This window comes from Ipomoea triloba, chromosome 4 (genome assembly GCF_003576645.1).
Source record: "Ipomoea triloba cultivar NCNSP0323 chromosome 4, ASM357664v1".
NCBI lineage: Eukaryota > Viridiplantae > Streptophyta > Magnoliopsida > Solanales > Convolvulaceae > Ipomoea > Ipomoea triloba.
Window position 1 is genome coordinate 32,393 of NC_044919.1, and position 111,255 is coordinate 143,647.

At 35.8% G+C, this 111,255-nt stretch overlaps 17 protein-coding genes across 22 annotated transcripts in view; 14 read left to right on the forward strand and 3 right to left on the reverse strand.

The window, feature by feature from the left end:
- LOC116016343 overlaps positions 1 to 11,704 on the forward strand; it is a 14,062-nt gene extending 2,358 nt beyond the window's left edge. Inside the window, exons 2-16 of one of the 2 annotated variants that reach the window (XM_031256562.1) lie at positions 59 to 2,737; positions 2,852 to 3,284; positions 3,520 to 3,748; positions 4,818 to 4,982; positions 5,611 to 5,883; positions 6,003 to 6,248; positions 6,617 to 7,012; positions 7,108 to 8,478; positions 8,587 to 8,643; positions 8,928 to 9,350; positions 9,517 to 9,740; positions 9,977 to 10,110; positions 10,494 to 10,745; positions 10,853 to 11,031; positions 11,159 to 11,704. In XM_031256562.1, the coding sequence (XP_031112422.1) occupies positions 59 to 2,737; positions 2,852 to 3,284; positions 3,520 to 3,748; positions 4,818 to 4,982; positions 5,611 to 5,883; positions 6,003 to 6,248; positions 6,617 to 7,012; positions 7,108 to 8,478; positions 8,587 to 8,643; positions 8,928 to 9,350; positions 9,517 to 9,740; positions 9,977 to 10,110; positions 10,494 to 10,745; positions 10,853 to 11,031; positions 11,159 to 11,251 (7,154 nt within the window). In that variant the 3' untranslated portion in view covers positions 11,252 to 11,704. The remainder of the gene's footprint in view (positions 1 to 58; positions 2,738 to 2,851; positions 3,285 to 3,519; positions 3,749 to 4,817; positions 4,983 to 5,610; positions 5,884 to 6,002; positions 6,249 to 6,616; positions 7,013 to 7,107; positions 8,479 to 8,586; positions 8,644 to 8,927; positions 9,351 to 9,516; positions 9,741 to 9,976; positions 10,111 to 10,493; positions 10,746 to 10,852; positions 11,032 to 11,158) is intronic. The other variant, XM_031256563.1, reaches the window with a different exon arrangement.
- Positions 11,705 to 30,497: 18,793 nt separating this feature from the next.
- LOC116015524 (transcription factor MTB1-like) lies at positions 30,498 to 33,170 on the forward strand. Of its 2 annotated transcripts, none has more exons than XM_031255622.1 (2): positions 30,498 to 30,694; positions 30,814 to 33,170. In XM_031255622.1, the coding sequence occupies exon 2, from the start codon at positions 31,064 to 31,066 to the stop codon at positions 32,942 to 32,944; it is 1,881 nt and encodes a 626-aa protein (XP_031111482.1). In that variant the 5' UTR covers positions 30,498 to 30,694; positions 30,814 to 31,063; the 3' UTR covers positions 32,945 to 33,170. The 2 variants fall into 2 exon arrangements, with proteins under 2 accessions (XP_031111482.1, XP_031111481.1); XM_031255621.1 differs by having other exon boundaries at positions 30,826 to 33,170.
- Positions 33,171 to 33,963: 793 nt separating this feature from the next.
- On the forward strand, positions 33,964 to 35,400 carry LOC116017412 (cyclic pyranopterin monophosphate synthase, mitochondrial). Its single transcript, XM_031257995.1, has 3 exons — positions 33,964 to 34,065; positions 34,523 to 35,065; positions 35,296 to 35,400. The coding sequence occupies exons 1-3, from the start codon at positions 33,964 to 33,966 to the stop codon at positions 35,398 to 35,400; spliced, it is 750 nt and encodes a 249-aa protein (XP_031113855.1).
- Positions 35,401 to 40,468: 5,068 nt separating this feature from the next.
- LOC116017090 (aspartyl protease family protein 2) lies at positions 40,469 to 42,473 on the forward strand. Its single transcript, XM_031257616.1, has one exon. The coding sequence runs from the start codon at positions 40,624 to 40,626 to the stop codon at positions 42,058 to 42,060; it is 1,437 nt and encodes a 478-aa protein (XP_031113476.1). The 5' UTR covers positions 40,469 to 40,623; the 3' UTR covers positions 42,061 to 42,473.
- A 1,612-nt stretch (positions 42,474 to 44,085) lies between these two features.
- LOC116017384 (UV-stimulated scaffold protein A homolog) lies at positions 44,086 to 46,592 on the forward strand. Its single transcript, XM_031257963.1, has 2 exons — positions 44,086 to 44,345; positions 44,580 to 46,592. The coding sequence occupies exons 1-2, from the start codon at positions 44,157 to 44,159 to the stop codon at positions 46,350 to 46,352; spliced, it is 1,962 nt and encodes a 653-aa protein (XP_031113823.1). The 5' UTR covers positions 44,086 to 44,156; the 3' UTR covers positions 46,353 to 46,592.
- Positions 46,593 to 47,210: 618 nt separating this feature from the next.
- Positions 47,211 to 52,310, forward strand: LOC116015181. The gene is made up of 5 exons (XM_031255206.1): positions 47,211 to 50,027; positions 50,190 to 50,794; positions 50,966 to 51,175; positions 51,646 to 51,860; positions 51,998 to 52,310. The coding sequence occupies exons 1-5, from the start codon at positions 47,348 to 47,350 to the stop codon at positions 52,056 to 52,058; spliced, it is 3,771 nt and encodes a 1,256-aa protein (XP_031111066.1). The 5' UTR covers positions 47,211 to 47,347; the 3' UTR covers positions 52,059 to 52,310.
- On the reverse strand, positions 52,280 to 53,431 carry LOC116015182. Its single transcript, XM_031255207.1, has one exon. The coding sequence runs from the start codon at positions 53,088 to 53,090 to the stop codon at positions 52,479 to 52,481; it is 612 nt and encodes a 203-aa protein (XP_031111067.1). The 5' UTR covers positions 53,091 to 53,431; the 3' UTR covers positions 52,280 to 52,478.
- Positions 53,432 to 54,517: 1,086 nt separating this feature from the next.
- LOC116017458 (dynamin-related protein 5A-like) lies at positions 54,518 to 61,810 on the forward strand. The gene is made up of 16 exons (XM_031258045.1): positions 54,518 to 54,899; positions 55,291 to 55,354; positions 57,263 to 57,367; positions 57,555 to 57,656; positions 58,358 to 58,408; positions 58,517 to 58,578; positions 58,714 to 58,804; positions 58,919 to 58,983; positions 59,450 to 59,644; positions 59,793 to 59,912; positions 60,092 to 60,162; positions 60,245 to 60,470; positions 60,589 to 60,639; positions 60,852 to 61,080; positions 61,261 to 61,400; positions 61,552 to 61,810. The coding sequence occupies exons 1-16, from the start codon at positions 54,771 to 54,773 to the stop codon at positions 61,678 to 61,680; spliced, it is 1,830 nt and encodes a 609-aa protein (XP_031113905.1). The 5' UTR covers positions 54,518 to 54,770; the 3' UTR covers positions 61,681 to 61,810.
- A 4,336-nt stretch (positions 61,811 to 66,146) lies between these two features.
- On the forward strand, positions 66,147 to 68,832 carry LOC116015436 (O-acyltransferase WSD1-like). Its single transcript, XM_031255502.1, has 7 exons — positions 66,147 to 66,442; positions 66,533 to 67,084; positions 67,250 to 67,316; positions 67,473 to 67,576; positions 67,730 to 67,948; positions 68,056 to 68,193; positions 68,361 to 68,832. The coding sequence occupies exons 1-7, from the start codon at positions 66,203 to 66,205 to the stop codon at positions 68,550 to 68,552; spliced, it is 1,512 nt and encodes a 503-aa protein (XP_031111362.1). The 5' UTR covers positions 66,147 to 66,202; the 3' UTR covers positions 68,553 to 68,832.
- A 3,636-nt stretch (positions 68,833 to 72,468) lies between these two features.
- Positions 72,469 to 74,595, forward strand: LOC116016348 (cytochrome b561 and DOMON domain-containing protein At3g61750). Its single transcript, XM_031256570.1, has 4 exons — positions 72,469 to 72,980; positions 73,111 to 73,507; positions 73,600 to 73,904; positions 73,990 to 74,595. The coding sequence occupies exons 1-4, from the start codon at positions 72,759 to 72,761 to the stop codon at positions 74,278 to 74,280; spliced, it is 1,215 nt and encodes a 404-aa protein (XP_031112430.1). The 5' UTR covers positions 72,469 to 72,758; the 3' UTR covers positions 74,281 to 74,595.
- A 118-nt stretch (positions 74,596 to 74,713) lies between these two features.
- On the reverse strand, positions 74,714 to 86,196 carry LOC116016347 (protein TSS). Of its 2 annotated transcripts, none has more exons than XM_031256569.1 (25): positions 85,919 to 86,196; positions 85,712 to 85,774; positions 85,466 to 85,527; positions 84,910 to 85,002; positions 84,709 to 84,781; positions 84,264 to 84,617; positions 84,103 to 84,170; positions 83,828 to 83,959; positions 83,204 to 83,245; positions 82,582 to 83,106; positions 82,313 to 82,470; positions 81,563 to 82,076; positions 81,419 to 81,481; positions 81,236 to 81,337; positions 80,703 to 81,020; positions 80,085 to 80,177; positions 79,850 to 79,951; positions 79,443 to 79,547; positions 79,176 to 79,309; positions 78,894 to 79,077; positions 78,656 to 78,787; positions 78,223 to 78,335; positions 77,855 to 77,945; positions 75,322 to 77,659; positions 74,714 to 75,010 (listed from the first exon to the last, which is right to left on the reverse strand). In XM_031256569.1, exons 2-24 carry the CDS (start codon positions 85,770 to 85,772, stop codon positions 75,491 to 75,493), a joined length of 5,688 nt encoding a protein of 1,895 aa, XP_031112429.1. In that variant the 5' UTR covers positions 85,773 to 85,774; positions 85,919 to 86,196; the 3' UTR covers positions 74,714 to 75,010; positions 75,322 to 75,490. The 2 variants fall into 2 exon arrangements, with proteins under 2 accessions (XP_031112429.1, XP_031112428.1); XM_031256568.1 differs by having other exon boundaries at positions 85,712 to 85,808.
- A 3,194-nt stretch (positions 86,197 to 89,390) lies between these two features.
- LOC116016292 (histone-lysine N-methyltransferase ATX3-like) lies at positions 89,391 to 98,945 on the forward strand. Of its 2 annotated transcripts, XM_031256482.1 has the most exons (24): positions 89,393 to 90,975; positions 91,148 to 91,203; positions 91,294 to 91,492; positions 91,709 to 91,837; positions 91,915 to 91,983; positions 92,080 to 92,148; positions 92,260 to 92,351; positions 92,451 to 92,555; positions 92,798 to 92,933; positions 93,129 to 93,192; positions 93,290 to 93,389; positions 93,494 to 93,618; positions 93,700 to 93,845; positions 94,172 to 94,276; positions 94,387 to 94,451; positions 94,764 to 94,983; positions 95,230 to 95,316; positions 95,412 to 95,471; positions 95,579 to 95,668; positions 95,799 to 95,885; positions 96,184 to 96,258; positions 96,497 to 96,597; positions 96,743 to 96,898; positions 98,673 to 98,945. In XM_031256482.1, exons 1-23 carry the CDS (start codon positions 90,067 to 90,069, stop codon positions 96,822 to 96,824), a joined length of 3,171 nt encoding a protein of 1,056 aa, XP_031112342.1. In that variant the 5' UTR covers positions 89,393 to 90,066; the 3' UTR covers positions 96,825 to 96,898; positions 98,673 to 98,945. The 2 variants fall into 2 exon arrangements, with proteins under 2 accessions (XP_031112343.1, XP_031112342.1); XM_031256483.1 differs by lacking the exons at positions 95,799 to 95,885; positions 96,184 to 96,258; positions 96,497 to 96,597; positions 96,743 to 96,898; positions 98,673 to 98,945 and having other exon boundaries at positions 89,391 to 90,975; positions 95,230 to 95,314; positions 95,579 to 95,656.
- On the forward strand, positions 97,008 to 98,929 carry LOC116016294 (histone-lysine N-methyltransferase ATX4-like). Its single transcript, XM_031256486.1, has 7 exons — positions 97,008 to 97,090; positions 97,186 to 97,245; positions 97,353 to 97,442; positions 97,573 to 97,659; positions 97,958 to 98,032; positions 98,271 to 98,371; positions 98,517 to 98,929. The coding sequence occupies exons 1-7, from the start codon at positions 97,037 to 97,039 to the stop codon at positions 98,596 to 98,598; spliced, it is 549 nt and encodes a 182-aa protein (XP_031112346.1). The 5' UTR covers positions 97,008 to 97,036; the 3' UTR covers positions 98,599 to 98,929.
- Positions 98,946 to 101,552: 2,607 nt separating the features above from the next.
- On the forward strand, positions 101,553 to 104,285 carry LOC116016293 (probable F-box protein At3g61730). Its single transcript, XM_031256484.1, has 8 exons — positions 101,553 to 101,641; positions 102,232 to 102,431; positions 102,553 to 102,597; positions 102,712 to 102,876; positions 102,975 to 103,022; positions 103,300 to 103,470; positions 103,729 to 103,836; positions 103,997 to 104,285. Exons 1-8 carry the CDS (start codon positions 101,553 to 101,555, stop codon positions 104,077 to 104,079), a joined length of 909 nt encoding a protein of 302 aa, XP_031112344.1. The 3' UTR covers positions 104,080 to 104,285.
- Positions 104,286 to 104,688: 403 nt separating this feature from the next.
- Positions 104,689 to 106,272, forward strand: LOC116017665 (putative RING-H2 finger protein ATL21A). Of its 2 annotated transcripts, none has more exons than XM_031258291.1 (2): positions 104,689 to 105,369; positions 105,702 to 106,272. In XM_031258291.1, the coding sequence occupies exons 1-2, from the start codon at positions 104,694 to 104,696 to the stop codon at positions 106,157 to 106,159; spliced, it is 1,134 nt and encodes a 377-aa protein (XP_031114151.1). In that variant the 5' UTR covers positions 104,689 to 104,693; the 3' UTR covers positions 106,160 to 106,272. The 2 variants fall into 2 exon arrangements, with proteins under 2 accessions (XP_031114151.1, XP_031114152.1); XM_031258292.1 differs by having other exon boundaries at positions 105,714 to 106,272.
- Positions 106,273 to 107,396: 1,124 nt separating this feature from the next.
- On the forward strand, positions 107,397 to 109,230 carry LOC116016850 (putative RING-H2 finger protein ATL21A). The gene is made up of 2 exons (XM_031257285.1): positions 107,397 to 108,312; positions 108,428 to 109,230. The coding sequence occupies exons 1-2, from the start codon at positions 107,565 to 107,567 to the stop codon at positions 109,126 to 109,128; spliced, it is 1,449 nt and encodes a 482-aa protein (XP_031113145.1). The 5' UTR covers positions 107,397 to 107,564; the 3' UTR covers positions 109,129 to 109,230.
- A 78-nt stretch (positions 109,231 to 109,308) lies between these two features.
- The window catches only part of LOC116016849 (cyclic nucleotide-gated ion channel 1-like), a 5,510-nt gene continuing 3,563 nt past the window's right edge, over positions 109,309 to 111,255 (reverse strand). The window contains exons 3-6 of the mRNA XM_031257283.1: positions 110,807 to 111,123; positions 110,559 to 110,670; positions 110,239 to 110,475; positions 109,309 to 110,145 (exon numbers count right to left, since the gene is read on the reverse strand). Of these exons, the coding sequence (XP_031113143.1) occupies positions 109,426 to 110,145; positions 110,239 to 110,475; positions 110,559 to 110,670; positions 110,807 to 111,123 (1,386 nt within the window). The 3' untranslated portion in view covers positions 109,309 to 109,425. The remainder of the gene's footprint in view (positions 110,146 to 110,238; positions 110,476 to 110,558; positions 110,671 to 110,806; positions 111,124 to 111,255) is intronic.

The window sequence follows — 111,255 nt, forward strand, 5'->3', positions numbered from 1 at the left end:
TTTTCCCCCCCCCCCCCCCCCCCCTCCTTGAATTAAAAACTTATTCACTCATATCCAGGTTCTTTTTGTTGGGGCCAGACTACAGTGCTGGTACAATCTACAAAGGTGGATGCACTCAAATGGACAGGATCTGGAGATGGCATAGTCTCAGTTGGCATGGAGGTTGTCTTATGGCGAAAAAAGGAGAGGTCCTGGGAAATTGCTTGGAAGTTTAAACCAGAATTGCCTCAAATGCTAGTTTCAGCCACCTGGTCAATTGAAGGACCTTTGGCAACAGCACCTCTGCATAGATTGCAAGTTGATGATTTGAGTTCTCCTATCTGCAAGAGTAAAAAATGTGTATTAGTTTGTCAAGGAGATAGAGATTCACGGCTTGAACATGCTATACTACCTCATTCTCAGCCTGTTTCTATGATCCAATGGAGGCCATCTGCATTACGAGAGCCAAGTAAAGAGGACAGAAGTTTCAAGAGGTCACTGTTGTTAACTTGTTGTCTGGATGGTGCTGTAAGATTGTGGAGTGAGATTGATGATGGAAGGGTAAAAAAAGTCTTCAAAGAAAATGATCGCAAGGTTACTAGATTATCTTTTCGGGTGGTTGCTGTGGTTGAGGTAAATCAGTCATTGAGTGGAAAACTGGGCGTTGATATATTTGTAAGATGGGCGACAGATATTGATGGTGTAATTAAGATTAGAGAAGAAACTAACTATTATTCTTCTCTTGAGGAATACCAGCATGACAAGGTTGGTAAGTGTGAATGGTTAATTGCTCATGGTCCTCAAATAACATTGACTCTTTGGACTGTCCACTGTCTTGATGATTTTGCTCCAGTGAGATTTCCAAGGATTACTTTATGGAATAGTAAAGAACTCAACTATCCTAAAGTGGATTCAAAAAGATTGCCACTTAATGATGTTTTTATCACAAGGAATCAGGTCTTTGGACCACCAATAATTTGTTCTTGGATTGAGCTATTACCTTGCAACTCTCTAGCCTGGTTACATTTATATTCTTCAAGATCAACTGTTAGGGAAGAAGGATCTTCAAAATCAAGTATTGAAGAACAGGGGTCTTCAAATAAATGCCAGAATGATAGGTTCTTATCATTTTATTCTAGAGGAATTTTGGATGTTGACAATCACAGTGATAAAATTTTACAAGTTGCAGTTCATCCATATTCTGAAGTTGAACTTGCAGCCTCTCTCAATGCAAATGGAATGCTTCAATTTTGGTCATTTTCTGCTACTTCGGATAGTGCCATGCCAACTTTAAATCCCTCTTGGAAATTTTATGGAAAACATTTTGCTTTGCATTCCCACTCAAGGTACTCTTGCTTGAGGTGGGGACCTGCAATTTCAAATGAAGAATGGATTCTTTTTGTAGGACATGCTAAAGGTGTAGATTTCTTTATTGTCACAACTTCAAAAAATGAAGAACAGAAATTATTATGTCACAATGTATGCACTGTGCCCTTTCACAATGAAGGCCATGAAGAGGGGCCAAACAGTGTCTGTTCAATATCTTTGCCTTCTACTTACAATGAAACCTCTGTTTATAATAATTTATTACTATTGTCCGTGTGGAAGTGTGCCTTCCAGGCTTTTTCATGGAAAATTAGCATCCACCAGTATGATTCGTCCAGTGTCTCTTGTGACTGCAGTCTTGAGAAGCCAAATAATATTGAAAGTAGTTTGTGCAAATTCAAAAGTAGTTTTTGCAGCAAAACATATTGTGTCTCTGTTGAACCTTATTCATCACAATTCCCTTCTCCATACAACCATGACTTAGCATCTAGCTTCCAAGTAGTTTGTCCAACTAATTCTGTTTTGAGAGAGCTGCAGGGTTCTGCTTATGAGAAGTCCAGTAACCATTTCACTTATCACATGGCCACTGGTTACAGTGATGGCAGTTTGAAATTATGGAGAAGCATGCCGGCTACCATTTTGAATTCACAGTGGGATCTTGTTGGTATGCTTTATACACATCATGGTCCTGTTCTTGGAATATCTTCAAGTTCTTGTGGTCGGAAGATTGCAACAATCTCCAAAGCAGATGAGGCAACTACTTCTAGTAATCTTCAAATATGGGAATGCGTGCACCTTATGGATGAAGGTAGCTTCATTCTAGAGGACACTTTGTCTTTTGATGCAGAAGTAGTTGCATTAAATTGGTTGACAATGGGAAATGGTCAGTTTTTATTGGGGGTTTGTACGAGCAATAAGTTGCAGGTGTATGCTCAAAGACGCAGCGGAGGCCATTATATTTTGAAGCCAGAAAAATCTTTAGAGGGAAGCATCTGGGTTTGTGTTGCTGAATCTCATACTAAAGCCATCATTCGTGACTTTTTTTGGGGGTCCAGAGCCACAATAGTGGTTGCTCATGATGAGTATTTATCTCTCTATAGTAGGTTGTTATTTTTGGAGGATAGTAAAACCCTGTCCAAGTTTTGCGGAAAAATCTATGGGGATGCTTACCCTTGCTGTAATGATTCAGATAAAATTTTGCCAGGTTCAGCAATTGAGGGTTTTGATAATTTTGGACAATGCCCTTCTACTTCCCCCATGAAGATGAACATGATACATGAAATTATCCCTGTCATGAATGTCAAAAGATCTGAAAAGGAGTGTAACTTATTCATAAATATTGGCATTTGGAGCATACTAGAGTTAACAGAAATGTTGGGAGGATCAATCCCTGTCATTCACCCAGAGGCACTTCTGACAAACTTACTTTCAGGTATTTTAAAATTGGTCTATTTTCTTTTTCCTGTTTCATTTTGTCCATCCATCTTCCTTACCATACAGGCGATATTGCATTCGATTTTGAACATGCTATTCACAATGCTTTTAGGTAATTGGAAGCGCCCTTATGTAGGTCTGAAGTGTCTTACTGAACACTTTAGTTCTAACACATCTGCAAAGATATTTTGCTCTCAAAATTTCAATTGTTTCACATTACCTGTTCCATTGTCAAACTATCTTGAAGGACGTGTGTTGCAAAGATCTGCCGATAAGTCATTCCAATGGAATGGGGATATTGCATCTACAGAGGCCCTGAAAGGATCATATCAATATGCCTCTAATTTGGGTCATGGTGCATTATATACTGCCCCAACAAGATCTGAAATTTCTGGCTTTATTGAAGCCTTTGATAAACTATCAAAGTGTTCAATCATGTCTGACACTGAAATGATGCATAGTCGTGCTGCTATAAATCTTCTGCAAGAAGTTAGCAATTCACAGTCTGCTTCTGCTTATGGAAGTCTTGATGAACCAGGTCGAAGGTATTAAGTTCAGTTCTTTTTCTGCTACAGAGTCCATTGAGCTTACATTGTTCAATCATGAATTTCCTTTTTACTAGTTTGTTTGTCATAATAATACCTGTGTTTGCATTTTTGCTTTACAGTTAACACATCTCTTTCCAATTAATTTTGGCCCTTCATTTTTGTGGTACACCTTGTGTTGATCCTAGTCTTGTCCAATTAATTTGATGCAGTTTCCTTTATTTATTTTACTCAGGTTTTGGGTTGCAGTGAGGTTTCAGCAGCTATATTTTGTTGAAAGATTTCATAGGGTGCCATTGGTAGGAGAGCTGGATATTCAGTCAGCATTGGTTGGTTGGGCTTTTCACTCTGATTGCCAGGAGACTTTATTTGATTCTCTCTTATCTAATGAACCTTCTTGGCAAGAGATGCATGATATAGGAATTGGGTTTTGGTATACAAATGCCTCACAACTAAGATCAAAGGTATTCATGAATCTAATTAAAAATTCTATTATTTTATTTCCTGGTGAAATTTTTAGTATGCTACAGTTTAGTTATTTCTTTGTAGAAGCTAGACACCTGTTATACTCTGACATAACTATGCAAGTCTTTGCATCATCTGGACCTAGGGCTGTTATTACTTCCTGTCTCTTTGTGTGTTGTTACTTGTTTGAAAAGAAAGTTAAATACTACATTTGCAATTTTGGTTTCATGTGCTTTGTTGGGTTAAAGCATTCAAGAGGTCCTTGTATTATTCCATTTTGTTCAGTTTAGTCCTTTTACTTATGCTGAACTATACAAATATCCTATATTTATAGGAACATTTGGCTATGCCCAGTCCCACTAAGATTAGGAAACCAAGTGTACTACTAGGAATAGGACTACGGTTTTCTATTATTCAAAATATAAAAACCTGACAAGGCAATTAACATGTTAGTATACTTTGACGTGGCAATGCTGACGTTACTGCCACATAACTAAATTAATGGTTTAAATTAACAATGCTAACTTTTGTCCTCAATTTTATCAAATGTTAAAGTACAGGGGCATATTCAAGTAGATGAACTAAATTGAAAAAAAATGTTATAGTACAAGAACCTTTTAGGTACTGTGACTGCTTTGTTGTCCTCTTGTATCATTCTTCTTTGTTTCTCATCATGTTCTCTTTGCAAGATCAGCATTAGAGTATTTAAGCATGATATCATGCACTCATCTTTGGTTCTTTTTTAAGATATGAGCTCTTAGATGTGGATCACCATATTCGAATCTGTATTTTCCATATATGAAGTCCAGTAGCTGATTATCCGTGTACCTTTTAGGCACTTGAGAAGATACAAGTTCATCTTTGACATGGTTCTTTAAATGGAAGGATGCTAACACATTTTTGCAAGACAATAATTTTTAGCTTATCTTTGTAAAATGTTTTTCTGCAAAACAAAATTCTGTTTCCTTTAGATATACAATGAGAAGAAAGAAGGCAGAGGATAATGTTTGTTGGTATTATCAGATTCTGTTTACACTATTTTATTTTTCTTCTTTTTTCCTTTTGTAGATGGAGAAGCTGGCAAGACAGCAATATTTGAAAAATAGAGATCCCAGGGCATGTGCACTTCTTTACATTGCCTTGAATAGAATTCAAGTTTTAACAGGTCTTTTCAAAATTAGCAAAGATGAAAAGGACAGGCCGTTGGTGGGCTTTCTTTCCCGCAATTTTCAGGTACTGTGTAGACTCCTTTTGTTAATTTGTTTATAGCCATTCTAAACAAACATAATTCCCCCAAACAGTTTAGTAACTTATAACACTTTCATTTGAACTCTTATAAATTTATCTTATAGATACATTTTTCTGAATTTTAGATTTTTTATCCTCTAAACTTTGTATGTTTTCTAGTTTCAGTTTATATAGTTTTTGGTTGTGCTTTTGTTGCATGTCTTCTGAAATTTATGCGGTATCAGTAATTTCAGTCTAGCTTTGCAAAACCAAACTTTGGGATAACCCGAGCAAGTACATTTATCTTGCCTTATCAATCGTCTTCCATTTGTCCCCCTCTCTTCTCTCTCTCTCTCTCTCTCTCTCTTCCCTGATTAATATATGTATCTTGACTATTTATGAGTTCAAGATGACTTTATACTATAAGCAGTCTAATGAATGAGATGCTTTCTTATTGCATGTGGTGCTGTTTGGATAACTGAGCCTTGTTATGCATAATGCGATTTACTTTGTGATATGTCCTTATTTTAATCTCCATGAATGGTTTAGTTATTAGCGTTCATTTACGTACATTATCTCGCATACATGCTCATTATTTACTCCAATAAATAGTCTTAATAACCTGATCTTTCAGGAGGATAAAAATAAGGCAGCAGCTCTGAAAAATGCATATGTTTTGTTGGGCAAACATGAACTGGAACTTGCAGTTGCATTCTTTTTGCTTGGAGGTGATACGACGTCTGCTGTCACTGTGTGTGTGAAGAACCTCAGGGATGAACAGCTTGCACTTGTAATCTGTCATCTTGTTGAAGGGTATGGTGGACCATTAGAGCGTTATATTGTAACAAAATTCCTTCTTCCATCCGCAGTTGCAAAAGGTGATTACTGGCTTGCCAGTTTGCTGGAGGTAATTGATCTATGAATTCAGTTTTGTTTCAAAGGTTTTCTTTCTTTCTTTTTTTTTTTTTTTTTTCCTCTTGTTTTGCCGAATGATGAATGCATATACAAACTCTTTTTCATTTGCAGTGGGTATTAGGAAATTATTCACAATCTTACCAGAGAATGCTTGCCATCCAAACAGAGCCGTTTCTCAATAAGCATGTCCTCTCCTCACACCAAGATGCTTTTTTAGATCCAAGCATTGGACAGTACTGCCTAATGTTAACAATTAAGACTAGTATGAGAAATGCTGTTGGTGAGAAAAATGCTGCAGTCTTGGGTAGATGGGCAATTTGGATGTGTGCTACTGCCTTAAGTAGATGTGGTCTACCTGTAAGTTCACATTTCTTACTGTTTTGCCCAATACTTGCAATTTTGAAATGGGATTTTGCTAGCATTTGAGTTTATGCTTTTGGGTTTCTATTGGAATGGGTGAATATTTCCAACTTTCTAGATTACTTGACCTTCCTCTCTGAGGCTATGAACTATGGATCTGTGTTTATTTTTTTTTTGAAATTGGGACTGAAGAATGCCTTATGCCCCTACTGCAGAATAATACAAAATATTTTGTATAGTAATCTGTTTGTGGATTTATTTTCTTTTTCTTTATTTTTTTATTCTCTAAAGCTTATACTCTCAAGATATCAATGGGGTTCTTGTTGAGAATTATTTAATGGCTTCTGTACTTTTTCCATTATAAGCTTGAAGCATTGGAGTGCCTTTCTTCTTCAGTCAGCATCTTTGGTAATTCAACTCAAGGAAGTATACCACACAATGCAGACTCTGAACTTTTTAATGCTACTATCTTGGGAGTGTTAGTAAATAAGAGTTCATCAAACTGGATATCAGTTGGTGTGGCTTTTGATGTAGCTTCACATTCAAGACTAGATTTGGCTATGCAGTACATATCCAAGTTGTTGAGAAAACATCCATGCTGGGTGGACATCAATATCATGCATCTTCAGGCACATACATACACCGAGTCTGAGTATCAAGGCTGCAAGAGATTACTTAATATTTTCCAAGATGAATTAAAGGAAACAGTTTCATGCTTTCAGCAGAAGTATTCTATGGTTCCTATTGATCTTATGAACATGGTATATAACTATATACTTATTTTTGCCACTGACGTTGTGCTTGATCACTGTGTTTTTGGAACTGATTTGTTTTCATCTTGCAACTTTTTGTACAGATTTTTTTGTCCCTCAGCAACAATAGTTTGGAGCACATTGGATATAGTCTGTTACAAGATTACACTAGCAAGTACACCTCACAAGAACAAGGAAGACTTGATATTTGCTTTCTCTGTCCTCTTCCTGAACTACTTCTGAAGGTTGCCGAAGAAGTATTGCATTCACTTTCTAGGTACATCATAGTGTGTGGTATGAGTTATTTGTATCTAGAACCATGTTCAATGATAGGTGATGTGGACAGTGAACATGGATTTGGTTTGGTTCAACCTTTGAAGTTTTACAAGTGGAGTTTCATTTGGTCATTGCGGTATGTTAGAGACATGATGGTGTTGTTTTCTGCTTCCTTTCAGCAGGACTTCAAAAGAAATCCTTTTACTATTCTTGATTTATTTGAGTTCTTCTTATACTTTTCATCATTTTGGATTCAAAGAAATTTCAGAGGTCTTACTATGGTTTTGAACCCTCTTGTAATTGTATGTGACAAAAGGCATGCTTCACATGAGATCAATATGAAGGATCTCCGGGAAATCCTTTACCAGAACTTGGAAATCTTGGCTCATGATACCCCAGTTATTGATGTAGCATCTCTTCATATCAATGAGAGGCAATTGTATAAACAGTTTGGAGATCTATTGCCATCAGTTCCAGAAGGAAAGGGGCCGCAAAACCTGTGTCTCTCTTTGTGGGGAACTGTGTCTAATATTCTGGAATATCAGCTAAATTTGATATCACTGGAATCTAGAGACTGTTTATTTGAATCCCATAACACACTCCAAAAAGCATCATCTTCAATAATCCATGGAGGTAATATGCCCTACCAGATTGAGCTGGGTGCAGTACTCGCTAGATTACTGAAGGTCACATGTGGACACATTTCTGCTTATTGTGCAAAACAACTTGCATCATTCCTGCTGCTGAGGGTATCAAGAAGAAGTGCTCATTTGTGGCCCCAATACAGAAATCCAGCTAAGAATTTGGATCATATTATTGATAATGCGGAGGTTCTTTCTAATGAAGATGAACTATCAGCTTCAAAAATGTTTTGGAGTATCTGTTCTGAGATTTGTGAAGTTAATGGAAACTTTTTGCAAGAGAATGCAGAGTTGTTGCAGCATATTAAGCAAAAGTCCTTGAATGGGTGGTATGACGTGTATCCAGTTATTATAAGAGAGTGTGAATCTGAGGAAACTTGTGATAAAGAAGACAGGCTTGATAGTCCTAGTAGTGCTGCTGGATCTCCTCTTGCATGCCTGTCCCCTAATGATCATCCCTTCCTGAGTTTGAGTGGAAAATATGCAGATCATCCAAAAAAGGTTTTGCCTTTCAATAATGCTAAAGAAATTTGTAGAAGAAATGGAGAACTCCTAGAGGTGACTCTTCATCCCAAACAATTCTTTCCGAAAATTGATCATAACTGTTGACACCGAAGTCTCTGTATTCTGTCTTTGTATGATTATTTCGAGTCATATATTTTGCAGGCTTTGTGCATCAACTCCATTGACCAATGTCAAGTAGCTCTAGCTAGCAATCGGAAGGTGAGAGTGTTGGATTTGCTTGTGTATTGTCCTGAGCATCTTTTGAAAGCTCCAATATTTATATTTAGGTTTTCACAGTTTCACTGCACCATTGGCTTCTCATGTTACTGGAAAACATTTCAACTGCAATATAACAAGATTCTTGTTTTAATCTTTGAAAAATAAGTATTCAAAACATTTTTTTTATGATTTAGCAAAAAAAAAAAAAATTTATATATATATATATATATGCATTATTTAACTCTAGTAGTTTTGGGTTACCATTGATACTCTCTTTAATACAGGGCATTCTATTCTTTAATTGGGAGGATGGACTGCCTTACGAAGAAAAATCTGATTATGTCTGGGCAGACGCTGACTGGCCGTGTAATGGCTGGGCTGGATCTGAAGCTACACCGATTCCCACTAGTGTTTCTCCTGAAGTTGGGCTGGGTAAGAAAGGGACAGTCCTGGGACTTGGTGGAGCAACAATAGATGTAGGTTTGTTGACAAGACCTGGGAAAGATTTTACAGGCAGTGGAACATTTGGAGTTCCAGGCTATGCTGGTATTAGTTCTGGCCTTGGTTGGGGAATTCAAGAAGATTTTGATGAGTGTGTTGACCCTCCTGCCACAGTGGAGAATGTTAGAACAAGGGCATTATCAACTCACCCTTCAAGACCATTGTTCTTGGTTGGTTCTAGCAATACCCATGTATATTTATGGGAGGTTAGTCTTGTCTGCCCTACATTTTTTTTTTGTAGCATAAATTTTATTTTAAATAACCTTTACTTCTATTGTTCTTTACATCTAAAATTTATTTCCAGCTGGAGTTTACTGTTGGTATTTTTTTCTTAAACTAAATGGGACTAAAGAGAATTAATGATATCAACAGTTTGGCATGGACAGAGCTACTGCTACGTATGGAGTGCTTCCTGCTACAAATGTCCCTCCACCCTATGCCCTTGCCTCTATATCTTCTGTGCAGTTTGACCATTGTGGTCACCGGTTTGCAACTGCTGCATCAGATGGTACTGTGTCCACATGGCAACTTGAAGTTGGAGGAAGGAGTAACATTCATCCAACTGAATCTTCTATCTGCTTTAACAACTATACATCGTATGTTGCTTAAAACTATTTGAACACCGCTCTTCGTCTCATTGAGGCTTTTGTTAGTTCATGTACTTTTTCATTTTACTCTAGTTTTTCTTTATTAAACTGAATAATTTCTTGCTGTCAAGAAAATAGGTTCTAGGCCAAGTTCTTTTGCATGCTTTCTATGTCTTTCCAGCTAGGGATGATGCTAATTTGCAAGGTTTATCTTTCCTGTTGTAACTTCTGACTTCTGACTGTAGGGATGTTACTTATGTTACTTCTAGTGGTTCTATAATAGCTGCCGCGGGATATAGCTCCAGTGGGATTAATGTTGTTGTATGGGATACACTAGCTCCTCCAGCTACATCTCAAGCTTCCATAATGTGCCATGAAGGTTTGTTTCCATTCTTATCTACTTGATAAAAATGATCCATACTTTCCATCTCATCCTTGCTGCACACCCAACATCTGTTTTGAGAGCTGCAGTGTAGAACTGATGCAATCCTTTAATTGTTTTATAGTTCCTATAAATGTTAAAGTACAAGGACCAAATACTCATCAGTCATTGCCGCCACAGAAACTATTGATTTTAGAAACCTTTTACCAAACCAAGAAATCAATAATCACATTCTCTTTAAAGCAACTATTTTGCTTCATAGCAGGATCCAATCTATATTCTGTATGTGCAAGGTAGTATGGGTGGCAACTTAAGTCATCATTCTGGAATAATTTTTGGTGCACAGTTTGAACTGAAATAGTTTCTTGTGGATGTTCCAGGTGGTGCACGCTCTCTGTCTATATTTGATAATGATATAGGAAGTGGCTCAATTTCGCCACTTATTGTGACTGGGGGAAAAAGTGGTGATGTTGGACTCCACGATTTCCGCTACATAGCAACAGGAAGGACAAAGAAACATAAGCATTGTGATACCAGTGAACAGAATCTCCATTCCACAGTAGACATGCAGAAGAAAACTGGTGATCAGAACCGGAATGGTATGCTATGGTATATACCAAAGGCCCACACAGGTACTTGCTACAATACTACTTGTACGATTGCTGCTGAGTATAAATTATTTTTAATAATTGTAGCTGTATGCAACTCTAACTACTCAACTTCCCAAATCCTTCTGAAGGGAGTGTCACCAAAATATGTACTATTCCGAACACTAGTTTTTTCTTGACGGGAAGCAAGGACGGAGATGTAAAACTTTGGGATGCAAAGTGGGCGAGACTAGTATTTCATTGGCCAAAATTGCATGAAAGACACACCTTTTTGCAACCAACCTCCCGTGGATTTGGTGGCGTTGTTCGGGTAAATTTTTAATACTGGTGAAGTCAACTGAAAATTGTTAGATATGTGTATTTACAATGCTTGAACTAGGAAGCATGTTTTTTATGCATGTGTTAGAGCTAAAGATATGGTTACTGTAATTTTGCAGGCTGGTGTTACAGATATTCAAATTGTTTCTCATGGTTTTGTTTCTTGTGGTGGAGATGGTTCTGTAAGGCTGGTTACAGTAAAAGGGACTTGAAACATGCATGAACAAGGATTCCATCATAGTGGCCATCATATTGAAGTGTTACAATAGACTATGTGAAAGTGGACTCTAGAGTCTAGCCTGTACCAAAATTCAACCTCTGGTGAGAATGCTTGCGAGCTGCAACAGTACTCACTTCTTGGAGTCTCGTTGTATTCAGGCCCGTAAATATGAGCTGTCTTTGGCATTCATTCGATTATTATCTTCTCCACCTTTGTGGTAATCAATATACATATATAAACCCACTTCCTTCCGACAGGGTTTGCTCTGATTTAGGTTGTTGATAGTTTTGTAGTTGTTATTCTATGATGCCAAGCAAGTTATCTGATGCTTTAAGGGTACACTGAGTTGCCAATTCATTTCATTTGATTGTATGCAAGTATTTATGTATTCCTCTGAATCTATCTATGAACTGCCATACCAAGTTTACATCATAACTTTTAACTAGAGCAATTGCACTGTTATCATTGGTCCATCAACAAATTTGCAATTTGCAATTTTTTTTAAAAAAGAAAAATTCATAATTTACCATAGATTTCATAAATCACGGTCCTCCAATCTCATGTGTAATTTAATGGCATACCTATCATATTTTATAGATATGATTGCTGTATTTTTTTTTCCCCAAGTAACGGTATCACTATAAAAACACGTGTGAAATCCACGTCAACTCACCAAATCAACTAAAATATTTAGTAAGTAATGTCCCTATGAGAACCACCTTCCTATGAGTCATGAGAATCAATCTAGTGTATTAGAAAAACATATCTATGAATAAAATTAATTGGGGTCTAAAATTTGTGTATGTAGCATGTGTTGTGTACATGAAGAACTGTGGCTGAGAAACATGGAAAATGACTTCCCCAACAAAAAGAAAAGTTATTTTCTTTAAAAAAAAAAAAAAAAACTCTATTTTTTATTGACCATGTACTCATTTTTCACAATCGTTATATCGTGATTCGTGAGTCAGGGTTCACAGATTGTCCAATACTTAGAATTTGACTTCATAAGGTATAGAATTCATGTTTATAATATTACACATAAACACGATATAATGAACATGAATTTTGTGCATTATATGAACATGAATTCTGTGTATTATATTAAGTGTTTATGTGTCCTCAACTATATAATTTTGTGCATATAAATATGAATTCTATACTTTGTGAAGTCAAATTATGTATATTAGACCAGTATCCATAATGCATTGTGAACACTGATCCAGGATATAAATTGTCCACTTTCTCCCTCTTGCTAAAACAAGAAATCCAAAAAATGATTTCCAGGTTTCCAAACAACCCTAAAGTGAAATTTACACTATAATTAATTAATTAATTACGGAGTACAATCTAGCAGTCAGTGAATTGGGCCGGCCCATCTTCATAGTTTAATCACCATCTCGGTTACCTCGGTACTTCATCCCCGATTGCGTAACACGAAGGATTTGGAATTTGGAGTGTTTGAGAGGGGCGGAGAGGAGAAAAGTCATAGAAGGAATTAAGGAAAGATAAAGATGGCGGTGATGGGTAAATTGAGAATGTTCGTAGTCCAAGAACCTGTCGTTGCTGCTTCTTGCCTCATCGCCGGCGTTGGTAATTTCCCCCCTTTTTTTGTTTTTTGTTTTTGTTTTTTTTTTTTTTATTTTTTGAAACAGATATACAAGCATTCCCTTTTGATGTAGATGTCTGGTAGCTGAAATCAAATAACATATTTGTATAATTTTCATTATTTTTTGTTTAATTTGGTTTCCTAATATGTCTGCATCCGTTCTTTGTCTTTTTATACAATTCGATTGCCGGAGCGATTGGATCCCTCATCAGTTAGGCTAAGCGGTTTTCATCTGCGGTTTTAGTTAAGAATTACAAATTGTCCAGCAAACTCTAAAACTTTTTACGAAATCTAGGTGGTTCTTGCGGTGAGGACACCACTTTTAATTGCGGACTATGCGTCGTTTTAGGGTTGTAAAATTTATTATTTAAAAAAAAAATCTGAAACTTGTTGTTTGGATTGCGGGAAAGGATTTTCCTAAGCCACATTCTGAGGAAATGGGTTTTGACTTGGCTTTAGCTGCATCATGGTTTACTATGAAATGAGTTTGAAATTTATGTTCCATTTTTCTTTATATAATTACTCCGTATATCTTATGCTTCTTCATTAGGATGTGGTGTAATGTAAGATGGATTTAGTGAGAGGTAATCAATATTCTGCTCTTGATTTTTGTTGTTATTGCAGTGATAATCAGGGTAATCTAGAGACACTGGATCATCTTAATGTGTAGTAATATGCTGATCAAGGCAATCTCATCAATTGGCTACGTTTCAATTGTTTCCCTGGCCTGTTATTTTACATTTTACATATATTATAATGTATGTATTAATGCTTTTGTTTTTAGTAGGAAATGGGATGCTGCATTTAATCAATTCTGATCTATTAGAAATTCTTGGAGTCTTACTACTTATGTCTTCTTACCTTCATGTCATGTGTGATCTAACTCCATTCACAGTAAAAAATTTCTTTTCCAGACTGATATCTTATCACAAAAGCAAAACTATTTGTTAATTTCTTTATATGCTGTATTTACATGTGTCCCCTATTTTCACGGTGAATTTCGAATATGAGTGGTTTATGTTAGGGCTTTTGTGTTGTGGCAATTTCAGGGCTCTTCCTCCCAGCAGTTGTAAGGCCTATGCTAGACTCTTTTGAATCATCCAAGCAAGTCCCTCAACCTGCTCTAACTGATGTATGTAAAGTACTGCTCATTATGTAGTTATTTTGTGTGGAATTGGTTATATGCTATGCTATAACAGAGTTGGTTTAAATAAATTTATAGAATGTTTGTTTGTTTGTTTTTGGCAGGTGGTTGCTGGTATGACTGGTAAGAAACAGGGGTAGATAATTGCAGAATAGGTTGTTGTGTAATTTTATCCCTTGAGATTTCTGTGTTTTTTATGGGAATAATAAGATGGTGGTATCTGTCTAGTTTGAAAATTTCCTCATTTGCTGACGTATATGCTATGCTACTCAAAGATGAGAGAGATTGCTATTAATAATATTTTGTTTGTTATATTTGAGTGAATACATGTATGTCTGTATGTAATTTCAGAACAGCTATGTGAATTCAATGATGTTGAGATGGTGAAATTTGGGTAGGAGCAGCCCTTGTTATGTACCTGATCCTCTTTATATATATATAGAGAGAGAAAGGAGACATATCAGGAGAGAATTGAAAACCAATCGCAGCTCTGTCCACATTTCCAGATTTCACAGATCATGCACTTTTTTTTTATAAACTAGTATTTTCGCCCGTGCTGCACGGAATGGATTTGTTATAATATTTTAAGAATATTTGGATCGATATACAATTATATAAATTGTAACATCGAATATTATATAGCGCAATTAATGAAATTGGTTGGATTGATTAAGTTATCTGATGTTTTCCTAGCTTGAATTAGAGCAAATAATTGTCCAATTATCCGTGCGATGACATCGAATATTATATAGCGCAATTTATTTTTTATTATATATTTAGATATTAAAAATAAAGATGAAATTATAAAAAAATTCTAATTTTGAACGTATACATTTATTTGATTATAAAATTAGTGCAAAAGTATTACACAATTAATTGAATAATATATGACTTGATTGTTTACAATTATCATAAAACATCGATATATAATATGACTTATGTAATTATATTATTACTAAAATAAATATGAGAAAAATGGAAAATAATTTAATTATATTATATTATGTAATATGACCATGTTTAGCTTAATTACCATAATAATTATTAGACAATTATTATTAGTCAATTACTTGTGCAACTATACTTTTATACCTTAAGTATATTCATTTTCACCGTATAGCATTTAATTTTTCTTCCTCCTCCATATTTAAATGAATTAATTGTAATTATTATAAAAAATTTAACAACCCATGTTTAATTAATTTTTTAAAAGTTTAAATAACTTACAGCACGTTTGGTTCATGGAATGAATTTGGAGGGAATATGAATAATATTCCATAAGGAATGGAATAGGTAAGGAATAGAATAGAAATTGTATTATAGTGTTTGGTTCGCTGAAGGAATAGACTTGGGAATTGTATTCCAGCGTTTGGTTGGTTAAAGGAATAGAAATGGAATATATATTTAAAAGGCATAAATGCCCTTGTACAAAAAAAATTATTATTATTATTATTATTAGTATTTAATGATTTATATATATAAATAAATTATTTGTAAAAAAAGGAGAAATTTAGTAGAATACATTGAAGAAAAATTTCAAAGCTGATGAACCTGGTTCATCTAATGCTGCTGATTCTAAGTTCAATTAATGTTCATGTTGTTCATCAACAAGTTTGAATGGTGGCATCACACTATTAATATTCTAATATTATTAGTATTATGTAATAATAAAATAAAACTTATAATAATATTAATAACAATAATAAGAAAAACATAATAATAATAATAATAATAATACAAAAACAAAATTATATATAAAATAATTTTTTTTAAAACATTAATGGGAATTTTTGATCCCACATTGGTAACTCAGGAAGAGGAGCTCATTTGAGCTCCTCTATATAAGAGAAGCATTGCTTCTCTTTTGAAATTAATTAACAATAGGATGAGGAAGTCATAAAGAGCCAAAAGCTCCTTCATTTAAGGAGTTTTAATTGCTCTTAGTTACAAGTTTTTTTTGTTTTTTTTTAATAATATAGGAGCGTTTTGAAAAAAGATCGAGATCTTTTTCTAAAATGCCATAGGGTAAAATTGGAAATAATAACATTAGGCTATTCCTGAGAACTCAGGAATAGCCTAATACCTAGGGGGACCCTAGGAATCTCTATTCCCCTTGCAAGGGGAATAGGTCATTTCCAGGAACATTGTTCCTGGGAATAGGAGGTTTTACCAAACAGCGGAATAGGTCTATTACTGGGAATGTTATTCCATTCCAGGCCTATTCCGCGAACCAAACGTGCCATTAAAGTTTTCAAAAGGAAAGTGTACTTAATTTTTTAAAAAAGTTTTTAAATAATTTTCAGTCAATTTTCATTTAATTAGTAATATCCTTTTAGTTTTCAAAAAAAGTAATATCCTTTTACTTTTCCAATTTGCCTAATTTTTGTTTCCTTTTCTATTAGGATCTTTTTATATTTTCAATCAATTAGTAAAATCAGTTTTCTTTTTTCATTTTATCTTTACTATTGTTTGGGCGGAAATTTTACAAAGGACGATTTTATTTTTATTAATAGTAATATAGATATAGAAGTATAGATAAGTATTCGAAATATTATTATTTGTGTAAATAATAATTAGTAAATTATTTTTCTTATAAAATTACTCATAATATTCAAGGAATTTTCTTACATATTTATTATGCAGAATTTGTTTAATTTCCATTATTCTCACAATTATAATGATTTAATTATCCTCAGAATTTGGTAAATAAAATTTTGTTACCAATTAAATTTTATTAATTTTTTTTACCAATTAATTAGTAATATTAGTTTGTGTGGGGAAGTTGAAGGGGATGATTTTACTTTTATTAATAGTATTGATATGTGAATATAAAAACAATATATTACCAATTAATAGATATTAGTTCATTTCGATTTTACATTTTCTTACTAAATAAGCTTTATTAATTATTTGACTAATAAAATATTTAATTAATTGACTACAAAAGTTTGGGTGGGAAAATGGAATAGGAGGATTTTACTTTTATATATAGTATAGATTCAATATTTTTAATTATAAGTCCAAATGGTTGATACAATATTACAAAAATATAGAAAGTAAAGTAATTAAGGTAATCAAATTATTATTATTATTATTATTATTATTATTGTTGTTGTTGTTATTATTATTATTATTATTATTATTATTATTGTTGTTGTTGTTGTTATTATTATTATTATTATTATTATTATTGTTGTTGTTGTTGTTGTTGTTGTTGTTGTTGTTGTTGTTGTTGTTGTTGTTGTTGTTGTTGTTGTTGTTAAAGGAAATGACTGGAATGATGTGTAGTAGTTTAGGCTATATAAGGTATGACTAAATAGAATAGAGATTTTATTCTATAATTATTCTATGTGTGACTATTAAATTATGTTTTCTTTTTCATTTTTTCTTTTTTTTATTGTTAATATTATTAGTATTAATCATTAAATTATGGACCCTTTTTTATTTCCCTTTCTATTGTTTCCTCAATAAATTTTCATTTTCTATTGTTTGGACAGAAGTGGTTGGACCGGAAAACACGAAATGAAAATTTTGTTAGGATTTTCCTTTTTATTAGTAACCTTATTATTATTAGTCCATTTCCTGGTAAGTTAATTTCGTTCTGTTTTCTATTTCTTCTCGTAAGTTAATTTTGTTTCCTTTTTCATTTTTCATTTTTACTGCTAACATTATTAATATTAATCTTTCATTTTTCATTTTTACTGCTAACATTATTAATATTAATCATTGATTTTTCATTTTTACTGCTAACATTATTAATATTAATCATTGAATTATGGATCATTTTTTATTTTACTTTTCTATTGTTTGCTAAATACTTTTTTTTTTAATTGTTTGGGTTGAAGTGTTTGGGCGTGTACTTCAATTTTCAGGGGAAAATGATGCAGAAGTTCTCGTTTCGCCATTTCTAATTCCGGTAATTCCTCAAACTTCAATTCAATCGATGCATATGTTTATATTTTTTGTTTTTTGTTGGTCTGTTTTTTGTTTTTCTTTAAATAGTAAAAACAATAACTTGAATGCTAAGCCATTTCTCCACCATTTCATCAAAGTCCAAGTAACTGATTCAATGCTAGATCATCACGTATATACAAAAATAAATCACATAAAAAGGACTTAAAAAAAAAAAAAAAAAAAAAGGACCCATCTTTAAACATATGCATACATGTTCCTGCACACGGAAGACGTGCTAATAAACATATGCATACATGTGGGAAACTTAGAAATTAGGAAGAAAACCGAGAGAGAATAGAAACCAATGCAAATGTTAATGGCAACGACGATCAAGACCAGGAATGACGACAGCCACCATTCTTGAAAAAGCCTTAGAGAGAAGATCCAATTCTTGAATCTCTTGAGTAGTGCACAGGGGGAAGGCAAACCCAAGTTCGATCCTATCATTTTATAGGCATGGCGTAGGGATTTTTTTTTTTTTTTTTTTTTTTTTTTTGCAGGCAATTAGTAATTCTCATTTCCTTTTTCAATTTTCATTTTATAGTATTAATGATTAATTTCTATTTTCTTTTTTATTTTCAATCGATTAGGGATCTTTTTTTTTTTATATTTATAGTCAATTAGTGATTTTCGTTTCCTTTTTCATTTTCTATCAATTAGGTGCCAATTAAGACACAAATATGCATAGGAGTTATATCATCATCATCATATATATATATATATATATATATATATATATATATATATATATATATATATATATATATATATATATATATATATATATATAATATGATTGGCATTCGTAATTTTTGTATATCAACCAGAATTCGTAATTCATGTATTTTTTTGATAGCATATATATAATATAATATGACTGAAAATATTTGTTACGATTTAATGAACAGATTAATTTATAATTTTTGTATCTCAGCCAGAATATGAGTACATTTAGATAAATATTATAAAAAAAATTGTAACAATCAAAACCACATTCTTATCTCATTAATATTATTCTGTCATAATAATTACCATAATTACTAATAATCTATTATAACCAATCATAATAATTACCATAATTACTAATAATCTATTATAACCAATTATAATTATTACCATAATTACTAATAATCTATTATAACCAATTATAATTAATATTATTCTATCATTAATATTATTCTATAATAATAATTAATATTATTAATATTATTATTATAATTACCATATTACTAAAATACCCCTATATTTGGGCAGGAAAATTGTAGAGGAGGATAATGTTTTTATATATAGTATAGATTGAAATGGCCCATTTGGGACTTACTTTCGTTTTGGTTATGTGTATGATGGATGGGCTTAGCCCAATTCACCAAACCCAAAACTCTCCGGCCGCATCTCGGCTTGGAGAGAGAGAGAGAGCAATGATAAGGTAGCAAGGTGGTTATTGTGTGGATTGGACCACTTGAATTGCTTATATTAGGAGGATAATTGGTGTATCTAGAATTTTTACTCTCGAACACAGTGACTATTCTTGCTGAATTGTAAGTATCTCTTTGGGTGGGATAATTGATTTGATCGGGAGATTTAAAGTTGTTCCATACTTAATGTCATTTTTCATTAAGGATGTATGAGTCTCTTACCACTCCACCATACTAGGAGGATAATTGGTATTTGGTATTGAATTAAATTGTGTTTGTGTGTCTGTTGCGTTTAACACCACACCCACTGGCCACAGGACATTGACGTACCTACCCCACCCTTACCTGCCTCCATCCATCTCTATCTCTTTTACTACTTACTTTTCACTTCTTTCACACCTCCTCCTCCTTTCTATTTCTTTTTTTTTTTTTTTTTTGAAAGACTTTCTATTTCTTTTCTATAAAATACAAACAAAAACATGAAACCAACATTTTTATTCAAACAATATTTGATAAAAATGGTACTAACACATGGCTTGCAGGCCTTTCTTTTTTCAAAAAATAATAATAATAATAATAATAATAATCAACTTTGACCAGGTCCAATTTTGCCAAGTGCTGTTGCGGGGTCCACACCACTCATGGCATCAATTTCGAAGGCCTACCCAGCATAATCACTTCACTTCCGTTCAACACTCTTCTTCCTCCTATTCTTCTTCCCTCCCTACTAAACTTTCTACGTATTTCACTATTTGAATTGGGCTACTTTTTTTTTTTTTTTCTTATATGACTCTTCACATAATTATTTCTCATTTAAAATAAAACTATTATACAAGTCAAATACAACAAGTTTGTTATTAAATTCTAAGAATTCGTGTGACGTTTTTTTTTATAAATTAAAGTTCAAATTAAAAACTTGGAAAATATTATGCAAAATGATTTCCAAAAAATAACTTATTTTTTGAAAAATATTATAATTTTTTAGTATTTGGTTGAATGTTAGAAAATTACATTTTTTTGTTTGGTTCATTATTTAAAAATAAACATATTATTTGTTATATAATAATAATAATAATAATAATAATAATAATAAGTGGTGGTGATGGTAGTGGTGAGTGTGGTGGTGGTGGTGGTTGTGTGGTAGTAATAGTGATGGTGTCGATTTTACTAGTGGTAATAATAATAATAATTTGAAAATTAGTTTGTAGAGAAATAAAAAAGAAGGGATGAGAAAATAAATTATTTGAAAAACATCTCTCTGCTAAACATATATGAAGATATTTTTTTTTGTTAAATTAGACTTTTTCCGTTTATTAAAAAGATTATTTTTATTATAATTCAAATACAATAAAATCTGAAAAATTGACTTCTAATTTTATTTTTATTTTTTCCGAGTTTCAAACCAACCCTAAAATATGAAAAGTTGATTAAACTGCCTGTATAAGCCAGCTAAAATGTATAAACAAAATCTCAAGCTAAAAAATAATAATAAATGCGAATCACGTGCGTCATAGAAGCAGACAAGCATTGTTTTCACGTGGTACTCACGAGGGGCTTGATGCAAATATTGACGTCTACTTTATTGGTTCAAGTCAAGATCACGGGGCGCCAAACGTGTAAATGTAGGAGTGACAAACTACCCTCTAGCCTCTACCCAGCCTGCCTAAGTGCCTACCTATACCACATTACCTCTCCCAAATCAAACTTTCTTTTATGAAATACTCCTTATTCCGTAAAACAGTTTTTTTTAAAAATCAAATCAAATAAAATTTTTACTATGTCGTGATAATATCCTTTTTTTATACATATGATTAAACATATTATTCAAGTAACAATTTTTTCTATTAAAATATTGTAATTTAAACATTGAAATGAAAATTATTTGTGCACATAATATATAAACAAGATTTTTTTGAGTTCTACTGGCTCTATTACAATGCAGTATTTATTCATAACTATTTTCTTAACTTATTAAAACACAAAGAGATCTACTGAAACAAAAAGAGTCAATACGGCATCCACAAACACAAACCCATAACCTTCCATATAAAAAACAACTTAATGTCACTAGACTACAAGCATATAAACAAGATTAAAAACATGAAAATTGACGAAACAACTCTTCTTTCATTAATTCTCAATATAAATGTTAGACACTTATAATTAGTTTTAACTTAAGCTAAAATAACAGCTGCATATTGTAATCAAAAGGTAGGCAATGTCATCCATATTTGGTTGGTCCAAGTCGCATACAAGATGACACGTAGTGTGTGGGTGTGGTAAACGTGGTATGAACCGCCCAAATCGCGTGTTCTACAAGCTGCCCAACTAATTCCCACTTTTTCTTTACTTCACCGCTTCCCTTTCGCGTGAATATTTCCGCGTGCTTCTATTGCATTTGCCCTGCTCCCTATTCCATTTCCATTTCCATTTCCATTTTCTCAACTACTACCTCATCTTTTTCGGATTTTTATTGTTCATCAATTAACTCCACTCAATCTATGGGATAACCATTAAATGTCTTTCTATTTATAGTACCAAATCTAATTTCACTATCAATTTACAAATACTTTTAATTAAAATTTTAAAATTGTGCAATTAGAAGGCTGAATTAGATTATCTTTATCGGGTTGGTTTTTTTAATTACATTGCTAATGAGTCATTTGAATGTTAAATTTTAATAAATTCAAGTAAAAATATATAATATTTATGAATTCAAAAGATAATAAATTTTATAGGAATTTTGTAACCAAGCCATCCATTTTTCTTTATTATATATCATGATGAAAACATAATAAATACTAATATTTATAATTTAACACTCTAACAAATTTAAAATAGTCATTATAGTATTTTATACTAATTTTTTTAAAATGATTTTTATACGTTGAACCACACACTTTATTACAATCATTTTAATTTTAACTAATTAAATAAACATTATAACATTTAAATATACATACATATACGACTTTCACTATATTTCTAACAATAACATGTATATTTTCTACAATCTTTTAAATTTGACATGAATTTAAAAAAAAAAAAAAAAAACTCTTCTTTATTTATATTCTTTAAGTTCTTACTCATTGCCTCTACTACCAAGGACAAACTTCATCAAAGTCATCATATCAAATTAAACAAAGTTCATCTAGAGATTTAAATTAAATCCACACTTACTTGATTAAGGAATCAAAATTAAAGGAGGAGTGGATGGGAGCTTTTTGAATATAATTGAACACTTAGATTCTACTCAATTAGGGCCCACTGGGTTGCTTAAAGCATTAATTGTACCTTAATCTCCATAAAATTAACAACAACAATATCTAAGACTAAATCCAAATTAAAGTGTCGTCATTTGTTTGGATTCCTAGTATTCTCATCTTTTTTGCTTTACCCCTTTACCAACAAGGTGTCCAAAGAATATATTATTACTACATGGATGATATATATTTATTGCAAAATATAATTAGACAGAAAACTTATATATGTGTGTGTGGGGTGGGGTGGGGGGGAGGGAGGCGTGCGCGATCATATGAGAACACACGAGTAATAATGTGCATTCGTTCGAAGCATACTAAAATGCACACGGTAGAGCATAAAGTGCACACACTGCACTAAAAAATCAAAGTCAACCATTGAAATAAGTATTGAGAAAAAACCTCTCATAATAAATAAATAAATATCAATCAATAAAAAATATTGTCCAATACAAACATAATAAATAGAATGAAGGAATCTTAGATTTTTTCTATATGTAGATGGACTTTTCATACATATAAAGTATTAATTTGCACCTGAATGTTGATCTTTTCATTTTTTGAATGCAAATTACATTGATCATTGTTCTTTTGTTTTATACGGCTTAGATTAATTTTCACGTACTCATGGAAAGAAGAGTTTTTATATAGGAGCATCACCATTGATGTATTAAATACATCGGGATTTACAAATACGTCTGTCTTGTAGTATATGGGCTCCGGTAATTATGGCAGTAGGTCAGACGACCCGAGCTATTATGAGATTAGATTGTTGTTCCAAAAGTCCTCCCACCATGCATTTATAGAGGTCAAAAGGAAGCACATACCGAGTGTCTTGCATGCTTGCCACGCGTCTAACATGCATTGGTGGGTTCGGCGGCTCTTCTGATAGGTACGTGTGTAGACATTGATTCCTGACAAGCCCATTTACAACATGATCGATTGATCGATCGACAGAGAGGTATTATCCTCTAACGTAGGAAGCAATATGTTATGAAGACCCGGCCTGAGCACTAAGGTCAGGACCGAGCAAAGTGGGTGCCATGACTTGGCCAATGATCTTGAAGGTTGCACTTTTACCTTGAATCGGGTTGGACCCAAATGACCATGAGTACATGGGGAACCAATCTAGTGTATTAAAAAATTATATCTATAGTTAAAATTTGTTGGGGGAATTCAAAATTTGCGTGTGTATATGGGTATGTGTTGTATGCATATCTTATGTTGCACAAAACACATGTTTAATATGCATACACGAATTTTCAATATATATATATATATATATATATATATATATATATATATATATATATATATGGGTAGGAAAGGAAAAATGTTAGTTAATAGAACTCTATTATATTTATCTGTATGCTATCATTTTAAATTGAGCAAAATACCAATTTTAGTCCCACGAGTATGGTTTAATGTTTACCAATTTTCATCCACGACTATTGTTTTAGTATCAATTTTCATCTACGACTATTATTTCAGTTTCAAAATTCATTGTATCGGTCACCATCCATTTAAAACGTGCCAAAATCTACAATTTTTAAGTGTATTTTATATTAAACATGTATGTCCTAGAAGCCAACATTTATTGTTATGGACATTGCTTTCTAATTAAATAAATATTGTATTTATTTTATCTTGGCTTAATTAGTACTGCATTCGTCCCATTTTGAATTGGTTGTCTAATTCGTTTAACGAGACTTGACTGAGTTATTTTTAATCCAATTTTTCATAATATTAAGTTTAACATTAATATTTAGAAACTACATTAAAAATACTATTAAACACAAAAAAATTAAATTTAAAAATAATAAAAAATTACTACTGAAAATAAGCAATAAAGAAAGAGTTGGTTTGACCAATGAATAGTAAATAGGACAAGTAAAATGGGACAGAAGGAGTATTTGATATTATTCCATACGATCTTCTTAACTCTTCATTCTTAAGAGTTAAGAATATTAGTGACGAAGAATTAATAAATGAATTATTGTAAAAATGTTCATAGTCATATAAATTCTAATTGGGCATTAGAATTATGATAAGACTAGCACATTATCCTTCTTATGGTGAGTCTAATACCATTCTGTATGAGATACCGAGAGCGGACATGTGGATGATTGTTGGAGAACAAGTCATTGAACAATGGTTGTCTATAACGTACCACATGGTGTTTACCTACGTGTCATCGGTATGCTGTATGTTACAAGTATGCAATAATCGTTTGACTTGAGATGACATGGTTGTCTCGTACATATGGTGCACTAATTTTTGCTAGTATGCATCTTTTGTTTCTTATGAGACTATAAGTGTACTTGATGGCCTAGTTCAGTATTGTACGGAGACATGCGTGCATTCAATATAGGATCCACCGCCTTGAGGTAACAAGGATGTTATAGTCTATTTAATAATCATACAACAAGAATCTCTGGTCAGAGTGTAATGAAGTTGGACTTCAGGTTAATAATATTGAATATACATATTGACCAAGTTTATGGGTTTGACCATGACCTTTACCTAGTTCAGAACAAGTGTTGTGTGTAAGGAATGTTGCATGATATTTGTAACGGAAATGTTCATTTTAATATATTAAAATATATTCATTGTCAACTAGGTAGTCATGACATACTGATATGTGTCATTCATGACTTACGAATTACGGAGTATTTAATAATGAGTTATTAAATATTACATGTTGCTAGTTGACTATGAACCTAGAAAGTCACACCTTAATGGTTCGTGGTAATGCTAATAACTTTAAAAGAAATCGATAGAGTTATCGATATTGAATTAATATATTAATAGTTGATTAATGAATTAATTCAATATTGGATAGTTTTGGGCTTTTAAATGCTAGCACCTTTGGACCCCAACCAGGCTATATATATAAGCCTTACCCTTTTTTTTAAAGCATATAAGTGTAAAAGAGATTTGTCATAAAAGAGTTTTCATGTAAAATCTCCGAGAGTTCTCGCGTGCCTAGCCGATGGACGGACTAGAGGTCATACAACTAGACGATTTTGGATTTGCATATGTCAAAGCACGCTTCAAGGGTAAAAACATTCTAACTCTTTATTTTACATAGACTCTTAGAAAAAACGATTGATATTTCCGCTGATCATGTATAAATTTTTCTAACATTTTTCGTCATTCCAAATTAAGATATCAATTTGAGCATGAATAAATGGATTTAAACCCTAAGATCGATCACAATTTACAGTTTTCCTCATCAAACTAAGATAAGATGAGGAGGAGAATTGCAAATTGTGATTAATTTTAAGGCTTAAATCCATTTATTAATGCTCAAATTGAGATAATAAGTTGAAAAAAAGACAAAAATACCTTTAAATTTTAGATTTCGACACGTTTTAAACAAATGGTGACTGTCGCGATAATTTTGACACTAAAATAATAGTTGTAGATAAAAATTGGTAATAAAACAATAATCGTGGATGAAAATTGGTAGAAATTAAACATGATGATCAAAATTGTAAATTTACTAATATTCGTAGAACTAAAATTGATATTTGCTCTTTCAAATTTTTAATTGATTTTTCTTTTTTGGATCCATATGTCTCTTCCTTTCATTTACTATACTAGTATTTTCACCCGTGCGTTGCACGGAATGAATTTGTTATAATATTTTAAGAAATATTTGAATTTCTATACAATTATAGAAATTATAACATCGAATATGAGTATGAATAAGTGTATAAATGCAATTATAGTATGAGTCTTCCTTGCATGCAACAAATATCACAAAAATTCAGTGTTCTAAAATAAGTGTATAAATGCAATAGGTAGATAATTTACATTATTGCATCATATTCATTAATGTAATTACTTGTCGGTTAGTTATTGCAAGATCTTGAGGTACACTTATATTTTGATATTCAGTAAGTATAACTATATTAGAGAAAAAATTTACATGGGAGTAATGGGATAATCAGTTGAGTAATTGTTGGTTGACCGTAGAGCGTTGTGTTGGAGGAAGAAGATGATATATAGTGAAGATGATATTGCCCTTCACTATATATCATCTTCTTCCTTCAACACGTTGATATTCTCTAGACAAATAACTGTTGAAAAAAAATTAGCATAAAATGGCATTTTACTGGCAATATTGTGGTACAAATATATGTGCGGTCCACTTTCGATTTGGGTCGGGTCAACGTGGATTCGTGTTCTTCGTAGTTAGACGAAAAGATTGATATATTGTACGCTCAAAACTAATAATGGGTGAATGAGAAATTGGTTCTCAAAGTTGACCTATTTGAGTTAGAAAAATATAGAAAAAAAACCTTTCAAGTAACTTTTGTCCTACATTGGTTTGAGAAGTGGTTTGCACCACTACTTATACAAGAGTTTTTCTAAGGCTTATTGAATTGTATAGCATAGAGGCTCTCTCTCGCACGCAAGGGGGGAGGGGGTGCAAATGAAATCCCAAAATGAACTTAAAAAGGCTTGACTCGTGCGCCGACACCTGCATGCACGAATGTCGTTCAGAAAATTGGTTGGCATTGCGGGTTGAATTATGCCAAATTTTCATATTTTGTACAATATTACGCACCATACCATAATACAAGTTAAAACTGAGGATATTGTTTTTATTAATAGTATAGATTGCATTGCAAAGAAATATATATATTGAATTATTACCATTAGTAATTCTAATCTAGAATTGTATTACGAATAGGAACGTAGGGAATAATATATTTTATTAGGAATGTTTTGGGCGGGAAGTTAAAACTGATGATATTGTTTTTATTAATAGTATAGATTGCATTGCAGAGAAATATATATACTGAATTATTACCATTAGTAATTCTAATCTAGAATTGTATTACGAATAGGAACGTAGGAAAGAGTATATTTTATTAGGAATTCTATTTTAATTTGCAATTGTATTAGGGATAGGAATTGTATTACCATATTTGACAATATTACGCAAACCATAATATTATAGGTCTGTTTTGGGCGGGAAGTTACAACTGAGGATATTGTTTTTATTAATAGTATAGATTGCATTGCAAAGAAATATATATATTGAATTACTACCATTAGTAATTCTAATCTAGAATTGTATTACGAATAGGAACGTAGGGAAGAATATATTTTATTAGGAATTCTATTTTAATTTACAATTGTATTAGGAATAGGAACTGTATTACCATATTTTATAATATTACGCAAAAGATAATATTATAGGTCTGTTTTGGGCGGGAAGTTAAAACTGAGGATATTGTTTTTATTAATAGTATAGATAGATTGCATTGCAGAGAAATATATATACTGAATTATTACCATTAGTAATTCTAGTCTAGAATTGTATTACGAATAGGAACGTAGGAAAGAATATATTTTATTAGGAATTCTATTTTAATTTACAATTGTATTAGGAATAGGAACTGTATGACCATATTTTATAATATTACGCAAAAGATAATATTATAGGTCTGTTTTGGGCGGGAAGTTACAACTGAGGATATTGTTTTTATTAATAGTATAGATTGCATTGCAGAGAAATATATATACTGAATTATTACCATTAGTAATTCTAGTCTAAAATTGTATTACGAATAGGAACGTAGGAAAGAATATATTTTATTAGGAATTCTATTTTAGTTTACAATTGTATTAGGGATAGGAACTGTATTACCATATTTTACAATATTACGCAAACCTTAATATTATAGGTCTGTTTTGGGCGGGATGTTAAAACTGAGGATATTGTTTTTATTAATAGTATAGATATAGATTGCATTGCAGAGAAATATATATACTGAATTATTACCATTAGTAATTATAGTCTAGAATTGTATTACGAATAGGAACGTAGGGAAGAATATATTTTATTAGGAATTCTATTTTAGTTTACAATTGTATTAGGGATAGGATTTGTATTACCATATTTTACAATATTACGCAACCCATAATATTATAGGTCTGTTTTGGGCGGGATGTTAAAACTGAGGATATTGTTTTTATTAATAGTATAGATTGCATTGCAGAGAAATATATATACTGAACTATTACCATTAGTAATTCTAGTCTAGAATTGTATTACGAATAGGAACTTAGGAAAGAATATATTTTATTAGGAATTTTATTTTAATTTACAATTGAAGAATATATTTTATTAGGAATTTTATTTTAATTTACAATTGTATTAGATATTTTATTAGGAATTTTATTTTAATTTACAATTGTATTAGGGATAGGAATTGTATTACCATATTTTACAATATTACGCAAACCATAATATTATAGGTCTGTTTTGGACGGAAAGTTAAAACTGAGGATATTGTTTTTATTAATAGTATAGATACTACGTATTAGTTATCCCCATCTGCACGCATATGATGATATGTTCCTATAGTATTAAATCTCTAAACAAAACTTAATGACTACGTCTTATTAGTATGTATGTAATGCTGCATGCAGCATGTGCATAAATATAATTATTGAGTAAAACATGCTCCATGATGCATTATATGGCGGATTCAAAAGATTATCTTAGCTGGGACGAAGTTTAAATAACATTAGAAATGTCAATGACGATATATCAAAAATTCATAATAAGGTTTAAATATAAAATGCATTATAAATTACAATATAATGCTTTTGATTAATTACATGATAGTTAGGGGTGGAGCTAAAAATATACTTGAGTGGGTGAAAATATGAAAATATTTGTGACAAAATATGAAACATAATCAATTCGATAAAATAATTTGAATAAAAAGATACTATAATCATAAATACTTTTAAATTTTAATTTATTTTAGTTAGATCAACTTTAAGTTTTTCTGAATTAATTCGAATGCAATGAAATATAATGTAAACTTGTATACTACATTAATTAAATTGATTCATAAAAAGTAGACTACACGAACTTTTTTTTTTGGTTAATTGATTCATAAACTGTCGCCGGTCGCCATTTCCAGCGGAAGGCGACCTGTTCGTCACCTTCCGCGACTGGGAAGGTGACCCACAAACGATCGTCAGTCGCTGAATTTTCTCGCTTGAATTGAAATGACTTGCAATAGCAGGTCATTTATCGATGTTTGGGCTTCATTGCCCTAATTTAACATATTAAAGTGTGTAATTGTACTTTTCTATTCGATTAAGTGAATGTACAAACATAGAAAGTGATATTAATTTTAAAAAATAAAATAATTTCGGAATAATTAAAAGAAAGTAATAAAGAAAAGGAAAATAATGCTCTTTTTAAAAATCAGTGCATGGATTACACGAGCCTCGTGCTTAGCTGCGGTTGTGGATGCACATGTTTATCGCCACAATTTCACACACGTGTAAAAGCAAGACTTGTTTGGTTTATTCACATTTATCAATCAAAGAAAAAAAAAAGAATAAAGAAAAAGAGAAAACACCGCTGCCGACTGCTTCTCTATCAGTCATATCAATAACCAATAGTTTGTATTCCAAAAAAAAAAAGATATTAGTCTATTTTATATCACTAATATGTGAAATGTTAATATATATATATATATATATATATATATATATATATATATATATAGATTAAATGAGTCAAATATGAAATACTCCGTAATATTATAGTATTGAAAAATATGGAATGTTATAGGAAAAAAAACTCTAAATTAGCTAAATCTTACTCCGTATTATGATTACGGAAATATAACAAATTTGAAACTCTTTAATGAGAAAAAAAATCTAATCAATAAAGTAATAATAAATAAATAAATAAAAGCCCTGGATTCACACTTTCACATGTATAACCCAACCATGGTTATTCTTTTGACCCATAAACCACTAACTGCAGTTAGTACACATGCAGTTGTGATTTAGAAAAAGAAAGAAAGAAAGCGAAGCAAACCTAAACGCATACACGCGCTCTATATCTCTCTCGTTCTCTCTCTTTCTTCTTTCTCTTCTCCCTTTGCCCTTTGAAGGAGAAAGATAAAATTTCCAGGAAAAAAAATTGAAAACAAAATAAAATTTCCAGCATAGAATTCCCAATCTACCAAGAGAATTACTGCAAGTTGTTTGCTCTGCATCTTGACCGGTGTGTATTTTCTTCTTCAATTCCTTGATTTGTATTCTTATATATGCATTGGTACATGAAAAGTTTGTGTCTATTCTTTTTTTCTATTCTAATTTATGTAAAAAAATTTCGATTATGAGATCTGAAAATAGAGCTATGACGGATTGGATATTTCTGAAGAAGAAGATCAATTATGTGGTTGAAAGTCAAGATGTGTGTGTCTATGGTTTCTTAATGTGAAGGTTTGGAGCTTTGGGGAAATAGGCATAGTATTTCGTCGCTTTTATTCATTTCGTCGTCTTTTTATTGTGTGTCTGGGCTATCTAGAAATTGGATATTAGGAGTGAAGAGTTAGAGGTGTTGTGCGGGTGGGGGCCTAAATTAATTAGGATGGCTATGGTGAACTTGTCGTGGAGTGACGAGGACAAAGCCATGGTGGCGGCGGTGTTGGGGACTAAGGCTTTTGATTATTTGATTTCGAGCTCGGTTTCGGCTCAGTGCTCGTTAATGGCGGTGGGAAACGATGAGAATTTACAGACAAAGCTTTCAGATCTCGTGGAGCATCCCAACGCAAGTAATTTTAGTTGGAATTATGCAATTTTTTGGCAACTTTCTCGTTCTAAGTCGGGGGAACTGGTGCTGGGATGGGGTGATGGTTGTTGCAGGGAGCCCAGCGAAGGAGAGGAGTCTGAAGGTACCCGGATTTTGAATCTGCGTCTAGAAGACGAGACCCAGCAGAGGATGAGGAAGAGGGTTATCCAGAAGCTGCATATGATGTTTGGGGAAGCTGATGAAGAGAATTATGCTTTTGGATTGGATAGGGTTACAGATACTGAGATGTTCTTTCTTGCTTCCATGTACTTTTCTTTTCCTAAGGGAGAAGGTGGTCCAGGGAAGTGTTTTGGATCTGGCAAGCATTTCTGGTTATATGATGCTCTCAAGTCCCCTATAGAATATTGTGTTAGATCATTCCTTGCAAAGTTGGCTGGAATGCAAACTATTGTCTTGATTCCGACTGATGTAGGGGTTGTGGAATTGGGGTCTGTGAGATCCATACAGGAGAGTTTGGACATGTTGCAGTCAATCAAAGCTTGCTTCTCTTCATTCTCTTCGCTTTCACTCTCGAGAGCAGCGAAGCAATCTTCACCTATACCTGTCATAGTGGACGACAGGAAAGACAGAAACAATAATACCGCTTTCTCCACTCCAATGGTTAATGACCACCGCCCGGATGGAATTCAAAAAATTTTTGGTCAGGATTTAAACTCTGGTTGCTGCCCTCAATTTAATAAGGAAAAACAACATGCTGTTAGGAAAGCAGAAGATAGGCCATGGAATGCATACATAAATGGGAATGGGGTGGCGTTTTTAAATACACCACCACCACCACCACCACGAAATGGTGTTCACAGTGCATCTTGGCCCCAATTCAGTAATTTGAAGCCAGGGAAGGCAGTAGAGATCTACAGTCCACAGAACCAAGAGCTTGTTGTTAATGGGGGGGCAGCAAGAGATGACTTTAGGCTCAACAGTTTTCAGCCACAAAAGCCTGCTGCTGCACAAATGCAAATAGACTTCAGTGGAGCAACCTCAAGGCCCATTGTTTCACACTCCTCCCCTACAGTTGAATCTGAGAATTCGGATATTGAAGCTGCTGCTTCATGCAAGGAGGACCACCCAGGCCTGCTCGACGAGAAGAGACCACGGAAACGAGGACGGAAACCTGCTAATGGAAGGGAAGAGCCCCTCAATCATGTAGAAGCTGAGAGACAACGGCGGGAAAAGCTGAACCAGCGGTTTTATGCACTACGAGCAGTAGTTCCAAACATTTCCAAGATGGACAAAGCTTCCCTCCTAGGAGATGCCATTGCGTACATCACTGAGCTACAAAAGAAGCTCAAGGACTTGGAATTGGACAGGGAGAGAGTGGGGGGAGTCAGTAGTTCAAGAGAAACAAGTCCGAATTCGGAGATTCAAAACCACCGAGTCCCCAACATCAATATTGAAGCGGGTAAGAATGAAGTAATTGTAAGGGTGAGCTGCCCATTGGAAACCCATCCGGTATCAAGAATCATCCAAGCATTCAAAGAGGCACAGATCAAAGTTGTTGAGTCCAAAGTGGCTGCAGGGACGGATACGGTGTTGCACACATTTGTGGTGAAGTCCAGTGGATCGGAGCCGCTGACAAAGGATAAGTTGATTGCTGCATTTTCTTGCGAATCATCAAGCTCTCTGCAGCAGCCGCGGCTGCCATCTGTTGTTGGGTTATAACAGTTATGGCAGCACACATAGTTTTAGCTTAAGAATGTAGTAGTAAATTGAGAAGGTTTAATGCGCTTATGCAGAGATTTTGATTATTATACTACACCCACCCGTTCAAGCCAGGAAATAGAAAAAATAACAATCTATTGACAAAACAATGTAGCAATTTTTCTGCTCTTCATTAGCAATGCCAATACATATTAATACATAATATATTATTATATCATTTTCCAAATATTTTTCTCAGGGTGTGTTTGGTGGCCAAACTTTGCTCTTCCAATTTCTCTCTTGCTATGCCAACAACAACCGCGTTGGGAACATGAAATTAATGAATGAAATCACATGTTATTTACTGTTGTCAATTTGTTAGTTGGACCAGAGCACGTACTATATAACACGTACTGGATTACCTTAATTAGTGACTTGTTTCACAGAACTACAGTTTTTTAATTATTATTATTAATTATCAACAAAACGTGTAATATCACCGTCAAGTCGCTATCATTAGCACTCATTAAGAATTTTAAATCAAATTCACACAATGTCACAATGCCTCGTGAACCTTCTTTTTTTTTTTTTTTTTTTGGGTTCTAAACGTTAATGATAGTGTAAGTGTTTAATTGTAGGGATTTAATATATGAGTATATTTTTAGAGTCGAGGAATATTTTTGTTTCAAGTATGAGATATTTTCAACCTTTCGCTTTGTATACCCCAACCATGATGATTTTATTTTTTTTTTGAAAACCATGATGATTTTTACTAGGTCCTTTTACCCACCCCACCCGGTTGCCTTCCCTACTAACTGCAGTTGAGATTTAGAAAAAGAAAGATAGCGAAGCAACCCCAAACGCTTCAGGCTCGTTCTCTCTCTTTCTTTCCCCCTTTGGCCCTTTGCCCTTGTTTGCTCTGCATATTAACTGGTGTGTATTTTCTTCATTCAATTTATGAATTTATTTTTATTATTTTCTTCTTCAAATGCCTAATTGATTTTTTCTCCCGAGTACAGGTGAAGAAGCATACTGAAGCAATGTTTCTTCGTCGGGTTGCTTCGACTTTGCCTCTGTCAACGAGGTTCTTTTGCAGTACTGCTAACCGTGATTTTACCAATGCTATTGCAGAACTCAATAAGGTTCTCTTAATTCTTAACAACTCATTTCCATATTATGACTATGAATCCAACATTGATGCGATGCTTATAAAAACGACACAACGTAGGGAATTGCTCTTATCTAAATCAAGCATTTCATCCCGTCCCACCGTAGCTAGTATTTTACTCACGAAATAGATTCAGTACTTTCGATTGCTGCATCATAACTATGCTATGCTATACTATGCTATGATCGTAACAGTCTCAAATATAGTCCTTCTATGCTGATATGATTAGTACAGAGTTGCATATTCAGCACTAAGTGCTATTTTCTAATTTCAAACTAGCTACTTCGGTCTTCACCAAATCTCTCTCTCTCTCTCTCTCTCTCTCTCTCTTAGGTTTATAATATAGTAGAGGTGTATTTTGAATCTGGATGTTCTTGAAGAATGAAATCAAGTGTCTTGTGTGGCTCACTTTAATAATGTGTTGTTCCCAGGAAATGGAATACATATTTGGTGAACCCCCTCCATCCAGTCTTTCAGGTTCTGTTAACAACCAAAATACTACACAAGCGTCTAAACCTGTCCCACAAGAAATGACAAAAAATGACTCATCGTCATCTAGGTTGACTCATGTTGGCAGCACAGGTGAGGCACAAATGGTAGATGTCTCTTGTAAAGAAGTTAGTAATAGAGTAGCCATTGCAAGTTGCAAGGTTATTTTGGGCAGGAAGGTGTTTGATCTGGTTTCAACCAATGAGATGGAAAAAGGAGATGTTCTTGGTGTGGCTAAGATAGCTGGAATTTGTGGGGCAAAGCAGACAAGCAGCCTCATCCCACTCTGCCACAATATCAACTTAACACATATTCGAGTGGATTTGAAGTTGGATCCTCAAGACTTCAGTGTTGAAATAGAAGGGGAGGCTGCCACAGCTGGGAAAACCGGGGTTGAGATGGAGGCTTTAACAGCAGTCACTGTTGCTGGCCTAACAATATATGATATGTGCAAGGCAGCTTCAAAAGATATCCAGATTACCGATGTCAGGCTTGAACAAAAAACTGGGGGGAAAAGCGGGGACTGGTCCAGGAAAAAATGATTATTGATTTGGAAGGTGTAAAAGTTAAGTCCATTAAATGCCCCATGAAAAATTATTATTCATTGCCTTACAGGATAAAGCGGGGACTGCTCCAGGAAAAATGATTATTCATTGCCTTACAGAATAATGAAAATGTCTTTATTGACCTTGTCATGTTTCTTCCCACATTCCAGGGTTTGATACAATGGAAAGTTAAAGATGATCTTCCCTATGATAATGCTGTTATACCAAGTCAAACGATAAGCTGGAATGTGGTAAATGACATCGATTACTTCTAAAGTTTTTCATTGCACTCTTTTCTGTGAACTGGTCACAATGCGTTCATCTGTTGAGTTCTGCATTTAGTCACTGGAGCCTAGTATAGCTTCTATGTATTCAATTGAAGTTGTTCTGTTTTCATTATATGGATTTGCTTGAATTGTTATGAGTTGGAATTGTTTGGTCTGATAGTTTTGACTTCCCATGGATTGGCTTGGATGCATAAGCTATTGAGTTTCTAGGATAGAGCATTGTATGTTTAGCAAAAATTTGGTGAGGTTGCATTCCCTTGCTTTTTTACCTTCCCATTGTTATCATTTCATACAAGAAAAATAGTATTGCTGAGTATAGCATGAAAATTAGGAAGTTGACATTGTTTTCGCACCACAAAAGCCCTCTTTGAATTGATGAATTATTGGGCCCGATAGGCCCCATTTCCCATTAACCCAAAACAACAAAATGGGCCATGACACCAGCCCAAGCCCATAGAGGTGACTGACCTGCAAGCACATCTGGTCTAAGAGGACTAGACTAGATTATGGGATTTAGTTGCATTCAATATTGGGGTGGAACGATGAACAAGTTGTATGTTGTTGATGATATACTTTTCCCTTGTTTAAGAAAAGATGTGAGGGTGTGGAAATTGAGATGTAAAAGGCATAGGCTGTTCCTCGAAAGTGATATACTTTTATTATATGTCAATTTCTGGTGCCGTGGTACTCAGGAGTGGTGTTTCCATTTACCGCGATGTCCGCCCTAATTATTTGGTGAAATGAATTTACTTGACTAGGTAGGCCCACACAGTTTTGTTTTGTGGGAAAGCAACTCTTTTGTGAATTGGCCATCATCATGTTCTCAATAATTTCTCACCGAGTAATTCTACATCAACACCCATATCCTACTTCTTATGATAATGACTAGGGATGGCAACGGGGCGGGGGCGGGGAGTATACTCCCCCCTCCCCATCCCCGTCCCCGTCGGGCAATTAAAAATATTCCCCATCCCCGTCTCCGCGGGGAATTAGGCGGGGACGGGGATTCCCCATTCCCCGTCAATTTTTAGTCAAAATGTTAAATAATTGTAATTTTTAATAATTAAAAAGATAAAATCTAAGTTTTAGTCTCAAAAATTAAAATACCAAGTCTAATATATATATATATATATATATATATATATATAGTACAATAATATACGTACTGCCTATATATATAGAGTACATACTGCCACTTATATATACAGTGGCAACATTACGTTAATTATATATATATAATGCATTACATATATATAGAGTCCATTACATTAATACTGCTAGTGTGTTTATATATATATATATATATATATATATATATTTGGGGACGGGGCGGGGCGGGGAGGGGTATCCCCGTCCCCGACGGGGAATCACACACATTTCCCATCCCTGTTTCCCGAAAATTTTCCCCATCCCCGTCCCCGTCGGGGCGGGGATCGTGGATCCCCGTCGGGGACGGGGCAAATTGCCATCCTTAGATATGACATGTTTTGATTACTTAATTTAGTAGAGGTCATGATATTTATCTAATTTTTTTTTTCTTTCAATCAAATTTGAACCCAACTAAGAGTAAAAGTTGAATTATGATTTTAGGAATATATGGAAGTATTTCTGTTTCTCACCTGTCTGAATCATTTGATTAATAAACATGAATACGCAGTCGGTCAACATGCAGGAACGCCCTCGGACTAGAAGATATTTGTTTAGATATTAGACAATGTTGAATAATGACGACTTAGCATCTACTTCGTCGGCTTGATTTAAAAGGACATGTTCATAATTTCATTATTATTGAATGAATGAAATTAAAGATGGTATATGCATGGTTGCAGTAGGTGCTAGTCGGACGGTAGACTAGTGCCTAAATGGTCTAGGCGGCGCCTAAGCGGTGACTTATAAAAACAAAAAAAATAATGCATGTGTGTGGGTGTAGGTCATTTATTATATTATATATCTTACTTATCTTATTTATACAAATAAATAAATAAATAAATAAATAAATAAATAAATATATATATATATATATACAATAAAAAAATTAACAAGATCGACTCGCTCTAATTAATTTGGCTAACTCTGCCGAGTTGGCCGAGTTAGGCGCTAGGTGACCGACCACCTAGACGAACGTCTAAGAAACAATTCGTTTCAGTTTAGGGGCGCCTGGTGTCTAGGCTGGAGATTTTTGCAATAGTGGGTATAATGGGCATGTACCCCAACCCTTAACCTTGGAGTTGCTTGCCCCTATTGCTACTAACTAATAGAAATAGTACAACATTGTTGTGTATGTTGACTGTTCCTCACTTTTGCAGTTTTAATTCATTATTTGAAAGCTAGAAAAAAGATGGAAGCAGAGTGGTGCCTATTATTTTTGGTGTCCTGCTGCCTACCAAGGACTATTTAAATCTCTTCTCCCGCCCTACTCCTAAGTTCTAATCATTTGTCAAAGTTAATATTAAATCCACCGTATTCCTCATCCAATTATTAATTGTTGAACATTAATTCTCTGAATAATTGAGTTTGCCTTCTTGTGTTGAATATGTTGTTGGAGCATCTTTGCGTTTTTTTTGGGATCAAATTAAAAAAAAAAAAAAAAAAAGTGTTAAATTGGCCCCTTAAGTTTTTTTTTTTTTTTTTTTTTTAAAGCTTCATTCAGATCTCCTTAATTGGTTAAAATGTTTAATTGAGTCATAAATGACCTGTTTAGCATGTTGGTGATTCTCACCTTGACACGTGTTGCACTTTTTAATTTTTATTTTTTTAATAGGATTTAGGTTATCGCTTTAATATATAATTTTTAATTATAATAATTATTCGGAGACGGGGACGGTCCCCAATAAAGAATTGCACACATTTTTCATCCTCAAAAATTTTTCACATCTCCGTTCTCATTAGACGGGGATTGGAGATTCCGTTGAGAACAGGAGAAATTACCATCCCTACTATTTATTTAACTTAAGGGCATTTTTATATTTTTTACTAAAGTATTTTTCCCACTTTCTATAGAGTTGTAAAATAAAGACATTAGCACTGGAGTTAATAGGCAACCTAGCTAAGGTACCTGTAAGTGTGTGTAGGTTGCTTTTGGAGTAAAAAAGAAAAAGTAATGAATATGACGGTCGATAGGGAGTTTACAGGAAAGAGGATTTGCAACTTTGTCTTCTTTTTGGTTTTCTTACACAGGCTATGTGCCTCCAGCAGGACCACCAATGCCATTACATTCTACTCGAGCATTCTTATCAATGGAGTTTTTTCGCGGTTATTTAGGAGTTTTTGTAAGTGTGATTAGGAAAGAAGAAATGGGTGAGAGGAAAAAAAAAAACAAATATGATTTTTTAAAAAAATTTAAAAAGACTATGGACGCGCTCATCTGGTGCGTGCACTCGCTAAACGCGCACAAGAGCCTTCTTGTCCTTCCTTTTGCACTGTTCAAAGCAACCATGTTTTGCAGGAGCTTTCTACTCTCTCTCTTTCATCTCTTCTTTCAAGCCACCATGGCATTAAATCTGACATTATCCTCAAAAAATCATTGATATGGATGTCCTTATGCTCCCAAAGCACACCCATTCGATCTCTTCTTTCTCTCCGCCTTCTTCTTGTTGTTCTCATCCCATCTTCGCCTCCCTCAATTATCAAACCCATGCGCTTCGCTCTCCCTTTCAATCCCCAATACTCCCAAAACACCCTTTCCCTTCACCTCATCTCTTTCGCTGCCCACAAAGGCCCTCTTTGTGAGAAACGCCTACAGAGCGATGCAGCTAGAGCCAAGGCTCTTTCCTTGCCGCTCTCTCTTCTATTGTCTAGTTATAAAAAAGATTTGATAAGGAATATATCCCAGGTATACGGCCTTGAGTATTTAGTACGTAAACTGTACGGGACTAACCCTATAAAAGGGACCTAAACCTTACTTGCAAATGGGCTTTTTGGCCCCTTCCTCTTTCTCTCTAAACAAGCTCCCAAAGAAGTGCTCTCCCTCTGTCTATACTATTCACAAGTAATGAATAAAAGAGCTACTTTGGATTGAATCCTTGGATTGATTTTCATGTTGTAGATTTATCATTATACACACTCTGTACAAGGTGGAATTAAACACTATCAAGATTGATACATAAATAATGACTTGCCATACCATGTAATAATAAAGTAAAATCCACTATAACTTAGAGTGTTTGCATATGTATATTGTAGTTGTCTCAAGTGATGAATACTTTTTGTAGGGTATTTGAGAGCATTTTATAGATTGTCGCTCGATGATGTAATTTTTTTAGATCTTTACTATCAATAGTATTTATTATTATTTTTTTTTGTAATATAGGAAATGTAAAACATCCCTTTAAAGTTTAATACTCCTACCATGTATCTTGGATGAAAAGAAAAAGGAAAATAAAATAAGTTACTAATGATTTGTTGTGATGAAGGAGGAGGTAAGTGTAAAGTGGAAGTTATTTTTTAATAATTGTTTAATGAAAACAAAAATTGATTATTTATTGAAAAAGGAAGCATAACATGCGTATGCATCATGGTCAAAAGAATTGATAATTTAAGCTTGTTAATAATTGTTACAACTAATGACATTTAAACCGGGTAAGAAAGTGAATGACTTTTCTCCAGCTGGTTTTGATTATTGATTATTATAAATAGGGAGAAAGCAAAAGTAGGGAACAGTAGTCAATTTATTGCTGAAGCACCAAAAAGTTAGGGGCAGGGTGTAACGCTTTATTTATTTATTATTATTTTTTTTGAAGATAATGCTTTATTTATTAAGAGTTAGTAAATATGCAGGGTTGAAAAGAGTAAAGGGATTTGGTTTAGTATGAGAGAGAGCCCTTCCTAAATCCTAAACCCAACTGTAAATCCAATCCTATATTACAGTAATTTAAACCCAAGAAGCACAAGTAAATTTTATGAATCACAACTCACAAAAGAGTAATTAGAGCTGTAAATATGAAAATGGGAAATGAGAAATGGAGGAATTAACGGAAACGGAGATTAAACGGAAAATTCCAATTCCAATTCCCAAAATATAAAATAAAATAAAAGCGCAGATAGCAGATTTCACACACCGCACAGTAGAGACCAATTACACACACTGTCACTTTCTGAGGGCTGAGGAGTGAGGAGGCTGCCTCTGCTCTGTGCCTTCACCACTACCATTTACAGTATTTATGCTCTCAAACCACACTCCATTTCCATTCTCTTCTCTCTCAATACTCAATAATGGCTGCCCTCTCCTCCGCCTTCTTCTTGCTTTTCCTATTCCTATTCCTATTTTGTTGTCATCCCATCATCGCCTCCCTCGATTACCAAACCCTTGCGCTTCGCCCTCTCCCCACCGCCCAATACTCCCTCTCTTCCAATCCCCAATATTCTCAAACCCTTGACTCCGAAAACACCCTTTCTCTTGACCTACACCATATCGACCTCATCTCTTCCGCTGCCGTGAATGCCACCCCCAAGGCCCTCTTTGTGAAACGCCTACAGCGCGATGCAGCTAGAGCCAAGGCTCTTTCCCTGCTCGCCGCCGCACCACATAACGCCACCCGCGCTGCTGTTCCTGGAAGGGACTTCAGTAGCTCAGTCATTTCCGGGCTTGCTCAGGGGAGTGGTGAGTACTTCACGCGCCTTGGAGTTGGCACTCCTCCCAGGTACGCTTACATGGTTCTCGACACTGGAAGCGACGTCGTTTGGCTCCAGTGCTCCCCTTGCAGAAAGTGCTACACCCAGACAGACCCTGTTTTCGATCCCACCAAATCATCCTCCTTTGTTGGCGTTAAGTGTGGGTCTCCCCTTTGTCGCCGTCTCGACTCTTCTGGCTGCAACAACCGCCAAATGTGCCTCTACCAAGTGTCCTACGGCGATGGATCTTTTACCGTGGGCGAATTTTCCACCGAGACACTGACGTTCAGGAGGACGCGAGTGAAAAACGTCGCACTGGGTTGCGGTCACGACAACGAAGGTTTGTTCGTGGGAGCAGCCGGTCTATTGGGACTGGGGAGGGGTAGATTATCGTTTCCGAGTCAGGCCGGTCGACGTTTCGGGCGTAAGTTCTCGTATTGCCTCGTGGACCGCTCCTCCGCCTCGTCTAGGCCATCATCATCTTCTTCAATAGTTTTTGGTGATTCGGCGGTGTCCAGAAGTGCGGTTTTTACCCCTCTGCTCACCAACCCCAAATTGGATACCTTCTACTACGTGGAGCTAACTGGAATTAGCATCGGAGGGGCTAGGGTCCGAGGTATTAAACCCTCGCTATTCAAGCTGGACCCGACAGGAAATGGTGGAGTGATAGTGGATTCGGGTACATCGGTAACCCGGTTGATCCGGCCAGCTTACGTGGCAATGAGAGATGCATTCCGGAAGGGGGCTTCAGACCTGAAACCAGCATCGGAGTTCTCGTTGTTCGATACGTGCTTCGACCTGTCAGGGAAAACAGAAGTGAAGGTTCCAACGGTGGTGCTGCATTTCCGGGGAGCGGACGTATCACTTCCGGCTGCCAACTATTTAATTCCGGTGGATACTGACGGGAGGTTCTGTTTTGCATTTGCGGGGACAACAAGCGGGCTATCCATAATTGGGAACATCCAGCAACAAGGATTCCGGGTTGTGTTCGACTTGGCGGGTTCTAGACTCGGGTTCGCTGCCAGTGGATGCGCGTAATTCTAATTTCTTTTCTTCATCTGTAATCTGTTGGCGGATTTTAATTTCAGTTATATTTAATTTTGAATTATAAATGTAGTAGGTGGTTGGATCTCCGGAAAGAGGGGATGAATTACTAAGTTACTAGTATATGATGAATGATGATTTATGAAGAAAAGGAGCAAGGTCACATGGGTGAGTAAATTATTACTCTGAAAATGTGTGTACACACTTATGCGACTTAATTAATTGGTGTTTGTTTGTACTTTGTATTCTTGTCGCTGGGTGGGTGAATCACCATCTCCATTATCATGTATTAGGAGGAGCAGGAGGGTTTTTATTTATCTATCTAAGATAACATATAAGATAAGATGTAACCTTAATTGGTCTCATATCATCTCTTTTCCAACGTTAGTAAACATCTTTTTCTTTTATTACACTCATTATTTAAGTTTTCCCAGTCGATTTGTGGTGTTTCATGATGCATCGCTTTGTGAATATTAATGCAATGCAATGCCAAGTGGTAGGGAAGTAGTTTCTTACTTTTCAAGTCGAAGCATATTCCAACATTAACATGGCACTGGTAACTGGTACGGCATTTAATGTGTTAGGTCATCTCCAACTCAAAATTAGCAAACCACTAAAAATTTACATCAAATATCAACTTTCTTTTACCGTTTTACCTATATGCAGTACCCATTAGAGATGGTCTTAGCTATCTTAGCTTGAGCTTGCCATCTTTCCATCCATTCATTATTTCTCCACGTCCTCACAACATCATAATGCTTCCTTGGCTTCTGCCCAATTTGAGGAAGGTTTCAACTCTGAATTGTATAACACAAATTAATCTGCACTCTTTAGTTCTCGTGTGTGTGTGTGTGTGTTTTTAATGCGATGCGATGAAAATTGAGTTTTAAATTGGAGTTGAAGGGTATCAACTTTTCTTCATTTGTAATAAATTCAAATACTTCTTCTTCAACTAAAAACTTAGGAAGTAGGTAATTATGAAGGAAGGAAGGTGCGGTACGGGCGTATATTGCGGTGGGAGAAAGACAGCGATATGGGAGCACATGTGAGTGAATATAATGACGAGGGAGGAGATGAACTTCAATTATTCATCACATGTACACTAACACCACCACCACGACGGTGACTCCAAGAAATCAACAACTATACTATACTATACTATACTATATCTATTATCTATATGTACCCACCGCTATACTTCAAAGTTCAAATCCCCGGCCCCTCGTGTCCTTTGTTTGGATGGGACCCAACCACCCCATGCCATTTATTTTATATGATTATTGGAAACCAAAACAAAAGAAATAAACATTTGGGAACAAGTAAGTAGTACTGTACTAGAAGAAAAAAGCTAATCCGTATTTTGGTTCTGCTCTGCTCTGCTCTGCTGCTACATGCTCATGTCTCCACGAAATTTCGTCGTCCTTGGCTTCCTCCCTCCTCACTGTCAGTACAACACATTTCAACGTTTACACCACAAGTCAATAACTTACTCATTTTAGCTATAAAAAATAGAGAATTGAAGACAACCAATATAATGTAGGTTTTTATTTTAATAAACATATCTTATTTAATTATTATACTCTAGATTGGATGCCAACTTAATTAATGAATAATGATTACCTCCACACTTGTGAAATGTGAATGCAAATTAAGTTAGACATCCATCCATCCATCTTCTCTCTCTTTCACGCACGTCTCTGTTCGATGTTCAGAAAAATAATAAATAAAATGTCACATATGAGATGACTTTAATTTGTCTGCAAAGACATTCGGTACTGTTACTTTGCTTAATAAATAACTGGTACGTTGGTTAGTCAATAAAGTTAAAAAGTATTTTGGTTTCCTCAGATCACAGATGACAGATCTGATCCGCAGCCCAAATGCCTGGAATATAAATTGTATGTTTATTTGCCTTCAGAGGCCCATATCCATTTTGGGCTTTTACAAGTAAGCAGGCCTCAGGCCTCTCCTTATTGGCAGGCAATGCATAAGTCATAAAGTGTGTAATTTCTGATCTGGAGCCTTCAATTACATATTTTCCTGCAGGGACTTGAAGAAGAAGAAGTAGAAGAAGAAGAAAGAAGATAATAATGGAGGATGAGAGTGATACTGAGAAGAGGATGGTGGTAGGGCTTATAGAGAAAGCCACGAATTCAACCACACCCCAAGTCGACACGCGCCTTCTCAAAGGCATCAAATCCCTCGTCCGCTACTCCGATTCCCACCTACGACTTGCCGCCCAAACCCTAATGTCCCTCATGAAACGTGATCACTCTCAGGTTCTCATTTCCTACCTTATATGCTTTCATACTTTTACTCCAATTAATATATCTATCTATCTATCTCTTTGTATGTATGCATGGTTTACATTACATATCTCGATGTTGTTGGGCTAATTATAGGATTTAATTTAATTTAATTTTCCCACCTTTTTATTGAGAAACAATAACGCTTCTGCACTCAAACCTTATGCTATACATATGAAATTTCATTTTCCTTCTTATCTTTTGCAGGTTAGGTATCTCACCCTTTTGATTATAGATGAACTCTTCATGAGGTCAAAGCTTTTCCGGGCTATACTTGTTGAGAATTTAGATCACTTATTAACCTTGAGTGTAGGATTCAGAAGGAACCTACCCCTCCCTGCCCCTGCTTCTGTTGCATCTGTTTTGCGTTCCAAGGCCATTGAGTTCTTGGAAAAATGGAACACCTCATTTGGAATTCACTACAGGCAGCTTAGGTTGGGGTATGATTATCTCAAAAATACGCTTAGGTTTCAATTTCCCAATCTCCAAGCAAATGCATTGCGCATCCAGCACGAGAGAAGAGAAAGAGAGTTGAGGACAAAGGATATTTTGCTGAAGAAGCTTCAAACTTTGAAGGACAATCTTGCTTCAATCAAAGATGAGATTCAGTCAACAACTGATGAAATTTGCGAGTGTTTAAACATTCTTAACACCAAGGATGAAGAGGATATACCATTGGTTCCGTTAGATGATGAAGACATTGAAGAGTTCCGCAACTCCGAACTCAGACAACTTCGCCATGACTCTTTGAAAGAAGGGGAAAAGGTTAGGGAGAATACTGACAATAAGGTTGTTTTTGATGCACTGAGGGAACTGTATAGGGTTCTAATGACCAAACATATAGTTGCTGTGCAAGAATGGATATCAGTTCTCATAAGAGTGGAAACAGAAGACACCAGGTTTAGGGACTCCACGCTGAAGGACTTTATTGATATTCGAAATCACCTCAAATCAGTAAAAGCAAAATGTGAAGCCTCAGGTTGCACTCTTTCAAAAACTACCTCTTTTGAGGAAGAAGTCATCTGGGAAGATGGTAATGTTGGATCATTTGAGAGTAGAAAACCTGTTGGGACACAAAACAATGATGATGGCCGTGCTTTGGCTTCAAATCCCAGTGAGGTGAGATGTGAAGCTAGTGCTACTGAAGGCAGTGATAGATGTCCCAAGGGAAATCGAACCTTCAAGGTCAAAAAAGACACTGGTGGTGAATCAAATCCATTACGTAGTGAGCTTTTAGATAATGCTCCAGTTTTGGACTGGAGCTCTTTCTTGGACAACTGGGGCTCAAAGCGGGATGCCTTGGCTAACCAAAGGGGTTTGGATCTTGATGGACACTGGGGTAGGGTAGACCATGATGCTGTTATTCCTGCAGAAAAAATTGCAGAGTTGAATTTGCATATGACTGTTTATAGAGAAGATCCTGTTGAAATCCAACCATGCCGTGCCCCTTTGAGGAAAGGTGGACTTTGTCAGAGGAGAGACTTGAGAGCTTGTCCATTTCATGGACTGATAATTCCTCGAGATGATGAAGGAAAGCCAATTCTTCAAGGCCCATCGACAGAAGAGACATTATCAGAAACAGAAGACAAAGGAAATGCCATCAGTCATTGCCCTTCAATGGGAGATATGACTCATGCTGATGATAACTTGGTGGAGCAATTGGCCAGACAAGCTGTGAAGAATGTTCGAGAGAGGGATAAAGGTGAAGCAAAGCAGAGAGAACACGAGAGGCAGAATTTGAAGCGAGCAAAGCTTGCAAAGGTACGAGAACACAATGAAGCTGTTCTTCGTGATGCTGCAATTGCATCTTCGTCGTATTCTTATGCTGGAGAAGATCAGCATACAACCAATGGGACAAAATATTCTGCAAGAAACAAGAAAGAAACCCTTGCATCTATGTTGAAAAAGAAAGAAACCGTTAAAGACAGATTAGCTCAGAAGCTTCTGAACTCGCGGGCAAGAGATGCTACACAAAGATAGTTGACGGCAGCAGAGGAAGCAAATTTCCGAGAAGCTTTTCCAAACCAGTGGTAGAGAAATGAGGATTCTCTGTCACATGCACTCACCTAATGTGGCATTGATTTGAATTGCAGCTGTTTTCAGAGGTTGCTTAATGTTATTTGTGTGCATATATATACATACTTTTCAGTCTTTTAACGGAATGTACATTGAGATGGAAAGTGGTTTTGATGTATTGAATTTTCCCCTTCTTTTCTTCAACTTCCCTTTTTGGCTTTAGTTCAGCAAATTGTAAATTGGTTTTGGCCCTGATTGGTAAATAATCAGCCTATCAGCCAATTTTGGTTTATTTGATCACTATTAGTTGTTTGGTTAATAAGCTTTTTGTAACTCCAAAATGCTAAAATTCAAAAGACTACTCAAAGCAGCCTTTTCAATTACCTTTTTGAGAAAAGAAATTATATCAAACAGCTATCAGCTAACAGCTAATTTATCAAACAACTTTTTACAATCAGTTAATATTATCAACAAATCATACCTTATAATCCAAACAACCAACCCAATCAGCTAACAGCCATTTACCAAACAGGCCTTAGACTTTAGACAATGTTTTGATGTTTTTATTCAAGTTTCATTGGCGCATGACAAATTTTGGCAATTGAGGTTAGTGGAGTTAGTCCATGCCATGATGACATTAACACTTGGAAAGAGTGTATAATTTCAATTTTGAAGCTCAGCTTATCCGTTCCAGTAGATTAGATAAGCTGAGCTCCAGTCCAGATGCAATCCATTACTACTGTGGTCGATGGACGATGGTGAAACATAATTTATTTTTTTTTTTAAATTAAAATAAAATGAGGAGGCGCTACAGAAGATAAACGCAAAAGTACATAACTGCTATAAATCCTTCAGCAGCAGCGAGAGGCTTTGTCGGGGTTTAAGCAAAGCTTATTCCTCTCTCTCTGCATTTCTCTAATTCATTTCATACCTCGCATCGCGAGCTTTCCTCTTCACTCATGGAACTTCTAAATTCCACAGTTTCAACCACACACCCTATCTTTCGTTCACTTCCATTTTCTTCCTTATCAACCAACAACTCCTCAACAATCACCTTTTCGAAATCTAAAAAATTTCCCCTATTCTCCCAATTTTCCTCCCCCTCAAGATTCATAATTTCAGCTCATTTTTCCCGACGCTCGAACCGCCAGAATCATCTCAGGAGAAAGATCCTTGAAAATCAACAACTACGGCAACAACAGGAGGTGAGTGGCAATTCTGTAATTTCTGCTCCCTTTTCTCAAAGTGTTCAGCAGGACTATGAAAATTTTGATCAAAATTCGAAATTACATGATTTTGATTCTGAGATTGCTCAATATTCCACCAAGTCGCGTGATATTAAGCTATCAAGGCCTTTTGGCGAGTCCGTCATGTGGAATAAATTAGAGAATTGGGTTCAGCAGTATAAGAAGGACACAGAGTTTTGGGGCGTTGGGACTGGTACCATATTCACAGTTTATCAGGATTCCGGGGGTAAGGTTGAAAGGGTAGTTGTAAATGAGGATGAAATTTTCAGAAGAAGTAAAGTTCAACCAGCAGTGTTTAGGGATGCTGATGCTGCAGTTGATGATATAAGTGAAGTTAATGAAAAAGTTTCTTTTGCCAAGTCGTTAGCCAGAGAAATGGAATTTGGGAACAACCTAATTCCTACAAATAGTTCAGTTACAAAGTTTTTGATTTCTGATGAGGCAAAGTTAGATAATGTCCTAAAGGGAATAAGTGGTTTTAGTCTAAATCCAAGTTCCTATAAAATGCTACCTCAGACTGGGATTGCAGTATTGTGTGGTTTAATTGCGATGTGGGGTCTGAAGATGTTGTTTGGAGCTTGGAACAATGAACAGGGCTACACAAGATTAGAGAACGAAATGCTGAGGAGAAAGAGGGAAGCTAGAATGAAGAAGGAGAAGGATGTGAAAGGTAGTGTAGAAGTTGTCCAGGAGTCCACAGAGCATAACACCAACTTTTCTATTGAGAGGCCCCAGTTTAATAAGGAAAAACTCATGAGTAGTATAATGAAAACTAGGGAGTCACATAATAAACCAGCATTGCCAGAATATCCAAGCAGCCAGCAGATTGGAGATACACAATTTGATTATAAGATTCAGGAAATTAAAGAGATGGCAAGGCGTGCAAGAGAATTGGAAGAAAAAGATAATTTGCCTAATGATGATGTAGCTGATTCTGATACTTTTGATGCATTCTCCAATGAAAATGATGTGGTAGAGCAACCTCACTTACGGAGTCTTGGTTCTCAAATGGACCTTAATGAATACAGTGGAGATACCCGAGATCTGAGAAAAACTACAGAACCAACACCTCTTGATAGTATTGAAAATGATGCTAGAGTCTTGAGTTGTGTAACTGCAAAGAGTCCCACTGATTCTTTAAGTTCTACAGAAAATCAAAGTGATTTGGTGCATGATGCAAGCTTGTTGAATAATGTCAATGGGATAACTGAACAATCTGCCATGCCAGGTGGCCTATCAAGCAAGCCACGCAAAAATTATATGAAAACAAAGTCAAGGATCATAATGTCAGTGAAGGAAGCTAGAGAATACCTCTCTAGGAAAACCAATAAATGTAAAGAAAACCAAGAGAGCATAGTTGCAAGTGTCAAAAAAGTTGATACATCATCTACCAATTTAATGGAAAAGAAAGGCGTTGGCCATGTGAACCAGAAATCTGATGACTCGAGTGAGTTCTTGAAAGATTCTAATTGCAAAAGAAAGAAATCTGTTATCCAAGAGAGCATAGTCACCAGTGTTGAGCAGGTTGATACCCTATCTACCAATTTAATGGAAAAGAAAACTGCTGGCTGTGTGAACCAGAAATCTCATGATTCCCATGAGTTCTTGGAAGATGCTAGTTGCAAAAGGAAGAAATCTCTTCCAATTGATAACAATTATGTAGCTGTACAAGGCAGCAAGGCAGTTGATTCTGGTGACCTTGACTTGAGCTCACACGATGGAGGCCACTGTGAAAGTTCTGTCAATAGGCTGGCTGATTTAGCGTTGCCTATAAGAGCAACAGACAGTGAGAGTAGGTCAGACCAGGATGATAACAACAAAATCATATCACCTTCCATTTTGCTTGAAGCATCAACTACTTGTCAAGATTCCAGTTTCACCAATGTGCCATCTTTTCCAGCAATGGAAATCCCAGAAGATGTCAAAAAAGGGGTAGCAGATTTGAACATTCCTGAAACTCACTCTGATCGTAACAGAAATGACAGAAGCCAAGAGACAGCTCCATTGGTAAATAAGGAGAATTGGTTGGAAAAGAATTTTCATGTACTCGAGCCAGTAATTAAGAAGATGCATATGGGCTTTAGGGATAATTACTTGGTTGCAAAGGACAAACCTAGCGAAGAGTTGGATGCAAAGACAAAGCACCTTCACCTTGAGACTAGTAAATATGGTGGTGAACTTGAATGGATGAGAGATGAAAGGCTCAAAGAAATTGTATTTAAGGTTCGAGAAAATGAGCTGGCTGGAAAAGATCCATTTTTCCAAATGAGTAATGAAGATAAACTTGCATTCTTTGATGGCCTAGAGAAGAAAGTTGAACAAGAGAACAAGCAACTTTTGGATTTGCATGAATGGCTGCACACAAACATTGAAAACCTTGATTATGGAACAGGTAGCAAACTTTTGCATGAATATTTTACGTCATTTTTATCTCTTGATAAATTAATAAAATGAAGAAATGAAATGTGTCATAAGTTTATCTTAATGCTATTTTATAACTTGGTGCTTGGTTAAAATGTTTTGATATTTACTGATGAAGTTTCTTCTGCTCTAGATGGCATCAGTTTGTATGATCCACCGCAGAAAATTATGCCTCAGTGGAGAAGTCCTCCCATGGAGAAAATTCATGAGTTACTCAATAGCTCTGTAGAACTGAGAAAGACAGTTGATGAAGGTACTAAAGAGTCTACTGTCATGAATAAATACAAACAAGAGACACATCTCAAATCAACAGACTCTCAAATCAACACTGAGCTAGAAAATAAATCAGCAAAAGCTCCTAAGACTATTATAGAAGGAAGTGATGGTTCAGCTAGAGCCGGAAAGAAATCTGGAAAAGAGTATTGGCAGCACACAAAGAAATGGTCACAAGGGTTCCTAGAGTCATACAATGCAGAAACAGACCCAGAAATCAAAAGTGTTATGAAGGATATAGGGAAGGACTTGGATAGATGGGTTACTGAGAAAGAGATACAAGAAGCTGGTGAACTAATCGATAAATTACCTGAGAGGGGAAAGAAGTTCATCAAAGAGAAACTTGACAAGGTCAGAAGAGAAATGGAGCTATTTGGACCCCAAGCTGTGGTGAGCAAATATCGCGAGTATGCTGATGAAAAGGAAGAGGATTACTTGTGGTGGCTAGATTTACCTTATTTACTGGTAAGTAATTACCTTTCTCATTTTGCGTGTTAATCCAATTATGATTTTTATTTTTATTAAAAGGAAGAGCCCAATGTATTTTTATCTTGTTCTTTGAGTTTACATGTCCTGAGTACCAACTGCTGTGTAATTATGATTTCTGAAATGTTTGGGTTTCTGTTTTTCTTCTAGTGTATTGAAATGTACGTCAGGCAAGAAGGGGAGATGGAAGTGGGGTTCTATTCATTAGAAATGGCTGCTGATCTGGAATTGGACCCTCAGCCAAAACATGTAATTGCTTTTGAGGATGCTGGTGATTGTAAAAATCTTTGCTACATTATACAGGCTCACATGGAAATGCTTGGCAATGGAAATGCATTTGTTGTTGCACAACAGCCCAAGGTAAATTTGTTTGCTCCTTTTACTATGTTTTGATAGATTTTTCTGTTGGAGCTCCCTCAAGTGTATTAAAACAAAGCCCGTGTGCCTTGTTGGCAAGGACCAAAACAGAAACTAATCAATCAATTACTTTACCAAACCTTTCCTCAAATTTTATGAAAAAGTAGATCAGTAAACTTTTAGTGTGTTTAATTTCGAGTGAAGTGCCTGATTAGAACAAATATATATTTAGATTATCTATTGACAAAAATGTCTACCATGAATTAAACAGTTTGTGCATGGTGTGCTGAAGCTCATATGTTCCTTTCTCCCTTTATATTTGAATGCTACTACATGCGCATTTTCTTTTTAGGTTGACAGTAGATTTCAATTGCTTTATGTAGGAGAATAGTTGGAAGCCTAGAACCATAGATTACATACAAAAAAGCATTGTCATTATATTTTAATCACTGCTGGCACTGTGCACTAAGCAGGATGCTTTTCGGGAAGCCAAAGAAAATGGTTTTGGTGTGACTGTAATTAGGAAAGGGCAGCTACAGCTCAATGTGGACCAAGCGTTAGAAGAGGTGGAGGAAGTTATCAGTGAAATTGGAAGTAAGATATACCATGATAAAATAATGCGTGAACGTGGTGTTGATATAGAGGCGTTAATGAAGGGCGTATTTGGTACTGGAAAGTGTGCCTACAGGTAAGTTTGAACCTTTCTTCAATCTGAGGAATAACTTATTATTTGGTACATCTTGCAGTGTTTGCATATAGTTGTAGTGAGTATTTGCTCACTTTTGTTGTGCCACATATAGAATCACTTCTTTGGGTTTTTTCCAGTAAGAAGTCAAAGAAGAAATTGAGGAAACTGCTTGCAAATAGAAGAAAACACTCAAAATAGATGAAGTTGATTGAGCACTAAAGAAAACACTTGGAGCTGGGAGCATGGCTATCTTGAATATTTATGCAGTTTAATGGTTCCATTCCATGCACGGTAGCAAGTTTATCATCTATTGAGGCTACATTTCTTTAGCTCAACCTTAATATAGAGCTGCCAGTCTGCTGCCCGGTTTGCCATCTTTCCTAGCTGCTGTTATGCAGACAGAATATGAAATAATGAAATGATAAACAACACACTTGTGCATTTTGCAGATCTTCAATCTTACAGTAAATCTTACATCAATTATCTAGTATCTATCTATAGAAGGAGAAACGCAAAGTAATTAATTCCCTGTGTTTGCTGGATTTAATTACTTGTACATTAAGGATAAACATTAATGCAGCAGAGACGAGGCTGAGGCTGAGGCTGCTGCTGCAGGATTCAGCAATGGATGCCCAGTACAGATCCACTGCTGACTTGAATCACCACCCCGCATCTCACCTTGCTCACCACTCTATGCGTCAACACCTTCAGCACTCTTACCCTCCCCACCAGCTTCATCCTAGTCTCTATAACCATCGTGGGTCCCATTCCCATTCCTCCACCGCTAGCCGCCGCCGCCAGCTGTGAGGAGGAAACAATCCCAGCGGCCTTCAGCGCCGACGGCAAGGGGTAGGACTGGACATTGAACTTGGCGGACATGTGCTGGGTCCGGCCCGCGTCAATCTTTCCGGCGGGAATTAATACGACGCCGACGGGCTGGCCGGAATAGCTAAGCTGTAGGGAGCTGTCATAGTGAGTGAACTGGTCGCGGTTGGGATTGGTGACGGTGACGTACTGTAAGAAGGTGAAGTTGACGGTGCCGTTGGAGATGGAAAAGGTGGGGAATCGCACGGCGTCGACTGCTATTCTGGGTGACTTGGGCTTGAAGACGAAGAAGTAGACTGTGACGATGATGGCGGCGACAAAAAGCAAGAAAACGGTGGCGACTACACATGAAGCTAAGTTGGTCCTGCCGCGACGGCTAGGCTTAGATCTATACGGATCAAACATGGAAATTAATCAAGAATTGATAGATGGATTGCGGATTGCGGATTTCGGAGAGGAAAGTAAAATTGCAGTGAGACACACACACAGAAAGAAAGAAAGAAAGAAAGAAACGTAGGATGGGATGGGATCCCAGAGCCCAGACAAAGACACACAAATTAAAGCTAAGTAAGTGTGAGTGCTAAGAAAAAGAAAAAGACAAGGAGAAAGAAAAAGATACGATCTTGATTTTCCGATGATAATGCTTGCTAAGTTCAAATGTCCGGATCTAGTTAGTCCACTGATCCAGGTTTACCACCTATTCTGCAACTTTTTACCAAAAACAAAGAAATATTACCAAAACAAAAAAAAAAAAAAGAAAAAGATACTCCTTAAGCTAGTAGTTGTACACTTGCAACAAAACCTTTCATGTAATGCTGCTAATGCACACTAATTTGAGATTGCCAGAGTTGGTAGTGCAAAGAAATTGGGCAACAAGGGAAGTGGTTACTGCTCTGCTCTTTCTGTTTTCCCTAATAAGGAAGGGTGTGATGGCAGGCAGGTTTAGGCTAAGAAAGAGGGTTTTGAGTGTAAGATAAGGTTTGCATAATTGCATTCTAAGTGAATTGAGAATCAAGATATCCCCCTTCAATTCCCATTTCCCAAGCACAATCAGGCTAGCTCAACACCAACCAACGAACTCTTTTTGCTAAAATCCACATGACACTAAGGTTCATGTATAAACAACCTCATACAATGAGAATCATTTCAGACTTGTTCTAAAACACATAACCAAGTCATTTTATTATTACACCCCAACTGCAACTGCAACTGCCTGCAATCTTCCACAACCCATCACATCTATTCATTTCATGCAACCCAAACTACCACAACTGAAATTTTAGACGTCTTTTAGGAAATCTTAGCAAGGTGGTGGTCCATGTAATATGAAACAATGCAGCCAAATAATTCTGAACCATCTCCCCAATTCAATTCTCCCTTTGTGCACCTTTCTTAATAATCACAATAGAGTTATGAAGTGTCCAACAGTCGCATTGGGAGCACAACTCAAAACAACAATCATCCCAACTTATATCATCTGTTAAAAAAGAAATTGGATTAAAGTCTAGAACTGTTTTCTAAATTCATGTGTTCTTAAAAAAATAATAGTCATATTTTAATTCCAATCCCAACTAAATAAAATAATTAAAATATACTACGTATTATTTAACTCATTTTTAACATTTACTTCATCTTCCGATAATAATCCATGTAATACCCATATATAAATATAATTTTTTTAACCTACAAGGCAACAAGTTAAAATAAAAAGATAGAAAGGGTAAAAATAAAAAATAATTAAATAAAAGCCTAACGGGAAGAAACAAAAGAGGGGCCTATGCCGTAAGCCGTAACCCACCCACTTGCCAGTGTTGTTTATTCACCGATTCTCACGCGGTTCTTCGTTTGAATTCTATCTGCCGTTACATATATAGCCATACATATAGATACAGAAAATGAAAACCAACTTATAGAAAATTTTGCCACTGCTTCAAACTTCCGGCCGATTCATTTTGATTGTCGGTCTGCAGTACAGAAATTCAAAATCCCTCCATTTGATTTTGATCTGTCAACTCGCCGAGTAGTTTTTTGTTTTTAGCGGTTCCGGATTCAAATCGACGCAGATCTGTTACTTGGACAGATACAATGGAGAACCTCATCTCATTGGTAAACAGATTGCAGAGAGCTTGCACAGCGCTAGGCGATCACGGCGAGGATAGTGCTTTGCCTACTCTGTGGGATGCGTTACCTTCCATCGCCGTCGTCGGTGGCCAGGTCTCCACAGATCTCTCTTCTCTACACACAACACATATACGTACATGCATACTCTCATTATTATGCGTCTACAACACATATATACTCATTTTGTTATCTATTCCTGTACCGCAATTTTGGAATATTATCTTCTAAGATTTCGATTCAGCTTTAGGTATGCATGCATTGTTTAGGGTTTCATTATTTATGTTCTGGTTTCTTCAAATCCATCTGCCTGTCCTTTGCTTTATTTTAGTCTGTAATTATATGCATCAAACTTTTAATGAGGTTGCGTTGTTAACCCATTTCTGCTCACTATTATGAACTTACTGCACTCAGTCTCTGTTTTGCTCATCTACTTATTAGTTGTAAAATGTTAACCCATCACTCTCTTTTTGGTGCATTTGTACAGAGCTCAGGAAAGTCTTCTGTGCTAGAGAGCATTGTTGGCAAGGACTTTTTACCCCGTGGATCAGGTAGGAATTAAAAATATTCATTTCCTGTTTGAACCTTGGAATTACCAAAAAAAACATATACACTAGGAGTATTGTGTTTATCCTACAAATAAGGAAAGAATATACAAAATACATAAATCCCTATATTAGAGGAATAGCCAGCAATCTTGAAACTAACTTCTAGGAATCATGATTTATCCAGCAATTCCTATTTACAAATGACTTATGAAATATAGAGTATTTAAAACTGAAACCCTTCATAAGTCATGGTTTATCCACACTACCTTTCAAACCGAGACATTTTTATCATTTTCAACTTGCACACCAAGTCCTTTAATTCGGTTTGTGTTGACTTTTAGTTAGAACATCAGCTTTGTACTCCCCCCTAGTAGGGGATATACCTCATATACGTTAAACACACTCTTCTATTATCAATCCTTTACTTTATTAAATGGTGATACTTTGACCTTCAGCCCACTTAGTAATCTCTTTAGCCAAATACCTTTATAAATACTGCCCAATCCTCATCACTATAAATTACCAACATCTGTCATCTTCCCTTCAAAATAAGAATCCTTTTCCCATTGTACCTTTTATTTAGAATTTTAGATACCTAAATACTCTAGAGTGCATCAAAGTTTTTCTCCTTTGGTGGATTACATTAACTAGCTAATCATGCTCATACCAAAGACAATGTTTGGTAGCATGTGTGGCAAGTAAATCAGCTTGTTCACTAATATTTTATATAGTTCACCATCAACGTCTTTTCCACATTCAATTTACAGCTTAGCATTAGGCTTTTGTAGGTGTCTCATATTCTACACTGTCATCTATATATACACTATAAAAATGGAAAGATTGCTTATAAAAATAATGAATGATTTGATTGTGACTGATAGCCCTTCTTCTTCAATACTTCTCAAACAACTTTCTAGGAGTTGCTTCAATCCATTATCCATATAGAGACTTTTTAATCTGCATGCTAAGTTTCCTTCCTTTTCAAACCCTATTAGAAAATTGATACAGAGTAAGGTGCCTTTCATATCCAATTTTTATATATGTTGCTGGATATGGTTGTAAGGTGTCTTTCATGTCCATTTTTTGTCCTTGGCCAGGTGCAGAGTTTTCTTTGCTTGTACTTGGCGTCTTGGCCAAGTGCCAACCAAGTCTTATTTGTATGTCCTTGGCCAGGTCCCAGGTCTATTTTGCTTATCCTAATCCATATGCCAACTCCACTTTGCCCATTCTCAGCTAGGTGAAAGGTGCCAAGTCTACTTTGCCTATCCTCAACTAGATTTCCGTTTCCCACCTTTAAAGTTAAAACTCATATGGCCATCAAGTAATTGAAAACGTGGCAGACTTATAACAGTTTATGTGATTGAGGGGGCCCTTTGGACAGGGCAGAATAATTTTATTTCTTGGTGTCCTCGGATACTTGGTAGACGTTATCCAAATTAAATATAGCATTTATGACCAATTGTAACTGCTTTGTTTATCATTATTTGAACCGTTAATCATTGATGGTTGACAATAATCTACAGCTGATAAATTGTATAAAACCTCCAAGGAAGGTGGATACATTCTCATCATTGAAAACCACATTTCTTTCTTTATTAAGCCGATTTCTTACAGCATTTTACCTACATACTTGATCTACACGGAAAAAGCCTTAGCACATGATTGGACCAAGCGATTGGTAGAGTTTATGCTGGGCCACTCAAAATTAGATGCCAATGAGGAAACAATTTAAAGATCTATATTCCATGGGAATAGGTAGTAATTAGGAAACTAATTCCAAGAAATATTATCCTGTTTACATAAATAAAATTGCAATATATTGATAAGTGAATTTCCTAATAAACTGGGATTTTTTTCTAATGGATGCATATTGACAAAAAATGCATTTAATATTGATTGATTAATATGCAGGTATTGTGACCCGTCGTCCACTTGTCCTACAGCTTCATCGCATAGATGAAAATAGAGAATATGCAGAATTTGGGCACATTCCAAGGAAAAGGTTTACTGATTTTGGTGAGTCTCATGATGAGTGTTAATTTGACCCACTTAACCCTCAGCCTGTGACATGTGAGATCATTTTTTTTCTTCTCCAAGTCGCCTATAATGCATAGGCAACATTTATTGACAGATTACTTATTCCTGATTTTTTTTCTCTCATTTATGGTTCTTGAATGCTAAGTATCATCTAACAATTGTTCAGCTGCTGTGAGGAAGGAAATTTCAGATGAAACTGATCGTGAGACAGGCCGTACTAAAGCAATCTCAAGTGTTCCTATTTATCTCAGTATATATTCTCCTAATGGTATGATCTTTTGCTCTATTTTTGAGTTGACACAATTCAATATTTCAATTGCCACCTAATGCTTTGCATTCAAGTTAATCAAATTTCTTTACTCTTGGCTTCATCTTTTAATGTATTGCGGAGTTGGCTAATCTGCTTTTTAGTTCTACCTCTGTCTCTCTTTGAAATGAAATTGATCAAGTTTTAATTGTTATGGAGTATAATGTAAATAACGTTTAACTTTAAACGTAAGCAAATAAGTTATGTTTATATAAGTAAATGCGAGTAAAAGATAAAGATGGTGATAAGTAACAGAATATGATAATGAATGTAATCATAGTAATGAATAAATATGTAAGTATATAATTGTGAGAATGTGGTTATAGTGATATATATCCAAATAGATGATAGATGATCCTGTTTTCCATTTAGAAAACAGTTTTTAAAAGTTATCTAGTTTTCTAGAAAATTGGAAAATGTTTCCAGTTTTCAAAATGGAAAATTGTGCTAGTAAACATGTTTTCTGTTTTCTATTATCCAAAACTGGAGAAATTCTCCAGTTAGTAAACGGACCACTGATGTTTTGTTCTGCAATGAACAACTGTTAATAGGGGGTTCTAATAAATTTTTCACTCATTTTTCCCTTTTTACATTTGGATGAATGCCATCCAGAGATGTGATGAGCTTACTGTTTTGTTATTCTTACTTTTCTATTTTGGCAGTTGTGAACTTGACATTGATTGATCTTCCTGGACTTACTAAAGTTGCTGTCGGTGAGTTTAGAGTTTTCCTCCTATTTGCTTCAAATATTGGAGTGTGTTTTCAGTTGTATTTCTTTTTTCTAAATATTTGGCCTTTCTTTTTTCATTGAACTATTATAGAGGGACAGCCAGAAAGCATTGTTCATGACATTGAAAACATGGTTCGCTCTTACATTGAGAAGGTATATTTATGTTGTTTAAATATTTTCCTGAAATTATTATTATTATTTTTTTTGTTTCCTCTAATTTGTTGGGAAACACAAACACTACTACATGTTAGTAGGATATTCAATTTCCTGTCCTCTCTGACATTGCAGCCTAATTCTATTATTCTTGCAATTTCTCCTGCCAACCAAGATTTGGCCACATCAGATGCAATAAAAATTTCACGTGAAGTAGATCCAAAAGGTAAGAGTTAGGGTTGTTGGCACTCTATAATATATTTACCCTGCTCCATCTTTTCATTTATTCTAGAAATCTGTACACTAGAATGATTAATACTTCACCCTAATAACACTGCAGGGGAGAGGACATTTGGAGTTCTGACGAAAATTGATCTTATGGACAAGGGTACTGATGCTGTCGATGTAAGTTTCTCTACTATGTACTTGTTTGACCTAGCTAAAGCTTACTGGAAAAGAGTGTCTTTTTATAGAATGCCTCAACTATGAAGCTTCTTGATTATTTATTTATTATTTTATTTATTATTATTTTTTGCTTCATGTATTTAATATCCTTTTTGTTTAAAGTGTTTGACTTAGTTTATGCTTTTTGGAGTAGATACGTTCCCATAAGTTGTGGACTGAAAGAGCACTTAGGCTCAAAGAGTGGATTACAAATTTTGGAAACTTCATGTTTCAAGTGCAAGATCTTTTTCTTTTGATCCATGATCATTTTGGAAGTGGCCATCTCTACCAATTAGCTATAGTTTATCTTATTATGCTTTACTGGGTTGCATTTTTACAAAATACTGAGTTACTCATGCTTGTTTCAGCTTGTCAAGAAGGTACTCTGTATAATCTCTTATTTTGAGTTACATTCATTGATATTCAGATATTGGAAGGAAAAGCATACAAGCTACCATATCCATGGATTGGTGTTGTCAATCGTTCCCAAGCTGATATAAACAAAAATGTTGACATGATTGCTGCTAGGCGTAGAGAGCGAGAATATTTTTCTAGCACCCCCGAATACAAGCATCTAGCTCATAGGATGGGCTCAGAACATCTTGGGAAAGTTATGTCTAAGGTGAGCAGTTTTCATGCTTAGTATGTATTGGGACTAGAGTGTTTTGGAGAAATTCCATTATTGGCAAAATTAAGTTCTTTAGAGCAATTTTCTGGAGTAATAATTATACTAACGATCACGTACATTGTTTTTTGGGTAAAATGTTTAGCATTTGGAGTCTGTCATCAAGTCTCGCATCCCTGGTCTCCAGTCTCTTATCAACAAAACTATCATTGAGCTAGAAACAGAGTTGAGCCGTCTTGGGAAGCCTATTGCAACTGATGCTGGAGTTAGTTTGCTTTCCAAGTCTTTATATACTATATCCTGATTTTACCCATATCTATGTGCATACTATGTGTTTTGAAAGTAACTGTCTTTATTGTGTATTTTAAAATGCTGGATTTGCTTATGGTATGCTTGCAATATATAAACCATTTTAACAATTTTCTCTTCTGTATGATAATTCAGGGAAAACTATACATGATTATGGAAATTTGCCGTATTTTTGATGGAAATTTCAAAGAACACCTTGACGGAGTGTAAGTTTTCCATGTCTATGTTTTATTCATCGCCTGCATTTTTGTGTGATGGCATCCATTTGATAACAACCCAATTTTGCAGCCGACCTGGGGGTGATAAAGTTTATAATGTCTTTGATAACCAGCTCCCTGCTGCATTGAAAAGGTTACAATTTGACAAGCATCTTTCTATGGAAAATGTACGGAAGCTTATAACTGAAGCTGATGGATATCAACCTCATTTGATAGCCCCTGAACAAGGATATCGTCGTCTCATTGAATCTTCAGTGATTAGTATTAAGGGTCCTGCCGAGGCTTCTGTTGATGCGGTATGCATATGGTCCTGGTATACATGACACATGCCACTATGCTTTAACAGCATTACTATCAAGGTTTGAACTGTTGAACTAACAAATTACTTACCCTTCTTTCCTGAAATGATTTTAGGTTCATGCTATACTGAAGGATCTCGTTCACAAGGCAATTAATGAGACTACGGTAAGTTTCTAACTCTTTCCACTGCTGTGAATTTGAGATTTTCATGCTATGATGATGCACCCAGCTCTGGTTTGAGTGCATTTTGTGCTGCAGTGAAATCATTTTTCTATTTTTTTATGCACTGAAAGAGAAGCTTGATAGGAGGTGGCGCCAAGTGATATTTTTAAGGAGAAAATCATGATTTCATATGCATGCTTCTTGTTCGTGTGCAGGAGCTAAAGCAGTACCCCTCTCTCAGAGTGGAGGTCAGTAATGCAGCTGTTGAATCATTGGAAAGAATGAGGGATGAAAGCAAGAAAGCCACTCTACAGCTTGTTGAAATGGAGTGTAGTTACCTTACTGTAGATTTCTTCCGTAAACTGCCTCAAGATATTGAGAAGGGTGGAAATCCAACACATTCAATTTTTGACAGATATAATGATTCCTATCTGCGGAGAATTGGTGAGCTGTGGATCTTTTTTTTTTTTTGGGTAGTATTTTCATGTAAAATTTTCTGCTGTAATAATTAACTATGAGAATAACAAAGGCAGGCTGTGTTAACGTCATTTATAAGTATATATTTTTGTTGCCACCTTTGATCATCTTTGATTGATCTGACTGAGTTTTGTGTATGTTGATCAGGATCAAATGTATTGTCTTATGTCAATATGGTATGTGCCAGCTTGAGGAACTCCATTCCTAAGTCTATTGTTTACTGTCAAGTGCGAGAAGCGAAGCGTAGCTTGCTTGACCACTTCTTCACTGAGTTGGGCAAAAAGGAGGTAAGACTATATGTCCCTCATCTCATATTTGCTAGATACCTGGTTGTTTCCCGGGGGCGGGGGCAGGAGGGTATACAGGTTATACAGCAGGGTGCCTAGTATTTATATCCATATAATTGCAACATAAAAATTATTTTGGTTTGGTTTGCAGGCGAAACAGCTGGGCAAACTTTTGGACGAGGATCCAGCTATAATGCAGAGACGTGTATCCTTGGCTAAGAGATTAGAGCTGTACAGATCTGCTCAAGCAGAGATAGATACAGTTGCATTGTCGAAATAGACAGACATCTAAATATATTTCATGCGAATTATTGGTTTATCACTATTTAATTTTTTCACTATAACTAGTGATTCTAATTTCTTTTAACGTATTCTCATCTTTTAAAAAATATAAAGCATATTAATGTTCACTGATCGCTGTTAATATATTTTCTTTTGACAATCTAACATAATGTCTAATGAACTTTAGCTTTAGGGTTAACTTAAGAGCTTAGAGCTTATGAATTTATTTGGCTCCACCTTATGGAAGGGCAACAAGACAATTATCAAAATTTAGTCAATTAATATTCAAAACTCTTAAAAGGAATAAGGATGAAATAGGTTAAATAGGTCACTGAATTATACATGAAACTGCAATTAGACTATCAAATTTAAAAACAATGCAATTGAGTTTCTGAAATACAAAAATAATTTTAAATAAAATATATAAAAACAAAAAACAAAAACAAAAATTGCCGGCCATAGACAATTCATCTCCCGTCCGCAGTTCTTGTTTGTTTGTTTTTTTTTTTTTTAAATTTTAATTTTAATTAATTATTTTATTTATTTTATTTTTAAATATTATTTACACTCTCACATGAATGGGGTGGGTTCGAGCCTCAGTGGAGAGGCGACTGGTGACTCTTTGTGCTTCAGTAGGTTGAGAAAGTTGTTATGAACAGATAGTAACAAAGTCTACGTACTCAAAAATTGGAAATAAGAAGATCAGAAAGTTCACCTAATTGCAGTTTCGTGTGTAGTTCAGTGGTCTATTTAACCCATTTCACCCTTATTCCAAAAAAAAAAAGAGGAGAATTTTAAACCCATGAAACAAGACATTGTCAATAAATATACTTTTGAGTAGTTGAATTCTCTCAACTTCTGAATTTCTTAGATGCATCCTCTGGCCTCCAAAAGATATAATTATTTTTCCTTTTCCTTTTTTAGTTCGTACTATTTTGATATTCATATTCATATATATAAATGCATGCATCTCCTCTAAAATATACTGAGTATTTATTTTTCTTTTTTGGCTAATTAATTTAAGTGGCTAGTTTTCAAATATAAAAAATAAAAAAAAAAAATTTAAGTGGCTAGAGCAGCGAAGATGGATGAATTGAGGTTGTATGGTCAAAATAAGCTAAGCACCAGTCCTTTTCCTATGGTTGTTGAAATAAACAATATCAATCGTTTATCCATCTCTGATTATCTCAGATAGATAGATGGACCGCTTATGTACGTGGCTATGCTATAAGAGTATTGTGCATCATATCTTTATCTAATTTTCTATAATCAAAGTTGAGGTGTGTTTTTTGTATTATTTAATTAGTTGATATTAAAAAAAAAATTAGTTGATATAACAATTAAAATGTGTTTTGAGTGGTTGTCTTATGCATACGGCTATGTTAAAAGAGTATTATACATCATAGCTTAACTAGTTTTTTCATTGTCAAATTGAAGAGTGTTTCTATTATTAATTAATTAGTTGGTATGAAAGTTGAGACATGTTCTAAGTGGTTGTTTTATGTATGTGACTATTCTAAAAGAGCATTGTACATCGTAACTTTAATTAGTTATTTTTCATTGTCAAACTTAAGGTGTGTTTCTAGTATTAATTAATTAGTTTGTATGACACTTGATACATGTTTTCAGTGATTGTTTTGTATATGTAGCTATGCTAAAAGAGCATTGTACACCGTATCTTTAATTAGTTTTTCCATAATCAAAGTTAAATTATGGTAGTTGAGGCGTATTTTGAGCAATCGTTATATCGTGGACCAGGATGCACAGTGCACTGTGGACCCTGGTCTGAAACGACGTCGTTTCGAATGTTAGTAGACGGTGGACGCAAATGACTTCGGGGAATGACTTCATGGAATACACAGAATGACTTAAGAGAATACACAGAATATTGACACAACTACAAAGAAATCATCCTCCTAGCATTCTAATACACAAAACACGTCACAACCTATGTTTAAGTATCCCCTAACATGAATACACAGAAAATGAAAACACCAAATACACAAACACATCACCCATGTGTTTAAGTACCACTAACATTAATACACAGAATCCTTGTCTATCTAGAATACACATAATGACTTGGGGGAATACACAGAATACTGACACAACTACACTGGAATTATCTTCCTAACATTTGAATACACAAAACACATCACAACCTATGTTTAAGTACCTCTAACATGAATACACAGAATCGTAGTCTACAATACACAGAATGCTTTCAAAGAATACACAAAATATTAACACAAATACACAGACCGGCCGAAACGAAAAACATGATTTAAAAAAAAATAAACCATGAATTAAAATTAACAAAACGACGTCGTTTTGGCTGTGCACCATGGTCCATATATAAATTGCCTATTTTGAGTGGTAAGGAATAAAGAACCTGTCTTTTTCCATTCAAAACTAATATTGAAATGTTATATATTGGCCTGCAGGCCTACATATTTATTATTCCGAGCTGCATAGCCTCCATCTTAACAACCAGGCACTCAACCTGGAACGTACAACATACATAGCCTTCCCATATATGTATACATGCAATATACATGCAACAAACCAACATTGATATGAGGATAGAATTTTCTTGGCGAATTAATCTGCTACATCTATACTAAACCACATCCAAAATATATATAATGTGTCGAGTAATATTACATGCACTTTTATTTTTTACTCTATTTTTTATTAAATATTATATGTCATGTTTTGATTATTGATTAATAAAATAGAATGAGTCATGATTTTTGTTCATTTCTTTTTTATTCACCAATAACAAGTAAATACTACGTACTTAATATGAGTTATACTATGTGGAATACAGAAAACCTCCTAATGGGCCCGACACGGTAGGTAATAAAATTGACATGGCTCAATATAAGTCACATTGACAATGGGACCCTACACATGCAGTGCGTTTCTAGGTGATACAGTCTAATATAGAGAGCATACATGCATTTGCTTACTAAGTAGGGTCGGTTGAATTGAATTTATAATGAGTTAATATCCAAAATTGTCCTTGTAGTCATCCATGTATACGAGAGAGAGCCTCTATGCTATACAATTCAATAAACTGTAAACCACTTCCTAAATCAATGTGGGACAAAAGCTTACTTTAAAACTTTTCCCTTCATTTTTACAATTCAAATGTCAACTTTGAGAACCAATTTCTCATTCACCCATTATCTGTTTTGTGCGTACTATATATCAATATCTTCGTCTAACTACAAAGAACTCGAATCCACTTTGACCCAACCCAAATCAGAAGTGGACCCCACATATATTTGTACCACAAAATAGCTACTAAAATTGCCATTTTATGCTATTTTTTCGACAACAGACGACGCCAATGTTGATTTCATAGTCACAGGGTAGCCGGTTGGCAGGCCAACACAACCGTAAAACAAGTCTAAAAGAGATTAAGATGGCAAAGTGATAGTATTATTGCAAGAGAATCAAGAGCTCCCCCTTTCAATGTGCCCCAAAGGTGCATTTATACAAGGTTTATATGCTTTGAAAAAGGAAAGGAAAGAGTTAACAAATTTGATCTTAAGAAAGTTCTCTAAGCTATCATATTCTTTCCTAATGACGAAAAGGGAAGTCTTGCCCAATATCGGAGGAAACCTCTGGGATATCTCCTTTTACCGCCTTTGGGTTTGGGTCTTGATTGTCAGCAGAAGGGTGGGCGATTGGGTTTGGACATGGTCTCTCGGCGAGGATCCTGACTTCCTAGACCACTTGGTGCCTAGTCTACACCTTGTGCTGATTAGGCGCCTAGTCTACATACACCTTGTGCTGATTAGGCGCCTAGTCTACATACACCTTGGCTGCGAATGACTAAAGACCGCTTGCGCTTGTGTACGCGTCCGGGTCAGGATCCCACCAGTCTCTTAAATATGCTGCAAGTCCCGAGTGCTTAGGCATGATCATGACTGGGTACTCGACTCGGGGCTATCCATTAGTGTCCATGCAAAGAAATAGTATTACTATTACATATGAAAGTCACGTTAGTACGTACATGCAATTTACAACATGTAAGGCCTACAAATAAAAAGGAGTCGTTGCCAAGACCTTGTAGTCTAGTTGCACTCCCATATGGAAGTTTGTAGGTTCGACTCTCAGTGAAATTAATATTGACTCTTTGTGCTTTAGTATGTTGTATTGAGAGATCATGTTCAGAATAGTAGTAATTTAAAGCAAGAAGTTCAAATTAAAATTGTAAACCAAATTGTATAATAACATGATTACATCCGTACGTACGCAAGCAACTACATGCAATAAGTAATTAACATGAGTAGCGAATGTGATAGATGAGATCTGAATTCAATTCGATCGATCTATAAATAAGACGAGAATGCTGGAGGTTGGCAATTGTACCTAGCTAGCTAGCTGCGCTACCTCCTTAAGCTATCTATCTATCTTATTTACCCAGCCACTGCACTTAGCTTACTCATCGATCGATCGATCCATCTCAAATATATATATATATATATATATATATATATATATATATAATGGAGCGGAAGCTGAAACCCATCGAAACCAGAAAACAAAAATGCGGCATGGAAAATGTTGAGAATAATAAGTTCATAGCAGAGGAGCCAGTGAGCCCGTCGACTCGTTTGCTTCATGACCCCGCATTCAACCTCCATATTCTGGCCATCATGGGTTTTAACTCTAAAATTAACCCTCATGTTTTCGAACAGAATTTGCCTCATACTGTGCTCAAGCACCCTCGCTTCACCAGCTTGATGGTATGTATATATCTATATATTGTTATTATTGTTTTAATTAAAATATATATATATAACATATATATATATATTATATTGCCTGCCTGCCAGGTTGTGGATAAGGAAGAAAATGGGAAAATGAAATGGGTTGAGACGGAGGTGGACTTGAGTCAACACATTGATGATGATGAGAAGAATATTAAGAAGAGCAATCAGAAGTTTGTGGATGATTATGTTTACGAGCTGAGCAAAGAGAGAATGGACATGTCCCGACCTCTGTGGGACCTCCACATTCTGAACCTGAAAACACAGGACGCCCAGGCCTTGGCGGTGCTGCGGATGCATCATGCTCTGGGAGACGGCGCCTCCATCAATTCCTTACTGCTTGCCTGCACCCGCCAAACTGCTAATCCTCAATTATTCCCAACCATTCCCACCCGCTCCCCGTCTGCTAATAAAACCCTAAAGGCGCCTAAGAATTTGTTGAAACTGGTTTGGAATACATTAGTGGACGTCTTCATCTTCATCGCTACTCTCTTCTTCCTAAAGGATTCCCAAACCCCAATCACGCCATCTCCTGCCTCAGAATCCAAACCCAAGCGATTTGCTTACAGGATTCTATCTCTTCAACATTTATATTCCATCAAACTTGCTACAAACACGGTATATATGTTCAATTCCCTCAGCTCGCTACATTAATTTAAGCTAAACTAACAATATATATATATATATATATATATATATATATATATCGCCTGGCCTAGCTAGCTAGCCTGCTATATATACTTAATTAAATATTCTTCTTCTTCAATTCTTTTCTACATACAGACCATAAATGACGTAGCGTTGGGAGTTACACAAGCTGCTCTTTCTATGTATCTCAACAGAAGTTATGGTACGTATATATATATATATATATATCAGCAGCTAGCTAGCTAGCTAGAAATGAATTGATCTATATATCGAAATGAATTGTTGTAAATAGGTAGCTAGATTAGATTTGATCCAGCGTACGTACCGTAACGATAGATTTTGTTGGGTTGGGGTGCAGGTAAAAGAGATATAGGATCAATCGAAGGACAAAACAATCTCCCCAAGAATGTTCGACTTCGATCATGTCTATTTTTCAACCTAAGACCAGCAAAAGGAATTCAGGTATATATGCATGCATGGATGGTGTGGTTACATTAAGAACGTTGTTAAAGTTGTTGTTGCTTTGGCCTGGACTTTAATTAATAAATTAATTTGCTTTCTCGATCTCTTCTGATGATCGATCTGTTGTTGTTGTACTGTTGAATTGGTACGTAGGCGTTAGCAGACATGATGAAGAAGGAGAAGGGAGAGAGCAAGTGGGGTTGGGGAAACCGTTTCGGTTATGCAATCCTACCCTTAAAAATTGGAATGCTAAATGATCCCTTGGATTATGTGAGACAAGCCAAGGCAACCGCTGACCGCAAGAAATACTCATATGAACCTATTTTCACTTATTTCCTTGCAAATTTCGTCATTAAATTGTTTGGCCCCAAGGTATTACATACCTACCTCCTTCATTCTTATCTACTTAATTAATTATACTACTTCGATCAATTCCATGCATCTTCTTATATATACATCATATCATATATATGGTGCAGGCAGCCGCCATTTTGACGAACAAAATATTCAGCAACGCAAGCACGTGCTTCTCCAACGTTGTTGGGCCTCGACAAGAGATTGAATTCTATGGTCACCCCATTGCCTTTATAGCTCCTACTTGTTATGGCCAGCCAAGTGTACGTACTACTTACTTTTATTTATTTAACCGTGCCATAATCTAAATATATATCCTCATCTATCATTTAATTAATTTTCATTTCTACCTATATATATAAATCCCTAGCTTGTAACTATATACTCTGCTCTGCTCTCATCTGATCTTTTATATATATATATTATTTAGGCTCTGATGGTTCACTTTCAAAGTTATGTGGACAAGATGGCTGTTATTATATCTGTTGATGACAATGTCATTCCTGACCCCAATCAGTTGCTGGATGATTTTGAGAAATCCCTTCATCTCATCAAGGATGCTGCTGCAGCCGCCACATCATCACCAGGCCAACCAGCAATTTATAAGCCGTACGTGCGCTAGGCAAGCTATATATATGTTATATTGAAGATCACATATCTCAAGTAATAATTAATAAGCTGCAGGAATGAAACTGTATAATATGTTGTATGTGTGCTAGCTACCTTAAGTTTAATTTTGTAATAAGTTAAATTGTATGCTTTCTCTTAGCTACCCAACAGGCCAATTGCCTATGGCGGGTGCAGTGGGCTTAGATAGGTTGGTGTACACCACCCCGCCCGGCCTTGTTATCTCTATATATGAAATTAAATGTATGTAGTGTTATTGGATTCAATTCATACTACTCCGATCCTTAATTATACATATATAAATAAATGTTCTATATATATTCACATATGTCCATATGATCAATTAAGCACGGACACATTATAGTACTACGTTATATATGATCATATCCGCACTTACATATTCAGAACAATACGTTTTTTGAAGGGATGAATAGTGATATAATATTGGGTTTTTGACTACCGGGGTGGTCATTTGGTGGGCCAACATATATGACTGATTGAATGAATGAAAGGTAAATAATTTTAGAGGAAAAAATAAAGAGAGACAATATTTTTAAACTGGAAACCGGAATGTTGAAATATAATCATGAGTCTTTTTGGGTGGTGACAAGCCAAAATCTACAATATTTTAGGTAGTTTGGTACATGTACATGCAAGTGTATTTTTCTCTAGAGAGATGTAGATGTCGATTGAGCTCCCCTTTGCAACTAGAAAGTGGCAACCTTTCTCTCTTGTTAGGCAATAGCTACTGGTTAGCACCCTCGCTTCCTTAAGCTAGTTGGCAGGTTGGCCACCTACTTCCAATCGACAAGTTAGGCTCCTGGTGCTAGTTAGCAAGCAGGTTGAATTGCTTGGTGCTGGTTGGCAAGCTGGTCACCTTCTCATCCCAGGATAGGGTGGATAAGATGGTACAATTGTACAAAGCCTCTAACCTCTATGACACTAGTCTGGCTTCATGCCTCGTGGCTTGTCATGGGGCTAACCACCTGTCGGTTTGACTGCTTTGGCGATATTGACTGGGCACACGTGGTTGGATATCTAACACTGTGAAACAACTGGAGGAGAAAACGAGACGATAGTTTTACGTTATTGCAAGAGAATTGATGAATTATGAACCCCGTTCAATGTGCCCTAGGGGATGTTGTATTTATACAAGATTTACATGTCTTGAGAAAGGAAATTAAGAAGAGAGTTAACAAATTTGATATATATTAAGAAAGTTTCATAAGCTGCTGCATTTCTTTCCTAATGCATAAAAGGGAAATCTCGCCTAAAATCCGGACAAAGCCTTTTGGGAAATATCCTTTTCCCGCCTATAGGTTCGGTACTCGGTTGGCCTCACCGACCCTGACTACCCACCGAATATTGGTAGATGACTAGGTTGGGACACAATACCCCCCAACGAGAATCCCATATTCTTGGTCTGCTCGGTACCCGTTCTACGCGGCGAAAACCGGCCACGAATGATTGACAACTGTCTGTACCCATCCGACTGCAGAGGGCTGGTGGCTCGCCCGAGTACCGCCCATGCGAGGCCTCTTTGGTCTTCTAACCAGTCTACTTGAGTGCATGCTTCTGCTTCCCGCGGTGTATCCTACTCAGAGGTATCCATCAATAGGAATTAGAGAAAAGTGTCAAATTGACCCCCTAAGTCAAACGGATAGTGCAATTAAGTCCCCTAAGTAAAAAAAGCTCCATTTAAATCCCTTAAACCGGCAAAAATATTCAATTAGGTCCAAAATGACCTGATTAGCAAGTTAGTTCGACATCAGGCTGACATGTGTCCCTTTTATTTTTTAATGAATTATTTTATTTTATTAAAAATTTTCTTTTTTATTTAAAACTGTTTTTAATTATATATGTCTGCAAGTCGGCGTAGCGCTTCGCCGGAGAATTCTCGAGACCGTCGAAGACTCTCCGGATATCCGCAAAGCGTCGGAAAACAGTTCCCGGCAGACTTGGAGAGTGCGGCTCTCCATCGTTCCCAGGCTGGGAACCGCCTTCCGGAGGTGGCTGCAGTTATCGGAGGCTGTTATAATCTCCGACACGGTTACGTTCACGGTGACGGAGATGATTTCGGGGAAAGATTTTTGGCTTGAAGATCAGGGATTTTCACTAAGGTTCACAAGCTGAGTGAGTAACCTGCAGAACATGATGAATGTTGTCTGAGATCCAGATCTGGAAGACAGCCATGGTTGTCGTTTTCGGACAACCGTGGTTGTCACCGGACAGCCACGGCTGTCTTTAGTAGGAGACAACCACCGGTTTGACAGCCGGTGGCTGTTTAATAATATAAAAAAAAAAATTAAAAATAGTTTTCAATAAATGGAATGATGCGAGGGAAGGCGAATGATGGAGATGTAGGAGTAGCTTTGAGTGTTTGTTTGAGCCACAGCGACGGAGAGGCCAAAGAAAGGAAAAGAAAAGATGGCAACGACGGCAGCCATCGGAGGAGAAGAAGATGACTAGTAGCAGAGGGAGAGTTGCAGAGACAGAAAAGTTTTCTTACCAAAAAAAGAAGAAAATTTTTAATAAAATAAAATAATAAAATAATTCATTAAAAAATAAAAAAGAAAATAATTCAGGTAAAAAAGTTTTAAATAAAAACAGTTTAGTAATATGTATATATATATATATATATATATATATATATATATATATATATATATATATAAATTAAAAACAGTTTTAAATAAAAAAGAAAATTTTTAATAAAATAAAATAATTCATTAAAAAATAAAATGGACACATGTCAGCCTGATGTTGAACTAACTTGCTAATCAGGTCATTTTGGACCTAATTGAATATTTTTGCCGGTTTAAGGGGTTTTTATTTAGGGGACTCAATTGCACTATCCGTTTGACTTAGGGGGCCAATTTAACACTTTTCCCTAGGAATTATAATTAATTATGCTCCTAACTAAATTAGTAAATGAATACCTACAAATAAATTAAAGATAATGAACGTAAAGACAAGAATATTGTTGGTCACAGAGACAAAGTCTGTATTGTGACTTGAGTAGTGAATGATGTCCTAATAGGACAATTAGCAATAATTTATACACAACTTGCTCCTAACTACTCTGCGAGAAATGAGCGACAGTTTATAAATAATTTTGACGGCGCACCACACCTCACCAGTCGAGGCCGAGCACCCGCCGACTTGACATCGGTAGCCAACCATAGCTTAGGGTTCGGCCAAGGGCTGGTATTGGGCTCAGCCTCGTCCACTAGGGTCGAGGCCCTGAGGCTTCGAGGTTGATCAGGTTCGACCTACGAGGTTAATTTGCTCTGAGTCCATTTATAATATATCCAAAGATAATATATTTTAATTAAGAATAGTACTTGTACCTAATATAGGTTAGCATGTTCCATCTATTTGTTCTTGATATGATTCTCCTAATTTCTCCTAACTCCACCAGTTGTAGTGAGTACAAAAATGTATTAAACAAAATTCCTTTACCTTTTATATCAATTACATACCTATGAAATCTTAATCATCGAAGATAATTAAACTTTTTAATGTGTTAGTCAATACATTTAAAAATTATGTGTTTCTGGTACGGTTAGCATATTTTGTACGTGCAATAAATACATATAAACAAATTAGAGACACATAACATAATAACTACAAACACATAAATTGATAACGGCAGGTAGAGAATATGTTAACTGCAATTCTGCAAACACATACAATTAACATATTTTGTATTTACCAGCCATTAACAATTTATGTGTATGTAGCTATCATGTCTGTAATTATCATTTGATGCGTCTTTAATTTATTTAACCCATAACTATAAATACAAAATTTGATAAAAGATTATGTTTTGATCAGGTCAACAATACGATGTAAAACATAGTCCATTTGAAAGACTTTTATTTTACTTTATTGAATTTTGGTGTTGGTTGAAAGATCGATTCGAAGCGAATGATGATGATGATCACCCGCCACCTTTCAGATCAGATCGGCACCATACACCAACCTTCAAACCCAAGAAAACACTTCCTAATTAATCACAACCCCCTCGCTACCAAACCTGATGACCCACACCAACTCTTTTGTTTTCTTTTCTAGCTTTCCGGCCTGCACGCAGCATTATTGTTATTATTGATCTATAACATATATACAGTTGCAAAATATTATTCATCAAGCATTAGCGAGCTGAGCTGAGCGGTGGTCTTAGCTGCAGGATAGGATAATGGCTCCAATTTCAAGCAGACTCCAAGAATTACTTGTTGTGATCTTGATCATCATCGTTTCTGGGAGATCAAATAATAATGTTGAAGCTCAGAACACAGAAGTTGCCCAAGATAAAAAAGCACTATGCAGCATCAGTCTTGCGTCGTTTCTTCCTCCTCCCTATGGGGCTATGGAAAACATGATTTGTCAGCCTCTTTGGAATTCTAATTTCCTGCTAAGAGTAAGTACAGTAGTATATATAAATTAAATTGCAGCATAGCATTATCTGGAGTGAAGTATATGCATATATATATATATATATAATGCAAATGAGTGAAATGAATTTGATTTATATGTTTGTGTGTGTGTAGTATTCGCAGACAAAAGACAACGTGGTGACAATAGTGGCATCGACTCTATACACCAGTGGGTGGGTAGGAATTGGGTTTTCAAGAAATGGAAAGATGATCAACTCTAGCTCCATGGTTGGATGGATAACACCAGAAGGTAAAGCCAGAATGAGGCAGTACTTATTGGAGGGATTCAAGCCTTCACAGGTAAAACATGACAAAGGTGAACTGCCATTGACCACCACTCCTCCCCTGGTTGTGCTACAAGGCGCCACTATTTACCTGGCATTCCAATTGAAATTCCCAATGCGCCTCAGAGCTCAACCAATCATCCTAGCATTTGCACATAGATATCCCCATCATCTCCGCCTTACAAACCATGATGACAAGACCACCATCAACTTTGACTTCTCCACAGGTATGGTTTATAGCTAGTATGAGATGAATATATAGATGTATGTATAGTAGCTAGTGTGCTTAATTTGTTTGTTGGGTCTTAATTGCATGCAGGAGCTTCGTATTCAGTATCTGTTTCACCTAGTGGTATCATGAAAACAAAGAAGACACATGGTGTTTTAGGAATCATGGGATGGGGTTTGTTCTCCCCTAGCGGGGCAATTTTTGCAAGATACCTCAGGCAACGAGGAGGAGATAATGCATTGTGGTTTTACCTTCATGTTTCTGCTCAGTTCATTGGATTCATATTAGGACTTGCTGGTGTGGTTATGGGCCTTCGACTGTACACAAGAATGCATGCCCACGTTCCAGCACATAGGGGCATTGGCATTTTTCTTCTTCTCCTCAGTATTCTCCAGGTTTAATTTCATCTCATCTCATTTCATTTCATTTGCTGCATATATATATGCCTTTAATTTTTGTATCATCCTATCGATCGATCAGGTGTTAGCATTTTTCCTACGTCCCCACGAAGACAGCAAACATCGCAAGTACTGGAATTTGTATCATTCTTGGGTTGGAAGGATTGCACTTTTCTTTGGAGCTTTGAACATTGTGTTGGGAATACACTACGCAGAAGCAGGGGATGAATGGCAGATAGGATACGGGTTTCTTCTTGGATCAACACTACTCGCATGTATTATCCTCGAAACATTGTTAAGGATGAAGAACAAGAAGCTAAACAATCCACCCCACCACCGTCCAGACTTCCCAATGAATTCTATGGATCACTAACCACAACCAACCTGCTGCCCGCATGTGCAATGCCCCCCATATATATATATATATACATTTTACCCATCAACAACATATAAAAGCTCGCATCGTCCCAACTTCAATTCACTGCTTTTTGAACCCATCCAAAGTGATGTAAATTTTCAAGTTTTGTATTGTCTGCTCCCTCCTAGTTTTGCAGTAGAGAAATGTTGTGTAATAGGAATTATATTCTTTCAAGTGTGGCTGGCTGGCTGGCTTTCTTTGTATGATTTGGAGCACAAATCTTGACTCTTCTCTTTTCATCTTTTGGTAAATACTATATTGCATGGAAAACTTCAGAGCTTGATTGATTATACACTACTCACGCCTTATCACTACACTACTTAAATAAACAATATAATAAATCAAATAAAGACCAACACCAACTACTGTGAATTTTGCAAAATAAATACGATGTAAGATCAAAAAAGTCTATTTCTCGTCAATTAAGTTCAAAAGAATAATTGATGTAGCCGTATACAACTCAACCAAATAATGAACTGTCTTCCCTATCAAAAATAGAACTTGCTATGAATAAGCTAATCCTAGATGAAAGGGGAGTAACTTTAGCCTTTAAGTATTCATATTAAGCACTGTGAAAACAAAACATAAAGACTTCCTAACCAAATTGGAGACTGCATGTAGGTATCACCAGACCAGTAAAGACTCCGATCCTTAAATGCCAAAACCCACGTCTCTAAGAAGAAACCTGCAGCATATAAGTCAAACAGCCATTTAAACTGCATACCCACCCAAGAGAAGGGGTGGGAGGAAAGGAGGGGACAAAAAGGATAGATGATTGCATTGGCAATGTGAATATGTAATAGGAAAGAAAGACTGTACAAGCCTACAACTCCCATCAAAAAGTACAAATACACAAAGAATATAATGAAACTCAGCATGTTAAAGCATGCATGCATACTAATTATTCTCAGAAGCAAAGTCATTCATAAATCATAATAACAAGAAGACTTCAATCACAGAAAGTTCAAATATAGTAAGTTGGTGAATATATCTAACCTGCACCATTAAGTTCAAGTGACGTAGTCCGAAATCCAGCAACATAAATCCCAAAACCTGACAATTCAATTCTTTTATCTTTATTTCCTTGGGAATTCGGACAAGTGTGCTTCAACTTCATATTGGTCATTATGCAATAGTTATTGGTTAAAAGCTCCAGAACTATATTTTATGTGCAATTACTGGCACAATCTTTATTGGAAGGAAGTCCTGTGGACCTGGGAACTTCTGTCTCTCTGATAACTCTGCTATAAACAACTTTAAATGACTGAGAGGTGTATGGTCTCTTTAGCAAACTTATAGGCATCCTCAGAGTTTGTTTCCTGTTCCTCCGTCCTCTAATCAAAATGTTAAAGGTTTTCTCATTATCAGTCTTCCAAGGATGTCTTGGTACATAACGATCACAACTTCCACCATCTTCCTTTGAATCATCACTGTTGTTTGGTAAGCTTTCGGGCAAAGTAGCATGGTTCGAATTTAATTTGCCCTTCATTCCATCATCACCTGATTGAACGTCAGTTACATCATTCAAGTTCTCCACAACTTCTGATGCTAGAAGATGAACTTCTTTCTTTGTGTCATCCAAAGTATTGAGATCCACTGGTAAGTTTGGTGCTATATTCAAGCTTTCAGGATTATCATATTGTTCCTCCTTCATGGACAAATTTGTGTCAGTTATTGGCTCAACCACCCCTGGTGACAAAGAAAATTCCACTGGGCGGCCTACTGGCCATACTGTGCTAGGACTGTAATCTGATGGACCAGCATTAATATTGCATTGCCAAGGATAATGGTTTTGATGGAATGGGCTAGTGTTTACTGGAAATGTACTCCGTGGTAGTGACTGAGGCTGGGAGTAAGGAGGGTACATAAATGGCAATGGAGGCATCATGTTTGGAGTTGCTGGAGGAGAAGGGTATGGATGATGAGGAGAAGAGCACATTGGATTGGGCAAAACAGTGCCTGGTCCTGGATGAAGAGTCATGTTCATTGGCCAAGGACCAACGGTCGGTAGGGCTCCAGGACCAGAAGGGTGATTAATGCTCATAGGCAAGGGTGCTATGCGTGCAACAGCAGATGATGGGCTAAAGGGTTCTGCTGATGCAGATAACTTTTTATTGGACAACTCCCGGCTATCATTTGAATAAGATGAGGATTTCACCCTTGGACATTCTACTTCTTGTAAAGGCGATTTTGAATCACTCCTGGCTTCAAATGTGTTTATTTCTTCCCTCTCACAAAGATCCCCATTGGGAGAATCATCCGACGAAAGCGTATTATCAGTTTGAACGCATTCCTGCCCCATTTGACTCACTGTTATACAATCTGAATCATTAATAATCATCACATCACTTGTGTGAATTTCTTCTTTCTTAACAGCCTCTGCTTCACATTTTATTTGGTCTTCAGAAAGCAGATCAAGATGCCGAATGCTGCACTCCAAATTTTCAGCATCCTTCTGCATAGTGTCAGAAATTTCTTCTATTTGATTGTTTTCTTCTCCAACCTCTTCAGTATCTTTTCTATATTGAATTTCATCTTCTGATACCCTCGTCTGCAACATAGAAATAGTACCTGGTGGGGCCAATGCTACTTCCTTATAAGATGGAGATTTTCCCAAGCTTACTATTGAACTTCTCTTTGATATTTGGCCAACCTCTTTCAGTGTCAAAATTTGCTTCTCTTCTGATAAAGGATTTAATGAATCACCTGCAATTCTTGAGGTCTCTGTGGCAGTTTCTCTGACAGAAGATGGTACTGATTTAACTCTATATGTCATAGCTTTTACCATTCTCCTCCCAAACTTTGCACTTGGCGATGAGGTCTTTGTTATATAGTAATCTGCATAACTTCTTGGTGATGACGTCCTTTTCTTTAAAAGGTAGTATTTACCACCTTGGTAGTTATTCTGGACTCTAGCTTGTTCAACATCAGACACCACTTCTTTTTTCTGATAACCAATGACCTTGCCAATTGTTTGCCATCGCTGCCTTACTCTTCGCCCATACAAACCAGCCGATCTTGGTCTCTGAACTGGCTGCCATCCATCTTCTCCTTCAACATGTGTCTCGGGTAAGACATCATTGGCAATTGGCTTCTCTATTGAAGCCTCCTCCGGTTCAGCTAGTCTGGACTGGACTAGTTTTTCCTCAGCACCTACACAGTCTGCATCATGCTCAGATACAACTGGCAAGATGACAGATTCCTTATTCTCTTTGTTTTCATTATCAGGTTTGCAAATTTGCTTCTCTTCATCTGATGCCTCTCTCTGAGAATCTTTTGGAGATAATTCAGAATTTGTTGAATTAATATTATTTTGATCAGATTTTCCCTTCACCTGAAAATAACAGCACAAAGCACAAGAAATACAAATTGAGGTTAGGAGTGAATTGGATTTAATAAATGGCAATTCCAAAAGTAAGAAATGCCAGTAATGTTCAGCAGCAAAAAGCAAATCTCTAGCATACCTGTGATTGTAAGAATTAATTAGAACAAAGAATAAAGTAAAAAGATACAAAGCACAAAAGCCAACCTTCATAATAAAGCCTTTTCTTTTCACCCCATTTGCATCTCTTCCTTTGGCATCAGGGCTTGGATTAATGTAGTCAAGCAAATCTGACACACTGAGACACAATAGATTTAGTTGAAAGAAGTCAGCTATAGCAGATTGATTGAAAGAAATCAAAGTAACTACTATGTTGAACAGTGAAGCTCATATAATGAGACAAAAATGTGCATTCTGCATAGACTCTTATTCAACAAAACAAAAAGAGAATAGAAATCAAAATAATAGAGACTGAGCAGAAGGATGAATCAAATAGGCTTTAGAGTTAAGTGCTCAGTAACAAGTGAAACATAAAAATGGTGAAATCTACTGGCTTTTACTTGTACCCTCCATACCTCAGATGACCCTTGCTGGCTATGGATGCATCGGGCTTCCTCGTTCCATTTCGGGCAGCTTCTTGCTGCTCAAAAGCCTTTGACTCAAAGTACTCAAGCCAAGCAGCAGCATCCTACAGCATTTAGTTACAAATATAAGAATCATTCCATGGAAGTCTATGTATTAATTTTCTTAAAATAAATAAATAAATAAAATATATCTAACAAGCATCACTTGTAGATGAACCTTTAATACAACTACAAGTTGAGCAACAAGGACTAAAAAACCATGCTCTGTGCACAAATTGTTAGTCAAAGATTACTTTCATTGTTTAAAGCATTTATATAAAATTAGCATCCATTGGTTTAAATTAAATATTGTAGAAAATGAAAGAATAAATATTATACTTTTGTATCATGGTGTGTCAGTGTCCATTGAATAAGAGGGGGTTACCTGCGTTCGAAGATCATCTGGACCCAGCTTTGTCCGAAGTATCTGCAACGTTGTTTGCTCATGTTGAACGCTCAAAGGATATGCTTCCATCAATGAGAGTGCAATTGCAATAGCATGGTAACTAGCAGCTGTCTAGTAACAGTGCAAGCACAAAAGAAATCAGATCAGACAATCATAATCATAATGATAACTGAAAAAAGACTAAGATATAGACAAATATAAATAACGGAAGTGCAACCTGGATATGATCTGGGCCAAGTAACTTTTGGTTGCATTTTAGAGCTTTATGAAGATATCTGAGGGCAACATGTACATTACCCAAGCCTTCCTCCATCATAGCCACGTTTATGTAGGTTGCAGCAGTGTTTGGATGTGATGGGCCACATGTGAGATGTAACAAATAAAGTGCTCGCTTCACATACCTTAAAAGTGAAAACATAGAACCAGGGTTAGGGAAAAAAAATCAAATATGCTGAGCAAAGGAAGAACACATTCTGGATGTGTTTCAGAAAATGCTTACTTCAGAGCCAACTCTGTGTGTTGAAGTCTGTAATAGAAAACAGCAAGATCCCCATAACTTTTCATAGTATCTGGATGATCAAGCCCTAGCTCTCTTTCATTGATATCCAGAGCTTTCTGCTGGTAGATTGTGGCCTGCCATGGAAATCAAGTAAAAAACACATTTGAATGCTGTTGTAGGAGATGACAAATAAACATTGGAAATAGGAAAGAAACTGCAGCACAAAGGCAGAGTAGGTTGTATCTAGTAAAAAGGCTGGAAGACTACCTGATTAAAATCTCCTGTGTGATATAAAACAACCGCAAGAAGGCTATAAGCACCTGCTGTCATTCGATGATAGGGCCCACATACTGCAACAAGCTTTGCAAGTGCCTAAAGAACAAGAAATTTAAAGACTCTTCTAAGATAGTATTGACATGTAGGAAACCATAAATATTTGCCTTCCATAAAACAATGATTCTCTAATAACTTTTATTTCATATCCATTTCCTTGCCTCTTCATCCATGTTAGTCCAAAGAAAAACAAAGAAACATAAAACAAGTCACATTATGAAAGCTATTTTTAAGAAATAAAGACACATTACAAAGCATTTCAGAAGTAGTCTGGATTCTCACTGTGAATGAGAAACCTCATAGAAAGAAAATTTATTCTTCCATTCCTGAAGATTAATTACCTTTGTCCCATAGCTGACTGCATCTTCAAGTTTCCCCTTGTCTAACGCAGTTTTTGATGATTCCAGAAGTTGGCGACCATCTGCGGAAGAGCATGCTGCTTGCTGCAAAAGACAAACAAAATTATAAAACATACGATGATGATAATCCACAGAATGTAGACTACTTCAGATATTAAAATCAATATTCAGTAGAGTATTTCTTCCAACTATATTAAATTTTAGAGTTGCAAATCACCTTATGTACTGGTACCAGACCAACAATGTCTTCTTTCTGGAAAGGATTTGGAGAATTCATATCATAGTCTCTTGGAACAATCTCAATACCAACCTAACACAGTCAAAACAGACATTTCAGTGCTGTTAAATGTTAACCCTTTTAGAGGATAATCTGTAATACAAACAAATTTCAAGTATTTTATAATCCATTTTCATCTTATGAATATGAATAATATTGCCCTTTCATTTGCTAAATTGTTTTTTCTTTTTTTTTTTTTTTATCAGTGCTTTACTGCCATGTTTTCACAAAAAGACAAACCTATCCCAACATGCATATTTAGGGCTTAGCTGATATCATTTCTAATAAGTTTCATTTATCAAATCCAAAATATATTTTCTATTCTGCATTCAGAATACTTGACATGCAATCTTTTTCAAGCATAGTTGACCATTGAAATAGCAAATCTGAACAATATAATATTTCAATCTATTGTAACCAGATAAATGTGTTAGTGACTAAACTGAGCATTGGCACAAGAATGGTGAACATTACAGCCGTAAGAATGTAAGATGTGCTCCTTCAACTAGTTCAATAGCTTAAAGATGGAATACTACAAATGTAAGAAATTTTGAGTACCTTGTGACATAGACCACGAAGAATTGCAAATTTCCTCACATCTTTGAAGTTTAGATTGCAAATATCCCATTCATATCGTTTTTCTAGAAATAACTCCAGCCATCTCCACACAAGGGAATCAACATCATGGAAGTGATTTGACTGTTCACTTTCAGGAACCCCAAGCATCATATTCAGAGCAGCAGCAATTACGGCAGCCATATCCTCAGTCTTAACAACTGAGGCAATCACTGCTTGCAGAATATGCTTAAAAGCACGTACTATCATCTCATGCATACAAAGGGATTGCACATGTGTCAACTTTTCTGATAGCTTCACCTGCCAAAAAGAAATAACAAGGAGAAATGAACTAGATGAGGCTCATAATGCACTGCACTGATAAGGAAATTAAAGTCCAAACTAATGGTCAAAGAAGTCCTAGGCATTAGTGACAAGGTGAAATGGCATCTCATGTGTGTGTGTGTGTGTGTGTGGCAGTTACAAATCAAAAAAGCTAATAAAGATAAACAACGAAATCCACAATGAAGACTCACAACTTTCCCAAGAGAACGCATCCGCAGACCTCTGCTATGCATGAAATCAGTAAGTGTCCGACCATCAACTGGTGATAGTTCCAAAGAACCAAAATCAGCAACCTGTATCGCATTAACAAATATAAATTGTAAGTTCTAGAACTCCAGAAAAGTTCACCAATATACACTAGATATATATATTACCAGTTTAGGAAGGGCAACTTCGTCGTAGTACTTCTGTGATAGATCAATCAGTTCCTGTAATGACTATCATGAAAAGGAAAAAGGTTAGGAAATAGAATGCAACTGAAGGTATTGGAATTTCATGAGATTATGTACATTTGCTACCTTAAGGTGGAGTCCAGTCTCTGACTCTTTTAGTCGGTTAAAAGCAGCATCAGACAACAAAGTCTGTAGTATGATTTGATTTTCATCATGGGAGTTTGTTGAAGGCATCGCAGTTTTTTCCGATTCCTCACTAATGCCATATGCAGCAGACTTGGGGTTATCAGACTGGAGTTCCATATTGTTCCCATCTGAGTTTTTCTTTTTGTTCTTAAGAGACTTCAGAGGAGTTCCAAGCCCCTCGACCTTCATTTCATTTTTTATCTTCTCAGCAGGAGGCTTTTTTTCTTTTTCTGATTTCTTCTGATCTTGCAAGTGTTGTATCCAACAAGCTCCAAGTTCCCATCTTATGAAAGCATCGGCTTTTATTTCTTCTTCTTGAAGCTTGGTAATACTCTCTTCCAGTACTCTCTTAACAAAAGCCTGGGAAGTAGTGTCTTCACAACCTGAACTTTTTGATTGCAATGCTATTTTGTTATATTCTGAAGCTGTCTTGAAGTGAAGAAGCATCCTTAAACTACAAAAAAATAAAGAAAAAAAAATGTATAAGTAGCAGTAATGGTTTAGAAGGTGAGCAATATAGAATATACATCAAAGAAAGGATGTCAACTAGATATAGAGGCTATTTCTGAGTCAGTATCATTTCCTATTGCTGCAGAAGACAAAGAAAAGTTTTTTTCTTTTTTTTGGGTGAAAAAGGGACAGCAGAAATGAAAGAATTTATGGAACTTCTAATAAGAAAGTCAGTAACACCTGTTTATATTTAGAGCATTGGCACCCCCATCAGGTTGATCAGGAAGATCAAGACTTTGCAGTTTAGGACTTTTGTTGTCAATTTCTTCACCATGAACTTTCACAGTTGCAATATAACCACAGTGCCTTACATTTACAACACCTAAGGTAGCTACATCCTGCATTAGAAAAACATGTTTTCATTAACATTTAAAACCCAAAAAAAAAATGTAGGAAACAAAATAACAGAATAAGACTCTGGATGAACTTTGCTGTTCACTGTGTCCTACATGGGCTGCAGTATTTTCATCAGCAGTAATCCCCTTCAGGAGGTTTCGTTCAATCAATTGTTTCATGTCTAATCCTGATGCTTGAGTTCCATCAATTTTAGTATCTACTTTGCAGCTGGCATTAGAAGCATCTTTCATGACAGAAATGTTTAAGTCACCAACACTCTCCTTGTAAATGATAGTGCCATCAATACCACAATTAGATAATTTGTCTTCCTCCATTACATGCTGCACAGCTGATATTGCTTGAAAAATGGCAACATCAACAAATAAACTGTGAAGAAGAAAGGCTTTCCTATCACGAATCTGCCTCTCCTCTGCTGTTGCACATGGCATAGATGTGATAAACGAGAATGCATTGGCATAAGGAAACAAATTGCTTTTTCCATCCCGGCCAAGACCACCTCCATCTCCTCCCCATTTTTCATCCTCCACTGGGAGAGGTGGAAAATTAGTGGACAACTGTGCGGCAACAGGGGGAATGAGCCAAGTGTTGGCTCTAAAGCCATAGGGAAGATTTCCGAACTGCATAAATGAGCAAGAATTTCAGAATGATTCAAAATGTAGCAGGCTAGCAGATAATTCAGTCAGTGACGAGGATATAGGAAGAGTGATAGAAAACCTTGTTACGTTCTTGGAATGCTTTCATAAGATCTTCATAAGCCTGAAAAGAAGGATTAGCTACATCAGTTTTCCCCCAATGAAAAGAAATCATAACAAATTAAAAAATAAAAAATAAAATTCCAATCAAACAAAAGATACTATAAGAATGAGGTATGAAAATTATCAGGGAGGACAAACTACAGATTAGCCTTTCAAAGCAAACCTCCATCACATTATCCAATATATGAGACGTTTACTCAAATTCTCAATTTTTAATCAGTTCTAAAGCAGACATTCTACAAATCTGTTCCACTAAATGACAACAAGCATTGGCTCATAATAAATGCTCCAAATGGATAGAGTACTTTACATCATGCCCAATGAGTATAGCAAAGTTATTTGGCAATTGATACATCAAATAAGTACAAACATTAAAGATTATCTAAATTACCAATCAATGGAAGACTAAGAATCTAAGATCAACTACTATGCATACAATCCATGCTTTCACCAAAAAATTGTACACAATTGGCTGGGGGGTAAAAAATTAGCAAAGGCATCCTCAATCTCCATTTTTGAGTCACAAAATAGTAAGAGGTCCACAGTATTTTCATTAAGAAAGCAGGAGCACTGGGAAACTGACATTGTCAAACGCTCTGCTAAGATGTCTCAACAAATCAACAAGGTTGTGGCTAAGAATCCTTAGCTTTCCAATGCTATAGAATCCTTTTCTACAAGCATCAACCAGAACCAGCTTCCCATTGCAAAGCTTAACCTGTAAATAATGATCACAAGTGCCTACCATATCAGCTCATTTAACGTAAGCAACACTATGTGTGCAAATATCTGGAACACAATATGGCATTATATTTGTATTAGTACGTCTGCACAGTGATAAATTTAGAACAAGTATCTTACTTCGATAGAGAAAAGGTGATCCTCCCGCAAATCGTTCTCATTCCGTTGCGTTGTTGCTCTTCTTATAACTGCCAGAATACATTTCCGAGAGCATAAGTTAGCAAGTTGATCAGAAAGGAGGAAAAGATGAAGATCGATGAAAGACGGGAGCTGAGCTTTACACTGAAGAGGGGGCGTGACATTTGAGAGAGAGAAGAACTCGTAGAAGCTACCAAGTTTAGGACAGGAGTTGTTCATCTCTCCGTCAGCGTCCACCGACGCCGGTGATGCATCTTTTGCCGCCGGCTGTGAATGCGACGTCGGGGAAGTTGGTGGCAAAGAGTGCTTGTGGTTGGTCGGCTGCGATTTGCTCGACTTTTTGGGGTTCTTGGCATCCTGCGTAGGACGCACATTCTTATTCGAATCGCCGCCTTTTGAGCTCGCCACAGCCGCAGCCGGCCCGAAACTCGTCGTGCATGCTAGTATGTCCAGCAGCCTTCGAACATGCGCCGTGGCGCTCTCTTCATCGTAATCCTCTGAGAATAGATTGCAAAGGTTCAGATAGGGGCAAAATGGGGTTTTAGACTTTTAGTAAACGTTACCGTTTACGAATAACGTAACGTTTACCTTCAACAAGAGTGAGGACACAGGGCTTCAGTGCGGAAACGTCCACCGTATCCTTCAAGCGTAGCCCTCTCACCTGTTGATAGGATGCCACGGTGGCAGGGATAATCCCCATTTAGTTTACAAATATTTAATATATCAAATACGTTATTTTGTCTCAAAAAAAATACGTTATCTCAAGCAAATAATAATAATAATAATTACCTCATGACTTAACGAAAATTTTGTGAAATTACAAGTCCTTGTATTCACCGATAAAAGTCGACGAACATCAATAATCCTATCCGTCGATATCCCCTATTCAAGAAAATGCAAAAGAAAAAACAATATAATTAATAGCTAAAATAAATAAATAAGAAAATTATAAGATTTTAATAGCAAAAGATTACGTGTAAATGAATTTTTTTTGTTTTTTTGTAAAATTTGTCAACATTGTCCATTCATAATAGATTACAGTTTACTTACGCAACTTATTTTAGTCATAAAATATTATTCTATACGTCTCAATTTTAAAGTAAATCTCTCTATCATGTTTGTTGAACTACAAACACATAAAAGTTAGCTAACACGATTTGAAAATTGAATATCCCAGCTGTGAATTGGAAGCAGCATTACATTTATCCAACAACTAACATCTTGCCGTTATGGCATATTGTTTGTTCTTACAGGAATTGAACAAACTCTACACCACAACTTGTCATCTCATCTATCCAAGCAATATAGTATAACTCAGCGTATATATATTTAAGAATAAGTAAACCTTCAAGATAACTTGCGTCTCGTCCGGTAGGTTTACTGTTACATCCATGACAACCGGGAGAACTGCAAATGAAATGTAAAGTTAATTATATTACTATATATTGCTGAGAAATTCATCAAATTAAATAATACTCCGCGGCGTAGTATAGTTACAAAAATTAATTATTATTAGCTTAGCTCATACTATATATATTGTTTAATTTGAAAAGAATAAGATAAGTGAAGTACAGTATATATAGATACATACCTTTCTCTTCCTTCTTCTTCTTGTCTCCCTTCGTCTTGCCACGACCGGTCTTGGGCGCCATTGCTGACCAAATTAAAGCTGAACTTAAATTCCAAAGCTGTGGCAGAGCAGAAAGCATGCAACAAATTAAATATAATACACATGAAGAAAACGAAAGCACACGGCAAGTAATGTTTAATTAGCTAGGTGCATATACTATATACCGACCTGATAGAGAAGGTTCTTTAATGCAGAATCCAGAAAGTGAAAAAGTGACACCAAAGCAGTACAATATATAAATACTTATATATAGCTTAGCTTGATTGTATATAAATAAACAGCTAGCAGATACAGTAATATAATGAAGAGTGCAGGCCGGGAGCTAGCAGGTACAGAGCGATAGAAATGGAGGTGAAGATTGAAGAAGCAGTTTCGGGGAGAGAGAGAGAGAGAAGGGAGATAGTGGGGAAGGTTGAGGGATATGGAGAGAAAGAGGTGGAAGGAATGATAAGGAAGGAAGGGCTGAGATTTAAGAAGTCAGAAATTAAATTTGGCATTTTCTGCCCTTTTTACGCTCTGATTTTCATTCACTGGATATTTTCCGTAATTTTATTTACTATCCTGTGTTATTTTTATACTCCCTCTGTCCCATTTTACCTGTCATATCTACTATTCATTGCTCAAATGTTTATTTTCTTTAGTAATTTTTTATTATTTTTAAATTTAATTTTTTTGTATTTAATAGTACTTTTAATGTAGTTTCTAAATATATAAATTTTATATATTAATACTAAACTTAATAATATGAAAAATTGGATTAAAAATTACTTCAGTCAAGCCTCGTTAAACGAATCAGACAACCATTTTGGAACCGAGGTAGTACTAATTATTCCGAATGTGGCATTATTTTTATTTTTTAATATATTTAGATTAGATTTACTGGCAGCTCCATCTGCGGCTTGCAGCTTGCAGGAGCTCCCTGGACCACTTTGTTTATCAACTTTCTACCAGGAACACTTTCTCCCATATTAATTAAGTGGTGAAATAAGCAATTATGGCTGCTTTGGTAAATGTTTTTACTTGATTCACACCAATTAGTGCACCACATACTAACACAGTAACACATAGTGCATCACATAAATATACTTGATGCAAAAAATATAAAAATGTCACCATAATTTTTCTTTTTTCGTATATTTTTAATCGTTGATTTGAGCTCATCTAATCTATAGATCCATTCACATAATCTTGGGAGGTTGTCGCATTTCATCCTATATATATTGCAGTATAAACATACATGATGCATATGTTGACAAGGATGAAATCTTATCCTTTTGAATTCTTGTTCTTATGTATATATTCACGCAATATTATTAACAAAGACAGCTAATTTTTATGTATATATGTATTTATTCATTATCTATTTGAAATTTTTGTATTTTTATACCACATAATATTAAAACTTTTGAAAATTACGGATAAAATGAACAATAATACTAAATGCTAATATTTATAAAATGATGGCTTGCAGATAAAATATAACATGCACCACACAATTGATATGGTGCATTATATAATTGAGAAATTAAGACTTGCCATTTAACAATGTAATTTGATAAAACGACAAGTAATACTCAATATTAGTTTATTGTGTAGACCGGATGTTTAGTTTAATTAATAATTTTTTGTTGTTGGAATGCAAAAAACAGATAATTTTCTATTTTAATTTTCTAAATCTTAACTTCCTTCAACAAGTTACTAGACTTGATTTGGAACTTTGACGTAATTATCATTTAAAAAATACTACGTAATAAAGAAAAAGGGCCTTTCGGTCATGTATGAGCTATTATGATCAACAAAAGTAGCAAGCTAGAGCTAAATAATAATTTGTGAGGGTAATGGTCACTAATGCCGCCGCAATTAGGCACTGAATACAATTGGTACGTGGGGCGGTATCAGATTATACATATATATATTATTTCTAATATTAGCTCCCTATTATTTAATCCAATCCCCATTCAATTGGTTTGCCTTTTAAGCCAAATGTATATGGACAAAAGTGCATCCAATTATCCTAGTTAAAAGAAACGGAACTTGATTTAACGGTGGTTGCTGGCAAGGGATTACTTTTAAGGGGAGTCAAATGTGCCTTATATACTTATATAGGTTGAAGACCTTACAGGCTCTTGACAAGTGTATGACATCAGCTAGTCTTCATTTTTTGCTACACATGTTTCCCATTACTTTGCTTCCAACAGAGTTCTCATGCATAAGTGGAGCTTCCTGTTCTATAGTACACAAGAAAAATAGTGGCTTGGTGGGTTAATGTGTGTGTTGCTTTGTGGAGGTTGTAGATTCAATACCCACTCATAGTACTTTTTAAGTTCATTTTGCTTTATGCTTTTTTCTTCCTTAGCAATAAAAATGAACACTCCCTTTGCTAAAGACTTTCACAATTAAATAGACCCGATACTTGGGCCGTATATTTGACTTAGGAATATAATAGTAAGAAATTATGTGATTGGTTGTATGAAACAATGTGCTTGTCCAACACAACCAATTAAGTCCAAAACTAATTAGATATGTAGTACATCCATGCCTGTTTTGTTGGTTTTGTTTAGTGCCTTTATGGTGGGAAACAGAAAAAAAGTTAATTGACAGTTTGGCCAATCCAAGTTGAAGATTTGAACAATGGGAGCAGCAATGTTATGGGAGTGGGGATTTTTTTAATTGTATCAACTCCAATTGACAATTTGACACCAATCATATTCTATCTCACTCTATACGTGATTTATATTGCAGCCGAAAGGGGACTGAGTTATGGGCTTTGGGTGGAAGAAACTGGTCGCTTGTAGTGATCCACCTAAGCCTTCATCACCCTTTAACCCTTACTTTTAAAAAGGCCCCCACTGCATCATCGCACCACCCAATCCAAGGTCAATCTGTTGTTAGCCCATTTTTCATTTTTTGGGTAATTTTGATGTAGTAGTAGTCCAATAAATTCAACTGGGCCACGCTGTTACGGTAGAATTGTGAGTCATTCATCATGGTCTCAATAAATTTAATTGGGCCACGCTGTCTAGGCCTATTTATATTATACCCTTCAAATGCATGGCGTGAGGTCCATTACTATCAAAGCGGACCAATTCGTTTAACTGCGAATGTAATTTATAGCGGCTTTTTGTGGACCGACCCGTATGCGTGCTAGGATTCAACCCTAGCTCACCCGGCAAATTATTGTATGGACCATGGTCCACACAGCTGTGTGGACCATGGTTCATGCAATAATGATTGAGCTCACCCTACGCGGGTTGGTGGGCTCTTTTATATATATATATATATATATATATATATATAAACTTTTACTCTATAAATTAAATGAGAATATAATATTTTCATCATGTGAGTCTTAAAAAAAATGTTTATATTAAAAATTTGTGAGAAAAAATAAAAGCTAAGAATAGGAAGTCAGAGTCGATATAATAAATTTTAAATTAAAGTTATCTAACCTTACCCATCTCGGACCAAATCTAGTCCTCGTAAGCTGTAACTCACGAACAGCCACGAAAACTTCACCTACAATGCACAACTTGAGGTTGACACAAGTCTCATCCAATCGTTACCCAGCGTATCACAGTCTGGTCCATACTACCTATGTTTCCCACCAAGCCTCCAACAATTTTTTTTTTTCTCGCCTCCCGCGAGTCCCCTCTCAATTTTCAATTTCATTTCGAATTTCGCAGCAATCTTGGAGCCAAACCTCCCCAGTTCACTTCCAATTTTTAGTACGCAAATATTTTATATAGTTTTTAAATTCTAAAAAAAAAACACAAAATATAAATATATAAAATTGAAGTATCCTTTACACGCTCGTTTACATACAGAAAATTGTATCCAAACCCGGAAGCCATAGTGCATATCATCGATCTGTCCTCTTCGTCGTTTCAACAAACTCCGATCGCAGCTTTCAATATTTTCGCTTTCTTGGCTTTATCGTCTTCTCCCGGAGAAGTATCGGTTTTCGTCAATTTTCGTCGAAGATTCAGAATATTGTTTTGAGTGTTTGTTAACTCTGTATCTGAAATTCGACGATTAATCAGATTTTTATTTTTTAATTGTCTGTTTTTACTGATTCTTGGTGCATCGCTGCCTCGAAATTCTGATGTTAGGGTTTTGGAGCAGAATTGGGGTGAATTTGGTTGTTTGATTAGCTATCCGGGATTTTCGGGGCTCAACGGGAGAAATCCTCGTGTTTGATTTTTCGTTTTGGTTGAAAGTTAGGGTTTTGGTTTCGGTTTATGAACAATAGTTGAGAATTTATGAGATTTACTCCGTGCATATACAAATATGTGGCCTTATTTTCATAGTAGAAAGATATGGTTGTGAAACGGATTACGAAATTCGAAATGCCGAAGCTGAAACGGTGCATTGTGGCGGAAAATGATGAGAAGTTTTCGCCCAAGAGATTGAGAACCGATGAGCTTAGCGCCGTTCCAATCAATGAATTCGAGGATTGCAGCACCTGTTTAGCAGATTCTGGGTGCAGAGGGGTTTCGAGCAATGATGGTGAAGCAGAATCAAATATGGGGATTCCTGATCCAATTCAACCGTTAAGAGGCGTGAAGAAAGGTTTGCAGGTGCATAATGCTCCGCTGCTCAAGTCTTCACGAGGTCGTCTTCAGGTGCTTCCTTCTAAATTCAATGACTCTGTTCTTCATTCATGGAAGAAAGAGCGAACTGGCACTGATGAATCCGAGCTTTGTTTTAGCAATGGCGATTCTGCATGTAACAAGAAGACATCAGAACGTAAAGTGTCATGTTCTGACTTGCAATTGTATAAGAAGCAAAGTTTAGATAGTCGGATTAGCTTTGACAACTTGCATAGCACAAAGTCTATTGATAATCTTGCGAAACCCGAGGAAGCAGAGTTTGGTTATACAGGTCAAGTGGATTGTGATAGTATATTGTATTCAAGTTCAAAAAGTTCTTTGACATCTATTAGTGGAGGTGGTGTTTCATCATTTATTGAATCTCAACCAAAAGTGAAGAGTGGTTTTGTGAGGTCTGAGAAATACACAAAAGGGAAGGCTGAGAAGAAGGATTACTATGAGCCGGGCAACTTTGTTATGGGTGATATAGTCTGGGCAAAATGTGGAAAGAAGTACCCTGCTTGGCCTGCCATTGTTATTGATCCACGATGGCAAGCACCTGAATCTGTTCTTAGAGCTTTTGTTGCTGATGCAATTTGTGTGATGTTCTATGGGTACTCCAGAAATCGACAAAGGGTAATGTGTGTGTGTGTGTGTGTTTTATTTAAAAAAAAAAAATAATTTGAATAGTTACTTTTCCAATGCTTCTATACCTCCTTAATTGCACTCATGTTGTGTTAAATTGTCTACATTTATAAACAATGTGCTTGAGTAAGGTAATATAATTTAAGGCTGTTGTTTTATGTAGGATTATGGATGGATCAAAGCTGGAATGATCTTTCCTTTTCAAGAGTACATGGAGAGGTGAGTATAACTGTATAAGTTTTAACATTGCCTATCTACTGATTTTTGTTAAGTCTTGTTAATTTGATAATCAATGCTTTCTTTCCACAGATTTCAGGGACAGACAAAGTTGTTTGGCAGCAGGCCAGCTGATTTTCGGGAAGCAATAGAAGAAGCAGTTTTAGCTGACCAGGGTTACCTAAATAAGGATTCTGAAAACTGGCAAGAGACACCTTCATTTGTAAACCAAGCAGAAACTGCAGAGGACACAGGATCGAATCTGGAGCTTGAATGTTGTTTATCTGACCAGGCAAGATTTGGAATTTATCTTATGTAGTTAGTATTATAATGGATTTGGAGAAGTGGTGTAATCTATGTAAAAATGTTGAACTATGAGTTGTAAGAATGCTAAACATCTTGAAAGCATGAGCCTACTCTCTAGTACACTATCTTTTTTTGCAAAATTATTGGTAATTTCTTAAAATGTTCCAAATGCAAAGCTTCACGTGCAACCTTTTATCTGCAGGATGCATACTATAAGAAAAAAGAAACTCGATCTTGTGACAGTTGTGGTTTAATCATTCCATGCCGGTCAATTAAGAAAGTGAAAGGGAAAAATGCTCAAACCCAATTTCTTTGTGCACACTGTATTAAGGTAAATTTTACCACCAAATATCTTATTACCTTAAACTTTTTTGGTTGTGACATCTATCTTTATTTTTCTTATGTCAGTTGAGGAGATCAAAGCAATACTGTGGAATCTGCAAGAAAGTGTGGCATCACTCTGATGGTGGGGACTGGGTGAGATGTCTTCATATTATTATTAATGTTGTTGTTGCTCCGTATTATTTTTAATCTGCCATCCTTATATTTCTGTTTGGCAATATGGTCTATTAGGTCTGTTGTGATGGTTGTAATATTTGGATGCATGCTGAGTGCACTGGTTTTTCCGGCAATGGTTTTGAGGTCTGTACATTTTCATATGTATTCTTTGAAGTGTTATTTCCTCTTTTGTTCATACTTGTATGCAAGTGCATGAAATGGTAGACTTAGTGAAGTTATTTTGCCTTTTTATAGGATCTGTCAAGCACCGAGTATTTCTGCCCTGAGTGCAAAGTAAAATCTAGTCATATTTCTGTGGATTTACAACTAAGGGAACAAAAAGCCAGGTACCTTGATTTACATGGCATATGCTACTGCACTTTCATTTGGCCTCAACATTAGTTTACTTTTTGACTTGTAACTTCCTCACTGAAATTTTCTGGCAGCCTTTCAAGCAGGGCTATGGAAAATAATAAACAAACTGCAATGCCTGAAAAGGTTGAAGTTGTCTGCATGGGTGTTGAAGGAATTTATTACCCAAATCTTCATTTGTAAGTTCTTAAATTGAATCAAGGAAAAAAGAAAACTTCCTATAAATTTCTTAGTCTATAAAGGTTACTGATTGTGATCTTGAATGAAATTGACTGTTGTTTATCTTGTCTTATGGTGTTCTAAAGTAATGCCTGAGTTTTTTTTTTTGGTTTCAATTATCCTCTGGTTGAGGTGTGCTAAGTAGCACTTTGAATTCTGATTAAGAGGAATACTAAATTGTTTTTATTCCTTATTATATCAGAGTTCAGTGCAAGTGTGCTTCTTGCGGGACAAGGAAACAAACACTTAATGAATGGGAACGACATACAGGATCCAGGGCAAAGAAATGGAAGCTTAGTGTCAAAGTGAAGGGTTCAATGATAACTCTTGAAAAATGGGTGTGTGCCAGATTTTGAAGTTTTAAACCATTGCCTTCCCTGCTTTTCTTATGCTTTCTTGGAACCACTATCTCATTATATTCTCTCAATGATGATAGTCTTTGAAATGACTTGTGGCTTCAGGCTCATTTTTTGTTAGCATAAATAAAATGGACTCAACACTTATTTTGCAGTCTGTTACTCCTGATATTGCAGATTATGGATCATAGTGTTGCTGCTCTGAAGTTAGATCTTCAGCAGTTGTTTGCTTTTCTGCAAGGTAGTAGTGTTTCTCTGACGCAACTACATTGGGTTTCCTAATCTTCTCCTCTATGACTTTATAAAATACTAAGATTCTTGCCTTTTCTCTATGACAGAGAAGTATAAACCTGTTAATGCAAAATGGACTTCAGAGCGTTGTGCTATTTGTAGATGGGTTGAAGATTGGGATTACAACAAGATAATTATTTGCAACAGGTATCCAAATATCTATCTTATTAATAATCTGGAGTTAGAGTAGAGGTAGATTTCTCTGTTCAGTTATGGTATCACCTTTTTTTTTGTTTTTTCCCCTCCTTCAGGTGTCAAATAGCTGTTCATCAAGAATGCTATGGTGCAACTGACATTCAAGATTTTGCTTCATGGGTTTGCCGAGCATGTGAAACCCCTGAAATTGAAAGGGAATGTTGCCTTTGCCCTATAAAAGGTTAGTACTTTATGTTTTCAACAGTTTGTTGATCAAATCTTGGTTTTCAAATGTAGTGTTTACTGAACGTTGTCTTTGTAGGGGGTGCACTGAAGCCAACTGATATTGACACCTTGTGGGTTCATGTTACATGTGCTTGGTTTCGGCCTGAGGTTGCTTTCTTAGATGTTAATAAAATGGAGCCTGCCACTGGCATTCTTAGGATTCCTCCAGATTCCTTTGTTAAGGTAGATCTTTTCTTATTTTTATTTATCCTTGCTTTTTGCAAATATTATTATATTAATATGGTGTTGCAATCTCTTAAGTTGTCATATTGTGTTTCCATGAGAACCACCTTAAGACTTAAGAAGCCCAGTGTTGTGAGAGATTAGAATTGTCCTTTCTTTTGAGGTAGTGGATTGGTGTATCAAGTATGGTATTGAGGTTGACTGTGTGACTTAGTTCCTCAGTGGTTTCTAAGTTTCTTTGTCTGCAAATGTAACTAAAATTATTAACTGCTAGTTGAAGTGCTCAATTTTGACCTCGACATGCTCTTCTATGTACAAATTTGCAGGCATGCACAATTTGTGAACAAGTTCATGGTTCCTGTACACAATGCTGCAAGTGTGCTACTTCTTTTCATGCAATGTGTGCTCTAAGAGCTGGATACCATGTGGAAGTAAGCTGGATATTTTTTTTCTTTACCCTATATTAAAGTTCTGTGGGAATTACTTTGCTTTCCTTTTTTTGAGGAATGATTACTTAAATTGACCCAATTCTGAATCTCAGTTGAAGTGCTCTGAAGGGAATGGAGTGCAGTTAAGCAAATGGGTATCATATTGTGCCTTGCATAGGTCTGCATTATGCCTCATCACCTCTTTCATCCTATATTTCCTTCTTACTCCATTAGGATTTCGTTTTTTTCAGTTAGCATTTAGAAGTACTTTATTTTATTTTTCTTTCAAGAAAGGGAATTTTCATTAGTGTCACAAAATTTAAATTGCATTAGTTTTCATTTTGTTTCCATTGATGATACCAAACATTTACATGCCTAGGAGATGAATTTTACTACTGTGTAAAATACGTATACTAAAAAGGTAAAAAATCTGAACTCTGAACTCATCCTGATCTAATATTAATTCTTATGGCATATTGTTATATGACAGGACCCCAAATGCAGACAATGTTGTGGTAATGCGGACCCCCTTTGGGGTATTCTCTAATGGAAACTTGCTGCAGAAACAGAGTAAAGAACATTGCCCAAGTGGTTCAAGGCTCATTTCGTCTAAGTGTCTTGAACTCCCAGATACATCAGATAATGGGATCACTGAATTTGATCCTTTTTCTGCTGCAAGATGTCGTATCTTCAAGAGGTCCATGAAGAAGGTATTGCACTCTTGATTTGCTTCTTCGTTTGTAATTCCCATGCCAGGATTTTATGTGCCTTTTGGGGGATTCTTTTGCCATTTTACTTCTTCCTGCAATCCTGCCCCCAGACCCCCTTTTTTTTTTTTTTTTTTGTCTGTTCTTTTTTACTTCTTTTTTTTTTTTTTTTTTTTTTTTTTTTTTTTTTTTTTTTTTTTTTTTTTTTTTTGTTTTTTTTCCTTATCTCCATAGTTTTATTTTTGCTAGAGAGATGGACAAGAGGCAGTATTTCATCGACTTATGGGGCCAAGGCATCATTCATTGGATCGGATAGAAAATTTAAGTTCACACAGTGTAATAGAAATTTTTTCTGCCATTTGTTTTTCTATTCCTGTTAACCTATCCAAGGGAGTAAGGGAATCGAACTAACATCACTATCTATCTTTTAGGAGGAAGTAGCAGATGTGAAGAGTTTTTCAACATTCAAAGAGCGCCTTAGCCATCTACAGGCAAATACTTCTCTTTATTAGTCATTATTACTTCTGTTGCAGGCAAAAATAACTTCATAATTTATTGGTTATTATTAAACTATTTGTCACTTAATTATGTAATGCAGAAGTCTGAAAACCTTCGGGTATGTTTTGGTAAATCTGGAATACATGGATGGGGTGTTTTTGCACGGAGAAACATTCAAGAAGGAGAAATGGTATGTATGTTTATATATTTTGAATTGTAATTCTTATGCAATTAAACTTTACTATTCCTTTTTGATTGGATTATCCTTCCACTTTTGATTCCCCCCTCCCATGAACTAATTTTTTGAGTTGTGGTCTTAGGTCTTTGAATATCGTGGAGAGAAGGTGAGGGGCAAGGTTGCTGATCTGAGGGAGGCGAGGTACCAACTTGAAGGCAAAGATTGTTATGTGAGTTAAATTTTCATGTATTTCTCTATCCATATGGTTATGACTGCACATGCAAAATGAATTTTAGATATATGTTGTACTCTTAAGCTGGGGATTTGTCTGACACCAGCCTGTCCAGTTTAGCTGTCAAATGAAGAAGCTAAACAAATTCTAAATCTGAAACTTGGCCACTATCTGAAATGAGTTTGCTGCCTTGGATTTATGTCAAAACTATCATTTCCATATTTGGTGTTTACTTTTTGCAAGGAGTTCATTTGCTTTAGTTTCTCACTCAAATACTTTGATTTGTCTAATGCAGCTATTTAAAATTAGTGATGAAGTTGTCATTGATGCCACCAATAAAGGAAACATTGCACGCCTAATCAATCATTCAGTAAGCTCTCTTATTGTTGTCAAAAGAAGGCTAGAGAATATTTAAGTTTTGAAATTTGTCTGTCTTGATAGTGATTTATTTATTTTATGTTTGTATATAAATATAAATATGTAAATGCTGTATGTCAACTGAAGTGACTGAATAATGCATGCATCAGAGTGTATTTAGAAGGTGGTGTTTGTTTGATGTGTGGCATTGTATTCATTTATCTGATAAAAAATCTTGATCTTTAATGCAGTGCATGCCCAATTGCTATGCAAGGATAATTAGTCTGGGTGAAGAGGAGAGCCGAATAGTTCTTATAGCTAAGACTAATGTTTCAGCCGGTGATGAGTTAACGTATGACAGCTCTCTGTCTCTGTTTATGTGTATATGTGTGTGTGCGCGCGTGTGCAGATTTAGGGTCAATGCCAACTTTGGTCTAATAACCTGGTTTTTGAATTATCTCTTCATACAAGAATATGCCTAATTCTTTGTGTGACAGGTACAATTACTTGTTTGATCCCGATGAGCGAAAAGTCCCCTGCCTATGTGGTGCTCCTAACTGCCGGAAGTTTATGAACTAGGTCAACAAATGTACAGATTCTTTTGAGGATACAAAGCTGTTGAATTCTTCCCCATACAGTTTTGTGGATTCAATTTTGCTATANTTTTTTTTTTTTTTTTTTTTTTTTTTTTTTTTTTTTTTTTTTTTTTTTTTTTTTTTTGTTTTTTTTCCTTATCTCCATAGTTTTATTTTTGCTAGAGAGATGGACAAGAGGCAGTATTTCATCGACTTATGGGGCCAAGGCATCATTCATTGGATCGGATAGAAAATTTAAGTTCACACAGTGTAATAGAAATTTTTTCTGCCATTTGTTTTTCTATTCCTGTTAACCTATCCAAGGGAGTAAGGGAATCGAACTAACATCACTATCTATCTTTTAGGAGGAAGTAGCAGATGTGAAGAGTTTTTCAACATTCAAAGAGCGCCTTAGCCATCTACAGGCAAATACTTCTCTTTATTAGTCATTATTACTTCTGTTGCAGGCAAAAATAACTTCATAATTTATTGGTTATTATTAAACTATTTGTCACTTAATTATGTAATGCAGAAGTCTGAAAACCTTCGGGTATGTTTTGGTAAATCTGGAATACATGGATGGGGTGTTTTTGCACGGAGAAACATTCAAGAAGGAGAAATGGTATGTATGTTTATATATTTTGAATTGTAATTCTTATGCAATTAAACTTTACTATTCCTTTTTGATTGGATTATCCTTCCACTTTTGATTCCCCCCTCCCATGAACTAATTTTTTGAGTTGTGGTCTTAGGTCTTTGAATATCGTGGAGAGAAGGTGAGGGGCAAGGTTGCTGATCTGAGGGAGGCGAGGTACCAACTTGAAGGCAAAGATTGTTATGTGAGTTAAATTTTCATGTATTTCTCTATCCATATGGTTATGACTGCACATGCAAAATGAATTTTAGATATATGTTGTACTCTTAAGCTGGGGATTTGTCTGACACCAGCCTGTCCAGTTTAGCTGTCAAATGAAGAAGCTAAACAAATTCTAAATCTGAAACTTGGCCACTATCTGAAATGAGTTTGCTGCCTTGGATTTATGTCAAAACTATCATTTCCATATTTGGTGTTTACTTTTTGCAAGGAGTTCATTTGCTTTAGTTTCTCACTCAAATACTTTGATTTGTCTAATGCAGCTATTTAAAATTAGTGATGAAGTTGTCATTGATGCCACCAATAAAGGAAACATTGCACGCCTAATCAATCATTCAGTAAGCTCTCTTATTGTTGTCAAAAGAAGGCTAGAGAATATTTAAGTTTTGAAATTTGTCTGTCTTGATAGTGATTTATTTATTTTATGTTTGTATATAAATATAAATATGTAAATGCTGTATGTCAACTGAAGTGACTGAATAATGCATGCATCAGAGTGTATTTAGAAGGTGGTGTTTGTTTGATGTGTGGCATTGTATTCATTTATCTGATAAAAAATCTTGATCTTTAATGCAGTGCATGCCCAATTGCTATGCAAGGATAATTAGTCTGGGTGAAGAGGAGAGCCGAATAGTTCTTATAGCTAAGACTAATGTTTCAGCCGGTGATGAGTTAACGTATGACAGCTCTCTGTCTCTGTTTATGTGTATATGTGTGTGTGCGCGCGTGTGCAGATTTAGGGTCAATGCCAACTTTGGTCTAATAACCTGGTTTTTGAATTATCTCTTCATACAAGAATATGCCTAATTCTTTGTGTGACAGGTACAATTACTTGTTTGATCCCGATGAGCGAAAAGTCCCCTGCCTATGTGGTGCTCCTAACTGCCGGAAGTTTATGAACTAGGTCAACAAATGTACAGATTCTTTTGAGGATACAAAGCTGTTGAATTCTTCCCCATACAGTTTTGTGGATTCAATTTTGCTATACCCGGATCTTATATTTCTTTCTATATTATAGCACAGCAGTAACCAATCTCAACTAGATTGGAATTGTCATAGTTGAGTTGAGCAGGGTAACAAATTCATCTGCTGTTTGGCTGGAATTTGCATTCTTTTTCAAATAGGTGCATAGTGTCTATTGAATTCAACTTGCGATGTAGTGAAAACTTTACATCATTGTAATTGATCATGGGAATGCTGCTGATACAGATTATAATTTCAATCCATTTACATCATTGTAACTACTCCGTATAATTTAGTCTATTAACATGTGTATGAGTATGATGTATGAGGCGAATTCAAATATGAAATCTCTAGTAAGAGAAGGGGACCAAATGAAGTGTTGGTTTTACTCGATTAGAAATAAAGTAATCTTGTGAAAATGCAAGACTAATGAAAATTTAAAATTAGAAATTTTTTGGCGATGCACTTTACAACACCTATAATTGTTGGTTTGTTTTGATTTTTTTATTTTTTTCAAAAATAACATATTTTGGAATGACTTAGGGGGTGTATTCAATCATGACTTTCATAGAATTTTAAAGACTTTTATGAACTTTAAAAGTTTGGAGGTATTCAATTCAAACTTTTAGAGAGTATTTAAAAGTCATACGATATTCAATCAAGATTTTTAAAGAGTTTTTAAAAGTCATGTGGTATTCAATTAAAACTTTTAAAGAATCTTTAAAAGTCATGTGGTATTCAAAAAGTTATGAATTTGTAAGGACTTTTTAATTTTAGAACTTCGGTAGACTTTTATATACTTTTCCTTCTCAAATATAAATAGTTGAAATCCAACCCCCAACCCCAAGATTTCAAAATTTTCTTTCAGAAGGTTTTTTTTCTCTCTCTCTCTATTTAAACTCTATTGTTTTCTCCTTATTTAAAATTTTAAACTTTATAAACCTTATACCTAAATTCAATAAATTATTTTTTCTTCATTATCCTATATTTTCTACATACCTAAACTCTACCAATTTTTTTCTCTCATAAACTTTACAATCTTCCTCTAAAAATTCAAAATAATATTATTTTTATTTCATTGTTGCTTGTATATTTTGATTTTTTTTTTCTATGAACTTTTTATCCCTAACTTCTAAACATTTTATCCTAAATACATGAATTGAGTAAATTTTTTTATCTATTACCGTCAACTTTTACTATATGTTTCATAATATTCATATGTTTATTCGTAATATATTTTTTCTTTTTTCTTTTTAACAACATGCTATTACGAATAGTGAACTATTGTTCGCAATAGCAATTTGAAGCTACAAAGAGAAGCACCTTGTTGTTGTTAGTAGTCCCATATTGTTATTGCAAATAATAGTTCTTTGCTTGATACCTAGCAGTATATCAAATAAAATTTTTATATATATTATTAATTTTTTGTATTTTATGCAACTTGTAATTATATTTTTTTTAAATATTAATTTCTCAAGAAAAAGTAATTATATTTTTAAATATTTTATTTGAACAATTCTATAACTATAAATTTTAGTGTTTAATATTGTTATGAATTGCTTATGAAAGTTTGTAAGGATGTATTCAATTTAGAATTTTAATGCCTTTTGTAGACTTTTTAAAATAAAAAAGTTGATAAAAGTTTATGGAAGTTTTTTATACAGACTTTTATAAAGTTTTACAAAGTTTTAAAAAGTCTAGAACGACTCTATGAAAGTCAATAAAAATTTATTAAAATCTATCATTTTAAAAGTTTTTAAAAATCTACAAAAGTCATGATTGAATACACTCCCTAGTCCCTTTGGAAGAGTGACATTGATGTGATGGATTCCCTTTAGACAATATTCATTAATTGATAATATAAGAGTGACTTAGGATCTTTTTTGTTTGTAATAGCTTAGTTACTTTGCTTGTTAAAAATAAAAAATAAAAATAAGGGAATATAAATTTTATAATGTTAGACATTGTTAGAGTCATTTCCATTTTTGGTCCTACTGTTATTGGAGCATTGCCAATTTTAGTCCACTTCATTAATTTTTGCCACATTGTGACCAGTCTTATTTAGTTCTTGCCACTTTTAGTCCACCGTTAAAATTTTTGTCAAATTGCCGTCCAAAATAGGGGTATTTTTGGTCTTTTCATGCTTTGGTCATCTCCTTGACCCTTTGTAGTGGTTTTCCTTATACATTTTCATCCATTGAAGAGGTCCGACGAAAGCCATGTGAGCCACATTACAAAGTCATGGCTTTCGCCGGACCTCTTCATTGGATGAAAATGTGTAAGGAAAACCACTACAAAGGGTAAATGAAATGATCAAAGCATGAAAAGATCAAAATACCCTTGTTTTGAATGGTTATTTGACGAAAATTTTAACGGTGGACTAAAAGTGGCAATGACTAAATAAGACTGGTCGCAATGTGACAAAAATTAATGAAGTGGACTAAAATTGGCAATGCCCCAATAATAGTAGGACCAAAAATGAAAATGAGTCACATTGTTATGACACATGATATATGGATCATTTTGGCAGAATGTATTATACACGGCGGATAGAATTATTAGGCTTTAGCTCACGCCCGGTGTGTATGTAAATTGTGAACATTCAAAATCCGAATGGTCCAGAGAATAATTTACGCCCCCATTACAATTAACAATCAGGAATCTATAGTCTAGTAAATATGGTGGTGATGAGCAGTTTAGCACAGTATAAAACCGTTGCACTTTAAAGTTTAAAGCATGCAATTTCGCATGCGGGAATTTTTGAATTTTAGCTCTGGCGCGGGTATAAAAACGTTTGATCCAGCTAGCTTTCTAACAATCTAACCTCCAAGCCTTCCCTTCCAAACTTGCAACTCCACGACCTGAACAAAGCAGCTCGAGCAGAGATAAGAAACAATGGGGAAACGGATGCGGAAAATGAGATCGATCCGTTGCTGCGTCTCTCCTCGATTGAAGTTTCTCACTCCTCACAGCATCTTCTCCTGGTTTCTCTCTCTTTCTCTGTACATTGTTGTATTGTATCTGCATTTCAATGCAAAAACGACTTTGATTGTTTTTTACGTATAAGACTGTGAGTGTGTATGATACTGATTCCTTCTGTTGCGTGAGTTTGAGTGGTGTACCTAGCTATATGAATTTAGCTCAAATTTCTCTGCCAATACTTAAACTAAACTTATTCTATTTGATTATTGTCCAAAACATTGTTCTCTGAATGCCTGTTCTGAGCTTGAGCTTTTCCTCCACTTGCTATGTTTATATGTGATCGAATGCTGATGAGAGGTGAGAAATGTCATGGCACTGATCTTTCCTGCTCGATTTGCAAGTTTATTTCAACTCATTCATGCTGCATTATGAATTTCCGTTGTACTAATATCTGTATTATTAGGATGCTTTGGTGACTTACTTGTGAAATTATACTAGCTTGAAAGCAATTTTTATGTTATTAACAATTTCCTAGAGACTGAGCTTCCAAAACTGACATTTCATGAAGCTGCAGAAGCTACATCTGCTATGCAGTTAGATTTTCTGGAAATTATGTTTCTCATTGGTGATTGGTCTACTATTAATGCTCAAGGTATGAAGAGGACACATGGACTGAGGTTGCTAAGTTTTTGGATGGGAAATCTTTGATAATGCTTGCAGCAACTAGTAAGTGGTTCCATCATATCATCACGGCGGATAATGTATGGAAATATGCTTGTCTGCGTGACCTTGAGGTTGCTGATCCTGGAAAAGTGGGTTTCAAATGGATGAAGCTATATGCTACAGCCTTTGGTAACTGTTAATCCTTTGTAATTTATGCACTGACAATTAACCATGAGCAGTGCCTGTAAGTTTGAGATTGATCTATATGGGAGCTATTTTTCAATCTGATGAACTGATCAATTAATGGCAGATGGTAGTCACTCTTACATGTTCCGCCAGAGAGATAAGCACATAGGTGAATAGCCCTATGATTCTTTACATTTTCTTTGTTCACTTCAGCTTTACTCTCAACAAAAGCATTTCATTACAGGGTACTTCATCTCCCTGATTTTTCTCAATAACTTGGCAGACTGGATGCGCGTTGGAGCTTTTGTTTTTGAGTCACAAGCTGCATTTGTGACGGAAAATCTGATTGCCCCTTTAAGGATTCCAAAAGAAGAGACAACAGAGAAAATGGTGGAGTTGAATGGTAGCTGTGTGGCAAAGCCTATCCGAAGTGGGATTTGGCTTGCTGGTAAGTTCATGTCAACTCAGTTTCATATAAAATATGTAAAGAGACTCCAAGAGAGCATTATACATGTATCACCAATGGATTTCATCCTTTTCTTGCAGATCTACAACTTGTTCGTTGCCCAGTCTGTGATCTCAATACGTGTGATGGTAAGTAATGCCTTGTGCTATCTTCATGAAGTTGCATAGCAGGATAAACATTATTCTTTTCAAGGTATTTCAAATTGGCAGTCTAACATCTCAATGTGTCTTCATTGTTCAAAACCAGTGTATGAAAATGGCATGATTGATGCAAGTACATTACTCTTCTTAGCAACTATATTAATGCTTAAGAACTTTATGCACAGGACTGTCAAAGATCACATTCCCTATTTTTTACGTGAAGTTGCAGGATTATAAAGACTAAAATACTGTTTTATGTACCCAGGAACTATGCAGACATTAGATGCAAGACACATTGAATTGTTCCTGAGTGAGGGTTACCAGGATGGGAACTGGGAATATGAGTTGCTGGGGTCCCATGAGGTGAAGAAAGAAGCAGATGGAGCAGCTGCTGCAATTTTTGATATCAAGCATCTGAAAGATTGCGCCACCAAAAGTAAGTTTTACCAACTCTGTTAACTGATCCTACCAATAGTTCCCGTTCATGTGCATCCGTAGAATTTCTTTTACAGTGATGAACAAGTCGGCCTACCTCATTTTTATCTTGATTCTCACAAGCATTCACTTATAACTCAAAAAGTCAAAATTGAGATTTAACAATGTGGAATAAAATTTCTAAGAACAAGTTCATTTAATTTGACAGTGAGAGTAAGCTGTACAATTATCTTTTTCTTATTTCATTAATGCTTCACAGTGATCCTTGATTTGAATTCATGGAAGGGAAGACACAATGATTGGCAGCCTAAATCTATTGTAGCTCCACATGCAGTCGCAGTCAACACCAATTTACAGCCAAATGACGGTATAGTTTTCTGAAATTGTGTAGGGAAGACAGACCATAGTTTCTTTTAGTCAATTCCATGTATTATTACTCATTAGAGAATTAAAAAAATTTAGTCATACTTTGAGGTTTAAGATTACTAGCTCTGCATGTGTTTGACTTGTTTAATTCTGGCTTCCAGGTCTTCAAGTGAAATACCACGCCATGAGGGCAGGAAAGGATGGTGAAATAGTTTCAATCAGAATATCTCAGCAACTACTCTAGTCCTGCACAAATAACACCAAAGATTATAAAAATCAACCTCGATATCTTAAAGCTGAATCAGAAATTTGATTTTTCCTGTATAGTGCGCTGACATTGGATGATAACTCCACAAATAACTATTGTCTTGTCCTGGTGTTGCTCTGCACTGCATACTCATAATTTTAGTCAAGGTATAGGTACTTTACTTTTCAATTCATATGAGTAACAGAAATAAGACTATTCATCTTAGCATAGGCAAGTATTATGATACTTGCACACACTATTGATTGAGTATAAATTGGTGAATGACAGTAGCAATACCATTTCATCTGGCTGAGAGAATGCAGGATTCTTTAATTTTTTTTTGAATGCCTTTTGCTCTCTTTTTGTGATAATATGATGTTTTAAACTTGTTCACCAACTCATGGCCAATTACTTTAAAAGTTGAATTTGCCCTTATATTAATTACTATATTATTAGTCATGTATTTTTAATCTTCTCAAGTTGGTGATTTGGCCCACTGTCTTCCTTGAGCTTTTGACTTTGACAATGTATATAATATCACGGCAAAAACCACGCTTGTTATTTCTGACATATCTCCCTTTCAAAACCAGAACTAGTTGTGGAAACACATTATGGCCATTCTGAAGGTCCTCTTTGTCCTCCCCTTTTTTCTTTCTTCCCTCATATCTGCCAGAAATGATTGCACTTCTTCCTTTTGTGGGATAAGCCCTTTTCCTATACGATTCCCTTTCAGAATACAAGGCCAACAGCCTGATAATTGTGGCTTTCCTGGTTTTAATGTTAGATGCAGCAATCAAGGTAAAGCTGTTCTCAGCCTTCCGTATATGGATGATTTCATCATACGCGATATCAATTACGCCAACCAAGAAATCTTACTCTATGATCCATCTGGTTGTCTTGCAAGTCGGCTTCTAAGCTTGAACCTCTCATCTTCTCCTTTCAAGCCAGCTTATTACCAGAACTACACGTTTCTTAGTTGTTCTGGCGATTCGATGATGCCTCGGTTAAATGCCATTGGTTGTCTTAGCAACTCCTCTGTCTCCATCTTGGCCACTTCTTTGCCAACTCCTGCTGGAGAGATGAATTCATGCAGTATTCTCACCACTCTGCAGTTATCAGTGCCTTGGACATCTCAAAACGAGTTTGGGTTTTACTCAGACCTTGGCAGCCATCTTCTGCTAGCATGGAGTGCTCCGAGTTGTGAGAATTGTGAAGCAAAGGGAGGCATCTGTGGATTCAGAAACGCTACAAGTCAAGAAATTTCTTGCTTTAATGCCCCTGGAACAGGTAAAGATCTTCAGAACAATCAGTATGTTTTACTTATTATTTTGAAATTCAAACAAGAGTTTGCTGACGCACTGGTGCCAGAAGGCAGTTCTGACTTTGGTTTGGTCAGAAAATTCCAAGTTTGGTAGAAGGGTAGCTGAGATAAATTTAATCAGAGCTGGCAGATAATTCCGGAGGAGTGAAAAAGTCAACTGTAGATAACGGAATTGTGAAGAAACATGGGTTTTTTTTTAGGATTATCATGTCGATCAATTATAGTTGACTGTATTGAAATGTCGGTTTGATGAAATCTCAAGTCAAATATGATTGATGTATTGTTAATGAATTTTCAGGGTTTTCTGCAGGTGGTCTGCATATTTTCAGAATCATAGCCTTGTCCATTGTTATACCCGCGATGACATGTTCGATATGTATATCATGTATAATCTGTCTACGAAACAGAAGTGTGGTGGCGGGCAGAGCCCACCGAAACGGCGGCACAGGCACAGGCACAGCTGCGGTAACGCCACAACCAGCCACCATTCATGCAGGGCTGGACGACTCCACCATTGAGTCGTACACGAAAGTGGTGTTGGGGGAAAGTCGGCGAGTTCCGGGGCCAAACCACACGGCTTGCCCAATATGCCTGGCGGATTATCATCCAAAAGAGACAGTTCGGTGCATTCCGGAATGTGAACATTGCTTCCATGCCGAATGCATAGATGAATGGTTAAGGATCAATGGCAGCTGCCCTGTTTGCAGAAACTCACCATCTCCTTCGCCTGATGTTCATGTTGTAGTTAACTACTGAACAAAATAAATATTATGCTCTCAAATTTTTGTTTGTTACTAGTATATAGCAAACCTCAATTCAACATTATATTATACAAGTTGTTGATAAAATCACCATTTTCAATCCGTTCATTCATTCCAGAAAAAAAAAATCATTAGTAGTAGTGGAAGACTATAATATGTAGATTTGTGCAATTGTTATATCGTGAACCAAGAACCAAAATGTTCTTTGGACCCTAATCCAATCACATGATTTGATTTTATAATGTATAGAATTCATGTTCATAATACACACACATATACATAAACATAATATAAGAAACATGAATTTTATGCATTATGAGCATGAATTATGTGTATTATGTTAAATGCTTAATTCATGTTCATTATACTGCGTTTATGTGTATGTGTATTATGAACATAAATTCTGTATTTTATAATGTCAAATTTTGTACTAGTATATTGGATCAGGGTCCACGATGTAAATTGCCTAGATTTGTGTCCTATAGCCTATGACTTGAGTTGTATGGGCTTGGGCTCTTCTTCGGATTGGAATCTATAGGGCTGATCAAGGGCCCAACAACCACAACACATGTATTCTTCTTCTTTTCTACTCAGCTGCAGACCCTACGGCCATTTTCAGATTTTCTCCTCTCCTCTTCTCTCGCCATTGTCCGCAATTTCTCCTTCCCTCTCGCAAATTTTCTCTTCTAAACCACTGCCGAATAATTCTTACTGGTTTTTTAAATTGGTTTTTCTGTTTAATTATATTTTACTCTGCACATATATTGATATATATATATATTATCATCATCCTCGTAGCAATTACCAGAATCTATATATGCATTTTACCAAATATTTAATTAATGGAAGATCCAACTGATTTGAATTTACTATGTCTTATCTATTTGGTGGCTTTATCAACTGAACCTCAAAGTATAGTCTATCTGAGCTTGTCCCCCCAAAAATATAAGATTATTTGTTTGTGCAGCGAAAAAAGCATATACGTCAGCTACATATATACCTTGTCGCTGCACGCATTGGTTACGCGTAACCATGTCATGCTGACTTCTTCTTTGCTGAAATAATCAGGAGAATGACTCCCTTTTTTTCTCCACTTTAATTAATGGCTTCTTTGTCATCTTAAAAAGCTAGCTAGCTAGCTCAGATGTGATAAAAAAAAATGGCCCATCCAGTCCAGGTTAAAGATGATAGATAAAGTTAAAGTGTAGAGCTGAGGAAATTAAGGAAGAAGAAACTAAACTTAGAAAGGAAGAAACTTACCTTAATATTATATCCAAATCCTAGCTGGCTGGCTGGCTAGTACACATATACTATGCTAGGATCTTTTTATCATCAGATCATATCATTCACTCACTCTGATCTGACATTATTAATTTCTTACTGAAACTGTAGTATCTAACATGCATATGGCCATTCTCCAAGCCCAAGCCCAAGCCCTCCTCCTCTTTCTAATTTCTTCCCTGTTAATACATGCAATGGCAGGTGATTGTCAATCATCCAGTTGCAGTGAAGGTGGAGTATCAGTTCGGTTCCCTTTCGGTTTAGAAAATGAGCAGTCTTTCATGAGCTGTGCCTACAATCCTTTGTTCAGTTTGAAATGCAGCACTAGTAATTCTAATTCTAGTAGCAGTAGCCAACAACGCTCACCTGTGCCTGTGGTTTTCAATCTCCCTTGCTCGGGCGATTTTTTTGTGCGTAAGATAAACTACCTGAAGCAAGAAATACAACTCTATGATCCATCCAACTGCCTCCCCAAAAGATTCTTGAAATTAGACCTCTCATTTTCTCCATTTAAGGCTCTGAATTACAGCAACTACACATTCCTCAGGTGCCCAAAACACGTTGTGAAACAGCCTTCCTCCTCTGTGATTGACTGCCTCAGCAACTCCACGGTTTCTGTACTGGCAACTTCTTCTATGAGTGTAGTGAGAGCGATGAATATGTGTGAACCATTCGCTGCTAATTTAAGCGTTCCGGTTTCACAGTCTGAACACTGGTTTTCCTCTCATTCTGATTTTAGACTGAGATGGAGTGCTCCAGATTGCAGATGGTGTGAAGCACAAGGTGGTGTATGTGCATTTGCTCCGTTTGCAGATTATACAATCCAAGATCTGGGTTGCAGTTTCGACAACGCTACTACTCCATCTGGTAAGCTACCTGCCTGCCTGCCTGCCCTTAATTTAGTGATTATTCATTCAATTCATCCAATCAGATATATGCATATTTTGAATAGTAAGTAATTGTGGGCTTCCAATTTATATAGGCACCAAGTCATTCATGAAAAAGGGTACAAGGATTTTGTGGATAATTGGAGTGTGCATAATTCTCCCGGGCGTAGCATTCATGTCTTGCATGTGGTGTTTGAAGATAAGCGGCGACTATATAAGCAGAAATTGGCGCAGGCTATACTATAGGAATAGGAGGTCTAGAAGTAGAGGAGGAGGAGGGTCCGAGATGGCAACAACTACTGTGCCAAGACCATTGTTTACAGCAGAAGCAAGGGCGAGGAGGAATCGTTGTGCCATTTGCCTACAAGATTACCAGCAGACGGTACAGGGGCACAGCTGGCTAATGAATTCTAGATGTCCAGCTTGTTATTGGGATTCCTCCCCAGAGATGGAGATGGAGACTGGCTGGACTTCTCCAATACCACAGCCCACAATGAGTAGCAGCAGCAGCAGCAGCTTGAGGAATTCCATGGCTCCTACTAGCACTAGCACTAGCACTACTCATCAGACACTACTGTACACACCTAAGGTGTTTGAAGATAGTGAAAGGCTTCCAAGGCCAGGCGAGATTAGTTGTGCCATTTGCCGAGACAAGTATGTGGCTCAAGAGAGACTAGGACTGGTGAATGGGTGTCAACACTCTTTCCATGCTCACTGCCTTCAAAGTTGGTTGGATACCAGTCCTACATGCCCACTTTGTAGGATTTCACTTTCTTCCATTCCTACCTCATTTTAATTTCTTCCCAAATTCACATATTATATTTCCACTTCAGTTTTGTAATCTTGAATACCAGACAGAGTATGTATGTAGTTATTATTATTATTATTATTATTCAGATCAGATGGATGCTGCCTTTTCTCAACTATTCTTTTGTTTCTGAACCGTGCCAAGAGACAAAGCCAGGACACAGATAGATGATCAAACATTATATTCTTCACCATATATATATAGTCCATTCTTAATTTAACTGTGGGCACATGTACGTACAAAACATATATATAAGATGATAAAGTGAAGAAATAGAAAATAATGTTAAGAGGCATTTTCTGGGGCGCTAAAATCAGGCTCGGCTGGTTTCTGCAGCAGCAAAGGAGGTAGTCTAGGAGATAATTTGGCCACGCTAAGTGGATGGTTCCGCCTTACTGTTCTTAGCACGTTAGCTGCAAACCTTGAAGCATAAATAGTAGCGCCTAGGCTTGGCGTGCTTTCCCCTTCCTCCCTCCTCCTCAATATTAATGCATCTTGCAGCCTATCTTCTTCTTCTCTCAAGGACTTCTCCAGCTTGTTCCTGCAATGTCTACGCCACGCTGCCTGAATGAAGCAGGCTGCCCATGTCTTCCACTGATGCGAGTAGAATCTGAACTTGTGTTGAAGCTGTTTGCTGTGGAGGCGTCGATACTGAGAAGCGAAAAACTTGAGGAAATCGGCAGTGAGAGCGAAGGCTTCAACATCTGTCAAAGCTTGCACTGTTCTAGTAGAGATGGGAAGACTAGAGGAGGAGTTGGGGTCTAGAGCCCAAGTGAGAAGCTCTTCTCCACAGAAGTCACCAGCCTTGAGAACATCAGAGTTGAAGAACCCTGTTCTTCCACCATTTGTAGTCATGGTTAACAGCTTCCCTCTCATCACAAAGATCATCTCGTCCACTGGATCCCCTTCCCTCACTATGCAACTCTTTTCTGTGTAAAGAACCGGTTTGAGACGATCACACATTGCATCTAGTAATTGTTCATCCATTGTCTCAAACATAGGAACCTGCAGTATTATATCATATATAGCATTAGCAGCTAGCAGGCCAGCAGGAATAAGAAAAATATATTTGTTAATTAATTAAGAAAAAGTACTGACTCTTTTGAGTAAAGACCAGCAGAGATGGCGATTAATGTCTCTCCTCAAGTCTTTAGGGAGGTTAGAAATAAGAGATTCTTCATCAACACCCCTTGTTTCTTGCCATCTATACTGTTCATATCTTCTGATTCTGTCCCTCAAATGATCGGGAAGCATGCGATGGGACATCCACTGCTCTGCATCCATCCTTTTCACTCTCATCTCTTCTACTCTCACCGTCAGGGACTGCAGATATTTCTGCATTGCATACATAGTGCAGTGTACGTGTAAATTAAATAATGTATGGTAGTTTAATTAATTTGAAAGTATGTATAGTGTACCTGCATGTTGCCAATAAGTAACGAAAACAAAATCAATCCAATGATGGAGATAAGAATGGCAAAAAGGATTTCGCCCACAAAGTTGCTGGTTTTCAGATTTTGCCCAAGAGAACTGGTACATCCAAATTCAATATTCAAACAACCAAATTAAAATCTATCTCACATCAGAATTGAAGTAGTATGTATATGATTAATTATATTATATATAAGATGGAAAAAGAAAAGTGCTAAAGAATTGAAGTACCTACCTTAAGTTTCTGAGCCCCCACCAGAAGCAGTAGAAAAGTTTAGACCAGAAGTATCTCTTCTCCACCACATTAGATTTGAGAGCATCAAGAAATATTCCAAAATCAAAGCCATCAGGCTTTAAATTTTCAGGTTCAAGCAGAGGGCAAGAAGTATTTAGAAACGAAGTCGAAAAGTCTCCTCCTCTACGCCCTAATTTTGTGCAGTAGAGGAAATCTATGTCACAACTGCCACCATGTAGTTCCTCACTCTCACAGGCCTTCCGCCAGCATTTATCTTGACGTTCTATAGCAGTGATGTACCAGATGGCTCCAGCTACCTGCACCCACAATATCATTATCATATCATTCAAATTTCAAATATATATATATATATATATATATATATATATATATATATATATATATATATATATATATATATATATATATATATATATATATATATATAT

Bases quoted from the DNA above. Each gene is read 5' to 3' on its own strand.
- LOC116015181 (XM_031255206.1), top strand. From the start codon at position 47,348: ATGGAACTTCTAAATTCCACAGTTTCAACCACACACCCTATCTTTCGT. The intron at 50,795-50,965 runs GTAAGTAATTAC...TTTTTCTTCTAG, and splicing joins TAGATTTACCTTATTTACTG to TGTATTGAAATGTACGTCAG. The intron at 51,861-51,997 runs GTAAGTTTGAAC...GGTTTTTTCCAG, and splicing joins ACTGGAAAGTGTGCCTACAG to TAAGAAGTCAAAGAAGAAAT.
- LOC116015182 (XM_031255207.1), bottom strand. From the start codon at position 53,090: ATGTTTGATCCGTATAGATCTAAGCCTAGCCGTCGCGGCAGGACCAAC.
- LOC116016850 (XM_031257285.1), top strand. From the start codon at position 107,565: ATGCATATGGCCATTCTCCAAGCCCAAGCCCAAGCCCTCCTCCTCTTT. The intron at 108,313-108,427 runs GTAAGCTACCTG...CAATTTATATAG, and splicing joins CAACGCTACTACTCCATCTG to GCACCAAGTCATTCATGAAA.
- LOC116015436 (XM_031255502.1), top strand. From the start codon at position 66,203: ATGGAGCGGAAGCTGAAACCCATCGAAACCAGAAAACAAAAATGCGGC. The intron at 67,317-67,472 runs GTACGTATATAT...GTTGGGGTGCAG, and splicing joins GTATCTCAACAGAAGTTATG to GTAAAAGAGATATAGGATCA. The intron at 68,194-68,360 runs GTACGTACTACT...TATATTATTTAG, and splicing joins CTTGTTATGGCCAGCCAAGT to GCTCTGATGGTTCACTTTCA.
- LOC116016293 (XM_031256484.1), top strand. From the start codon at position 101,553: ATGGGGAAACGGATGCGGAAAATGAGATCGATCCGTTGCTGCGTCTCT. The intron at 102,598-102,711 runs GTGAATAGCCCT...ATAACTTGGCAG, and splicing joins CCAGAGAGATAAGCACATAG to ACTGGATGCGCGTTGGAGCT. The intron at 103,023-103,299 runs GTAAGTAATGCC...TTATGTACCCAG, and splicing joins TGATCTCAATACGTGTGATG to GAACTATGCAGACATTAGAT.
- LOC116016292 (XM_031256482.1), top strand. From the start codon at position 90,067: ATGGTTGTGAAACGGATTACGAAATTCGAAATGCCGAAGCTGAAACGG. The intron at 94,984-95,229 runs GTATTGCACTCT...TATTTTTGCTAG, and splicing joins TCAAGAGGTCCATGAAGAAG to AGAGATGGACAAGAGGCAGT. The intron at 95,317-95,411 runs GTAATAGAAATT...TCTATCTTTTAG, and splicing joins AAAATTTAAGTTCACACAGT to GAGGAAGTAGCAGATGTGAA.
- LOC116016347 (XM_031256569.1), bottom strand. From the start codon at position 85,772: ATGGCGCCCAAGACCGGTCGTGGCAAGACGAAGGGAGACAAGAAGAAG. The intron at 82,077-82,312 runs GTGTTACTGACT...ATTTTTTTGTAG, and splicing joins AATGCTCTAAATATAAACAG to TTTAAGGATGCTTCTTCACT. The intron at 80,178-80,702 runs GTACTCAAAATT...TGACTGTGTTAG, and splicing joins TTCGTGGTCTATGTCACAAG to GTTGGTATTGAGATTGTTCC.
- LOC116016294 (XM_031256486.1), top strand. From the start codon at position 97,037: ATGGGGCCAAGGCATCATTCATTGGATCGGATAGAAAATTTAAGTTCA. The intron at 97,443-97,572 runs GTATGTATGTTT...TTGTGGTCTTAG, and splicing joins ACATTCAAGAAGGAGAAATG to GTCTTTGAATATCGTGGAGA. The intron at 98,033-98,270 runs GTAAGCTCTCTT...TCTTTAATGCAG, and splicing joins CACGCCTAATCAATCATTCA to TGCATGCCCAATTGCTATGC.
- LOC116017384 (XM_031257963.1), top strand. From the start codon at position 44,157: ATGGAGGATGAGAGTGATACTGAGAAGAGGATGGTGGTAGGGCTTATA. The intron at 44,346-44,579 runs GTTCTCATTTCC...TATCTTTTGCAG, and splicing joins TGAAACGTGATCACTCTCAG to GTTAGGTATCTCACCCTTTT.
- LOC116017412 (XM_031257995.1), top strand. From the start codon at position 33,964: ATGTTTCTTCGTCGGGTTGCTTCGACTTTGCCTCTGTCAACGAGGTTC. The intron at 34,066-34,522 runs GTTCTCTTAATT...TGTTGTTCCCAG, and splicing joins CTATTGCAGAACTCAATAAG to GAAATGGAATACATATTTGG. The intron at 35,066-35,295 runs GTCAGGCTTGAA...CCCACATTCCAG, and splicing joins AAGATATCCAGATTACCGAT to GGTTTGATACAATGGAAAGT.
- LOC116016348 (XM_031256570.1), top strand. From the start codon at position 72,759: ATGGCTCCAATTTCAAGCAGACTCCAAGAATTACTTGTTGTGATCTTG. The intron at 72,981-73,110 runs GTAAGTACAGTA...GTGTGTGTGTAG, and splicing joins ATTCTAATTTCCTGCTAAGA to TATTCGCAGACAAAAGACAA. The intron at 73,905-73,989 runs GTTTAATTTCAT...TCGATCGATCAG, and splicing joins TTCTCCTCAGTATTCTCCAG to GTGTTAGCATTTTTCCTACG.
- LOC116017090 (XM_031257616.1), top strand. From the start codon at position 40,624: ATGGCTGCCCTCTCCTCCGCCTTCTTCTTGCTTTTCCTATTCCTATTC.
- LOC116017458 (XM_031258045.1), top strand. From the start codon at position 54,771: ATGGAGAACCTCATCTCATTGGTAAACAGATTGCAGAGAGCTTGCACA. The intron at 58,805-58,918 runs GTAAGAGTTAGG...ATAACACTGCAG, and splicing joins ACGTGAAGTAGATCCAAAAG to GGGAGAGGACATTTGGAGTT. The intron at 60,163-60,244 runs GTAAGTTTTCCA...CCAATTTTGCAG, and splicing joins AAAGAACACCTTGACGGAGT to CCGACCTGGGGGTGATAAAG.
- LOC116017665 (XM_031258291.1), top strand. From the start codon at position 104,694: ATGGCCATTCTGAAGGTCCTCTTTGTCCTCCCCTTTTTTCTTTCTTCC. The intron at 105,370-105,701 runs GTAAAGATCTTC...ATGAATTTTCAG, and splicing joins CTTTAATGCCCCTGGAACAG to GGTTTTCTGCAGGTGGTCTG.
- LOC116015524 (XM_031255622.1), top strand. From the start codon at position 31,064: ATGGCTATGGTGAACTTGTCGTGGAGTGACGAGGACAAAGCCATGGTG.